The sequence below is a fragment of the Clupea harengus genome, unplaced genomic scaffold (genome assembly GCF_900700415.2).
Source record: "Clupea harengus unplaced genomic scaffold, Ch_v2.0.2, whole genome shotgun sequence".
Lineage (NCBI taxonomy): Eukaryota > Metazoa > Chordata > Actinopteri > Clupeiformes > Clupeidae > Clupea > Clupea harengus.
This window is the reverse complement of record NW_024879619.1, coordinates 17,436-141,362: the sequence shown is the minus strand read 5'-3', so window position 1 is coordinate 141,362 and position 123,927 is coordinate 17,436. Positions and strand designations below refer to the sequence as shown.

Sequence of the window (123,927 nt, the reverse complement as noted above, 5' to 3'; positions counted from 1 at the left end):
ATTCGGTTTGCCTGGTATAATGTTTGCTGAAAATGACACAAAGTAGTAACTGGCCGTTTCAGGTTGGTGGGTGGTTGGATGAGTAAGTTCAGATATTAAGACTCCACAGGCATCTAATAGCACATTTAGCTTGATGTGTTTCTTGCCTGGAGAAACGATCAATGTCTGCACACAGAGTGCCGACATTAATTATTTTCCTGTTTTCCTTTGCCTGTGTCCAACAGTCCTTTTATATCGGTTTCATATGTTTGTCGGGTTGCTTTTAAAGTATACTTCCCAACACTAGAATAACAGTTCAAATGGACGGTGAAGGTACAGCGGATGAATTTCATATAAATTCTTGGAAAGGAAAGCAAAAAATTACATCTCATTTGAGGAGCCACCAGCAACTATCGCAGGGGTCACACAGATTTCTCTCGGGATAACAAACATGTGAGGCTAAAATGTTCCACAAACGTTTGTATCCCCCATACTTCCAGTAACATGTAACCATGTCCGGGAAAAGAAGTATTATGTAAGCTTTGTAGCGTCTCCTGTTTTGTTAGGTAACTATCTTGTAACTGTACTTTGCACCGTAACACAGGGGCTTAATAATCTGAAGAGTTGTGACACAAAAAAGGGAAACTGACATTTTTACAGCAACCATGTGTGAAAATCAGTGGCTTTGTTCATCTGTATGTGTATCCGCCTGCGAATTCTGTTATCTTTGTACTGGAGGGATTTTCTCTCTGAACGGATATCTGTCAGACAATATAAGGATGTAGATACTTAATTGTATTGACCAACTGTTAATGACCTTAGTTTTCCCTTTTAGCCTTACACATACCCATTGTTTGTGAAATGTGAAGTAACCAATGTTCAAGAGCTAATAAAGATACATGCAGATAGTGCCAGCAAGTTGTGTTCAGGTCTCACTTATCCTTGCGGTATCCCTTGGTGCTTATTGCTTAAGCATCTAGAACAACAGTAGCAAAAGTCCTTTCAAACTAGCTAGTTAAGATATTACATCAACATAGTGCAAGGTTGGATGATTGGATGTTTTCAATCTTGCATTTTTGGCTGTTTGTTGGAATATAAATACCACATGTAATTTATTGATCTCAATGTGTATGTTACCATGTGTTATATTTCATAAAGTAGGATATATTAACTGTTACTAGTCAGCCATCAACTTTTTAAACATCAGTTTTGTTTTGTTTGTTCCTCAGGTGCTGGATTACTTGTTCATCCACAGCCGTCTGTGTGAGCGAGGCTTTGATGCCAGTGCAGTTGAAGAGTGTCTGGAGATGTACCAGTGTTCAGAGGAGAAGGTACACTCACACACTCACACACTCACACACTCACACACTCACACATGCAGTAGAAGAATAGGAGCACTGACACACCACTCTTTCTTTCCACAATGATCACACCATCATCTTTCATTGGCCTGGTTGTGACATCACAGACTTGTGACCCTATGCTGAAATCCCTCTTAACTTGGCAGAGAGTTGCTCTTCTGTGAATGTCTTCTAAACTGCTCTTTGATTGGCCCTGGCTCACAATGGAAAAACCCCCCTCTTAGCAGAGGGCCTGAGCAAACTGCTTTGACCATAAAACATGTGAGTGTGTGTGTGTTCGTTCAGGCACTTCAGTGTCAGACCTCACATCTGCCACTTTCAGTTAGGTTGTTCATTTAATTTGTCTGTTTGGCTAGTATAGATTTTCTTATAGACAAATACCGGACTTTGACACAGATAGTTTATACATTATTTTTATTTACTAGTTTAGAATGAAAGATTACTCCATTCATCCCCAAAGGGAAAATAACTTGAGACACTGAGGTAGATAAAAAAAACCCTCATTATTAACAAATGTATATATGTATACAAAGCGCTATACTACTAGATAAAATAAATAGAATAAAAAAAAATAGAATTTGAGATATAGCTTTAACGTTGCAAATATAAATGTGCATCATGCATTGCCACTCAGGATAAGTCTCCTGCCCTGGCACAGATATATATTGCTATTGTGGTGGGCAGGAATGACTTCCTGTTTAACGGTCCTTATTACAGCAGATTTGAAGGAGCCCCCAGTAGGACAGATTTGTCTACACATGTACAAATCTCAATACATTTGCAAATCCCATTACACATTTAGAGATTCTTTCACACATTTACAAATCTGGTTACGCACACAAGGATTGGGATACAGTTACACAACTCTCCACGCACATTTGCAAATAATTCTGCTACCCCCATACTACGACTGAAAACACTCTGCTGTTTAATACGAGCATACAGGGCAGTTTGTGTGGAAATTTGGTCTAACCATTTTCTTTTTGCTCTCCCTTCACTTTCTTTTCTATACTTCACCTCCTTTTTTTCTTGTATCTGTTTATTGCTCTGTCTTCCTCTTGTCTTTCTACTCTTTCCCTCTCTCTATTCATCCCCTTTTCTTCTCGCTGCCCAGGCGCTGGAGTTTCTCCAGCTCATGTCTCGGTTCGGGGAGATGGGCTTTGAGCGGGACGCCATTAAGGAGGTGCTGCTGGTGCACAACAATGACCAGGACAAAGCCCTGGAGGATCTGATGGCCCGTGCTGCTACAGCCAGCTGAGCCCCACCCCACCCTTTTCCCAGCATGCCCAGTTTCGCCATGTTCCAAGGCTGCCACCGAGAGAGAGAGAGAGAGAGAGGGAGAGGGAGAGGGAGAGGGAGAGGGAGAGGGAGAGAGAGAGAGAGAGAGAGAGAGAGAGAGAGAGAGAGAGAGAGAGAGAGAGAGAGAGAGAGAGAGAGAGAGGGAGAGGGAGAGGGAGAGGGAGAGGGAGAGGGAGAGGGAGAGGGAGAAAGAAAGGGGTGGCAGGGTGACCAGGCTAGTGGGTTGAGCCTTTTAATATTTAGTTGTGTTGTTGGAGAAGAGACAAAAATGTGTCCAAACAAATTACCCCGTGACCCTCCCTGGCGCTGAAACTACATGGAGCGCGGCTGTGAGGGTGACCCTGTCTTTGGACCTCTTGCTCGCCTGCCGGATCTCTGTGGAGTGGAAAGGCAGGAGGGAGGGAGGGAGGGAGAGCATCTGACTCGTCTGTCTCTTGTCTGTCTGTCGCGATCCAGTGGGAAAGGCAGGTGCCTCTAGACACTATGTGGCGCTGTTGTAGTATTTAGAAGGAGGGGGGAGGGGGGGGAGAGCGCCTTCGCTGGAGATAGAGACTCTATTGTGGATCCTCTCAGCTAACAATGCTGCCATCCTCTGCTACTGCTGCTGCTGCTGGTTTGACGGCATTCTGCTACCCAGACTGGAACACACACACACACTCACTCAAACACACATACCTATTTACACACTCTTGTGAGAACACAAAGAACTTAAAAAAAAGTGTCCTTTCTGTTTTCTGCAACTGGCGGCCGGTTCATCTTTCAGAGCTCCAAGTTTAGTTTTTTTCTTTTTTTTTTTCTTTGGTTGTTGCTTTGTTTTCACTTGTTCATGTTTTTTCACAAAACAGAAAATAACTTATTTTAGCGGTTCTTTGGAGGATTCATCTTCATTGCCCTTTGTTCGTAGGAAGACACAAGACTGATGTGAGACGGTAAATATACCGTTCTACCAGTGCCCTATGTTGGCTTTTGCACTGGATTCAATTGCAGAACCAGAGGAACTGCGGGTTTGGCGGAAGTTCCCTAGAACAGGACCTGAACCAGTTTCGGCACACCCAGTCATTTAGATGCCCTTTGTCAATTCAGCACAGACAAATAAACACACACATTGAGTCACTAAAGGAATACGTGTCTATTTAAAAGTATGTAAAAAAGAAATACACTGACACTTTAATAAAGAATAAGGCATGATCAGAAAGAAGTGATGGGGAATGGATTTTTTTGGTTTTATTTTATCAATATTATCTCATTGGTTCTAAAGCATTCTCATTGGTCCTCTGGCCAGTATCTTACAATGGTGATTGTCAGTGAAGCAGAATAACTGCCAAAATCTAAAATCAGTTGAATTTGCAGTGTGAAGTTCAGAGTTACGAACTTCCTGATGGGAAAGCCCAACAGTACTGGAGGGTGTGATCTAATGCTGTCATTTGCTTCTGTACTTTTACCATTAATCTGTGGTTGTCATGGTGTTTAGGAAACTTGATAGACCCAATCACAGATGCTTTTTGTTCTGTTCTCCGTGACCCAACCACCTCCTAAACACATCCCCTGGTTTGAGAAAAATTGCTTGAGATGTCGAAGTGCATTTAATTTAACCGCCATTTGGAATGAAGTACCACACCTGAAAAAACCACACCTGTCTTCCTTGCTCCACCTCAATGACATACCAGACTGCTCTCCACCACACACACGGCCCTAGCTTGTGATTGGCTACAGATGTTACCCAGCCTTAAACTTCAGATGCTGATAGGGTGCACACTCAGTCCTGCTCCACACATAGATGGCGCAGCAGATTAGACAGCCACCCAGCTCTGTTCACGACTCTCTTTGACCCACAGTATGTACTGAAAACATGGGTTTATGTTTGATCTCTGTTTTACATACGCACTAAAAAGAATAATGTACCGAAACAGCAGAATTACCTAAATAAGATATAAACTGGTTTGTTTGCCCCTGTCAACTAAGTATTTTCTTCTTTTTGATGCTGTTTAAGAGACTGCACAGCTAGACAAACAGGGGTGTGTTTGCAAAAAAAAGCTGAAAGTAATTCCCTTTTCCATTGAATACATAGAAATTGGACCAAACCAGATCTTTAATATTTCTAGAATGTGTACATTTGGCTGTGTATAGCAGTTACAAATGATCATAGCATTGGTAAAAATCAAATACCTTTAATGTTTCATTCCTTTCTAATAGGTCCATGCCTTTTCATTTTCCTTCCATAAAATAATAAATAGCCATACAACTTTGGACATCTCTTGTGTGCTTTACAGTTGAGTAGCAGACAGAAAGGACCTGACACTCTAAAACTCCTTTGGCGGAGTGGACTGGAAGTTGAAGTTCTGCAGTGTAGAGGTGACAGAATGAGACAGAAAGTGCCATAGTGTGATGTGATCTTTGAGCTCTGTTGTTATATGCACACAAGCTTTGACAGCTTTCATGGTGGATTATTATTCAGTACCCTGAATCACCATTTCCTCTCTCAACCCCAGAAAAGAACAAAGACGACTTCTCAGCAGTGCAAATTTGTCCGTTTTAAAAAGATAGTAATATATTGCTAATCGAGATGTATTAGCTCACCTGTTTTTTGTGTGTTTGATGTCTTGCCATTTTCCACAACTCTGCATTTTCTGTTCCCTGCGGTCCCTGGCACACAATTCCCATCTCCCATAATGCCTCTGGACTGGTGTAACAAATTGAATCCCTCCAGCAGATCAGTACTTTGGACTATTTAAGTGTTTTTTTTCTGTCTTTTTTTTTTAAACCGCTGTACCCTGGTCTTTTTTTGTAATAAAATGCTGACTTGAGGCAGGGGGGGACATGGTGAACAGGGTGCTTACTCATCTAATGACGGTGTTACTGTCCTTAGCAGAAGCTACTGGGGAAACTAACCGTAGACATCACAGCTTCTCTGGTGGGGTTGCAAGGCTTTGTGGGAGAGCAATGCTGGCCTCTTTTGATATGTATAACCTACTCAATATCTTCAGCAAGGACTCTTGTGTCATATGTACACTAGTGAGTGAGTGTGTGTGTGTGTGTGTGTGTTTAACACAGCAGTGTATGGTTATTGGTCACTGGAATGAGTGGGTGTGTTGTATCAGATTTGTCTTAATAATGATTGGGTGGGTTTGGGGTGGGTGGGTGGAGTCCTGAAATGTGATTCAAATGTTCAGTTCAGTTCATTGGACAAATTCACCCTGATTAAAGCTATATTACTTTTCACATGGTGTGTCATGTTGTTATTGTCATGATCACATACTAATTGCATGTGTACTGCAGTACAACATTAATATAACATTGCATTGCAAGCGTCTTTGAGAACTGAAAAATCGCTTTAATAAATTTGATGTATTATTATTATTATTCAAGTAGCAACAAAAAACATCTGTGTTTGTTGTATGAAAAAGGGAATCATTGTCAAAAAATCAAATACCAGAGATGGGTCGGATGTCAGACCACCATATAATAGCAGGAAGAGAGGAGAGAGAAGGTGGAAACAAAAGCAGCTTTGTTCCATCAGCTAGTGAACCTTCGAGCAGAGTGAGAACAGCTCAGCAAAAAAGAAAAAGGGTTTTGCCCTGGTGGCAAAAGATTTTAGAGGAAAATACTCATTTACTGTTTAGCAACTTAAAGAGTAGGGTCAGGGTAAAGAAAATGCTGACTGTTCCTGACCATCACACCCAGCTCTTATCCATGGATGACATGGTTTGTTAAACAGTCTCAATCGGATGAATTTTGTTGTGCTGCCCACTTACACATTTTTGAATATTGTCCATATTTTCTGTATCACTTTCAAATAATATCTCACAGTTAGAATGGAGTTTTGATGAAACAATAGGACTTGAGGTTATGTCAGTGGTGTATAAGTTAGTTCCGCATCCACAGACCTTGGTCTAAAGCTGACCTATTTTTAAACAAGAAGACCTATCGATAGTAATTCTTGCTTAAAGTAGCCTTGACATAATTAGAACCACTGCGGAGGGTTTTAGACTTTGTTCTTTGCTCTTCTCAGAAGAAATGCCCGATTGACGTTTATGAGTTCAGACAGAATGTCAGACTGTTATCTGCTTTGCCCTGCTTTCAGCATCTGCAGTTGTGCCCTAATACACTCTGACTCAATTGTCATGGATGAACATAACATATGAGCCTACACCCATATCAAACAACAATCAGTTGTCAGATGCTACAACAAAGTGGATGCAGTACACATTGTTGACACATTAGCCAATAGACACATTTGTATGTGTTTTTTTAAACCAAACTGATGCATATGACGTCAGTCAGTGAGCTCTCATAATAGGGAACGCGCACGCATGTGCGTAACCATGCACATTTCGACCTTGTTTTTGTTGATTTTTAACTTCAGTGCGGCTGCGCGAGGCCTCTCCGTTGTTGCCGTTGGTGACGCGGGTTGTGAAGAAAGAAAAGATAGCCAGCTACAGAGGAAGCCGAGAAAGAGCGTCTGTGTCTGGGAGGGGGGACACCTCTCACAACAGCTTCACCACTGAAGCTAAATATATCAAATGCATTAGCTAGCCAGCTTTGTGCACGGTTCCGGACATAGAAGGCAGTGTACACAACCTTATGATCATCCGTTTCGGTCACCTGGCGCTTCCTCTAAACCAGACAGCCAAATAGCAAATCGCCATTATATGATACAGTATACAGCGTCACTTTTGCCCTCCATGTGGGTGAGGGACCTGTGTGTGTCGGATTATGGCGAGAAAAACAGTTAGCAGGAAAAGGAAGGCAGGAGATCCCAAGGAACAACAACAGGTAGGCGGAAACCGGTTTGTTTTAGCTCGCGTACAGGCTAACTTTTAACGTTACCTAGCCAACCTTAGCCCACATCAGCAGTAGCTAACATTACGTTAGCTATCATGGCCACCTATAGCTGGCTGGTGACACAGCTAACGTTAGCTGACCAGCCATTAACTTTAACACTTTGCAAACACAAGTTATTCCAACAGATAACTTAGGTAAGCAAGTGTTTGCCTATATACAAGAAGACAGAAGTAGGTTTATGATATATTAATAACGTTATTCTACCATTAGCTAGTTATCCAATCGAGAACAACTTTCTTCTTCGCTAGCAAGCATTAGCCTTGATGACCACAGCAAGCTAGCTCTCGCTAGCTATTCTAGCTAGTTAGACAACATCACGCAAAATGTTACGCCTAGCTTGGCAAAGACAGCTAACTTTAGTTAATACTAGGTATCTAATGGGTTTCAGGCGAACGATTAGTCATTTCCCGGTAAATAACTAACAACACCAGAGAACCTCTGCTAACGTTATAAGGTATCCAGCTGTAAGAGGCGTTGACGCTGTCTATATGTAGCGTTGATAGCTAACCTGGCTAGCTGACGTTATCTTACAACGCTAGCATTACAGAGATGAGCTAATGCCAGCTAACGTTATACCGGAGACGCTATAAGTCCTGTAAGGACTTTGGTTATACTTTGCTGTTGCTTATGGCAGTTATCTAAATTAGGTAAGAGTAACTTTACTTGTCAGACTAGCCACTATATCGTTGTGTATCTATTTAATTTTGACAAAGTGTTCAGAGCCAAAATACGTGATGATAAATTATTGCTGGTATCTAACAATATCTTAACTGTAATGTCAGCCACCTTGTTTGACAATTCATTAATTCAATCTATGTTAAATACTGGACCTTTACCTTTACAGTTAAGTGGATGAACTTGTGACCGACTGAGCTTGCTGGGCAGTAAGCTAATTTGCTAGTGCTCCTGTGTGTCATTTCAACTTCGACATCTTTAGGGTTAGTTTTCATGGATGGGTGTTAACTGTATTGTCAGCCACATTGTAGATTGCATACATGCATGCATGCATAGATTACATACATGCATGCATGCATGCATAGATTACATACATGCATGCATGCATGCATGCATAGATTACAATGTTACAGATGTGGTTTCCCTTGTAGAGATGATAATGTGTCCTTATGTAGCTGCCTGCTTGGCCAATAATCAATCATAGATAATAGTGGGTTGTCTAGGCTGGCTATCAATAATGCGTACAATTCTAGGTGCAGTTGGTCATATCGATTAAAAAAAATAAAAAATTATTCAAGGTAAATATATGTTTGTTGGCACTAGGACACCACATCTACCATTTAGTCTCTACGCCTTCTCTGACAGTTATAACCTAACGTGGCGATTTACCTATCAGTTTGGTGTGTGCTAAGGGACAGGCCAAAGTCAATTAAAATGTTCTGTGAAACAGTCTTTGGCTGTGTCCTCTGTTTAATAATAACCTTTACCAAAAGAGTAAATAGGCCCCAAATGAAGCACATTATTGTTTTTTATTCTAAAGCCATCTGTAGGGTCAGATGCAAGGAATAGGCATTGCCCTTTGATAGAGCATTTAACTTTACAAATGGTGTTTTGCCCTAGCAGGCGATGGCAGCAAATTTTTTCCCTATCCTGACCCTTGAGTAGCACCTCTTCATGTTTTGATTCTCACAATGCTGACACACCTGAAAGGAAATTTCTTAAGGCTTAAGGCTAATAACACAGTTTACTTAGCCAGACAATTCAAAACTGCATTTTAGCCGCCAAAATAAATGCAGGTTAATCAAGTTTATTAAATCTTCTTTAAATCAGTGCCTTTCATGCACTGACTTTGAAGACGTCTGATTATAAATAACACTTAAATTTCATGATGAGTCATTTTAAGATGCAGTGAGGTTAGTCTACATGTAGAATGTTTTGTTAGTGCTGGTTCATAATTGTGCAGCACATTTCTCAGAACAAATCTGTTTTTAAATTTCCATCTAGAAGACAATCATTTTTCATACAACTTTGCTTTACACTTGCCAGGTAGTACCATTAACCATAGCCAGGAACGACTTTTTTTTTTTACAAAAGGCACGAAATAGAGGTTGGTTGCAGGGGCAGATTTTTTTTGAAGGCGGGGCTGGGGGAGTGTTGCACCTGCAAGATATGTCCTTGAGCAATTTGGTCATTTGTCTTTATGGAATGCATTTTTAGGATGGGGTTCACACAGCTGTTCCACTTTTACATTCTGCTGACAAAGTATGAGGTCACCTACTGACTGTTTTAAACCAAGATTAGCTCAAAGGATGACATCACTGTGTAGCATCTTTTTTATCCTGCACCTGAGGACCTAAGCTGCAGTTTATTTCAGGCCTTGTTCTCTCCTGTGGATCATGGCTGATTTAGCTAATCAGGGGCTTCATTCTTATCTCATGACTGAGTTCAATTGTGTGACAATTGAGCAGACAGAAACCTCAAACATGCTGTGCAGTGATTCTCTGAAAGCAGTCTTGAGACGTGCTTCTGCACCAGTCTTTCTGCTTTGGCCGAAATGGACACATAGTTGCTACAGTCAAACAGCACGCTCATTATAGAAGGACGTTTTTTCGCATGCTTGTAGCTGTACTTGTTACCTGTTCTCAAAAGGAACTGTCTGTCTGGATAGCCGACAAACCACTGGTGTCATAGAACCTTTTTTTTGGTTCTGGATGCTCTGTTTGTCATGGTTTGGACATTATAGGTCTGTTTAAATGAGGATTCAATTTCCGGCCTGAACAATATGTTTTCTGATTGGATAAAAAAAAAAAATTTTTACTAAAAAACACAACACATCAGAAACGTCTGTTATACTTTTTGTAGATTGACTGGTCTGACTCTGCACTGACATCTGTCCCGTCCTGTGCACTAGAATGATGGTGGAAAGCAGATGCATGCTTTTAAATTTGTCATGTGACCGTGACCTCACAGTCAGTCTCTCCCCTGCTTCAGCTTCCCTCAGAGCTGTGGGCAGCTAATCAGGTTCTGGGCAGACCCCCGCACTGGGCATGTAAAGCCCAAATATTTCTACCACTTTATAAAGCTGACAGATGTCACACAGTTTAGGGCTTGGTTGGCGAGAGAAAAATATGACACAAGTACCGCCTGACTGCCACTTGAAAGGGAACGTGGCACCCAAATGCTGAAGTCAAACTGTGCCCCTATCGGAGAGCATTCTCAGAAGAGAGTTTCTTGTTTGTTCTCAACAGATTGCACTCGGTGATTGTCAGCAGCATTGTTTGTTAGGCTATGTTAAGATTGTAACTTCAATATAACTAGTTAGAAATTTGAGTATAATTGACAGGGGGTTGCATAATGTCAATCCCAGTTTATGGTTTTAGCCATATCAATGTGCTGTTTTCTGGTGTGCTTACATTGTACAGTGAAATGGAAATACATGCTTGGAGTATCTGAGAATTTGACTCTATTTTTCAGTCATGGAGGAAAAGGACAATTGACTCATCTTCATCCATCTATAAGCATGTAATTAGTATTTCATTTATCAGTTGCAACCAACTTGATATTTAGGACATAAAGGACATCTGTAAGCTCTATTTAACTAGGCCTAGGTTCTTGTTAGTTAATATTAGTTAGCATACCACACATTGCTGTATTTACAAAACACCATACAGCAATGCTCGTCTATATTAATCATTTGTGTTAGCAGATTCTTACAGACTTATGGTGTCAGATCTGGATTGTATTCACAAGAAAATATTGAGAATTCTGGGTTGTAGATCTGGGGGAAGGTCTAAGTTTATAGCATTTATATAATTGTAGTCAAATAGCCTACATTTATAGCCATTTTGATATACCTTTCAATTTGTTATAAACGAGCTGTGTGTGTACTATGTCTGGCTGATGCCATTGTATCTTAAGCCCTGTCTGAAGTCATAGTAAGCATGCTTGTGCGCGTGCACAAATGTGTGCATACTCACGCACGCACGCACACACACACACACACACACACACACACACACACACACACACACACACACACACACACTCTAAGATCCTACCCTGACCTACATGGCAAGGTGGATATGGGTCAGTAAGCACTGTCTATCGGCCCATGGGATGAACCTCACAGACTAGGCTCTGTAGTGTGTGTGTGTGTCGTGCAAGTGTTTATCGGTGTGTTTGTGTTCTTACACACACAAGATGCTCTGTCTCAGAGAGTGCTCAAGGTGTATCGGCATGACATGAGCAAAATGGCTGCCATTGTCATCTGTCACAGTGCTTCAACCATGACTGATCCAGCTATCGATGCTGTCACTCAACACCCTTGTCTGCCTCCTTTTTGTGTAACTTCAGGTTGGTTGTGAGTTAAACCAGGTTGCTAGACATGGTTTTAAAAATACAGTCTGCTGTGGAGTATCGAGCACTAATTTGCAATGATTTTACTTTCTCGTTAGTATCCATTTCTCCCTATGCAGTGCCCTAGAAAGACTGGCATAATGCCTATGTCAAACGCAGTGAGGATTGTTGGGGGTTTCACTCCCCATCAATATGGCAAGAACGAGCTGTCTGTTATCGTTGCTGGAAGGCTGTCTAATGACTCAGACGTGTCTCACTGCCGGAACTCCTCCCACCCCCTCATCAGAGTATGCTGGTTGGCTGAAGGTCGCTGGTCACTGTACTTCACCATGTCAGGGTGGAGGTCTGCGGACACAAAGCCAAGCTGACGACAGGATCTCTGGCTGACCCCTTTTCATAGTGTAAATAGATCAGGGACATGGTCGGGAACAGATAACCACTCTGTATTTGTTATAGCTGTACACTTAAATTCCCCAAGCTAGTGGGAAGTGAATTGGTATTTAGACCATAGCTAGCAAATAGCAAGATTGGGCCACAACTGATGTGTACGTGTTTATTGAAGGGTTGAGTTGGAATACTTGTATTCCACATACAACGTAGTCTTCAACAAATGTGTTCAAAACTCTCAATGCATTTAATTCTATTTTCTAGTTTTTTTTATTCTATTCACAGAAATTACTGTAATGTTCTGCCTGTTAAGTAGGTGTTCAAGTTATCCTCCACACTCACATTTGTTGTGAGTGTGTGTGTTCAATGAAGGACTGAGTTGGTATTTTGTACTATTCACAAAAAGTATAGTAGTCCGCACGGCACACACAATGTGTTTGAAAGCAGCAGAGTTGAAATATGTGGTAATTTTGTTCACAGCAGTAAATTCAACATTCAAGTGAGATGAATTGAGTTGTGTGTTATTTTCCTTATAAGGCACCTGGGAGAAATACATCGCAATGTATTGTAGAATCGAATTGCATTACTTAATGTTTCATAAAATGTAAAGAATCGTATTGTTACCCAGATATGTGATGGGATCATCATATCATTGCCTCTGTGACGTTCAGCAGCAGCGCAGGCGCCAGCCAATCAAATCACGTTATGTATTCCAGCGCAGACGTCATCCGGTCAAATCGTATATGCAAATATTGCAGATAGCTCCCTCAAGCAACTGGAGAAAATAAGCAAAGATGGTGGACCAAACTCCGTAGACACCCATGTTTCTTTATAAATGTGATAGGTTTGGCTTTTTCGGTGTTTAAAAAGTTACTGAGAAATGTACAACACTGTACAATCTGATAAACAAGTTGTTGTAACCAAAAAAATACGTCTGAGGTGATTTGTATGGTGTCTGCCAGCCAACTATCTAACATCAGCATCTTACAAGCTCAGTCCCCACAAAGAAGACGCCTTGCTAGCAAAGTTCAACAGAGGTATGCAATTCAGTGTTCATAGTGGTCTGATTGGTTGTTGACAATCTCACTTTAACGTCTGCATTAGCAAAGGCTTCATCAACACGCTCTCAAATGTTGGACACACCCTCAGTTAAGTGTTAACGCAACGCATATGTGTAGGTGCCCTGTACCTGAAATTGTAGCAAATTAAAATTAAAAATATGACATCAACAACATCACAAGTCATATATGGCTGGGCTGGCTAGGTTTTCTTCTGCCTTTGCTGACATTGTTGACAACGTATGCCCTGTCCCCCCATTTTATTTGGTTGGCAAGACAGAAGTGGTATTGACGAGCACGGTTTCATAAGTTCAACTGTTCAACTGTTTGTTACCACCTACCTAACCTACCTTCTTTCCTCTTTCTCTTCGTCTCTCTTCCAGGTGGGCTGGGGCAGTGCTGGTGCAGGGCAGAAGCGGGCGCGGTTGTCGGCATGCTCGCGCCACGCGCAGCAGTGGTGGCGCTGCCGCCGCTCAGTGGTATGGGCCTTACGTGGGCGCGAGTTCCGGCCACAGCAGCAGCATGAGTGGCACCTCCAGCGCAACTTGCGTAGCTTTGCTGCAGCCCGGTTGCCCGCCATCCTGAGCGAGCGCGAGTTTTCCCTCGGCCGCCTCAACAAGGTTTTCGCCTCACAGTGGCTCAACCACCGGCAGGTCGTGTGTGGGACCAAGTGCAATACGGTAAGTGGTTGTGTGTAAGACGAGATGTGGGTGGGTGAAGGGTGGGGCATGGTTAACAGACAGTAAATGCCAATTTAAAGTCCAGGCGACACTCAACAAAAATGAAGGGGGCGACACCTGTGGTCTTTTATAGTCTGTAGTTGTTGACAAACTGGCAACTCGGTTACTTGGCTACCTATTATCTAAATCGTTTAAGTTTAAGTCGTATTGGTCATGGAAGCTCGACAGAACCGTCCTGGATGGCTCATTTTCCTCTTTAAAGTTTCTAAACCGATCAGTAACATTGAAAATATATCTCCCTGACTACTCATTAAGTCAACGCACTTCTATATACCTAGGAGACAAAAAACATTAATTAGCCAGGTGGCAAAGGCAAAACTTCCATCAAATCGCTTCCCGTCCTATCAGATTAGTGACACAAACTTTCACGTTTGCGCTCTTTCAAAACTTTTGATGCACAACAAGCTCACCGACACCCTAGCAGACACAGATTTAGTTGCTTTTACGTAATTTTTTTTCAGGCAACACTTCATCTGGACTATATATTCTCTTTAAGAGTGGGTGTGTGTGATCGTTTTTAACAAGTAACACGGCTAGCAACACAAATGCAATGTGGTGAATACACCACAGAGGCATTCCGGAAAGTCAGGTTTAGTCACTTGTGCTGAGGGGTGCTGCCCACAGTGTGTGCACGGGCAGTGATTGGCACACTGTCAGACACTCCTCGCTCTGCCCACAGTGTCTGATTGGCACACCGTCAGACACTCCTGGCTCTGCCCACAGTGTCTGATTGGCACACCGTCAGACACTCCTAGCTCTGACTGGTTGTTTTGATTTGGTTGCAGTGGAGGACTTTTTTTTTTTACATTTTTTACATGAATTTTTCTTTTTATCTGATTTTTTTCACAGATTATCTGTCATGTACTACTGCCAGGGCATAGTTACAGTTTTAGCAAACATGACGACGTTATTTTCATGAGCTACTTACTGCAACTTTAAAACTGTATGGGGGTCACATCTTGAACTTTTAAAGTGATCAGTCAGTTTAGACAAAGATAAGTGGTGCCAGGATATACTTGACAAAGAGAGCAGACCGCTAGTACAGTCAAATAAGATTCCATGCTGTATACTAAAATGGTGATTTAATAATAGTAATAAAACATGTAAAATGTGTAATAAGGTCATGAGAATACAAGACAAGGTATTATTATCCCACAATTTATGTAGTCACTGTGGTCCTGGGAAGTTGATGGCTTTGATGACATCCTCCCCATGAATCTTGTCTATAATTGGGTGCCCATTATTGAGGCTAAGGGCCAGCTCTTCAACAGGGGCTTCATATCAGTTTAGGGTGACATTTAGGATTTTTGGTATTACAGAAATATCTTTACTAACTAATAACCTATCTTATCTCAGGATATTAATTTAGCTATTACACAACCGCCCTTAGGTAAGTTAGGAATCCGTATGTCAGGATGGCATAGACCCTTAACTCAAAATAACTGCCAGATATTAATATTTTTGGTAGAGTGCCCTTCTTTCTTCTTTTTGGTCTGGACAGAAAGAGAGACTGCCCTTCTGTTGTTTTCAGTGAGCTTGGCATTTGCCGCCCTCTCAAGTGACATAATAGGCTAACTTACTATAACAAGTGTTCCATTTAACTTCATCATAGTATCGTAGGTCCATTTTGGCTAAATGTCTACACGCTTGTATCATGCTAAAAAAAAATCAAATGCAAATTGTTTAATTACGTTATGGAAGAAGGATATTAGCCATTGGATAAATGGAATCATAAAGGGATAACAATACATTGGCACTGGCTGAGGAGCTTAACTTGTGTTGTAATCATAGGCAAAATGGTAACATTACCCAGGTTTAAAAAAAAAAAATCAGTAAGTTGTTCCCAGAGTCACAGAGTTTATTAATCAAATAAAAAAAAAACGATGTTCTGGAACTGATAACTCGGAGTAAGTCGTGACCGTGAACTTCCAAGTTTAGGGTTTCTGCCAGGCTGTGTTAACCACTCTTTCTCGAGTAGCCCTCAGGGACACATCAATTAACTGGTTTAAAATACTCTTAAGACATTTATCATTTTGTGCTCCCAGAGAACCAAACCCATGATCTTGATGTTTTTAGCACCTTGCTCTACCGGTTGAGCCACACAAACATTACAGATATAGGGTATCAGAGTGTAGTAGAATAAACTGGTTGTGATGTTACCTTCTGTCCTTCTCTCACACTCTCTGTGCCCCCCCCCCCCCCATCTTTGTCTCCCAGTTGTTTGTGGTGGATGTGCTGACAGGACAGATCACGCGCATCCCCATGCTGCGGGACCGGGAGAGGCGTGCGCCAGGGTCCTTGGGGGTGAGGGGCCTGCCTGGCTCCTTCTTGCCCGGCTCAGGCTCCCCGTTGGACAACCAGCAGGGCTGCGGCATCCATGCCATTGAGCTGAACCCCTCGGGCACGCTGCTGGCCACTGGCGGCGACAACCCCAACAGTCTGGCCATCTACAGGCTGCCCACACTAGACCCTGTCTGTGTTGGAGACGTGAGTATACATACATTCAAACACTCTCTCTCTCTCTCCCCCTTCCCCCCCTCTGTCTGTCTGTCTATCCATCCATCATGCTTTTGCATTTTTATTCCAGCCCTCATTTATCTAATGTAGTAGAAAGAGAATGAATGATGATGATGATTATCTCCACGACTGAATGTTTCTTTTTATCTTTCCGTATAGTCATGCCATTAGAACTGTTTTCTTTTTTCCCCCCTTCATTCTGTTGTCTTTTTCCTAAGTTTCTGTCAATTCCTTACTTTCATCGGCCTTGTCTAGTCTTTTACCATAATGTATCCCTCTTTTGTGTATGGATGCCAGACATCCACTTTAAATAGCTCTTTCTCCCTCCCTCTCTCTTTCCCAATCTTTCCTCTCGTAATGGCCACTGATTCATGATGTGAGGGTGACAGTTGCGTGAATGAAGTCGCTGTGCTTTAGGACAGTGTCACCCTCATGGTTTTGTCTATGAGTGTGATGACCGGAATGTCCATTATGCATGTCTATTCATGGTTCTCTCTCTCTCACTCTCTCACTCACTCTCTCAGGATGGCCATAATGACTGGATATTTTCCATTGCCTGGATCAGTGACAGCATGGCTGTATCTGGTAAGCAGTTTTCAGCTTTGCAGCGTCTTTGCCTTATAGACATTTGAAGTGACGAGCTGACAGTTTCTGGGAATGATATTAGTGGGTATTTCCATGAAGCGCTATCTGAGCACATCGAGTATGAAAGTCTTTCGAAATTCAATGGTAATATGAATACGATACTCTGTACACTGGTGAATCAGTGAACTGTGGACTGATGCTTGGTAATGGATGCTTCTAGAAAACCTCTGTCCGTACTTGATATTTGCAATGTGAATCCTGCCTTGCTCAAGCAAAGGTTGTAGACCAATTCCTCTTACACCGTAACTGTTTTGTTATTCCCTAGCCATGAATGATTAATAAATGCATGGTTTTCCTGATGTATTCCTGTCTGCGTGTGTGTGTGTCTTAGCATGTAAATCTGAGCATGCGTTTTAATGTCTACCTGTGGCTACCTGTGTCTTCCTTAAGGCTCGCGGGACGGGTCTATGGGCTTGTGGGAGGTGTCTGACGACGTGCTGAGCCAGGCAGAGCGGCGTGAAGACGAGGAGGGCGTGCCCGGCTACACGCACATCTCCCACCGTGCCCTCAAGGACATCCCCAAGGAGTACACCAACCCCTACAACTGCAAAGTGCGCGCACTGGCCTTCAACAACAGCCACAAGGTCAGTGCCCCCCCACTAATGGCTAATACCCTGCTAAGCCCCCTCCACCTAATGACTGACGTAAATATAAATATAAATGTTTAAAGTTATTCCCTTACCTTCCCTTAACCTGTCTCCTTAGGAACTTGGTGCTGTCTCGTTAGATGGATACTTCCACCTTTGGAAGGCACAAGACAACCTGTGCAAGGTTTGTGGCTGATTTTAATTTCAGCGTTGTGTGTTGATAGGGGCGTGTATTGCTTTGTACAGTGGGGAAAATAAGTATTTGAACCCCTGCCGATTTCGCAAGTTTGGCCACTTGCAAAGAAATGTGTGATCTATAATTGTAATGGTAGGTGTATTTTAACAGTGAGAAATAGAATATCAACAAACAAATCCAGAAAACTGCATTTTATAACATTTATGACTTTATTTGTATTTGATGCAGAAAATAAGTATTTGAACCCCCAAGCAAACAGCAAGAATTCTGGCTCCCAATGACCAGTTATGTGCCCAAGAAGCACACAGATGAGTCCTCATTAGGCCTAACAAGGTACACCTGATCTCAACTGGTGACATGTATAAAAGAAGCCTGTCCAAAGAATCATACTTCACACCTTCAACCTCACCACCATGGGCAAGACCAAAGAGTTGACCAAGGAAGTCAGAGATAAGATTGTAGACCTGCACAAGGCTGGAATGGGTTACAAAACCATCAGCAAGCAGCTTGGTGAGAAGCAGACAACTATTGGTGCGATTATTCGTAAATGGAAGCAACACCAAACAACTGTCCATCGCTCTAGGTCTGGGGCTCCATGCAAGATATCCCCTCGTGCGGTATCGGTGATCATCCGAAAGGTGCAGAATAACCCCGGAACTACACAGGGGGAGCTTGTGAATGATCTCAAGGCAGCTGGGACCACAGTCACCAAGAAAACCATTGGCAACACACTGCGCCGTAATGGTTTGAAGTACTGCAGAACTTGCAAGGTCCCCCTGCTCAAGGAAGCACATGTACAGGGCCGTCTGAAGTTTGTCAATGAACACTTGAATGATTCTAAGGAGGATTGGGAGACAGGATGTGGTCGGATGAGACCAAAATCAAGCTCTTTGGCATCAACTCGACTTGCCGCGTTTGGAGGGGGATGAATGCTGAATATGACACCATCCCCACCGTCAAGCATGGAGGTGGAAACATTATGCTTTGGGGCTGTTTCTCTGCCAAGGGTACAGGACGACTCCACTGCATCGAGGGGACTTTGGATGGGGCCATGTAATGTGGAATATTGGGCTTGAACCTCATTCCCTCATTCCCTCCCATTGAAAACGCAACCTTAAGGATTTGGAGAGGATCTGCAAAGAGGAGTGGACCAAAATCCCTCCTGAGATGTGTGTAAACCTGGTGACCAACTGCAAGAAAAGTCTGACGTCTGTGCTTGCCAACAAGGGTTATTCCACCAAGTACTAAGTCATGTTTTGCTAGGGGTTCAAATACTTATTTTCTGCATCAAATGCAAATTAAGTCATAAATGTTATAAAATGCAGTTTTCTGGATTTTTTTGTTGATATTCTGTTTCTCACTGTTAAAATATACCTACTATTACAATTATAGATCACACATTTCTTTGCAAGTGGCCAAACTTGCGAAATCGGCAGGGGTTCAAATACTTATTTTCCCCACTGTATGTATTTTCAGATTTTTTTTAATTTGTATTAAATTGCTATTGTATCGTATTGTGTTTAGTTTATTCAAGTATTGCTCTTTTTAAAATGCATTTCCTTTCCAGGAGCTCTCCACAAAGCTTACCCACTGTAAGGAGAATGTGTGTCTGGCCTATGGGGTTGACTGGTCGGTGTATGCAGTTGGCTCTCAGGCCCATGTCTCCTTCCTAGACCCACGCCAGTCCCCCACGAACATCAAATCCGTCAGTTCAAGGGAGCGTGGCAGTGGTAAGTTTCCATTAGCCACTTCTGTCGGTGATTGCTTCCCTCACTATTGAAGCTGAGCCAGACAGGTCTGGTGTGAGTTTGACACTGAAATAAGAGTAACCTTTTGCTGGTATATTCAAGCATCAGAAATCAATCCTATTTAACATTTACTTGAAAAGAATGTAATCTAATTCAGGCCCGTGACTGACTAGTCAAGGCTGAAGGCTAGTCGATTTCATTTCACACTCACTTTGTCATCAAGGGAATGTGTTTTTTTGGTTTAAATTGACAGATGTATTAATAGTTTAGCCAAGATGCAAGGAATGGCAGCAGTATGCACATGCATCAGCTGCCATGGCTTGCTTTTAATCCTGATGTGAGTGTGAATGGTGATCATCGGGAGGAGATGTACACAAGCGCATGATCCCTTCACGCCTGATCCCTTCACGCCTTTCCTGTGGCACCATTAGCCCCCTTTGCTAACATCATTAAACTAAAATACCCTAATTCATGGCTTAGCTAATGAAAGCATTACACAGCCTGCAGTCACAACAAATAACAATAGACCCAAATCAATCAAGACAAATAAACTGATGAGAATAATGAACAAAAGTGAGGTGAGAGAGGTCAAAGCCTTTTGTCAGAATAGTGCTTTTCTCTGTAGATGGCTTAAAGGATAAAAAAAAACCCACACACAAAAATGTAAAACAAAATTGGTTCGTTAAGACCTGACACAACATAACTATTGTGTCCTATAGGATGAAATTGTTCTAAAATGCTGAAAAAATGGAGTAAAATATCTGACTAAACTTTTTGGTGAGCACAAGACATAAACGTATAAAAGCTCAGGATCCTTTGTGATTTCCTGCAAAAATCTGAAAATCTGTCTGTGTGTCCGGCAGGCATACGCTCTGTAAGCTTCTATGAACACATTGTGACCGTGGGCACGGGCCAGGGATCACTGCTGTTCTACGATATCCGTGCCCACCGCTTCCTGGACGACCCAAGCTGCCCGGTGGGCTGCCCGGGCGGCTACCGCACACGGCCTGCAGAGAGCATCCTCAAGCTCAGCACGGGCAGGGGCTGGCTGGTATGTGGTACTCCCATCATCTTCCCATCATTTGTGTTTTGTACAGCTCATCCTACCATCTCATTCTGTCAATCCAAAGCCCATTAATGCAAGCACATGATGCCTTGAACACCAAATTGAGCTAGTTGATACACTTCACCAGTCACATTCCTTTAACAAAATAGTTATTTTTCATTGTAACCTATTGTGTAACCTGTTGTTTAATAATTAAGCTATGTCTTGTATGTACGTATATGTGCTTATGTTTGTGTGCTCTGAGGCTTATTACACATTTTGTCATAATACCTCTGCTTTCAGTTCAGTTATTCAGAATGCTTTAACTGACCAGTTGGAATATAGCCATGTCATAAAACCCCCTAACTACTTTAGCTCTGACCATCCAAGCTCCTCTACTCTCTAAGCTTTTGCACACAACCCATCATGACTAGAATACATGGATCTTGTAGAACTTCTTTTGTAAGTCCTTGGAATATTTTGAGAATTGACAACTCCATTCATCTCTTTCCCATCTTCTCTTAGAATCACGACGAGACGTGGAGAAGCTACTTCTCAGACATCAGCACCTTCCCTAATGCGGTGTACACGCACTGCTACGACGCCTCCGGCACCAAGCTCTTTGTAGCTGGCGGGCCCCTCTGCTCCGGCCTGCATGGGAACTACGCTGGCCTCTGGAGCTAGCTTCCTCCATCTGCCCCTCTGTCCCTGTACATGTCCCTATCTCTCTCTTTCTTTCTCTCTCTCTCTCTCTCTCTCTCTCTCTCTCTCACTCACACACACACACATTTCTTTAACCCACTCTCCCCTGTACACGCACAAAAAAAAAACACACGCACACCTAGCCACAGATGGTGCTTACGGTCCCTGCCTCGTTTGCCTCACACGTCTTCTTTTTTTTATTCTTCATACCGTCTCAAGCCGTTCACACATCCATGTCCCCGTCATCGGCCCTCAGGATCATGCTCGCCGCTCCTCCACCCTGGAGCGCCTCTCTGGCTACCGCAGTCATCCGCCCCCTCCTCCTCTCCCTCCACAGCTGTCAGAAATGGTGTGTGTTGTGTGAGTTCCTCAGAACAGAATGGGTTCCTCTCAGGAAGGCACACCCCGACCGACTTCCACCCCCAAGTGATTGTGAGTCAGCAGGATGCCGAAGACGCCACGCCGGTCATCAGCTGTACTCGCCAATGTTTTTGTCAGGTTTTTGTTTAGGTTTGTTTTTGTAATAAATGAAACACTACGAGATATTAATCATTTAAGTTATACCCAGGGATTTGAACTGTTTGGTTTCTGTTTTAGTCAGAGATATATATACACACATGTATACACACACAAATATATAAACTACATTTTTTCCCTAAGAACTTCTCTCCCTTAGTTGTCCAGCTATGTTTGAGAAGCAGTCTTTATTATGTCTACATGTCTGAACTATTGGAGAGGCACCTGTCCAACCCTCTGGCATTTCAGGCTCTCTGTCTGTGATGGACTGACACAGAGAAACGGAGAGGGAGGCGGGCGGAGAGAAGAGAGATACAGACACATGGATGTCCATGGAGATGATGAGCGAGGGGGGCTAAGATGGGACCTTGTAACAGAGACTGAGATGCACATGAAGAAAGCCCAGCAAAACTGCCCAGTTTGTAAATGGAGGTGACTATGGAACCAGCCAATCAAAGAGAGAGACATCACAAAGCCAGTCTGTGTGGGACTCGTTATTTTTTTTTCCTCTAATGATGGAATGAAACAATGACTGTTAAGCTCCTTCCATGTCCTATGTTGTCTCTGCAGATAGTCTTGCAGAATGCTTATTTTATTTTAAATTCTAACTTGGCGGTTTGTGTGACTTAAGATTCACTTATTAGTATTATTATTATTTTTTTTCAAATTATATTATTATTGTTCTTATTTATTTTCTGAATTCAATATTATAGCTCACAGCCCTACTGGAGGTGTATAACTTTTTAGAGTTGCATTTGGTGATCCTTCCCCCCTTTGAGGGGAAAAGTGTACATGTCTCTCCATCTCTCTGTTGCTCCATTTTCCTTTTACTCTTCCGCTCCCTCTGAGCTGGTAGAGCAGTAGTGAGTGACTGTTGCCTTTCTGCAGTCTTTCTGTGAAAGACCAAGGCAGGCTTATGTTTTCTGTCTTTCCCCAAACGTGGACTTTTCTATGGAGTTGCCATCACAATGTTAGAACAGCAACAAATGAATATGAACACGAGTACGATCATATATATATTAATTAACCATCACTTTAAAGATGTATTTTATATATAAATGTGTATGTATAAGTATTTGGGGGGGAAAAAATGGAGTTGAAAAATTGTCAAACTGTCTGAGGATGTGTGTGCGTGTGTGTGGACTAACTTGTTTAGGTGGTGCCCTCTTTTTTTTTATACACATTTCATGAATGTTTTTACAGATGACCGAGTCTAAGGTATTGTACATCAACAATTTCAGCATCAGGAAACAACGTATACAAATCTTAAGGGGGGGAAAGAAAATAATGAATAAAGTTCTATTGATGTATTTTTTTCCAGTTGAACCTGTTGCTATGTGTGTTTTGTTGCGTCTCAGACGGGAATGAAGGTTGTTTTACAGTCTAAAATATTTTTTTCCTTAAGCACTAGGGGGCACCCATGAGTCTTTTTTTGTAATGTGTTACCGGATTCTCTGGGTTGTGGAATGCAAAATTCCATCATATGAGATATGCTTATGAGCTCTCCCTGCGCATCACATCTTGAGCAACTCTTACCTCGAATTCGCATCCTTAGAAGAAAATATGTGAAAATATATGTATTATTCGAATTGGTGTTTAGACGTGGAATGGGTAGCCATAGCGTAGGATGAGTCAAAGTCTTGCCAAAAAATAATTGGTAGGGCTATTTTCCATCAGAGGTCTGTGTTATTATTTTCTGGGTAATGAACTCAAGCGCGTGCGTGGATTGGTGTACTCTTCTCGCGGATCCAGGGAAAGCAGTAACGGTGGCGCGGTGAGTCACGTGATCGTATCTGCTGCTGGCTGAGTGAAGCGTGTTGGCAGGTAATAAAAAACAAATCTTGTCTACAAACATAAACTTGGTCTGTATAATGTAAAGAAACCGATATATTTAGCTTCCGATGGTTTCATTCGTGAGCCATCATCATTTGTAGTTTGTAAAAACATGTTATTCTCCTCGGTTTTATTATGCAACTCTGTTGGCTTGTTCCCCGATAAGCTAGTTGAAGAGGGCAGCTAGCTAGCAAACGTCGGAGTGGGATTTTTGCTATGCTCTGTGGCCATTTTTTAAGCAAAATACGTTGTTTGTTCGGCCATTCGTGGCCACACATTGCCTATTACCCTGAACGTTCTGCGTGTTTATTGATTTTCTCTGTAAGGATAGACCACACAAAAGATTTAACACGCGTAGCTTATACAAGGACGCCGGGCGGTCGTGTATTTGTTAGCTTGGTATGTAGCTATCCAGCTAGCAATGCTACAACAATTGAACAGAGGAAATTAGTCAGGCCAGCTAGCCAGCTAACACGTTAGCTAGGACAAAGAGATCCGACCATATAGCTATTCCCAATGCAATTGAAGTGATGTAGGGCTGTCCGTTTGTTGTTATTGCGAAACATCGTCTTAACCCCTTTTTTCGAAGAGAAGAATAATCCACAAGATTGGTAACGTTAGCAGCCTTCGTTCATAAAGGAATCTTATGTTGTCATTTGCGCTCTGTTATATCAATATTTACTTTTTAAGTGTTCCACTTATCTTACGAGCTAAGAGTCTAATCTTTTCCTAGTAACACTAGATTGGTACTTACTGTTGCTATCGTTTCAGCCTAACTTACTCGTATATAACTGACGTGCTATTCATGAAGATTTCTCAAGACCTTGGAAATCAGAAATAACGATAAATCCTATTGTTTGTACATTCCTAGGTGGTCGAGCCTACTGAAGTGGCAAACTCGGCGTTTGCTAGCTAAGGATATAAGGTTTGCGACTCTTTCGTTTAATCCACAAACGAGGGAGAATAACACTATAATTTCACAATAGATAAATTCATTTGTAATCTGTTTTTGTAATTTGTTGGGTTATTTGTTGTCACATTGATCGTTGGCTATGTCGCCAGTAAGTGTTTTGCTTTGACCCGCATTTTGTTTTTAATAATCTAAAACGTTTGGTGGGTGAGTGTGGATTGGATTTGTTATTGACAGAATGTGGATGCATGACCGTTTAACCGCTTGTAGTTTCGAAATATTGTATCAATGTGTTCTCTATATATATATATATTATATAAATATTATATAAATATATCTCCACAATAGTCACCGGATTTTGTTGACGCTGTAGCGAGCACCATTTGGTGACAAATTAGCCAATGACATAGAAGGTCTTAAGGAAACGTCATTAGCGGTCGACGTCAGTAGTGAAGCGACTGCTTTGTGTTTTTTCTTCTCTTCTTTTTGTTTGAAAAGGCCACTTGTTTCCCTCGAACCCTCACCCATCTTATCTCTGTAGCTGGCAATACAATGTAAATATCTTTACAACGACCTCTTACTTTCGCTACAAAGAGGACTCTTTATTTTATGATTTTGCCATCACGGAAAAAATATCGAAATGTGTTATTTTAGAGTAGCCTATGTTTTTGCCTGATTTGACAACACTTGACCGATTACATATGCGATCATTCTGCAGACTGCCTCTCTTGACGCATATCACATTTTTCATCGGAATTATTGATGATTTTAAACATTGACGGGTAGGGCGACGCCAGTTTTAAGTCACGGACTGTAAGCTAAGACAATGCTAGTGAATATCCCCTCAAACCTCCCTCACCCATAAAGTATCGAATTAACCTAGATCTTGCTGGTGCGGACTGTAAACAGGCTGTACTATCTTTACCCCAGTCTTATAAGTAGGAATAAAAGCTCTATTTACGGCCTTAAGTCAATTGCACATCTTGCGCTGTCGGAGTTTGATTGCTATCTTTACATTAACATTGTTTATTCACGGATTCCTTTGTGATGAAAACAATAGCTGTAGTAACTAACTGGTGTTATGTGTGTGCATAGATGGCTTTTCTCCAATTACTCTGTGTGCCTAATAATATGTGTGGATTTAATACATATTTATACAAATCACATTTGGAATGATAGGGATTTGAGCAGTTGCCCTTCTGGTCAAAGTGATTTGGAGTCCTGCTGTGTTTTGCTTTACTCTGGCCAAGGTTTCAATAAACTCGTGTTGGAAACGTGGAAATGCTGTTACGGCTGGGAGTGACCATGATGTCTTTTGTTCTGCTGCGTGGGATTTGGATGTTTTATGCGTTTGGCAGGAGTTTGTGTTGAGTGTTACAAAAAGGGTGTGGGGCAGAATGGTAGTGGTATGTTTGGGGGGCTGTTATGAGGACAGAGGGGGCCACAGTTGGGACATGTAAGTGGACACCACTGCAGACTATCCCAGGCCTAAATTTATGCTGGACGTGTGTGTGTGTGTGTGTGTGTGTGTGTGTGTGTGTAAAAGAGAGAGGTAGGGAGAGAATTGGTGTGTGGAGGAGGCCTTTCTAACGGTCAGTGTTGCACAATCCAGTCCAACTGGGTTTATGGCTGTGGGAATCTGATAGCCCCAGCGTGTGTAGACTGTGTTTGTGTGTGTGGTTTCATTCAGTGCCTTGAAAACAGCCAGAGGAAATTGCCTTTAAGAAGACCAGTAGAGACTGATTCTGCTCTTTACATTAGGGAGGAAATTGACTACTTAATGCACTAGATGACCTCGGTTTCCCTCAGAGTGTGATTCTGACATTGACATTGTCTTTCTCTCTTTGTTCGTGTCTTTCAGATTTTTCTATTTTGTACATACATTGTTTTGTATATACTGTATATGATGACTTCATTAGGCAGCGACCGAGCCCGGGGCTCTCGGGACAAGGTGCTGCCCGCAACCACACAGAACTCTCAGCCACAGAAACAGCCACAGGTGAGTCCAGATACACTCAAACACCACACTGAGCACACACACACACTCAAACACCACACTGAGCACACACACACACTCAAACACCACACTGAGCACACACACACACTAAAACACCACACTGAGCACACACACACACTAAAACACCACACTGAGCACACACACACACTCAAACACCACACTGAGCACACACACACACTCAAACACCACACTGAGCACACAGCTGCAGGGATAATGAGAGAGATACACACAGATACTGTTGCAGCTAAAGGTAAGTCCATCAGAGACAAACACGCACACACACATGCATACATCGATCATACAATGAACAAAACTGTATCAGTGAGATCAAGACCGATACTCCAGAAATGTTCACACACACACACACACACACACAGAGGAAGTCATGGAAGCTGTCACAGGTGCTCACACCCAACCACAGAAATACCCACAGTTGAGTCAACCGACAAACACATCCCACCACACGCTCAAAGTACACAGCCACGCACATGGTTATGGGTGAGGCATCACATACACATTTGTCTCCTATACTAATACCAGTGAGTCTCTCAAACTGGTGGGAAACACACTAGACATAAATCTCTATGCGCAATGTCTGTGCTGATGTATTCTCTGGCGCTGTTTGTTGCAGGCAACCGCCGAACAGATCCGACTTGCCCAGATGATCTACGATAAGAACGATGCAGACTTCGAAGACAAAGTCAAACAGGTAAGGAAGAGCATACACCACACTGACACGAAGGGTTTTCCACCAAGTTCATGTTGTATGTATGCCGTATCCCTTATATTGGCTGTATGATTAGTACCTCTCTTATTAAGAAAATATTTAAATGTTTGTTTGTGTGTGTGTGTGTGTGTAGCTCATGGAGGTGACGGGGAAGAACCAGGATGAGTGCATGGTGGCGCTGCACGACAGCAACGAGGACGTGAACCGAGCCATCAACTTCCTGCTGGAAGGGACCTCGGATACGGTGAGGGGGGAAACTGACCGTGTGAGACAGTTTGGACGGATGGAAAAAGTCGGGGTTGGGTGGGGGAGAGGATCGAGCAAGAGCTGCCAGTGTTTCCAGTAAAGATCCGTTTTCACGGCCCCTCTGCTTGGACAATTGAGACCATGCAGACATGGCAGTGTTTCCCCTACCGTTATATTAGGGGGGCGCCCCGCCCCCCCAAAGGCACCCCCGCCCCCCCTGGAAGGTCAAGTTAATTTTGTTCAATTTTATTTTCTATAAAGCGCCAGATCACAACGGAAGTAATTTAAGGTTACCTTTCCTATAGAACAGGTCTATAGCTTGTTCTTTTATTAAACAAAATAAATAGCCTTATGTTGTTTATCTTATTTACACGACGGCATGTCATTTCTGTCTCTACATGGTCGCGCGTTTACAATTCTCTGCTCTCTGTATCGCGCATGGCGGAGTTCCGCTGCGATGCGCACAAACACACACACACAGACACGTGCGCGCACACACAGGTGAGCACGCTCCCACCAGCGGACAGAATTGGGCTTAGGAATCAGTGCACAGCCACGGACAATTTTAAGCTTCAAAAAACTAATTTCCAGGCGTTCAAGAATCCGGCAGAGATCTTTTCCTAGGTAGGGTCGACAATGAGGCCCAATGAGAATGGCTACAACAGACGTGGAAACAGAATGTCCGCACCGAAAATTCAGAAATAGATCTGGCTTCCATTTTTTATCATTTTCCGCGAGTTGTGCGTGGCCCTTTTTACATAGAGTCTGGTAATAAATCTATGAAATGTAACGAAAATTATTTATTTTGCTGTGAATAATGAAGGAAGCAATACATCCGATTATTTGCCAAACCCTCAAGAGCTGTTGCCATGGAGATTTAACGTTACTTTCTGTTTGAAGACAAGGTAGCAGCTAGTGTTGAAGAATGGATGACTTGAAATTGGACGACTTTAAATTAATATATGAAATTGAACATCAACACCTATACGGATAAAATAAATAAACAAGGATAGCAAAACAGATTGATAAGCAATGAGAACGGCAGAAACACAGGCAGAACGTCAGATGACGAGACAGATCATAGTGACACAGGCTGTTTTTTTTCCCGTCATATGAAGGCTGAGACATGTATAACATTTTATTCAGTCTTACTGGTCCTTTTGTAATGCCAACATGTGCACTTTGATGTGGATAAGTAAAGCCTATTTTGCTAAATGTTTGTAGTCCTGGTAATCTTTTGTTTGGCATATTGGTGAGGTTATTAAGAGGACCATTTCTCAATCGTTTGGTTCTTGATGAATTAATGTTTGTTTATTAATCAGTTATTTTTCAACAAATAACTCAATTATGATTACAAAGAGGACAATTCACAACTTTTTATCGCAACTTTCACTTGTTTCGGCAATTTAATTGCAACAAAAACCTAAAAATAAAAACTTTCATCGCAACTTTTTGGAAAAGCTCCTGCGAAATCAGGAATTTTAGGCCGCAAATATCTCAAAAAATGTTCTTCCAGAAGCCCAGAAAGATACACCACTGCAGCGACAAAAGCTGCACACTTTGTGCATAATTGTCATAAAAAGAAATGTTCCGATGTTTAGTTCAATGTACAGTTAAAATAATTGTTCAGTTGTTATATTGACTGCTGTCATTAAAAGAAACACATGAACACCATGATTCCCCCCCCCCCCCCCCCCCCCAAAGCTGTAAACCTAGGGGAAACACTGCATGGTCTCTCTGCAGGTGTTGTGAGACCATGTCCTCACAGACCCACTCTGCCCTCACTCTTTCTCCGTCTGTCTGCCTGTCTGCCTGCCTGTCTGTGTGTGTGTGCTTGCTTTCTTACTTACTTAGTGTGTCTGTGTAAGGTTTTTTCGCTGGAATATTTGCAGACCAAACACCCGAGCTTCTGCAGACATTAAGAATTAATGACTGGCAGTCTGAAGGAGTTGGACATTTCCAGGAAACTTCTAAAACTTTGTTGTTGTTGTTGTTTTTAAGCATATTGCTAAGTAATATTGTGCTTTTCCCCACCGGCTCCACTTGTCAAAACAGTTGAGACAGTCAGTGCTGATTTGTTTGTTGCTAGGGTGGCAGAGTTTTATCAGAATAATCTGTCTGCAGGCCTTTTGCTCTTAATCCCTCTCTGTGCCCCACCACACACACACACACACACACACACACACACACATACCCCTTCTCCAAAATACTGCACTAAGCTGAGCCTCCACAGAAGGCCCAAGAGTCTAATTCATCGTAATGAGGGTTTAATCAGAGTTACGGGTTTCTTACAGGCATTCATTAATATATGATGGCAGTCTCTGTCGGAGACCCACATATGCTCCTGGCAGTGGAGTGGTGGTGGTGGTGGGAGAGAAGTTTTTCACTTTTGGCACGCACCGAGATCGAGGGTGTGATCGAGGGGTGTGTTTTGAAGACCGTTTACGTAAGCGTCCAGCGACGTGGTTAGCGGTGTCCATTTCAGAGATGGCGTCTCTTACTGTAGCGTAATCTGAGGAGCCTGCACCGATCATTCCTGCTATGCGATTTATTTTGTTTATGTGTGTGTGTGAGGGGGGCGGTTGGATGTGTATGTTTTCTTGGAAAACTCTAAATAGAAAGTGGGTCGGTTCTGTCTCCTGGTTTAATCCTGTACTGTAACATACCACAGCAGCGCTTGTGGAGCCAAAACAGCATTGCCGTAACGTCCTGCAGCAGATCGTAAACACACACCACAGACTGGAAATCTCACCCTTTCCACATAGAGAGTTTTCAGTGTCCTTGTTAGCCAAATCATTTTGCTTCTTCATGTAACATCTCATAGAATTTTGCAATTTTTTGTGAACTGTTCAAGTTAGAGTGGAAGGGTATGAGTTGGAGGGAATATGTGTATGCGTGTGTTTGTCTGATGGCTGTGGTCTTTGAGCTTCCTTCATATGTCTGAGTCTCTGTGTGTGCTTAACTGTTTCACTGGTTATGGATGGATGGATGTCAGACCCTGTGCGTGTGAGTGGATTAATATGGTGTGTGTGAGGATTTGTGCATCTGAATGGCGTTTCTCTTGTCCCCTGAAGACCGCCTCTTGGGAGACCGTGGGGAAGAAGAAGGTGGGAAAGGACAGTGGCCCGTCAGAGAGCAAGGAGAACCGAGAGAACCGGGACAGGCGCGGAGAGCGGGAGGGCAGCCGCGGACGCGGAGGGCCCAGCAAGAGGGGCCGGGGAGGCAGTCGCAGCCGGCCCGGTGAGGGTGTGTGTGCGTCCTGGCACGTGTGTGTCTGTGTGAAACTATGCAGGGAAGCATACATTTTATGTAAACAGCTCATATTTAAAGACAACATTGGGGACGGCAGCTTCACCCTCAGGAGGACGGCTTGAGCTTCCCATAGCACTGGAACTCAGGAGGCAGGCCTTTAACCATGTAGCAGCTCCTTGATTGGTGTTTATTGTCTTCCCTCAAGCTAAAAGTCTCGCTTCCCTTTTGCCCTTTCTGTGCCCTCTCTCTTTCTTTTGCTCTCTTTCTCTCTCTCTCTCAGTGCGGGCAGAGGAGAATGGGGTGGAACCTGCTCCTGTGGAAAGAGGCGCTGACCATGGGCGCAGAGGCAGAGGACGGGGTAAACAGAGAGACAAACAAGATACAGCCTCCACAACACACACACACATACTTAAATGCACAAACATTCACACACACACATGCATACCTATATAAATGCCAGCGTATGTGTTACTACTACTGCACACATAACAGCCCTCCCCTGTATACACATTCATGACTTACGATCCCACACTCGCAGAGGATTACCGCAGCTGCCCTCATGCCTGTTGTGCCAAATGTTAACGTGTGTGTGTGTGTGCGTGTGTCTGCAGTTGCTGGAACCAGGGGAAGAGGCAGAGCCCCAGGGACCAGCCGGTTTACAGCACAGGGAATGGGGTGGGTACATCTCCAGCATTGGCACAGTGGTGGCGATACAGAGTAAAATACATTTTTTTCTTCTAATATTTACACTCACATATGTAACGTATGACTTACTGCCCAAATATTGAATTGCACTTTGAGCCAGAGTGTCCTGTAGATTCAGTTTCCTCTCAGTGGTGATGAATGGTAATGCCTAAGCAGCAGTAGCATACTTATGTCAGTTATCGGACAGTGTCAAACATCGGCCATTCTGTTAAACAATCAAAATACTAAGTTTAATAATGGATTAACAAGCTATAACTTCAGTTTAATAATGGAACGCGAACGTTTGCCGATAACACACGTCGTCCGATAATTAACAGCGTTAGGTGGTTTGTTTGACCTGGTCGCTCTCTGTCCCCCCCCCCCCCCCCCCCCCACCTCTAGGACCTTCAACCCTGCGGACTACACCACAGAGGCAGGCAGGGCTGCCGCACAGGCACAGGCGGAGAACTGGGAGGCAGGGGCCAATGACGCCACAGATGGACCAGGTATTCACCGATGGTTTGGAGTCACACTGTTTTTTTTTTTAAGCTGACTAGTCTCACTAGTATTGTGCAATTTCTGCCACAGATAATTTTACTTTGATTTATCAGGACAAATGTACTTTTTTGACAGTTTTTTTTCCCATTTGGTTTAGTTTGTTTATTTTTGTATTTTTGCACTATCATTTATCAGTTATTCGCTCTTTATCCTCCCATTATTCCCCTCTCTATCTTCTCTTCTCTTCTCTCTCTCAGTGGCTTGGAGGAGCCCTCTGGAGGACTGGGCCGCAGAAGACTGGAGTGAGGACGTGAGTGTGAACTCCTCCACACACAGATTACCACTGGAACTAGTCAACCAGTGCACGCTAGTCTGCATGATGAGGTGTGGCGATGGTGATTTTATTTGGGCCCCAAAGCTCACAGTCTCTCCCTCTGCTCCCCACAGCTCTCCGAGACCAAAGTGTTCACCGCCTCTTGTGCACCGACTACGGAGAACCACGTCACAGCTGGCCAAAGGTGAGACAGTCGCATGGTGCCAGACCACACTAGCACACCAACACTCAATGCCATGGCTCTAGAGACACAGCAGCATGGAATCATGTAGAAAAGCCACATCTGCCATCCTTTTGATGATAGTCCAGGGTGTTGTGTGTGTGTGTGTGTGTGTGTGTGTGTGTGTGTGCGCTTTGTCACAAGGTGATTATTGTGACGATAGTGGTCGATAGTTGTTTGTTTTGTCTCCGTGTTCTGAATGTCTGTCTGTGTTGGAGACTCATTAAGCTTTATTTTTCTGTGTGTGTGTGTCTGTATCTGTGTGTGTGTGTGTGTGTGTAGTCTGGACCTGGCCTCTCTGCTTCAGAAGCCGGCCGGCAGGGAGGAAGTGGGTGGGGGCCTGAAGGCTCCCTCGTCCGCTCCCCTGGGGCACAGCCTGGTGTTCACCAACTCCCACCACCACGCCACCCGCAACGGGGGCACCACACCGGGCACTGCCAGCTACGCACACGCCACCCTGGTGAGAGAGCCCACTTAAGCACCCCCCAATTTGCTTTGATAGTTGATAATTGAAATGCTTGATGAAATGCATTTTTAATACTGTCTCTCTCTCCTTGTCTGTGTCTGTGTGTGTGTGTGTGTGTGTGTGTGTGCGCGCAGTCGTCTGTGCTTGGTTCTGGTTTCGGCGAGCTAGGGGGCCCTAAGCTGGGCCAGTCTGCCGGTGCTCAGATCCTGGAGCAGCTGAAGGGACCAGGCCTGGGGCCGCTGCCCACGCAGCCGCCCAGCAGCTCAGGGGCCAACCACACCCCTGTGGTGGGGGGCCTGGGGGGAACGGCGGGGCCGGCCGCACCCCCTCCCTCATCCACCATGGTTTCGTCGTCATGGGACGTGAAGCCACCTGTGACGCAGGCCTCCATGGCTATGCCGTCACAGTTCAGCCGTGAGTCACAGACACACAAACACATTAATGTTTTGCTCACAATATGCTGTATATACTATTATTGTCACAGATTCTGCTCTTAGGTCTACACAACCAAATGAGCACATGTAGTGTAACCTCTGCCCACTAAGTATACACACACACACACACACACGCTGAGGGCTCTGCCCAGACGTTTAACTGTCTTGTGTGTTTGTCCAGGTGAGTTTAAGATGCAGCCGGAGCCGTCTCTGGTGCTGAGCCAGCTGGCACAGAGGCAGACCCCCAACGCCCTGAGCCACGCCAGCCCCCTCCCCCTGGCCCGGCAGCAGCCCAGCCCCCCGCCGGCCTCCTCCGCCCCCGCCGGCCTCCTGGAGCCCTTCCCCAAGCTGCCGGAGCCCTTGCTGCTGCAGCAGCAGCAACAGATGCATGACGCCCAGGCTGCGGCCAACGCACAACAGCAGAGGCAGATGAAGACGCAGAAACGCAGGATACCTCCCAGCTCCAAGGTCAGTGACGACCCCCCTTCTGCTTTTTTCTCCCCTCTTCATTCCTTTTCTTCCCATCTTACTTATGCGTGGCCTTCCTTGTTGACCCGTGTATAAAATCATAGAAAAGGCAAACAAACTGGACAGGGGGCATATTAAAAAGTAGGTAATGAAGGTGAAATTAATTAAATATGCGTTAAAGCCCTGCAGTATCTTTAGAACTGGTTCATAATTATGGGATCAAGACTGTTTATATGCCATCTTGCACATTAATAGGCATGATACCGCAGTCTGTTGTGAACCGCAAGAACTAAACAAACGAATCTAGGAAGAATGAGCTTATCCAGTTTGAAGATACTCAGCAGCTTTCCTAAACAAATGACCCCACTGCCTCAGTAGAGGCTTTGAAAGCACACTGCTGCACTATTGCCTACTGCTGCACTTGTAGTAGGAAAGATTGAGCAAAGCAGTTCCTCCTGGAGAAGTTGTTAACACAGACTTTCTCTCTGTGTGTGTGTGTGTGTGTGTGTGTGTGTGTGTGTGTGTGTGTGTGTGTGTGTGTGCGCACACAGATCCCCTCGTCTGCAGTGGAGATGCCGGGCTCAGCAGACGTGTTGGGGCTGAATGTGCAGTTCGGGGCGCTGGACTTTGGCTCGGAGTCGGCCATGCCGGACTTCAGCGCGCCTTCAGAGGTCGGCACCACCACCAACAGCAGCAGCACCATCAGCAGCGACGCAGCCAGAGACACTCCTGCTGTCAGTCAAACACAGAGCAGCCTCTACTCCAAACCTATCAGGTCAGTCGCACACGCACACACACTGTACACTCATACTAGTGTGTTTTAATCTCATCGGGGTAGGTAACCATGCACATATTCCCAAAAGTACACACAATCTATATACTGTCGAGAGTATGCCTCCGTCATAGAAACCCTCCTCGTGGCTGTTCGGTCTTGAGTGGGTTAGTCACTGCATGTCAGCGTCCGAGTGTGACCTTGGAGTGTGACCTTGGAGTGTGACCTTGAAGCGTGACCTTGAAGCGTGACCTTGGAGGGCAAAACCTCAGTGATGTGGGAGACTCAGCTGACTGTAATATTCTCTTCCCCCCCCCCCTGTACAGTGAGGCTCTGACCAACCCGGTTCCCCTGCTGATGCCTATGTCCTCCGCGGACATCATCTACTCCTCGGCCTCCGTGCCCATGCCCAGCCTGGCGCCCTCGCTCAGCATCGCCAGCGCGGCCCCCATGTCCTCCGTCACGTCCTCCTCCTCCGCCTCCTCGGCGGCCAGCAGCTTTGACTGTGGAGTGCCCCCTCACTCACGGCTCGCCTTCTCGCAGAGCAAAGAAGCCCCCGGCCCTGTGACGGTGAGTCTGATTGGACCAGCCTAGTCCCTGCCTTTGTATCAGCCACTGTGATTGGTCATCTAATAGTCAGATGTAGTAGTGGTCCTTGATGTTGCCTAAATGTAAATGTTTTTCTGTTTTTTTTTTTTTATAGAATGGATATAATGGTGTGAGGACATCAGCTGCTCTTGACTGTAAGTGTAATACATTTTACTGCCACATCATTCACATTAATGGGAATAAAAGTAGTCCCAAGTCCTTTTATATACAGTTTATTACCCAGGATAGTACTTGTGTATGATTTGACAGAACAGCATTAATGGGCAAAAGAAGTAATTAACCACTGTTTACTGGCTTGCTGCATCCATTAGAAAGCACTTGAGACAGCTCTGAGAATAGCACTCACAGATTTCTCTGAACTGATAATGATCTCTCTCTCCCTCTTTTTCCATCCCTCTCTCTCACTCACTCTCTCTCTCTCTCTCTCTCTCCCTCTCTCCCTCTCTCTCAGCCACATCCGCGTCCTCAACCCCCAAACCGGAGTCGCCCTCTCTGGGCAGCACTGGCAGTGGGCCCCCCTCCGCTCCCTCGGCCCACCTGCCCCCCTCCATGCCCCCCCACAGCACAACACTCTCCAGCCTGGCAGCTGAGCACCCCTCCGCCAGCCTCCCCCCTCTCAGCAGGTAACGCACCCACGCACTCACCCACTCCACACACAGACAGAATCCACACAAACAGAATTCTACAGAACCAGAATTCTACAGAACCAGAACACATGCTGTTTCATTATGGTATTGAGTTTTATTGACACATAATCCACATGAAATCTCTCAATCAAGATACAATATTGTAGATAATATTCTAGAATATGACAGGCACTCAATTAAATGTCTGGTCTGAGATACTGCTTTGATAAGACGGTAACAGCATGTCATCCTTTAATAGTGGAGAGGCGTCAGTTAGTATGCGTCACTCAGGAGCCCTGTCTAAATCCTTAACTACGAGTTACAGTGTGTGTACACGCTGAAAGCACACACAGCTGTCTGACTGGGGCAGTGCTCAGCCTTCAGCGAAACTTGATGTGCTTCTCCAGGCGAGATCTTGTGTCATTCAGCCTGAGTGCTTCCTCAGCTCATCCTGTACACTTGTCAAGCAGGGCCCTTAATGCATTGGTGTGTGTGTGATTGTGTGTGTGTCTTCTCCTCCGCAGTCATGTAAGCAGCGTCCACTCTGCACTTCCTACCAGCTCTTCTCACACAGTGAGTCATCTCATCTCAGCCCATGTCAGTCAATCACACAACACGCACACATACACACGCACACATACACACAAACATACACGCACATACACATACACACACACTTAACTGTGCATCACATAGAACAGAAGGACACATGATCTCAACTCCAACTAGTACCTAACTATTAATTACCTAATAGTGATAATAATTTGAGGTTTTCTGTTGCTGTTCTGTTTCTGTTGCTTGTACTGATGGCACTCCTCTCTCTGTCTCCTCTCCCTCTGCCCTAACAGCACTCCAGTGTGGACAGCGTGAACTCGCTGGCTCCCCCTGCCTCTGTGGCATACTCAGGGGCGCAGACAGCAGGCCTGCCCATCAGCAGCGGGGGGTCCATGGGCATGGTCAGCAACAGCGCCATGCTCCACGGCTCCGGGGTGCTGGGCCTCACGGCCAATGGGACCACAAACAACGCCAACACGGTGTCGGCCATGAGGGCCGCACCACTGCTGTCCTCCTCTACCAGTAAGCGCACGCACGCACGCACGCACGATCACGCAGTTGGATGTTGTGCTAAACCAACATGTCGTCATGATGGGTGCTTAATCAGATGTCGGTGTATTTTCTGTCATGTGTATTGATTTAAATGTTTCCTCTTCTTCCATCTTCATCTTTGTCAGGTAAAGCACCTCCTAACCTGTCTCAGGGGGTTCCTCCTCTTCTGCCCAACCAGTACATCATGGGTCCCGGAGGCCTCCTGCCAGCATACCCGGTAAAGGCTGTCAGCCAGTCCCTACACACGGTTTCATTAACGCATCACAAAACAAGTCCATGTAGTTTGCCATGGCAACTCCGCTGAACACTCTGCAGATTATTTACATTGATAATCTGCCGTCTCCGTCAGATTTGTAAATCGACTATTTAAAATCAGTTCAGCAAATTAGTTGTAGTTGCAATTCATCTGTGTTGAAATCGCTCCAAAATGTGGCCCCTTTGTCTATCAGTCTTTGTATGCTGACCTGAATGAGACCTGAACAGGCCACATACAAAACCCGTGTCAAGATGGGTAACACTATTTGTTCATTTATTGGACTGAGGTGTGAATGTTCAGTACAGCACACAAGCACATTAGTCTCTGTGTGAAAAGCATTGATTTAGGGAGAGCTGCGGTTTTTCTGACTATTGATTGGGAGCTAGTTTGATAAAGACGCATAGGCGCTGTCTGCATGTCTGTTATAAATGTAGTGTGTGTGTCTCTGGTGTAACCGTCTGGTTTCCTTCCCACAGCAGATTTATGGATATGAAGACTTGCACATGCTGCAGTCTAGATTACCCATGGTGAGTTCTCTGGCTACTCTCCCTCTCTCTCTATCCCTTGCTCTCCCTCGCTCCCTCGCTCTCTCTCTCTCTCTCTCTCTCTCTCTCTCTCTCTCTCTCTGCTGCTCAGTGTCTAACGCTAGATTCAGCTCATTTCACAATTTGGGGATGGAACAGTTTTTGCAATCCAGTGTGTTCTGGACAAGTTCAAGCTCAGTTGGACACTGCAGTGTAGGATTTCATTAGCCCTGGGAAACTCTCCTGGGAAGCTTTGTTCACGCTTGGTTTGCATGTTTTATGTCTGCCTTTCTGTAGCTGTGTGTGTGTGTGTGTGTGTGTGGGGGTCCACAGTACCTGTGTGTCCTGGCTCAGGTGGGGGGGGGGGGTCTGGAATGGTGGTGAAGTAATGGGTGTCAAATAGCGGTTAGTTTGGTGTCCTTGTCTAACTGTTTGCCCCATGACTGTGTTTGTCAGGACTACTACGGAATCACATTCCCAGGCCCTGCGGCAGCTCTCTCCAGCAGAGACGGCGGCCTTGCCAACAACCCTTACTCAGGTACCTTACCCACAATGCCCCTTCCCCTACCCCCCGTCTCCTCTTCCTCTTTCCTCCACCCCGTCTCCTCTTCCTCTTTCCTCCACCCCACCATCTAGAGCAAGACTAGCTCTTTTGGGCTTCTCTCCTAACGGGTTTTCCCACTTCTTCCTTGCGCAGGTGAAGTCACAAAATTTGGGCGTGGCGACTCCACCTCTCCGGCTCCCCCCAGCTCGCTGTCGGCGGGCCACGCGGGCCAGGCTCCCCAGGCTCAGCAGCAGGGCCAGAGCGGCAGTGGCAACGCCCCCCAGACGCAGGGGCACCACGCGGCACAGCAGGCCTTCCTCAACCCGGCGCTGCCCCCGGGCTACAGCTACACGGGCCTGCCCTACTACCCCGGGATGCCCGGTGTGCCCAACGCCTTCCAGTACGCCCCCACCATGTTTGTGCCGCCGGCCTCGGCCAAGCAGCACGGCATGGGCCTCAGCAACGCCCCTCAAGCCACGCCATTCCAGCAGCCTAGCAGCTACGGCCAGCACACCTTTAGCTCAGGTACAGCCTCTCACAGCTACGGCCAGCAGACCTTAAGCTCAGGTACAACCTCTCTCTCTCTCGCACAGCTACGGCAACCACCCCCCCCTTCCCTCTGTGTCTCTCTCTCGCCCTCACTCTCTCGCTCTCTCTCTCACTCTCTCCCCTCCCTCCATCCCTCCCTCTCTCGCTATCTCTGTCTCTGTCTCTCCTCCTCGCTCTCACTCTCACTTCCACCCCCCCCCCCCCTCTCTCCCATGCACACATTCTCACACACACACACACACACAAAGTGACCTAATGTCACATACCATTGCATTAAGTTGTAAGCTATATTGAGTCTGAAGTCCACATGCGTGTATAAGGTGGTCTCCTACTCAAGCTGGAGTTCTCACCTGGCTCAGCCTGTGTGTGTGTTGTGTTTACCTTTTGAACGGCTCAGTGGTGGTGTGTTGTGTACAGGAAGGAGGGTTGCGTCTCCTACAGTGTGATTTTTGCATGTTTGCAGGGTACGACGACCTGACGCAGGGTCCGGCAGGAGCAGACTACAGCAAAGGCTACAGCAGCTCCAACCAGACACAGGCCAAATCTGCTGCCTCCGGCCCGGGGAAAGGTATGTAAACACACACACACACACACACACACACACACACAGCAGCAGCTTGTCATATACAAGATATGTATGCACGTGTTTTGTGTGGAGGAGTGACATGGTTGGACATGTTTCTGCAGGTGTCTCTGTGACGTCTAGTAACTCCGGTGTGCCAGATATCAGTGGAACAGTTTACAATAAGACCCAGGTGAGAGGCTGTGTTCAGACACTAGTCTAGTATCTACTGCCAAACTCCTGAGCAGACAGACTGTGTCATTTACATCTCATTTGTACAGTACTGCTGCTGATTGTAATTATATATATTAAAGAATCTTGGTTCTGACACTATCCCTTTAAGGGTATGGCTTTGTCACTGTGATTGTACTAAACCATTTCCCTCTGCTTGGTTCCGTGTCTCCAGTCGTTTGATAAGCAGGGTTTCCATGCTGGTACCCCTCCCCCCTTCTCCCTGCCGTCAGCTCTGGGGGGCACTGGGCAGCTCAACCCTGGGGGGGCTCCGGGTTACGCACCCGCCCCCTTCCTGCACATCCTCCCCCCGCATCAGCAGCCTCACTCCCAGCTCCTGCATCACCACCTGAGCCAGGACACACAGGTACTGTGGACACACACACACACACACACAGACACACAGGTACTGTGGACGCACACACATACCATACACACACACACACACACACACACACACACACACAGGAACTGTGGACGCACACACATACCATACACATTCCACACACACACCATACACATACAAATGCCATACCACACACACACAGGTACTGTGGACGTGCACACACATACACGCACACACGTAATGTGGACGCATACACATACAAGTGCCATATACACACACACACGATAAGACATAGGCATACAACTGACATACTACCATTTCCTTTGACAGTCTCTGCTATATTACATTGTGATGGCCCCAAGCTGAGTGTTGTGTCTCTCTTTCTCTCTGTGTGTGTGTGTGTGTGTGTGTGTGTGTGTGTGTGTGTGTGTGCGCGTGTGCGCGCAGGGTGGTCTGAACCAGAGGAGCCAGTCCAGCAGCATGCAGCAGAAGACACAGGTCAACAAGTCCAGTTATGGCAGCTCCCCTTACTGGGGCAACTAAGCGTGTGCGCGAGCGCGTGTGTGTGAGTGAACGTGTGTGCGTGTGTGTGTGTGTATTTGGGCACACATGTGCTACCAGTTGTGCAAGCCCACACCACAGCACCCAACCCACCAACCTCCCTTTACCTGACAAATGAGAGGGATAAACCATTTCCATCATCATCATGACACACGCATGCGCGCACACACACATACACACACACGAATACGCTCCACACTCAAACCAGATACATATGTACACACTACCTTCTCCCTGTTGATCTCTCATCTCCCCCTTTTCAAAGTTTTGGCTGTTGTATGTAAAATATATTTATGTATGTATTTATACAGTATGCTATGTATTGGTAGGATATGAAATGTGGTCATCTGCATTTTGTTTTTGAAGGATCTTTTTATTAATTTCCAAAATGGTAAAGATATAAGCAAATGTCGATGCAGAGAATTTAAGACAAAAAAACAAACAAACAACTGGCTGAAACTTAAAAACCACAGGTGAATATACTTGAATCAGTGCATCATGAGAGACGGCAGTTCTTTTTATTTTATTTTTTTTGTATACATACACAGAAATTCTAAATGACGGTGTACATTATCGCAGAGCATCATCTTATTGGTGAAGCCTTTTTTAAAGAACTTTTTTGTATTTTTTTTTCTTTGTCCCAGCCCCTTCATTTTGTTGGACCTGTAAACTGTTTTCTATTGAAGAGGGTGGAGTTTTGGCTCTTGCTAGCCAAGCACCGCCCCTGAATTCATGTCCCCTCCCCTCCCCGATCCCTTCCCCTTGTCTAAATTGGCTGACCACGTAGCTGCAGTTTTAAATTGATTAATTCGTATCATTTTATCAGAAACTTTTTGATTTTACCCTTGTTGTCCAAATAATAAAAACAAAAAACTGACCCGGTACTCCAGTCTCTTTAGTTCTGGTCTGTCGGCGATTAATATTGTATACTGTAACATGCCCAGCTCACAGGCATGAAACATAAAGGGGAGGCCACGCAAAATTTAAGTTATTTATTAAGGGTTACACGTATATATTTATTAATTATAGGAAAACGTGTTGTGGAGAGAAACAAAAGATGTAATGTAAACTCAGTTAAATGGTAATATAAACAAACGACGACGACGACAATCCAAAATCCAATTCCTATTCAAACACCAACGACCAATCCAACGCTCTCCCGACTGCCATCTGATCAGGGCTTTTGTAGCCATCCAATCATGGGGTACACCTGTTGTACACCTGCTCCCCATTACCTGCTGAGGAGACAGAACAGGCATGCAAATATCATGGGGCAGGGCCTAGAGCTGCCAGGGTCGTACCAATACAGAGAAGAAACTTCATTTTTGCAAAAGTTTATTTCACAGGTTGATACACACATATATTCTTTAAAAGGGTATCAACATCTCCAGTCCAAACCAGATGAGTGCAACTCATCAACCACCTTACTGTTTCACACCTGCCAAATACACAGTTGGAACTAGAACATATCAAGTTTTGGGCAAACCCTTAGGACATGATGTACAATCAACCGGTTATGGTGAGCATTGTCTTGGGAATCAAGTCCCTGATCAGGTTGTGTGTGGTGGTAAGATGAACCGATTACTTCAGGTCAGGTGGCATGCCTTTAGATAGCCTCAAAGGGAATTGTTGGTGCACCCAATCCTTGTCTGTTAGAGGATTTAGTGTGGGTGTCTTTGTTTACGCAGATTAGTACTTGCAGTCATTTTGGATAACCTAGACCACTCAAGGACCGCCACAGCAGGTGGAGGTCCTTCACAGGTGCTAAGCATTATTCAGCAAGGTGTGCCATTTTTAGTTGTGTGAAATGCATACAGGAAAAGTTTACACACCCATTGTCCTTATATATAGCTAGATTACTAGGTGGAAATGGTAACTTTTTATGCACATAGCCTGTTCCTGTTGCTCTGAATAGCAAACTGTAAAGGACGGTATAGGGCATGGGGATGCCAGGCAAAGGAACTTGAAAAAGCAAATAACTGAGTTATGTACAAGCTTATTAAAAGATATCAGAATGCATGTTCTGCAAAATCCACATGGTTTAATTTGATTTCACATTTACAGTTTGCACACACACTTTGCCACCAAATATAATTCAAGCACTGGTGACTAAATGGCCTGATGGAACATCATTTAGACTCAAAGGCACACAGCTGAACTGGAAACAATCAGCAGAAGGTGCATGGAGACAAACTGACACATTATATACAAGGATTAAAAAAAAAGCTTTGCAGATATACCATGGCCTTTCAAGGCCAAATCAAGACGGAATCATTCCCTCCTTGCTCACCAGCAAGGACAATCTGGGAACGCAAGACCGGATAAAATACAAATTAAAGCTGTACAATACTACAAAAAATAAATTGTCCATTTCCTCCTGGAGGTTTGAAATCATTTACTCGTCTTCCGTTTCGTTCTTGACCTTTTTCCTTTTTCTTCTTTTCTGATACGGGTTCTGGAGTGTCTTGCGCTGGCTCCTCCTTCACCTTTTTCTTCTTCTTCTTCGACGGAGTGGCCTCAACTCCGTTCTCCTCCTTCACCTCCATCGCCTCCTCCTCCTTGACTTCAGGAGCAGCCGCCTCTTCCTCCTCCTGCTTCTTCTTTTTCTTCTTCTTCGACGGAGTGGTCGTTTCCACGCCGTTGCCCGCTTCCTCCGCCTCCTCCTTGACCTCCATCTCCTCAGCTGCAGGGGCCTCCTCCTCCTGCTTCTTCTTTTTCTTCTTCTTCGCAGAAGTCACCTCAACCTCGGCTTCTCCATTTTCCTGTTAAAGTAACGGGCATTCAACACTTTAACAAAACAGGCCTAAGCGTTTCCCCTGTATTGCATCACAAGTTTTGCTCCGACATCTCCCAAGAAATCTCAGAAAGTGGGTTTCAAACATGGCAGAATTCGTACTCAGACCTTCTGAGCTTGGGGCCAACTGGTGACTATAGTTGAGCACCATTTTAAGATCTGTCCTACTCACTTCAGAGAGCAAACCCACTGGATGGGGTGTGTCAATGGTTCGGAGAAGGTTTTCTCTGGCACGGCATTTAGGGGAGAAGAACCACCCGCAGAGGGTCCATTCCCATGTCTAAGCCATGCACCCTCATACGAGTTCACAACGCACAACCACACTCACCTGAGATGATGCATCTCCATTGGACTTGGCCTTCTTGGGCGTCACCCCTTCCTCCTCCGCCTCCTCTCATCTCCCCCGCCTGTGGAGAGCGCCTCGGACTTCCTCTTCTTTTTCAAGCGCTTCTTCTCTTTCTTGTCCAGCTTCTTCTTGACCTCTGCTGCAACATCTCCAGCCTTGACCAGGAAACAAAAGTGTCACGTGTTAAAACTCTCGGGCTCCCCTAGCTGTAGATCTTTCAACAGCTCCCCAGCACATGGATAGCAGCAATCAGACTCATTAAATCAGTTTGAACCTCACGGTTTTTTATCAGGATAGAATGGTCATCACTTTACTCACTGCACTTTGACCCAGCTGAAGCTGTACAAGAGCATTTGTTCTTGAACTGCGGGATGAGAACCTCCCCTTAGTTCTTTCATTCCCAAAATGCACATACCTCTTTCATGCCTCCTTCATCACTTCCACGTTCTTGCGGGGTGCTTCGCCAGTTTCGTAAAAACAAAAGCCTCTCCTCCACTGGTCCCTCAGCTTATCACCAAACACGCAGGTTGGCACCTCTGAGTGAGTCAAAACGAGAAGGGTAAGTTTAGCCTCAAGCATATTTGTGCAGCAGCCCTGAGGGCTCTACCCATTAACCAACTGTTTTGCTCAGTTTTAAAATTTTCAACATGAACTCCCGAGGGTGACATGCTGTTGACCGAAAAATATAGACATCATCGCAAAGTTGTTTTTACATTGGGTGCAATTCATCACTTCATTGTTTAAATGCAAATTGTGGCAGCCAGATTTAGTTACTCCCATTCAAACAGGCGTTTCAAATGCTCACCAGAGAAGCAGTCGATAACGAGAAGCGATTGTGCCACTTGTTGGCAAGGTAACGGGAGATGCGGCCCTTGTTCTTGGGCAGCCGGCCCGGCGATGAAAAGTAGAGTGGAAGATCAGACATATTTGGGTGTGTTTGCCTTTTGTCTTCAGGGCTCTATAGGTCATGTGCACAAGGTTAGAGGGGGGGGGGATATCGCGCGCAACAACACACACACACACAGTACTAATGCTACAGATAACAGCCTTAGCTACATAGCTGCACAGGAAGGTCCCACTATACACATGTGTATAAATACTTGCACGTTCAGTTAAAGCATTCTTGTAACATAGGACTAACTTTTGCTTCAAGTCAAGTCTTTAATCCAACATGGGCGGCTTGACATCCTACTGTTGCTATGAAACATGGAACTTTCTTTGGGCCGCTGAAGTTCAGTTGTGATGGAAGTTGTCAACATGGGTTTTCAGGGGGATTGACAGATATAAAAACATCATTACTACAGCGCCAAACAATATCCCTTCTAAGGTATATTATATTTTTGTAACATAGGACTACCTTTGGCTTCAAAGTTTTGCATGTCATCTATCCATACTATCTGGTGAAACGATGTTGAGTATCTACCTCAGTAAGCCCTTGGTAGTCACTCAGACTGGGGGAGGGTGTGCGGTGAAGTATGGGAGAGGGATCACTTAAGCTGCAGGAACAGAGTCCCCGTTGGCCAATCACCCGTCTCGCAACCGCCCCCCGCCCTGCCATCACCGTGACTCCTGTGTTACCCCGCAGGGAAGGGGTGCCCCAGTACCTGAACAGGGCCTTCTCTGCGCCCAGGATCTGCACCGTAGAAGCCGGGTACTTGGCCAGGTTAGTCAGACTGCCGGCATGAGAGATGAGACGCGCTCCAACCTGCGAGGACGAACAGAGTTAGACACACAAAAATACAACGGCTTTGATCTTAGAAAACAATGAAAGGACAGGGCAATTGTGAGCAACTACAGGCTCAGCAATCAATAGATTAATGTGAATACAGGGTGACTCAGCAGTTCAGTTTAATGGAAATGGTTCTCAGCACTGATTTTCAGTGGATTGACAGATATTTGAAACATCATGACTGGTTTGCCTGAGAGACCGTACCCAACATGTACTCGAACCTTTTTACTGGGACAAAAAGAAAACTCATCCACAAAGCTACTCACCACTTCGCCAATGAGAGCAGCCAAGTTGGGAGCAACCTGGGTCATTTTGGACCGCAGGTACTCCTGGAGCTCCAGTCGGTAAGCATTCAGGGACACGACCCGACAGGAGAAACTCTCAATGTTGATCAGGTCAATAGGAGAGATGTCCATACCTAGAGAAAAAAAAAAAAACAGAATAGTAGAGTTCATAAACTTTTCTTAATCCTACTGTTGCTATGATAATAGTAGCTTTCTTGGGGCCGCTGTAGTTCAGTAGTGATGGAAGTTGTCAACATGGGTTTTCAGGGGATTGACAGATATAGAAACATCATGACTACAGCCGCAAACTCCAAACTGCATCCGAGTGTGTGTATGCGTGTCCCCTTTACCCATGGAGCTTCGGGACGCATCCAGGATGGCTTGGGCCTTGGCGCTGTCCATCACGACCTCCTCTAGGGCTTCCAGGTTCTCCTCGCTCAGTTCCTTACGGTTCCCGATTAGCTTGGCCAAACGGCAGTACGTGGAGTTGTCAGGCACGATCTTCACCAGCTCTGGGAAGTGGTAGCCATACCACTCACTACCCGGCGGATGGAAAGCAAGAGAACATTTAAGTGAGGCACAAGCAGCTAAATCTTAGGTAGGTGCACCAAATTCATGGGGATATCCCAGGTTAACACTCCAAACAAAACACACAAACTGGATGGTCATTGGAGAACCAGTCTGTGCAGGCGTGTCTCCCCCTCAGGATGCAATTTGCCCACAGGGATTGGACTCAGAGCACCTGGGGCGGGACTTTGATGTCCCTCCTTTTTCTGTACAGTCAAGGCTAGGTATGGTCCTGGCTGTGGTAAGCACTGGGAGGTCTACAGGGGGCGCTGCTCCCCAGTATTCACTTGGCTCGAAAAACAGCACTCAACTCCAGGAGCCGCCTCATCAATCACCACAAGGGGAGCAGAGCTGACCTGGGATCAGGGTCACCAGCCATCAGAGGGGTGAACATACCTGATCATAAATCAGCTCTGAGAACCCTGAGGTTCCTTCTAGAATCGAATGTTTGTTCCTGTCCAGACACAACCGATTAGGCTTCTTTGAGCCTAATCAGGTGCACGTGCTGGGCAAGACAAACGATTTAGAGTTCAGAAATAGTTTCACACCACCTGAGTTGGATGCCGTTTTCATCCAAATGAGATCGAGCCAAATGAACAGTTAGCAGCACCACACACCGCACACAGCGCAACGCAAGCAGACACACCCAAGCTTTAAGTTTTGGAGTTAATGTTAATAAAAAAACAAAACTACTTTTGGGAGTAGAAGTGAAATTGAGCACACAGTTGTGTTAGAGATGCACCTAGGCCCATATGACCCACACGCATGCATGGGAGAGGGCCTGGACAGACTGGTTCCACAGCAACACTGCAACGGTTCAAAAGAAGGAAATACTCCCAGGGACTTTTTTTTTTTTTTAACTTTAAGCCACTGTAAGCGATGTTCACATTTTTTGCCAACTTCAGACTCCGCCAACAAATTATGTTGGCAACTTGGGGAACCCCATGGCTTTGTAATCTATTGCAATACCCTCAGACATCTAGCATGTGCAGTGATTATTTAATGGCCTTCAGGAATGCAAAGCCAGCTAGCTTAAATGCCACATCCATCTCTTATTGTGACTTCACTCTACAAGTCGTTGAAGCAATTTATTTTTTCAGGAGCATTTCCTTCATTTGTAAATCTGACAACACAAGACAGGACACACAAGGGAGCACACATGTCGAGCCAACCTACCGCACGCGCATGGAGAAGAGGTTGATGTCCTTGTCCAACTGGTCTAGCAGAGCAATGGACTGGATGATCATGTTGTCGACTCTGTTCACATTGAACTTGACCTTGGCTCGGGAGTAGCTGTGGCCCAGACCCAGCTGGGCTTTGGAGGCTGCCTCCCCGGTCAGACCACGCACCAGTGCGTGGAAGTGCAGACGCACACCTACGAACAGGAGTAGGGTCCTTTACAAACACCGCCAAGAATGAAACACTACATAACATGTTGATTGGCTCATATAAAATGTGGGAGGCTTCAAGGCAGATCTGGGCTGTATTCAGTAACAAAACACTGTTACTGTCATCCTGTATATTTACTGATTTCAAAAATGTAAATGTTCTATTTCAGTCATGTTAAAAAGTCAGTCCAGCCTTGTATTTTATAGCTGTGTTGAGCCTGTCTGTTCAGTTTTTCAGTATAAAGCATCAGTAGTCAGTGCATTTGATATTACATCACAACAGAACAGGCTTACCCTGACTAACACCACCAACACAAGATGGATCATGATTTTATGCTCTGCATATACCCATCCGGTCTTGGGTGAGAATTAGCCCTTACAAAATGGTGTGCTGAAGACTCACCTCTGACGATCTCAGCCACCACACCGCCAGTCTGAATGGAGAGCTTTAGCTCCTCCTGAAGGGCAGCACCTACTTTGGCATCTGAGACACCCAGCACTGTCTTGTTTTTACCACTAGAGGGCAGATTTGTCTCCAGAAAGAGCCTCAGGTCTGCGTGAACAACTCCTAAACACAGAAAAAAAAATGACTGGTTATTGCATTTGAAATATATTAAAATAAATATATAAAGCTGTACTGCTAAGACAGAGCACAAAGCCTGACCACCAAGGCCTTTTCAACTGTTAAGTCAAGTCTTTATACCAACATGGCAGCTTGACATCCTACTGTTGCTATGAACATGGTAACTTTCTTTGGGCCGCTGAGTTCAGTTGTGATGGAAGTTGTCAACATGGGTTTTCAGGGGATTGACAGATATAAAAACATCATTACTACAGCGCCAATCTATATCAAGCTTCCAGTTCAGTTTAAGTGGCGCCACTAAGTAGCCCCGTCCACTGTTACTGCACCAAGACAAGGACCAACCTTCAGAAACGGCATTTATGTTCTCCAGAGCAGCCTGCGCAGACTTGAAAGGGAAGAATGCAGCTAGCTTCACTACATTGTTGAACTTGCCAATGTTCAGGACGCTTTCCTCCACCTGAAACACAGGGGTTCGACTTATAAATATGTACCGAATGCAGAACATGTATAATAAAGCAAAAACAAGATAAACGAACAAACCGTCACTACTACACGCAAAACTTACCTGAGGTAGCAACATTCCAATCTCCTCGACCTCTTTGACGGCAAACAGCGCATAACCCGCTGCATGTTCGAATAGCACGTGCAACAGCACCTGTGGAAAAGATGGTTGGTTACTTGAGTACTCGGTGGCTGACTTGACTCCAAAAAATGTCGACATGACTATAGTCTCAAGAAAGCTATCTTGACCTCATTTAACTTACACACGTGTCAACCTTAGGCCAGCTGCCATTCGGCAGCCGAGGTTAGGTTACCGTCGCACCACGTGGTAAGTACTAGCGGTCTCGTGTCTACTATACAATCAAATACGTCAAAGTAATCATTATTTTCCGATAGCATTATACTTGTGACCAATATACGTAATCCAAACGATTAACCCGGTGCGCATGTGTTAATCGGTCGGCTAAATCTAAGGAACACAAGTTCTTGGCTAAGCTAGCTATTTACCCAAGTTAGCATAACCCCAGGATTGCATTGGAAATGCATGTGCATGTGCTTGTCGAAAAGACCACGTGTGTCCGACAATCAGGCACGTAAAACAATTGTTTGCACGTCGTTTACTCTAAACACTGAAAATACAGAACTAATCGGTAAGCATAAAAATATAAGTGTGTTCCTTTAAATGCGCCTAGGTGAAATCCTACCCGCAGACTAAATGCCATTAAATTGAGGCCTAAGTATGCTACTTGCTGGTTCGCTAGCTATCATGCACAGCTAACTGTGCGCCCTGACACCAAATTCCTATCTTTCGTGTAGTACAAACAATTGATTAATATGCTTCTAACCAATCACATTTACATAATTAAAGTTTGAAGTAAATATCTTACATTCAGAAATGTAAAGAGTAAAGGCTGCTAATAGTGTGATGTGATGTGCTGCGGATAGCTAGCTACGAAAAGTTCGCAATGTGGTCTAACGTTATAAGATTTGTTGCGATAAATCTATTCTGCTCACTGTGATTTTGGGATGACTTCCCACTTGCTCATAAAGGCATTTCAATTTGTTACCCACCGATCGTTCAACTAATGAGAGAATAGGTCATGTACGCACAAACGAATACTCTTACCATTATTGGAGAATCTTGTGCGACACACCACAGTGTGTTCGCCAGACGATGACTTGTACAGGAAAGACTACTGTGAGAGTGAGTATGCACAGACACACGGCTTAAATAACGGCCCCTGTCGTGTTCTCGCGAGATGTTTTTGACTGCCCTCTTCTGGTAGTGGTTGTGCATTATTTTCGCAGTAAAGACTATGGAGGGAAACCATGCACAACTCCTTCACCACAGAAAATACTATTAAGGTGTAAGCGCAACCCGGAATGTGTTTTTAAGAGCTATAAACTACATGATATGACCGAACAGTGAGAAACCCATCAATACTGGTTTTAATATTATTCTTAACTTTGAATTCCCATTTTCTCCTAAGCGATCTTCTAAAGCTCATACAGCACAAATTCTCTATATTTACTCATTTTAAAAACACAGATTGGTGAGCAACAAAGGCAGTAACAGGCTATTTCAGGCACATATTATGATAATCATTTCAGTCGGCTCTTTTAGCGCAAAGTTTTGTGCTCATACCTTTTTTAGCCTTTAAAGTGAATTGAATGAAATGTAATAGTATAGTATACAATGCCTAGCCACGTGTGTGTACATTCTACATCTCAGTCCTCAGACATTTAGCCTATTTTGCAGTACATTTCCAAGCAAAATGCAAGCGTTGGATTTAATAGAGTTGTTAAACAATTGAAGCCTTACGGAATACCTCAGAGTGGTTAACTGCACAGCAAACAAATGGTGTTTGATCATGTGTATGATGCTGCAACAACTTGTCCACTCCCAGCCACCATTTTGAACCGAACGGTATCCACACACTCCAGTACAGGATATATCTGAAGTGTTATGACAGGAGCAGATGCATGAGACCTGCCCGAGATAGCTTGTACCAAGAAATGCATTAGTGCTTTGGAGAGCATGATGTAACACATATCCTGTCTGATGTTGTAAACATCTTTGTTGTCAGGGTGTGACACGAGAGGAGGCAATTTATGGGGGCACATTTTAAGTTTACAAACACATACCTCTCAGCGCGCACACACACACATACAGAACACACACTCCGTTTCTGTGTTTGATTTGAGTATGGAAAAACAGTGTCAACGAGGTTGGTTCCCTAAACACTAACCTAACACTAACACTAACCCTAACACACACACACACACACACACACACACACACACACACACACACACCCCTCTCTCTCTCTCTCAACACCTGTGCTGGATCAAGAAATCAAATGCTTGCCATCCTTTTTGGTAATGGCATCAATACGTGTAAGCTGATGACTGAACAGTCTCACACTTTTCACATATGGATATCTGAAAACATTAGGCAGGGCCAGCACATCTATCTTGTTCTGTTTTTGTTTAGATTGTTAGCATGTCTCCAGGATGACCTCACTCTAACTGCAATGAGACAGCTTCTCTCTCCCTGTTTTGCAAAGCTTACAGACAGAGTGAGAAAGTGTTTTCTTGTCAGTGCATGGACTGTGCACTACTCACACACAACTGTTCAAGGTCAGTTCATGGACTGTGCACTACTCTCACACACATCTGTTCAAGTTCTGGTCGCCATTAAGACTGACTCCATTTATTCTCATTAGCATTGCCCAAGTGGGATGACATTGAATGTAGCAGCTGCACACATTTAATGCAAGAAGACAAAAATGAAATAAAAAACAAAACAAAACATCAAAACATTGTTATTATTCACAGTAGGCACCATATGTATTTCTGAGAAACTGTCATCCTGTTAACACTGTATTTCACATATTTAGTATTCCTCATGGAAATCTATCCGGTGAACTCAAAACAACTCTTACAGAATGTCCCGAAAAACCTACTTTAATCAGGGAACGTGTCAAATCACCTTCCGTGACTTAAATGTCTTATCTCAGTCTAGTAAATAACACAAGGGGCAATAACCCAAAAGACTAAATTCCTGGGATGTGTCTGTTTCTACGAGCAGAAAGAGGGCCGCGCGGAGGTCTGGAAGTGCCGACGTCAGAGACGGACTGCACCAGTCTGCCATGAGGACTCTGCCTCTGGCTCTATAAATCCAAGGAGACGCTGCCCAGAGCCATAGTCTCACTAACGTGCTTAGACATCACAGAGCTCGACGCCGAAGACTAATCAAGTTTACAGTGCACGCTTACAGCAGGTGAGAATAGATTTCTCCCCTCTTCACACTCCTTTCGGACACCATTTCTTCTTACAACCTCTCTCTATCACTCATTGTCTTCTTTACCATTTTATTCTTGTGTTTTTTTCCCCAATTTATCTGTGTCTTCTGGTTGTCAGTAGCTTGACCTCTCTTGCCAAGACGTGTGTTTTATCTCATGTCACCGTGTTCCTGTTCTCTGAGTCGTGAGAATCTCATGCACTGTCTCTATCTCTTGTCCCTGCCTCTCTAACTCGTATTCATTATCTTGTTTATGCTGTATCTCCTCTGAAACTTGTCATTTCAAAAATTAGGTTGAAAAAATGTGTTACCATTTGAGTAAGTACCCCGTGGGTTGAATATGTTTGTGTGTCTATATTTATTTTATTTATTTATTTGCATTTGTAGATGTGTAATAATGTGTAATCATGTGTTTGTGTGTTGGCGTGTGTGTGTGTGTGTGTGTGTGTGTGTGTGTGTGTGTGTGTGTGTGTGTGTGTGTGTGTGTGTGTGTGTGTGTGTGTGTGTGTGTGTGTGTGTGTGTGTGTGTGTAGCTACAGAAAGAGTGAAGATGCGCGGTGCTGTGCTGGGATGCCTGCTGCTGTGTGCCATGGCCCTGCTGGCCGAGCAGGCAGAGGGACACGTCACCTTCTTCAGCCCCAATCAGATGAGGACCCTGCAGGTAAGGCAGAGGACCCGCCGCATAGGAGGTGCAGGGCGCATGGAGAAGGGAAGGGTTTAGCTCTCAGGTATATTTCTCACTGGTGTAGGCATCGACCTGTTATTCCCCAGGGCTGATGGAGAAGGGAAGGGTTTAGCTCTCAGGTTTATTACTCACGGGTAAAGTCACTTATGCCATCGCAGTCACCGTATTCATGTGTACAAGACAAAAATGTAACTGTATTTATTTGCAACGTACCTCAGGGGGAGTACTTGTACTCTATACCACTGCACTTTGTTGTACTCTTAATGTTTTTTTTTAGCTTATTGTATTGCTGTTGTGTTATATGTTGTCCCTTGTGGCACCAACAGTAGCAGCGCTCCAAATTTCATTGTATGCAAATACAATGACAATAAGTGCTTTTCAATTTGTCTAGGCATTTTGACAATTGTATACAGTCAGATAGATAGATGTCTATGTTATTCGAATATGCATTGATCACGCAAAGCATGGATATTCACTTTCCCCTGAGGTAGAGTAGATAGGTCTTGATTACTGTGACGACAGCAACATAGATGTGCATAGATGTCCATACAGTATATCGCACCAATCACACCACATATATCATACTTCCCATAGAAATACATCTCTCCACTCTGTGATGGCCTTTGCCCGTTTGATTTGTGTTGTTCCTGTGAATGGGAGTATGAAGAATCAGGATTTTAATGATTCTAATGCTACCCAAGTAGAATATGTGGTGGCTCCACCCTGTGGTGGGATGAAGGATAGCTCTCCACAGCTGCTTTATCTAACTCCCATAGGCCCTATGAATGGCACTGTGGAAGGCTGAACACTAACTCACTCATTTAATCAGGAAACATATGTTGTTGTTATGTGGTTATGTGGTTATGTGGTGGTGATGGTGTCTTGCTGTTTGCTGATTGAACATGTTGCTGTGTTCTGTTTGGTCATGGTTGTGTTGGTCTCTGCTCACTGGTTATGTAAGAAGCAAGAAGCAAAGCTAGAAAAGCAAAAAGAACTGGGGCCTCGTTCAGAGGATGGCACACCTGAGGATACATCAGTTCAGCCAGTACCACAGGAGGAGCCCGAGGCCCAGGTAAGTGTGTGCGTGTGCGTGGGTGGAGAGATAGAGAGATGGATGGATAGATAGAGAGAGAGAGAGAGAGAGAGAGAGAGAGAGAGAGAGAGAGAGAGAGTCAAACTTAAGTAATTCACTGTTGTGTCTGCAGGGGACAAAGGTTGAGATCTCTATCAGACTGAGTGGCGAACAGCTGGATCATGTAACACAGGCAATCATAAAGGATGCGCTGGAAAATGGAGGTAAGACCCTTGACATGTCACAACTTGACGTTAAACTTAGTATGCTTACCTGCCTGCCATAAACTTACCTACTTACTTCTTACTTACCACACACACGCATGCAGAGAGAGAGAGAGCGTTCTTGTGACCTGTCTATGCTTCTCTGGGCAGCTGCTTGAGGAGAGAGCTGTTCCACACTTATCTGCAGACTGCTGCTGATAGACATCACCGTCCATCCATCATGAGCTCATTTTATGTCCTGTGAAAATGGATAAATAAAGCTAAGTTATCATTTCAGCACCGCCTCATGTCATTTCATTTTATGTCTTAACTCTACACCCATGGCTTAAGATGGCCACTGGATGGCGCTGTTACATAAAATTGTCTTCTTTCTTTGCTCACCATTAAATGTGTTCCTTCCTTTCTTTTCTGTTTCTGTTTCTGAAAAATTCCATATTCCTTTGCTGATGATTGAAATTTATTTCCAAACCTTTTGAATAACTGTCTTTATTTGACCCAACGATAAACCCATGATTTGAACAATTAACCCTTCAGTGTTTTAAATGTTGCTGTCATGATCTAAATTAATTTTACTTCAAAATTAATTATTTTAATTATCAAGTAATTATTTTAATACGATGTTCAACACAGAACAGCTGAAGGGTTACGATTGAGATTGTAAGAGTTTGCAGGCCATGGCATGGCAGAGGGACAGATGGAGGATGTTGCCATGTTATCTGTGTCTGTGTTATCTGTCTTTCACACACTGAATTTGACCAATGTGCCTTCTAGGATTCAGTGTGCTGTTACATGCCTTCTTGTACTGTTGACCAACAGAATGTTTCTGTTGATGGATTCATAAGTTGAACATGAGTTCATAAGTTAACCATATTAAAATACCTGGATAACCTCAGCAAACATGAAAAGACACATCAAAGACATGCATAGACATACAGAGGGTATTGTACACTTGCTACTACAGCTCAGGGTGCACATTTATCTTGAAGATAACATAAGGAGAGATTGTTCAGTCTAAGAAGTAAGGGGGAGACCAGCTTTCATCTTTCAAGTGGAAATGACTGAATAGAAATCTTGGCATTAAAGGGTCAAAATAAAGACTCTATTACAGAAACAGCAGCTTTATTGTAAAACAAACATGGTTCCTAATCATAAATGAGACATAACTTCTGTTGTTGTATATTTGATAGTAAGATGTACAAAAATACACATTTTTATATCAAATGTAGTAGCATTTCTGATAAATGGGGGCAAGTAACATTAGTTCAGAGACGCCCCCTATATGTGCTGTTTGTGTTGTATTATTTATACGGATTAATATGGCATAATGTTGGACTGGAAAGTAATAGAAAGGAATTTGACCTTGCTGGTGTTGCTATTGTTGGTCAGTAAGTGCTTTTAAGCGTCATGGTTGAACAGTGTACCGAGCTGATGCATTCTACCCAATCTTCATCACTGCTAACTTATCAGACAGGGGTCAAATCAGAAAATCAGTTATCAAGAACAAAAACAAGAACAAATGCTGCTCTGAAATGAGGGCAAATCCACCTCATGGTAGCTAGACTATGAAACATAACTGAAAAGGGGACCTCAGGTTTATAAAAACAGTATAGGTGCCTGGGCCTGACTGATAAGATGGTCAGGGTGTCTGTGGAGGTTAAAGTTTGGAGGTCAGTCTCTCGCAAAACTCAAAGCTCTTGAGGGCAATGGCGGGGTCGCGGGCGGTCGGCGAGGGCTTCACCAGGGAGCAGTCGCTGTCAAAGTACTTCCCAGAGATCCCCTCCGTCTCCTCAGCTACCGCACAATAGATGGTACTTACGGCCCCTTCTTCAGAAGTCTGACACACACAGACACACACACACACATACACACACACACAATGTTAGTATGCCCGTTTCTTTTACTACTTTTAAAGCATGTTTGAAGCATGTTTCAAGGTCATTTTATATATTTGTTATATAGACCTATATATATATAATAATATATATATATACAGTACCAGTCAAAAGTTTGGACTATATATATATATATATATGGATAAGGATATATCAGACATTCTGCAGAATAGACAAAAATAGTTCCGTCATTCATGCAAACCATCAGCTGAAATGAATCATGCCTATAAGTCAACTTGAAACATGAGCAGGGTGCTATGATTCACATTTCGGTCCTCTGAGGTTATTTAGTGTCAGCTTTGACAGACTTTTAACTTTACTCTTTCCCTTTTTGCTTTTTGAAAAAGGCAGTACTTTCCAAAAAATGCACCACACACACAGCTCAGAGTTTTTCAGGAATGGCAAACCTGGCTTCCAGTCAGAAAAGCAGAAGCCTTAAATAGCCTTCTGTAAGCAATAACAAATCAGTCATTCTTGGTTTAGTGGTGGTACTTTGGTGTGTCTGAGTTCAAGTTCAGTGAATTAACAGCTACTACAATTAGTCTTAGATTGATACTTTGCTGGCGTTTCAGTCTGTAACGCGCACTGCACGCACGGCACACACGCACACACACACACACACACACACACACACACACAACACCACCACACACACACACACACAAACTCAACCACACACACACACACACACACACACACAGTCAAGCTCAGATGGTTTATCATCTGAGGTTCTTGCCATGTCTTACACACATTCTAGAAAAGAAAAATAGATGGATAACATCCTCAATAGTCATCACAACAGTAAGGCAAGAACCTAGAGAATGATTGACAGTCGCAGGGTAAATGTCGTGGTTTACCTTGAAGAAAGAAAAATCCAACCAGTTTTGAAGATGAATTGCACCACCCCAGTTATAGTGTCGCATCACTTCGGTCATCACTACTCCCGGGTGCAGAGAGTTCGCGGTCACATCTGACACACACCAACAAACACAAACCGCAAACACACAGACACAGCACAACACACACACGCACTTAAATACACAAATGCACACATACAAACACACTAACATAGGGACAGTACAAAGAGGCTAAACTTTTAGCCAAGAGCAATTGCACAAAAGCATTAACACAGATTAGCTCTTTTCTACCTTGTGTAATGTTAGGTCATACCCCAAATGCAAGAGCTGGTCAGAAACCTCATGATGTTGACATTGTGCAATGACCCGTGGGTGGTTTAACAGTCATGACATTAGCTTGACTAAAGACATCTTCTGCCTCTGTGAGTCACATCTGAAACAAGTAAAGTTGTGTGGCCAGGACCTCAATTCCTATCTGCTCAGCACTGCAAAAATTCAGCTTTTAATAAAGAGAAAAAAAGTAATAAAATGGGGGATATATTACTTAAAATAAGCCAAATGTTATCTGCCAACAGAACAGGAAAATTTGACTTACCAAGATTTTTTATAAAAGAACCCAAATATATATTAAAACTAGTGTGGCCAGACTAAAAACAAGTACATTTGTCTTGATTCTGACTTTGACAAAAGCAGTTTTGTACCTACTCCAGTGGTGATCAAACTAGCTTCAAGCATTAACTTGCTCAGAACCCGTAATAAAATCTCAGTAAAAAAGTTATAATATCTTATTAAGACAATTAAGGACTGAAACACTTGAAGCAAGTGAAATACCTGGTAAGAAGAAATATATTGGCAGACAAAAAACAAGCATATATTTCCCTTGATTTTAAGATATTTCAGTCTTACTAAGGATTTCAAATTTTTGCAGTGAGTGGACTTCAAGATAGCTCATAAAACTCAAGGAGAGGTTGGGAGCATAACAGCGACTTCCATCCACGTCCAGGTTGAGGTTTATGAGAGGCTGGTGTGGTGAAATGCAGGTTGCGTGGGTACCTGTGCCTTAAGCCGTCTGGCAAGTTCGTTAGTCCAGAGGACATTGTGCAGCTTGGTGTGGTTGTACCACTTCGTCCATGCGGTAGACAAGGTTGTTGCCGTGGAAATGAGAAAAGTCCACTTTCCCCCGCCAGTGGTTGACAGAAGACACATTGATGATGCGGGCTGGAGCTGAGCTCTTCAGACGGTCTGAGACACACAAACACACCACAGACACACACCACACACAATTTCGGTTATGTTCTAACTGTGATAATTTACTTACACACGCAGCACATGTTATTTCTCTCATGTTTTCTCTTCATCTCCAAAGGTATGCAAATGTTCACAGCTAAACATTATCCACCATGAATTGACGCACAGTATGTTGTTTTAAGACTGTGAGTGTGTATGCTTGAGTTACGAGGAGTGCCTGAGTGGTGCTCTGCAGTGGCTTATGAACCTGAAGAAGTTACGTCATCCAGGAAATGGTTGCTATTTCACAGTAACAGAAAACAGTTGGATTCTGGGGAAACTGGGACAGAGGACTCACCCAGTAGAAGACTGGTTTAGGAGAAATGGTCCTACGTGATTTGTTGCAAAGGAAACCTCGAGCCCATCAGCTGTAATGCCTCTAGGCAAACCTGCATGAATAAACACAGGCGCACAACACACACACACACACACACTCACCATAAATAATGAACAAATAAAGAATCAATAAAACAAACCCATATGCTTGGGCAAAAAAAATACATTTCAGTTCAGATGTCAGTTCCTATTTATAACTACGCAAATATTCTTCAGTAACATCAAAAACATGTCCTCAGAAGAACAATTGCCACAACGGCAAATGTTCGTCAGCATTTTCCTTCTTTGTAATCCAACCCTTCCCGTTTCCGCCTCTCACCAGACCTCAACCGGTACCAGAAAATCATTTCAATTTGATTCGTCAACATCCAGTAATTTCAGCCTCTGCTCTTTGATGGTGAGCTGCTTGAGTTTGCTGTGGTGTATCACTAGAATGAACGGTCTAATGGTCTATGACTTTAACAGTAGTCTGTAATTATGGCATATGAATCTTCTAAGCCTGTTGATGCAACAATGTACAAATGTACAGTCTCTGCGGTCGTTTTGCCATCACCCAGCAAACACAAGCCAGTGTGTACAGGAAATTCTGTTGATTAACTTGTGGTCTGTGCCTACAAGATTCCAGTGGGAAGCAAAACTTTCCCCCCTTTGCCAAGTTCCCCTTTCAGCAGTTTCTACATTGCCAGAGGAGAGCTGCACACTACGACAAGCTGCCTCCAACACAGGTGGAGCAATCAACCAAATATTTCACCTGCATGAGGTGTGTGTTTGTAACATATACAGACAACCATGTGATGCTCTTTCAGTTGTACCTGTACCTAGCACCCTGTTCAAACAGAAGGGGTTGCCCTAGTACAAGAGGTACAACATCACCAGTCCATCTCAAGCTTCCCCTCTGCCACAACTTGAATTGTTGAACGTCTGGCCATGGACAAAGGCACAACTGTCAGGCCCCACATAATAAATCATCACAAATCACGAACAAAAAAGAAGCTGGAAAGCATACATTACTCTGCTTTGTGTTTTTCCTTGTTTCTTTAATAATTTGTTTCGGTCTTAGTTACGAAAAAGGAGGGCTTGTAGCTAAAAACTGTTATCCCAAGACAACGTAGCCTAACTCTAACAGTTCTCTGCCCCCCACCCCACCCAAATACCCAACTAGCACCTAAATAGTACTGAAAGGATTCATACTTCATACTTAATTCTGTCTTATTATGCATGATCAGATCCTGCCTGCAGAGACAGTACCTGAGGCTCCAGCGTTGTTCACCAGGATGTGGACCTCTTTCTCCTCCCGTAGAATGTTGGTGGCGAACTCCCGCACGGACTCCAGCGAGGACACGTCCACCAGGCGCAGGTGTACGTCCGCGTTCCCGCTCAGCTGCCGGACCTCACGCACGGCGGCGTTCCCTCGAGCTTCGCTCCGGCAAGCTAGGATCACACGTGCGCCCCGTCGTGCAAAGTCCAGGGCGATGAACTTCCCAATGCCTAGATTATGGAGCGGGGGTAAAAAATGATAAATGGTAAGGAGAGAAACAGACGGAGAATGAGGTTGAAAGAGAGACCAGAAATGATAAATGGTAAGGAGAGAAACAGACGGAGAGTGAGATTGAAAGAGAGACCAGAAAGAGTGAGTGGTCAACCCAGATTTCCCAAGGTCAAGGACAAGGTCTTTGCCAGCATTTGTGTACAATAACAGTAACAGAAACATGATATGAGAAAGCAGGTCATGGCCAGTGACACTGCACGTATCCACACACATGGCATACTGCCTACACTTGTTTTTTTAACCTGAGAAACATCTGTATTACAGATGACCATTTAAACATGCATGGTGCCTATAATCTTTCAAAAAAGGCGTAATGTCTTTAACAAGGGTTATAATCCACTCCCTGTGCTGATCTGCTAGGTTCGTCAAATTCGCGTTAGTCAATGCAAGCAACTGTTTATTAACTACTGCGAGGGCACAATCTCCAGCTGTCTCTGACTTGGGTCTACAAACAGACAAATAGTACCACAGTGAAATAATTAAATGTTATGCAACTCCTGGGGTGCACTAGGGTTATCTGGCTGAGTCACAGTAACGGTCTGAAGTGAATCTGGAACCATTTGTGCCTACTGAGCATGCATGGAGAAACATAAACCTCGCAGTCACTACAATCTGGAAGAGGGCACATCTGGAATACATCTGAGTCTCAGGACTGTGGAACCCTTTCCAATGAATCAGCCAGAGAAAAAAAGTGCACTGCAAATATCAGCAACACAAAGCCCCTGTAAACTCACCACACGCACATACACATGAAACAAGAAGCACAAAATCGATCTCATTCTCATAGATCAGGGCGATCTTGCACATCATGAAAGTTAAATACATATTATGTTTAAGCTAGTAGGGAACATCATCCAGTCAGTCACAAATTGATATAATCACGGAGCACAATGAAGAGTTTTTCAGTGCTGCATACAATTTATAATAACTGCACTGGGTAATATAAACGGCAGAAGTTCACCTGTATTGGCACCGGTGACAATGGCAGTTTTCCCCTTGAGCTCCACTTTACACGCGCGTGGGTCCCACGAGCCCCTTCGTTGTGATCGTACCACCAGCCCCAGGATGACTGTGGAGATCATCCACACAGGGTTATACACGATGTCCCTCAATTCCCAAGTCATTCTCACCAGTTGTGCGAAAGTGAAACGTCATACACGACCGTATAGGACCGAGGAGAGAAAACACAAAAGTTAAAGTGACAACGGCGTTCGATAAGGGGTAAAGTCCTGCTCCAGCACAATGACTGACGCTGTCCGTGGCATTTCCCTCAAACACTCCACCAAGTGGTAACGTAAGTAAACGAAGCTAATATCGGATACTTTCCCCCCCTAAAATGTGGGAGTCCCTGAGGATGCCTTTTAAATTCTTATTGTCTTCTGAAAGCCACAGTGCTGAAACTCAAACTGACAAGTTGCGTTACAGTTTACCGTAGTTGCTCCAAATCTGCCTTCCCGTGCATGTGCATTTACATGGCATATATGAATGGAATTGATTTTGTCTAAAGCTACTGAGTCTGCTAAATGAAAGGTATACATTAACGGTGTGGCAGGAGTGTACGTGGTTTCTATATGTGTCGCCTACCCAAGACGAGACGCGAACGATTTTAGAGATGGGCTATAACTTTGAAGTAGCGGTGTTACCCTTGATACTCTTCGAAGCAAATTATGAAGCACTTCAAGTCTGAGGAGCTCCGTATCTAGGCTTGTAATGTTTTGGCGAAATGACGTCATATAGGGTATAAACAGGCATTGCCCAAGTCCTTGCATTACTATGAAAAGAAACGAATTGCTATCATCCGTGAACAATTTCAATTTCATTATAAAATAACACTGACCATAAATACTCAAAATGGTCTATTTCTTTATTTGCGTGACATGTTCAAATAGCCTACTATTTATAATTTCACAACTGAGTACAAGGCAGGTCAACAGTGTGCAAGTAGTTTATGCAACTTTTAATGAGATAGAGACAGCTATGTGGTGAATGTCAGGCGAATGTCTAATGTCATGCCAACTTCACCGAGGTCTTACTTGAGTATTTTCCATTTTATGTTAGTTTATACTTCCACTTCACTACATATTGTACTTTCTACTCCACCACATTTATTTGACAGCTTCAGTTACTTTTAAGATGAAGATTTTACACAATGCATTATATAACAAGGTTTTAATATATATACAATACATTGTTAAACATTTAAACCAGTGGTTGCTAACCTTTTGGCTTCTGACATCTTTACAAAAAGAGTGTAGTTGGGGGTCACATTTCAGTTGTCTATGAGTCGTTACCTCCACGAAATAGTGATTTTCTTTTCAGTCTAAACTCCTCACATTGTTTCATTTCAATAAATGTTCAAATGATCCAATTTCTCACCAAAGATTAGAGATGTCCAAAAACTGAAAACAGATTTGTGTATCAGAACTTAGTTTTTTCTTCTTTCCTCTCCCGTTAATCATCTCACAACCCCTGTATCTCATGTCCATTGGCACCTACAGTGTGAGGGTCCCTGGGCACCTCTGTGCTTAATGCATGAACTGACCGTATGGGCCCCTGAGCCCCTGGGTGCTGACAGAGTTTACCACAAGGGCCCCCAGCCCACACCCCATCTAATGTAACACCTGTAACACTCAGTGAACCTCTGCCAATACATTGCCAATTGTTAGCAAACGCCAATTTAAGGCACACGGAAGCTCCATGAGTTGGATATTTTTAAGACTGGCCTAAAAACCTTTTTATTCAGAAAGGTCGTTTCTTACTTTTTAAAACTTATTATTATTATTTTATTATAGGTTGTTTTTAACTATGTTTTTTTACTATGTTTTAACTATGTTTTTAGCTATGTTTTTAACTATGTTTTTAAATTATGTTTGTAAACTATGTTTGTAAACTATGTTATTAAACTATGTTTTTAACTATGTTTTAACTATGTTTTTAACTATGTTTTTAACTATGTTCTTAACTATGTTTTTTTTTAAACTATGTTCTTAACTATGCTTTTAACTATTTTTTATTATAGGTGTTTTAACTATGTTTTTTTAACTATGTTTTTACTGTAGAACTCTGAGATTCAGATGAATATAGAGTGCGCTATAAATTAAATGAATTATTATTATTATTATTATGATATTAAGGCATAATGACAAATGAGCGGTGGAGGAGTAGCACGTGCCAAACATGTCTCAGCTCATCGCCACGGACTCATGTCAACAGTCAGCCCTTGTCGGACAGCTGGATGAGTGGATGATTTTGCGAGGAGGAAGGCAAGAAAGGGGGGGATTACTTTACCAAGGAGAGTTGGCTACATCATTTGGACTCAAATGTTCTTGCTTACAGTAGAATATGTTGCTGTTCCGACATGCATTATGAGGCAGTTCAATGATTTGAACCTGGCTTTAAACGGGGATTTCCTAAGACCTTATGGGCTGAATTGAGCATCTGTAAAGAATGCATACACCTGAGCCCTCCGGAATTATTGGCACTGTCATGGCAAAAAGTGACCGGGTGCCAAAAAGAGCCAGGGTGATGTAATATTGGCTTTCGAACGACTCTTGAGTAACAGTTGCTATACCAACGTTAGCATTACGTCACCCGGGCTCTTTTTGGAAGTCAGACAACCTCAATAACGCAATTTACCCCAGAGCATCTCGCATTATACTTCGCTACCTGAGACCAGCTTGCCTGTATTTTACCTGCAATAAACCAAGCAAAACAACCATGTGCTTGATGTTTGACTGTGTTAGGAAAGTTGTTGACTCACACCTTTGTTATAGTGTCAAAGTAAGTACATTTCAACCGGTTTCGCCGCTAGCATCTCGTTAGCGATTACTCCGTTAGCTGGGGCACATTATTTTGCTTAGTGTTTAGCTAGCAAACTAGTATGAACTCTCCCAAGTCTTTCTAAATAGGCCTATATCAACACATAATGGTAGATCTTAAATTATTTACGATGTTAGCAGTGAACTGGCTGGCTTGCTAAAAAGGTAGATGAACAAGCACCGTATATTATTTAAGATGTTAGCAAATTAACTTGCTGGCTTGCTTAAAAGGTAGATGAACAAGCACCATATGTTATTTAAGATGTTATTAAATTAACTGGCTAGCTTGCTTAAAAGGTATATGAACAAGCACCGTACCGTATATTATTTAAGATGTTAGCAAATTAACTGGCTGGCTTGCTAAAACGGTAGATAAACAAGCACCGTATATCAGTATATTTTCTCCTTGTTATAAAAACAAATTTCTACTCTAAACAATTTCAATTGAAATGCAAATGATGATGTAAACGGCTAAAATGGAACACTTTATTTACCGGGTAAAAATTTGTTTAGCCACAATATATAGCGATTAAAAAAGTAGTATTGACTGCAAATGTTGATGTACAGGATACCGGCAGGTGTAGCTAAAACGGAATACTTAATAGTTTTAGGCACAATATTAAGTGACTAACAAGTAGCTGATGGCTTTCGAACGACTCTTGAGACTGACCAAAAAGTGCCCGTGTTACGTAATGCAAGCGTTGGTAAAGCAACTGTCACTCAAAAGTCGTTCGAGCCAATATTACATCACCCGGGCTCTTTTTGGCACCCGGTCACTTTTTGCCATGACAGCACCCTTAGTGAATATGAGCAAAACAGGCTATAAAAAAATGTCTTTGCTGTTTATCCTCTTGGTCTTTCACTCAAAATATTCACAAAAATCTTACCTTTTCATTGAAGTAAAATTATTGAAAGAAAATAAAAATGTTAACACAAAAATAAATATTTTTCTCCAAAACATGTGTGCCACAATTATTGGAATTACGCACTGTAAGGAGGATGGTTCGACTGGCAAAAGAATCTCCAAGGATCACAGCTGGAGAATTGCAGAGGTGATTTGAGTCTTGCAGAAAGTCTCAAAAACTACCATCAGACGCCATCTACATCACCGCCAGTTGTTTGGGAGGGTTGCCAGAAAAAAGCCTCTGCTGTCAATCAACAACAAACTAAAGTGCCTAAAGTTTGCCAAATGTTACTGGGACTTTCAAAGGGACGGGTTATATGGTCAGATGAAGCCAAAATAGAGCTTTTTGGCAACAAACATTGAAGGTGGGTTTGGCATAGACAGAAAGATAGCCATACAGAAAAGCACCTCATACCCTCTGTGAAGTATGGTGGCGGATTTTTTATGTTGTGGGGCTGCTTTTCTTCCAAAGGCCCTGGAGATCTTGTTGGGATGCATGGTATCATGGACCATCAAATAACAGCAGATATTAAATAAAAACCTAAAAGCCTCTGCCAGGAAGCTTAAAATGGGCCGTGGTTGGACCTTCCAGCAGGACAACCGTGGTTACATGGATTCAAATAACTGGCTTAGTCGGACTGAAATCGCATTATCCGTTTCATGTAAGCACCTTAGTCGGATCGTAGTCGGACCGCACATAGTCGGACTAACACCCCTGGATAACTCGATCCGCTCCAGTTGATAGTTCGACTATTGCGGCATGTAACGGTGAATTGGATAAGGAACTGGACTTTGCGTCTTTGCGCATGCTCCCTCTCTCCCTGCCAGGTCGTGACCCGGAAGACGAAAGAGGGATAAGTTGTCTCAACTGTTCATACTAATGACACGGTTTTTTATGAATATCCTGCAGACTGTCTTACAAGCTTATTCTTGTTGATTATGAACAAACATAACAGAAGAGGTCCGAAGATATGAGCACCTTTACAACCCCTCCTTAAACACATATAAGGACCCTCCACATTTTATTTGCCTAAAACACACAGCAGTACTGTCAAATCAGCTGTCACTCGGCTATTACCTGACCAAGGTTCCATGGCAATGTTCCGAAAGCCCATTTTTCCGACAGCCCGCTGTTCCGAAATTGTGAGTACAGCAACGTGAACCACTATAGCCCACATGCACATCCCAATGAATCACACAATCATAAACATATAAATGCCTTTATTTCACAAGCATTAACTTGAATTCAGAATATTATTATACACACATGCATTTGCATCGCGATGATACAAAAATATTTTTATGATTGCCAACGCATGCATGCTTTGTCAGTGCTTGACAATATCTGCGTAATGTCCTGCGACAATCTGCCAGTGATTTCCTTCGCATGAGTGGTAGCCTACCCCATATTCAAAACCAGAGTAGGCTAAGTTAACAAATATTGCCTAGGAAAAGTTATATGCGTGATAGCCCGGTGAGCGTCTCCGCTCTGCTGTGCAAACGAAATGCTGTGTGTGTTTTGTGCCACTTAAAATATTTCTAAATTTTGCCAGGGGGACTATTTTTCGGAATATTGAGATTTCGCAATATCGGGCTTTCAGAACACTGGGCCGTCACCCCTGACCAATACCTATCAAACTCGGTGATACTATTCACAACTAATTTGTCCTTCATTCTATCAAATATGATGAAATTTGGTATTGTGCCCGCGAGGCACGCGTGAGTTTAGTTTTGTTCAGTTATCTGGCGCTGAAAAAAACAACGAATAAGTACTGTCAAATCAGAAAGCAAATCAGCTGTCACTCGGCTATTACCTGACCAATACCTGTCAAACTCGGTGATACTATTCACAACTAATTTGTCCTTCATTTTATCAAATATGATGAAATTTGGTTATGTGCCCGTGAGGCATACGTGAGTTGAGTTTTGTTCGGTTATTTGGCGCTGCCCTCTAAAGACAGAGGCGTGACAGGTGGATCGAGATATTTTCCCGTAAATACCTTTACCTAAATACCTTTATAGACAACATCGATCATACACTCCCATTGCACTCAAACAACCACACTCAAACGAGGAGATATTGTATCAATTAGCCTATTATGTATTGTATTAATTGCACAGAGTTCCAGTGGCGCATGCAGCCGTACGCACTGTGCGTACCCTCAAAATCTACACAAAAATGGTTCACCGACCGCAGAATAAAGGTTTTTGCCATGACCATCACAGTCCCCCGACCTAAACTCCATAGAAAATCTGTGGGATGAGCTGAAGAGGAGAGTACACAAGGGTCGACCTCGGAATCTGAAGGATCTGGAGAGATACTGTATGGAGGACTGGCCTATTTGATAAACTGACGATGGTAATGGTATTTAGCCCAAAAGCGACTTTTTGTCCAAAGCGACCCACATAAATGTTAGAAAAGAAACCTTACACACAATATATAAAGTATCAGTTTAAAGTATATAGGCCTGTCTTCATTCACTTTCCAGGGTTCGGGGGCATCGGGTCCTTCGTATGAGGCAGAATGGTATTTATTCAAAAAGCCTGGAATCCACTGACCTGAATAAACAATGGGAAGTGACGTAGTTGTTTTTGATATTTAATATCAGCCGTTTTGCAAGATTGAGCATTAATAAGAAAACTGTGAAGAAGCATTACGCAAAATGGTGGCTGTAAACCTTAATCTGCGCCGCCATTAACCCAGATAACATCACATGTCATAATTAGCTGAAGTAGGAAGAAAAGGGAACCCAACATAATAGTGGCAAGTTGCCAAGAGGACGTTGTCCCCTAATGGCCATGCTTAGGTTACATAAGAAAGGTGACAAAAGAAAATGGGAGGTAGACTATTGGGAGAGTTTGACAGACGTAACGGATCATACAATGACGTGTTTGCTTGTTTGTCTCAGTATTTGACTGATTTAATCAATCAATCAAACAATCAATCAATGGCTCTCCATTTTAAGATAACACGGGAGCTCTCATGGACGGAAAAAACCCAAGACAAGGCCTTGTAGTGCTTGGACTGAGACCAGAAGATTTGCCAGTCTCTTACCACAAAGCTTGCCAGTCTTGCCAGGCTGCTGCTGAGGTCTCCAGTGTTTGAAGGGGGCTCACAGTCTAGTTGTCCTAATACTCCCCTCTGTTAATAATACCTTACTATTAGGGCTACTGAATAAATTATAAAATATGAGAAACTTGTGGAATGTGGTCGCAGTTTTTTTTTTATATCTCACATAGTATGGATCAGGCAACCTGGTCTCATCTTACTGCCACCATGGGGAACTTTGTGGTACTGCAGACAAAATTAGGTTTAATTATTGTGGTGCAGAACAAAAGTCTTACAGAGTCTGAATAGTTTTTCATAAACTTAATAGACTGCATAGACTACATTTTGTGAAGCTACTTAGATGCTATACAGACATCGCATAAATGGCTGAGACAATAGCAGAGAGAAAGACAAAATCTGTGGAATCCCCTGTGGAATTTGTTTTCTCACGGAAAATCCCAAGCACAGCACAGTCTGATTGATCTCCTTAACATTGGCTGTGATATGTGTCATACCCAACTAAGGGGTCTTGCTGTATTTTTCCATAGCCTCAGTGAGGCCTATGGTGGGCTAGTTAATGGCAAACCGTCACAAGTAGGTGCTATCTTATCTTCAGAGAGAATGGAATCATAATCATTGTTCAACGTAAGATTATACAAGTATCCCAAACAACTCATTGAAGGGAGATGAAGACAGTTGTTTGTCAATGTAGATTAACTAACCTTTTTAACATTTGGGGTCACCTTTTTCTAATTTTCATTACAAAATTATTTCTGCAGTAAACACAATGGTTTGATTTGAGGTGCAGTCATAAAGTCACTTCAGTGACTGACAGCTGGAGTTGGGGGACCTTGTGTGACCTCAGCTTGAGGTCACTGCCTCCATTGCAGGAAGTATATTGATATTACTACTACTATAAAATACATACATTTCCCCCCATTTGTTTAGTTTTCGTGAACAGACTTGATTATCAGCATAATGCTGAGCATTAAAAACATTACAGATAATAAGAATATAAAAGAAAACAGGACAAGAACTGATGTCATTTTAAGAACTAATTGAGAAGGATACAGTGTGAGGTGCTCTGTTCTGAATATGTTTGTTTTTCTTTGTCTTTCTGGAAAAGATATCAGCATAATAAATGATGACCATACATTGAAATAGCACGTGGGTCACACAAACGCTATCTTACTGCACCAGCCGCAGTTGCAGCAAACGGCACGGGCAACTCCCTCATAAAGAGAAGTAAGCCTGGCATGATGTTCCAACCCAAAGACCTGAGCGTAGAGTCCTAACCTCATATGAACAGCTCTGCACCCAAATGATTCGCTGTAATAATTCTTCAGTTAACATCACATTATTCATTCCCAGACTTACAGGTAATTGACTCTGGACAGTGATACTGCTCCTACAGGTGTCACATAATATATACTCATGTGTCTGTGTTTTGTGCCCTCTTGCAACAGAAGGTTAATATGACCATTAATCGATTCGTCCTCTCACGTCAGTGACAAACTCTTCAGAGGTTTCCCAGGTCATCTGTGTTAACAGGTCAATAATGGAGAGATTTGAATGACTGCAGAGACATCATGGTATGATATGTGCAATCATTCACAACTTGAATCTATACCATGCCTTACTCTGTGTACTGACCTCCTACAGAAAATGCCCTTTCATGTGGATTGGGAATGCTTATGTAGATAGGACAATATGAACAAATTAAAACCTGAGTTTTAGCATGATGAAGGAGGGTAGGCGAAGAGGAAAGAGGATATCAGGCTTGTTCAAGTCTCAACAGCGGAACACATGGCACACATTGTGTGTGTTTGTTGGATCCTGTAATCATCTATCCCCGTTTGCAAATTCTTTGGAACGGTTCATCAAACAAGGGAGGTGTGTGACAACGGTCATTTTGCTATGGAACGGAAAGCGAGGGTAACGTCTGGGACTTAAAGCTCGCTGTTACGTGGCGGGGTTTGGATGGGACTGGTCCAAGGTCATGGTCAAAGACTGCCAACGCAAAGGTCGTTTTACTGTTGAGGTTGACAGAATTGTACCTACAATTGGTGTCGTAATCACTCATGTATTCATGTTATAGGTCGCCTGTAGCCTATGTTATGCTAGCAGCACCACTGGTGAGAAACTGACCAGACCTTTTGTGCCCCCAGTCCCCTAGTCCATGTGTGGCTGTGTACATATGGGACTGACTGCCGTCTGAGGGGGTGGGGCAGAAGCTATATAAGGGGGAGACTGCCCTCAGAGCACTCAGTACTTAAAGACAGCGGTTGAAGGGAGAAAGATCAAGAGAAAGAGAGAGAGAGAGAGAGTGAGTGAGAGCACGAGAAAGGCGAACAATACACAAATCCCACCGGGGAGTTTTGGAAACCATTGAAGGATTTTGGGAAGACAGATCTCACAAGAAGCAACGTCAATTGAAAGGACTTGGACTTGCTGAACAGAGAGAGTGACAGGAGAACTACAGCACGCGAAAAATGAAGGATTCCCAGAGCATGCTGGAAGAGGGACGCGCAGGGGAACAAAAGGGAAGCAGAAGAGAGGCCCCCATGGCCTGGTTCAGGAATGAGGTTGTCCGGGTGGGGCTGGCCGAGACACTCGGCACATTCGTTATGATGGTGAGAGCTTGCCCTGCAACCAGCAACTTTATACAACTCTTGTTTAATTTTATTGAAGTGCATAACATGATTTGGAAATGCTAGACATGTATAAAAAAAAATACATTGAAATATTATTCAGGCATGATCAAAAGGGTTTTACATTTTATCAGAGTGATATGAAGAATTTCGACATATACATTTTTCATAGCAGCAGCAATGGAATCATAGCCTTGAAGACCAGATAAAAGCTATGAATTAGTCAAAAATAAGTGTACATTTATGAGGTCCCCATTTTTATCTTTATTTGGTTTGCGAGCTACCATAAAGATAATGTGTGAATGTCTGTGTGACATTATAACGAGAGGTGGGATGTCAAGGACAGTGTCATGCCACATTATTATTATGTTGGCAAATGTCTTGCTCTCGAGCCTCCCACTGTTGGCCAGAACACCAGGTGGAAACTGGTGACTTAAATGGCATGCCACCCTGGCTGTCGCACCCACACACCCACATACTACTGACCAATCACAAGACACCCTTTGTGGGTGTTTGCAAGTCTGTCTTTGTGTGTGTCTATTCTTAGAGTAATTACAGTGTCACCGAGAATGAAGCTGACGCACAAATACTACATTTCTAGGCCAGAACATCATCTGACACACATTCTCCTTGCTGGAATTTTCCATGTGTACTCACATGTTAACTTGCGTTTGGGTTAAGACTAAGGTCGTAAATGTAACCTCAGGGTCTTTCCTTCTTGTGACCGTTCTGGATTTCATATTTATTTTAAGTGAAAGTAAAAGTAAAAGAATCATCCATACCCTTCATTAAATGTGTACTGTGTGAGGTCTCTGAAATAAAGGTGATAGTTCTTTCTCAATTAATACTAACTGTGTGGTTGTGGTTGGGCTTGTTGATTGTTTCAGGTTTTCGGGCTCGGTTCAGTGGCTCAGGTGGTCACAGGGAAGGGAGCGTTTGGGGAGTACCTGAGCATCAACCTGGGTTTCGGGATAGGTGTGGCGATGGGGGTACACGTAGCTGGCAGCGTTTCTGGTAAGTAATGCAGAATTATGTATATCCATTGTTTTACTGGTAGTACAATCTTCCTCTGAATTTGTATTCATCCTTCAGGTTCAATGAGTAAAACCAATACACCGGTAGTTACCACAAATAAACAAAGTAACAAAGTAAAAAAAAATCTCTCTCTCGTTCTCAGGTGCCCATATGAATGCAGCGGTCTCCTTTACGATGTGTGTCTTTGGCCGTCTGAAGTGGGCGATGCTTCCTTTGTACATCACAGCACAGTTTCTGGGATCTTTTCTAGCAGCTGGAACAGTCTTTGTCCTCTACTATGGTATGTGTGAGCCTCCTAGTCATTATGTGTTTATAACCTAACATCTATTAGGTATTTCCCAGGTGATTGTGAAGTTGCAATGTTGCATTCTGTCATGTAAATGTTTTTGGGATCACAGTTTAGTTATCCTGCTGAAACAAAGAACACTGGTTTTTAAATTATACAAAGATTTCTGTCCTGTCTTAGATCTTGAAATATGCAATTATTTCAAAGATTTCCTGGGATGTTTTTAGTGGCTTTAGGACAAATAAGAAAGCCACATTATCTTAACAAATGACATAGACCACCATGTCTCCACAGAAAGCTAATATGCCCTATTGAGATCTACAATGTATCATGTTCAATAGTAACCTCTTTGAGCTCAAGTCGCCATATTTCAGACATAAGTATTCTGTATTAATCGGTCAGTGTAAGAGGGCATATTTCATTGATCACATCTTTTGTCTGCATCTACAGATGCCATTCATCATTACAGTGAGGGAAACTTCACAGTATCTGGCCCAAAAGCAACAGCTGGGATTTTTGCCACCTATCCAGCCCCATACCTCTCTCTCCACGCTGGCTTCCTAGACCAGGTGAGTGTTGAAACAGGTGTCCACCTCATGAACAGCTGCAACACCAGATCAAAGCACTAGTGACAGGTGAATAGAACCTGCCTTTAAGGAGGTGTATATGGGCAGTTCATAACAGGGACATATTTGTGCTTACCCACATGTCTGTGTACCTCAAAATATACTGTATGATTATGTTTGACAACTGTATTTGTATTAGCAGCACTGGATAACTTAAACTTTAAAATACACCACTTCAACAAAGCATACAGTATAAACAAGCAACATACAACAACATATTCAATATGTATTAAACAACTAATTACAGATGTTCAACAATATCAACAACTTTCAAATGAGATTAAATGAATCTCTCTTGTAGGTGCTGGGCACTGCCATGTTGCTTCTCTGCCTGATGGCCCTGTCAGATCAGCGAAACCAGCCGGCACCCAAGGGCACCGAACCTCTGGCTTCCGGCCTCCTGGTACTGCTGATTGGCATCTCTCTGGGTAGCAACAGTGGCTACGCCATCAATCCCACTCGAGACTTGGCACCCCGAGTCTTCAGTGCCCTCGCTGGATGGGGACCTGAGGTGTTCAAGTAAGGATACTATACATTTGCTTTATGGGAAAGAATGCTAGAGTAATGGGTTTATGGGAAATGTATGCATCTAATACAAAATGTACTGGATATGGATGCTGGGCCCACTTTATAGGGACAGATACTCTTAAGACAGGGTTTGTGGGCTACTGGAGAAACAGGACTCATGGGTGATGGAATTGGGGCAGCAGAGAGCTCAGTAGAGATTTATGTTATAGAAATGGAGATTATGGGGGATGGCTTATGTATACAGAAAGGGTTTAGGAGAAATGTATGGTTTCAGAGATGGTTTATAGAAAATGAAGAATGTGTAAACTTACAGGCCTTGGGGGAAGATGTTGAGATGGGGTAGAGGTAATTCGGTAAAACAAATAGCCTTTGTATTGTTAGATTTCGGTGGATTTCATATATCAGACACAATATAACTACATCTCAACAACCCCCACAAGTTAGTTTGCATAGCACCAGGCCACAGCCATCAGGCTTGGCGCCTGACCTTTTGTCTATGTTGAGAGCCATCGCACATGGTTCCTGGCTTTTGTGTGTCTTGGAGCCAGAGCTATTAGACTCTGATTGTTGGCTTTTGTCTGCAGTCACGACAAGATGGCTGAAGCAAAGACATTAGCATCTATACCTGGTATGACCATATATGGCCCTTGGTCAAACTAGACTTCCCCTTTGACCTCCAGACACACCCATCCCCTCCCCTACACACATATGTTAGTTCTACAGTATAAATGTATGTACATCTCTGTAATGTATGAAAAGAAGGAGAAAGAAGACCGACTCGTTACGAGCAGACGTGTCTCGTGCATGCTCGTGTTGTGTCGTGGTGATCGTGGCTAGTGTCTGAATAAACACATTCTTTCGCTAAGCCGTCTTCCACAAGTCTGTTATTCTGAACAAGCTAACTTGAACCAAGCCTGGGCCTCCGACGAATTCGCCGGAGCACAGCAGAAGCTTTCAGTATAAAGGGATTTCAGACCAAGAGATACATTATTTGGTGAATAACAATAGATAATTCAAAAGGGAACAAAAGGATCTAACTGACCTCTCTTGACAGAGGAACAGCTGAAAGCACACCTTTAACCTCTGTGTCTCTGTTCTTTAGGGCAGGCTCTGGATGGTGGTGGGTTCCTGTGGTGGCCCCTTTGGTTGGGGGGGTCCTGGGCGCCCTGATCTACAGGGTGTTTGTGGAGATGCATCACCCCCGCATACGGGCCCAGGGGCCGGAAAACGAGCCAGAACGCGAACCGCTGTACCAGCTGGAAAAAGCCGCTCCCGCTGAAATGTGTGTGTAGACAGCTGTCGGACCCACACACTCGTGCAGTAAGGCTCGGACCAAACTGGTTCTGAGGGCCATGGAGAGGCTGGACTTAGACGGGCCATGCTGAGGAAGAGTTGCCCTTGTATGGACACTCATCTCCTTCAGCTCCTTCTCTTCCAATCTAATGTGATTGTTGTCAAGATATGGGAAGGCCAAACTGTCTGAGTACAAAACCACTCCAGCTAATCGACAGCATACAGCAATGAGGAAAGGCCGGAAGGACATTCGGTTTCTTCGAAAAAGACTGTACGCATCGCTTCACACAAAGGCTGATGGAGGAACAAAGCAGAGGAAAAGTGGGAAAACGGGTGAAGTGCTGGACTGGTCATTAAGAAAGTGAGAAGGAGCCACCGTGCCGGAAAACACTGCGCACCACCCTCTCTTCACCTATACTGCCTCAGTTTAGAGCAGGCCACCATTTGAGCAAGATTTACCACCAATAAGAGGAAGAGAATCAGATGCACAGGCTTAACTGAAGTCAGTTGTTATCCAGTCCACCTACTAGTATTCATCTTTGAATATCAAGTATAAGGAAATGGCTCTTTATAACTAAAGTACATCCATTAGCTTGAACAAATGATGTACTAATCACCGTTATGTGCCTCCACTCTGTCTGTAAACCTTGCGATATATGATACTAGGTGAAGAAAGGAAAGCAAAACATGAGCTGTACAGATTCTAGAATCTATAGCAGGTTGAGAGCCATATTAGAAAACAAACTAAGACTTACCCATGATATGTTTCAGGAATAGTCTTTAATAAATAAATAAGTACAGTTGGGATCCAACATAAGTTAGAGGTAGTGAACAAACATTCCTGTGTTCAGAGTTTATCAGACGGACTGGGAAACCAGTGACTAGGAGTGTGAAGCGATAACTAATGATAACAAAATGCATATTCTTCCAGTTAGGTGTACATACATAGATACATCCTCACTCAAGGACAGCAAAATATATACGTGATTCTCATCCATTGGAAGTGACGCACGAAATTACTTTTAAAATACTTTAAGCCCTTCCAGTCAGTCATTTTAAAACACATTCCGCTCCTTGCATACCCAAATAGCTTAAATAGCTTAATAACACATTCAGTGCTTTATTGCCTTTATCTGGTCATCGTTTTAGCACACTGAGTCTCCCTGACACCCCATGTCCTCTGGATGTGCCTCCAGAGCCCGTGGAGGATGCCTGGGCAGGAGGTTTCTTTTTGGGGGGTGGCTGCTTGGCTCTCCCCCTGAAGGCTTTGGCCGGGTCCAGCTTGTTGAGCAGTGGCTCACCTGCACTGTCCAGGTGAGGTTCTGAGTGGAAGGTCAGGGGTTGGTAGAGGGCAGCCCATTGCTAGGGTGAGAGGGAGATGGAGTAAGCTATAGTGAGAGAGCTATAAAAGCAGTTCCCTAGCACTGGTAACTCAGTTATTACAGTGTACTATGGACTGGTAAATGTGTGCAATCTCTTATATGACTTGAAACTTCTGTATAAAAGATTAAATTAACTTCAGTTAGCGCTGTGTTTGCATTATACATCGAATGTATTTGAAGTATATATTTTGTTTCTACTAAGTCAATAAATGTATATTGAAATGTTCCTCTGGTTGTTGGTTGCTGTTAAACATTTAAATACATTTTAAACATCCTTGGCACTGCAAAAGATCTCTCTTTTAACAAAAAAAAAAAAAAAAACACATTACTAAACCATAGCAACTATCTTTTGATCGAAGAAAGCTTGACCTGCCACCTGCGCACCCTTTGGCCTCTCACCTTGGCCTGTGGGCTGGGCCCATATGGGGTGAAGTTATACTGCCACTCAGGCAGGCCCAGGTGTGTGATCATGAGGCGGTAGTAGGCGGTGAAGGAAGGGGTCAGGTAGTGCCAGTAGAGCGAGCGATCCAGGAACCACACATCGCACTGCTGGGTTACCTCATCTACACCAGACACAGGAGACACAGGACCAAACAAGAAAACTGATAAATATGTGTCAGACAACTCGGCCATTGAACCTGTTTCTAAGAGGTGAATGAGTATTAACACTACATTTTATAGAGCAAAAAGTGAGATTCTGAGTGCAACATGTCCTACTCATTTCATACAAATAACACCAGTAAATGGGAACTTTAAACGTACTGCTGCCTAAGGATGCTTTGTAATAAATATGGTTGTGCGGAGACTACCTTCTGTGCAATTCTTGTAGACCAGACACACCTTCCCATTTCCCGCACATGGGTCCAGCTCAAAGATCCGACTGCGGGAGTCAAAGTGAGGCTGCTCTCGTCCAGTCTCAGCATCTGTGAAGCACAATATCCCTCTAATGATACGACTGCAAAGGACTATTTCCCTATGGGCCAGTTTGTGGTGACGGACAAAAGCAGGAAAGAAACAAACAATGAATGGGGAATGTTTACACAGACTACTCAAATCTAATTGATTTGTACATCAAATTAAAATACATCGTTATACCTTTCATTTTTGGGTCAATATTTGACATTTTCAACTTATTGACTTACTCCGTTCAAGTATTGGGATTTTAAAAAGAAATTGGAATAGTCTGCAGTGTGTGTGAAAATAGCTTCGGTACACTGTATTTCTTAAGTGAAAATGGCCGTAAATGACACGGCCAGTTAGATTAAAGTTAAGAGCTCTGACTGTGAAGGTTAGATGATCGCAGGGCTAACAGGACATGGAACTTTTTAATGTCAGAATCTTCTGTTCACATTGCCCTCCATGTTGTGGAAGTGTTCCGTCATCTCACCTTCCGTCTCCCCATCAGAGTCCAGATCAGCGATGGTGGGCGTGCTGGGGAGGGAGAAAACTGAGGATTGGCCGAGCCGCCGGAGTTTGACCACACTGTTAATCACCATACAGCCCACAGACACACACTCATCTGTAACATCATAGAGGTGTCAACATTAGTGGTCAGAGTTTTATCATAATAATAACAAAGATAATTTACATAATCACATTTGAATTTAGCTTGGAAAACTGAGCTTGGTGGTCATCCATTGTACATGCAAACTAAATCACAATGACAGTTGATCAGATAGCAGGTATTTTAAACGTGTAGATGTACTGGAGGCTGGAAGTTGGCAGAAATAGGAAAATGACCAGGAGACTCACTCTCAAGCTTTGAACTCCAGGTCAGAGTGAAACCATCTGTTGTTAGATAAAAGTCTCTGAGATCCTCAGGCAGGGCACAGGCGTTTTTCTGGTGGACAAGGGGCATTGTCAGAGAGAAGGCTACTTTTTGAGTATGGATTATCGAGAAAGAATCCTCGTGATATAACTGATGACGTTCACAGACAAACACGTTCATTAGATAATCTGTGGCTCAATGTACCTGCTCCCATGACAGCAAACACCGTTTCTCTGCAGGTTCTCTCTCTGCGAAACGCACGTCTATGACTCCAGGAAGACTCTCTGTGGTTGACATCAGAACATACATCACATTGTAATACAGCTGTATGCTCAGAGGAGGTAGATCTGCGTAAATCTTAAATGGCTTAGTATGCTCAGTTATTTTTAATGCTTGGACAAGAAACATACATGGATCGGTCAAATTAGGATTGCATCGGCTAGCAAATAATAGCTTAATTTCAAACTTTTCTTGACATTAGCTTGATAACTAACTTGCTAGCTTGCTGCCTCAATAGCTAGCTGCCAAAGACAACATTTTCAATGAGCAAAATAATCTTACCAAGTACTCTAGTAACACCAAGTGTCAGTCTTTCAATAAAGACTTTATGCGCTTTCTCATCTTTTGACTCCTCCATCCCTCTTACAAAACGTACATTAGCAAATGATTACCTAGCTCAATGACTAAATTAAAATACAGAAATTTCATTCATTCTCTGTGAGCACGGCAGCACGCCAGGGAAGTGACCAGGAAAGAAAACATTGCCTGTATTTGTGAGGTCATAGGGAGTTGTAGTTTCTACCTTTTCCAGTAACTGCAGGTTTGGGTCATTGGTAGAAATGTTGAATGACATAACCTTTAACCAATGATAGGATGTCATTTTTAGAGCCAACGAATTACACAACGTAAGGGCGGGACCAAGGTTAAATCGACCACAGGAGCGCCCCGAATCCGCTTAGAAGTGGCGGTTGTTTCAACATGGCGATTGCCGCAGAGGAAGGAAACAAATCTGGGATATTTTGGATCAATGACAGTAATCCTTTATTTTATTTTGCACAGAGTAAAGATTTGAATTTTGCTTTGATGACTTTGCCTGTAAAGTAGTGTACTACATTAAATAGATGTCTACCGAAGACGTGTCGAAAAACGATGGTAAACCTAGCAAGGATTCTATCCAAAACTTAGCTTAGTTTGCTAACGTTAAAGAGACTAGCAGCCTGACAGACCAAATAACGGTCTTGCCAGCTAACTTTATATTTTCGACAAGCTACAGTAGCAGTTTTACCTGACAGTTAGGAGGTGCTCTGTTGGCTAAACTGACATATTTGGCTGGTAATTTGTTTGGTAGCTTTTATCTTGTAACACTGTGCTGCCTATACCATTGGTGTGTCACGAGAAGAGGAAAATGCAGTTTAGGTCAGGTTTACTGGTAGAACTTGGCAGTCAGTTATCGTGCTTGTTGGCTAAATGCACGTGTAAGTCAGCTTCCTCGGTGTTAAAGTATTTAGCTACTTTGTTTGACTATTGCAGGCATTCTTGTTCCTGAAAGTAGGTTGTTGATGTCCTTAACGTCCACAGCATCAGACGAAGATCAACCAATGGTATTTGTCCCAGGTGAGACGTCAAACGTGGCACAAGTTGGTCCCGTCGTTTTTCACTGCTTTGCTTGTATCATTCCCTTGATGGAAAGCTCGCCTGTGGTCTTTGTGGAAAGACAGTCTTTAGTGTCAATAGTATCACGTAATTTAGTTTCCCCCTCCATTTATTACAGTGACATTATTTGTAGTTTATACGTGAGGTGTTTTTACACATGTGTATTGTCATGAATGGCATTCCATTGCATTTGTGTGACTTTAAACTCACCCTGTGAATGCCAATAATATGTATATATTATAATAATGGATGGCTTCATTAGAGTGCTTTATCAGTTATAGCACATCATATTTATTCTACTCCCCTCCTTTGCTCTCACAGGTGTGAGCAGGAAACCTGGCCTAAGACTAGGCTCAGGGTGCACTGAAGAGGGGAAGAGCAGAGTACAGATGGGGTTAGGCCATGAGAGAGGAACCAGGAGGGGGCAAAGCCAGCAGTCGTCCCGTTCTGCCCTCTCCTCTGTGGGGAAGTCATCAACAAAAACAACCCCCTCTACAAGACCTGATTCAGCTAAAGCCAGGTCTCCAGCTCCAACCCACAGACCTCCTGAGGATCCACTTGGCTCACCACAAACGGCCCCTGTTAAGACCAAGCCCTCGCTGAAGGACCTCTGTCCAGAAGACAAGCGGCGTATCGCCAGTCTCATCCAGGAGTTGGCCAGGTAAGCTGTCTGTCCATGATAGTCTGTGATTGTCCCTATTGGGAAACTTTGGCACAGTGATGAGGAAAGTTATGTTTTGCCAGTTCTGTGGAAGGCTATTTCCCTACCAACAGGACAATTTGTAATACAAACTAATTTGTACCAGTTCAAAGTCATGATTTTCCTCCGTTATTCTTAAGCAGCCATATTTGAAGGCAAGCAGATAAGATGACTGCCAATGCATATGTACCGTAAATCCTCAAATTGTGGCCGGGGTCTTTTATTTACTTAGGCTGCACAGCGCACAGGCCTTTATTTGGGGCAGGCCTTTATTTCTTACTTATTATACGGCTCTTCAGAATGTTCCAAAAAGTTCCGTTGATTTAAATGGGCCACCCCAACATTCGCAGGTCTGTAATTTCTTGATATTCAGTGCGAAAAGTTAATGACCGCTGTCATTGGCAACGGGTTTTGTGCTTCTAATTCACATCTTTCATATCATTCCGCAAGTAGTCCGGTAATTTAACGTAACGGAAAGTCATTGTAACTTGAAGTCAGCAAGTAATGGGTTGCTACGCAACACCTGAAACTTTAAAGTTCTATTAGCCTGAAGAACAATTTATTTTTTTGTGGAAATCACGAAACGGCAATGAAATCATTAAAAAGAGGTATTTTGGAGGAATGTCTTCTATCGATTTGGCAAGTAACTGTATACCGGTAATAACAAATTCGCCTAGTAAGCTTACGTGGGAAAATGTCTTCTTTTTTTTTATTATTGCAAACAGCCCATGAAATTAGCCAACAACATTGAACATGAGGAGAACATGTATTTATGAAATGCATTAAATTAAATTGTGATGTCTGCTTTGTGCTGATGGACTGATGCTGGTAGGCTACTGTAAAATAGGCTACCTTATTTTACCCCCGGCCTGTATTTGGGGCCCGGCCTTTATTTGTCCGTATCGACCATGCCCCCGGCTACTATGAAGCCCGGCCTCTAAATGAATCCCGGTCTTTATTTGAGGATTTACGGTATGCAGCTTAAAGTTTTTTGACGAAACCGATGTTGTAAATGAGCAATGGCAATGTGTCTTAAGATTTGTGTGTATATTCTTTCCTCAGAGTGAGTGAGGAGAAGGAGGAGTCTGTACAGAAGTTGAAAGATGAGCACGAGACGTTTGAGAGGAAGATCCTGGAACTGGAGCAGCAGAACCAGCACATCGTGCACGAAAGGGAAGGTATCCTTTTGCAGAAAACATTTAGAAAGGATTAAGTAGTACATTTAGCAATTTGTTGGTCTTTTAGTTTAATCTACTTAGAGAAAACAATGGAGTTTTGACTTCTGTAAATTCATGTAATTCCTATAGTAGGGGGGAGCTGGGTAAGTCGTCCCACTGCTGATTTCTCCAGAAGTAGGGGCACAGTCTTAAATAACATTGTGTGACACAACCGCCTTAGTGAACATTTTGTTTACTTTTAGTCAAGGTCACCCGAAACTGACCTTAGCACAATTTTCTACACTTTTCCCCCTTTCAGAGTAAAACTATGGCATACCAAAGCATTAGGTGAGGCACATTTCATGTGATAAAACATGTTGGACTTTGGGTATTTACATTTGAACTTTTCTATGGTTAAAGGTCTAAGTAGTGTGTGATGTGATACTTTAACTATGGCCTTAGGTGGAACTAGCCTTGATATTTGCCCTAATTAGTTGATAAGTAAGTTTGGGGGAAGTTGTCATAGTGACCAGGGGCAAGTTGTCATAGTGACCAGGGGCAAGTCACATGTGTTGTGTTGACTGTTCAAAGCCCTGGCAGGTTTTTTGCCCTGATATGGAGATGCAGCAGGTAGGGTGCATCACTAGGTCAGCACACATTTACTTTGTTTTTTTGTAAAGTTATGCAACATTTAAAAATCAACTCCAATGTGGGCAGAGAAAGAAATGCCCGGTGCAGAAAGGAAAGAAAGTGTCCAAGTCAAGTTTGATTAAGGAAAAGAGGGCAACAGCGTATTCCATTAAACTTTGGATTACATTAAACATACAAACAACTCCTCAGAGGAGAAGAAGTATTTATGCATTGTCTGTGTAGAAATCGGTCAAAGGAGACTTTGGCTCAATGTGTGAGACACAGCAAATGGCCCACACTGCATATAGGCTAACTCAGGATAGGCAATTTATGTTTTGCCAGAATTATGACTGTATAATGCTGGCAGACCATAGGTCTTTGTCTTAGATTTAGTCTGCCATCATTGTTTTTACAGAAAGTGATTTTATTAGCTCAGAATGATCCTTTCGAGAACATTCGAATGTTCTCATACAGGGTAGCAAATGTTTACTCGCACAACTGTTGCTAGGCAATCTTTACACATTGTTCTAGCTCAAAGGGGCATACTTTTTTTTCTCTTCGCAAATGCCAATAGCAATGTCAGAAGTTGTAATTGATTTTGGCCCTAAAGCTTTTGTCTGTTCCCTAAATCGGAGGAAAAGGTCTTCCATTAGTTCCTCTGGTTTGTAGAGCATGCTACATTGCCAGCAGTAAGTATACGTCATTGGCTAGTTTAGCCGTCTGTTGCAGCCCACTGTTGTCTAATAATCTTTAGTCAGCACAGAAGGGTTTGTACAGTGTTAGATAGGACCAGAGAGTGCATTTAGAAGTGGCTCCATACTGTTACAATTATATTCTTCAAGGGTTTTACTCTATGTGAACAGCAGGTGGCAGTGTTTACCAAGCAAATAGTCTTTGGCTGTGGGGATGAGAGATACTATGGCAGATGGGGGTTGTGGTGTTTCAATCCAGATGCTTTAAACAGTCTAGAAATGTCATGGTTTTAGAGGGTGGTCTGGTTTAGAAGGTCCTGGCAGAAGTATGAGTCATTTTTGGTTTTGAACATGCGCTGTTTCACCTTGAGATAAACAGAACTCTGAAGGTCTTCAAGAGGGGATTGAATGCTTGGTTGTTTGTGGATGGTATTGGCTGTGAGCTGCTGAATGTATGTGTACTGGTGTGTGATATATATATTTTTTTAAATCTGGTCTGTAGGAAATCTCTCCTTTTTTTGAGGGCTGTTACTAGGGCTGAACGATTTGGGAAAATAATCTAATTGCGATTTTTTACCAAAATATTGCGATTGCGATTTAATATGCGATTTTTTTTTTTTATCCTCTTTTTTTTCCCCAACAAAACGTAATGAATGATTTAAATATGACCAACACAATATAAGATACATTTAGTGTAAAATATTCTATCCCACATTTTACATTTTTATTTAACTGCTCATTACAGAAACAAGAACAACAAATCGGTGGCTTTGCCACTGTGCATTTAAGTAATTAAAAAAAAGTCATTTTAAGTATAAACACTAGGCATGCACTTTTTAAACACTGTGTGCAAAATGTACCATCTTAAAAAAAAAAAAAAAATTTTTTTTTAGACCACGTTTTTTAATCGCGAACGTTGCGGTTAGAAAATCGCGTTCTATCATATCGCGATTAAATCGCAAATGCAATTAATCGTTCAGCCCTAGCTGTTACTGAGCTGTGGTTTGAATGCTTGCCTCTCTAACCTTGCGCTGTTTGGTTTTGTAACTCTGCCTGACCATGCTGCTGGCCACACTCCATTATACAGAGATCTGAAGTAATACGGTCTGTGTGCCCTTCTTGTGCCAGCCAATTACACCTGCAGAGATCAGGCACGCTACTCGCAATCCTCCACCTCTGGCAACTCCTCCGCCTGTCGGTGATTTTATTTATTTATTTATTTATTAATTTATTTATTTTTTGCTCAGGGTCAAGAGAACGAGGCGGCGTGGCCTCTTCCGGCGAACAAGCCTCCGTGGCGAGTGCGAGGAAGAGTGATGGCTGGCCGGCCAAATTGCACAATTGGCAGCGGAGCTGCGAAATTAAGAAACACACAACTCAATTAAACGCACTTAAGCTGGCGGCCTTGGCATTTGAGCCGCAGTCCTAAACTCCATTAAAAAGAGATTTGGAAGGCGGGCGGAAGGCGGGCAGGCAAGCAGAGCGAACCATGTGCACAGAAGCGCCCCACGGAGATGGCCGTGCTCTTAAAGACCCTGTCGAGACACGCCGCCTCTTTAAACGCCTGCCGAAGGTGGAGGGGAAAGGCAAAGGCAAACAGATCCCGTGAAGACTAATCTGTGGAACAATCAGGTTTCCTCATATCCACCACGATCAGAGTTATCACGGGGATATTGGAGAGAGGGGCAGAGAGAGAGTGAAAGAGGGAGGAAGAGAGCTAAGGAGAGGGAGGGAGGGAGAGAGAAAGAGAGAGAGAGAGAGAGAATTGAGAAAAATCGTTGTTTAAATTCTGTGCGCAGGAAGAAGTTAAGGAGCTCATGTTGAGAATGAAATTAGGATTTGATCAAGGCTCTCCTTGGCATTCTTGCCCACGTCTCCTAACTGTAGATTCCATTACAGGCGGAGGGCGCAGAAAATTGGTCTTAACCGGGAATTTTTATTAAAAAGTGAAAATGAGTCTCAGAAGCAAAACGTAGTCATCAAGCACACACACACACACACACACACACACACACACACTCTCTCTCACACACACATACCAGACACCTCAGGCTAAAGCGCTTTCTCAGGGTTAGAATGAGCTCTCTTTCCTTTAGTCCTTGTGCAGTCTGATCTGTTAACACTTTGATGAGACCACAGTACATTCAGAATGTGCCATTTTGTTTTCATCTGTCCAGAATCTGTGATTGGGTTGGACTTTTTTACTCCACAGCTTTGCCTGTGATGATGCACCCAAAGGGTTGTAGCTGTTTGTGTTTCCTTTGGTGGCTTCACTTGCCATACAGGGGAAGGCTCACGTTTAACTAATTAAAGTATTAATAATTTCAAGTAAAATCCTTATTTTGGGTTTAGGATTGAGGGAATCACTCGCTCTCATCACACTGATTTTCTGCAGGCAGTTAAGCTTTCAGACATGCTAATATTGGAAGTAACAAACCGCGCGGCCTGGATAAATGAAATCTAATCAGATTCGTAATGGAAGAAATCAACGACAAATCTTTCGCAAGTCATTTAGGGACAGCCGCCGCCTGTGTAAACGCTCGTCCTCGCATCAAATTACTTTGCCACACACACACACACACTCTCTCTCTCCCTCACGCACAAACACACTTGCAAACACGGGCCGGGCAAAAATATGCCATGTCTCCTATGCCATTTTTTGTTCTACCTTGTGCCGAGATTTCATTATTTAATTTCTGCCCACACTGACAGGGGGAGTGAATCACGTTGACAGAGGCTGTCTAAAATATCCAATAGACAGACAGACCGACACACACGCACACACACACACACACACACACACACACACACACATTCACTGTGTGTATTTTTGGATGGCGGAGCAAGCCGAGAGGCGGCAGAACCCGAGGAGGTGGAGGAGGAGGAGATGTCGCCTGCCATCTTCCTTGCTGATACGGAGGCTGTGGGTGCAGAGCTGCCGTTGGCCAGGGGCCAGCTGTGGCTCCGCGCTGTGGCAGCCACGTGGGATGCCCTAGTGCATCTTGGGAAAGAGACTGATATCGGCTGCGATCAGGCCGAGTCAGACTTCTGCTCACGTGTACACACACACACACACACACTGGGGATATGAAAGCATTTATGTGTGTGGCTGTGTGTGTGTGTGTTTCCATGCACTGTTGTGTGTGTTTGTAACCTGTCAGGTGATGTTACCCACTACTCTATTTCCAGAGGTAGTTTACTGAACAATAATGTTTGAGTGTTTAGGATTTAGCCATATTAAATGGTTAATAAAGGTCCATATTTGCTTAGGATTAGAAGTGTTTGACTTGTCTAAGTAATTGTGAGTCAATGAATGTGATTCAGTGAATCAGCATAATAATTCAGGCTTTGTGAGCTGAATAGGCCTAGATAAAAACTATAGTCAAATTTGTCCACTGGCTCCATCATTAATGATGACAATAGGCAATAAATATTTAAACTTAATTATTAATTAATTAGCGGAAGCGCTGAAGTCAGCACATGCGTACGCTGTATGGTGCAACGCGTTTGCCTCGCCGAAGTGAGTCAGCCTGACAGCGAGAGCATTGCATCACTTCCACCACTGCTACATCAAAACCCTGCACTTTGGCCATGCAGTCGAGATCAAAGCCTCACTTAATATTGAAACAGTCTTTGGGCTTTGCGCAAAAGTTCAACTCTGGTGTGGTTGGCGTAGTTGGCGAGAGCGGTCATCTGCGTGCGTGCGTGCGTGTGTGTGTGTGTGAGTCATCTTCTCTGAGCCAAGGGTAGTGGGTGGGATGGTGGGTGTGATGGAGTCTGATTAGGGCGAGGAAGGCTTTTGAAGCCACGCTTGTGTAATTAACTGTAGCACTTGCGCTTTGTGCAGTTTTATTTTACTGCTCAAATGCTTGCCATTGGTTTGGGCTCCTATGACTCCTTGCAGCACTTGAAATCCACTTCAGATCCCCTCGAATCCCAGGTCATGGGTGCCTCACACTTTTCACACAAGTTTGAGCAGTTGATACTGAGCAGTTTGTGTACTTCAAATTGTATATAGTGAGGACGAAGCAACAGTACGGTTGTCTGTCATCCTGCTTTGACATTATGGTTGACATAAAATGACTATAAGTTTCAAATGCTGATCAGAAATTATTCATCTGCTGCTCATTTTCATACCACAGTCGTGATGTTCCCACATCAGTCATCATTATGATCTGCATCGGCAGTCATTTTGATCCCAGGCCAGTCAGCATTGTGATCTTGCATCAGCAGTGTTCGGGCGCGCTGATCTAGAAACAGTCTCGGCCCGTCCCGTCCGTAACCCTCGCTGCTGTCATTCTGATGCTATATCAGCACTGCTGCACTGAGGCGTCTGAGAGGTGATGCTTCAGGACTTTAGTTGGCCAAGTTTTTCAGTTTGCTACAAGCTATGAAAAGTTTTTGGGCAGTGTGTGTGTGTGTGTGTGTGTGTGTGTGTGTCTTCAAAGATACAGAGGGAAAGGGAAAAATAGAGACGGGTTCTGTCATTAGTGGACCCATCAGGCTTGCTATCAGTTCCAGATCGGTTTTGTCTGGTTCTGCTCTGCTGACTGTGTGTGTGTGTGTGTGTGTGTGTGTGTGTGTGTGAATAAAAGCGTGCCAACATCCTGTCACCCTGCCTGGCTGCCTGCCTGCTCTGGCCCAGCCAGATCCAGATGGAAACGTTGATGTGCAAGACTCTCAAGCATGTGTATTTGTGTGTGTGTGTCTGTGTGTGTGTTTGCCAGAGACTTAAAAACAAACTTGGTTGTTTTCTGCATTTTTGTAGTTCTTCTTGACTGCTACAACAAGCTTGAAACCTAGGAGGTTACTAAGGACAGCTGTGTGTGTGTGTATCCATATGCTAACAGTGTGTGTTAGTTCTTTGTACATTTATTTACATTTAGTTCAGTGGAAAAAGACAGCTTTTTTTTTTTATTGTAAGTAAGTGAACAATACACATAGATCGGTGTGCAGAACTGTATGAATGTTGAAATGTGTAAGTGTGTGTGTTTTGTTTGAAAGTGCAATCTCTGTGAGAGAGAGGGTGTATTTTTCCTGAGGTCTGCTTGTTTCTTTCCTGCAATGGGGCTGTAAGTACACATGTTGGTCTGAAGGCCGACTGAAGCCAGAGAGACCACTGGACTCAGTCAGAGAAGTGTGTGTGTGTGTGTGTGTGTGTGTGTGTGTGTGTGTGTGTGTGTGTGTGTGTGTGTGTGTGTGTGTGTGTGTGTGTGTGTGTGTGTGAGAGAGAGAATCAGGGAGAAAGCGTGTGAGTTCTTCACTTTTGTATTTTTGTATTTTTTTTTGTTCCCTGCCTCTGTCTAGCCCTGGTGTGAACTCTGGGTGTGTGGATGTGGGCTGCTGTAATTATTACCTGAAGGCACTTGGCTGTTCTGTGCTTTGCCTGGTAGAGGCAGATGCCTTACAGGAAAGTGAGTTAGAGGGGCTCAGTCAGATGTGTGTGTGTGTGTGTGTGCGTGCGCGCTCCCTCCCTCCCATATGTGTATGTGTCTGTAGGGGGGTTGCTTATTCTTGTTTGTGTGTGTATTTTTGTATGACCGTGAGGGACACTGTGTGGGAGTGTGTGTGTGTCTATGCCCCAGTTGTTGGTTATATGTGGGGGGAATTGTATGAGCCTCTTGGTGCGCCTGTATTTTTGTATAACCATGAGACAGTGTGTGTGTGTGTGTGTGTGTGTGTGTGTGTGTGTGTGAATGACCATGAGGCACTCTGCCTGTGTGTGTCCAGCACTCTAGTGTGTGTGTGTATATATATATATATATGTGTGTGTGTGTGTGTGTGTGTGTATTGACCCCTTGACCCTGGCGTTGTTGCTGAGGCCTGCGGCAGCAGTACAGAGAATGTCAGGAGCTGCTGTCTCTCTACCAGCAGTACCTCACCCAACAGCAGGACAAACTCAACCAGTCCATCGCCGAGCTCAACCAGGCCCGCTCCCACACCAAGGTAAAGTGTGTGTGTGTGTGTGTGTGTGTGTGTGTGTGTGTGTGTGTGTCTGTCTCTGTGTGTCTGTCTCTGTGTGTGGCTGTGTCTGTCTCTGTGTGTGGCTGTGTCTGTTTCTGTGTATGATGCTGTGTGTGCTTCGATGTATTTGTGCCCTTCTTTGGCTATTCAGTGAAACGAACGAGATGCCAGTCCAATGCAGCGCTCCTTTCAGAGTAGGACAGTCTCCCCCTGTGTATGTTAAGGGATGTATGTAGGGGTGGGGGAAGGTTTCGGAGTGTTTTCATTTTGGTTAGGTTAGGTCAGGTCTGAAAAGACCACCTGGCACTGTCTGTCTGTCTGTCTCCACAGGCATAGCTTACCATTCATATTTTCATAATTTCATTAAAAATCCACAATCAACCTGCTCCACTTGTAGCAGGAGTAGCGGAGTGACATTCCACACCCGTAGCCTGACCATGTGGTCGGAATGGCCAATCCACACGGTACATAAATGACCTCCACCTCTGTATAACTGATTATTACTACTAGAACCTAAATGTATCCCTTGACTGATCCCAACATCTTGTCACCCTTGGGAATATTATTCTGCAATGAAAGATGTAAGAGTTGCCCAGAGAACTGTTTTGAGAACATCCATCAAATTCTAGAACCTGGAAATGTGTTTTAAGGGAGAGGTTCTGTTCTGCTCTTCTTCTGGTTCCTCTGCTCTGTGCAGTTAACTGGACAACTCAGTACTCCTGCTTTTTTGGAACATCCCCCCTGAGTCATCAAACCACCCACCCCACCCCCCTCTTCGCCTTCCTTAGCCGGCCTATTAATGGCGACCAGCCTTACTACAGAATGGTGCCTTTGGGTGGGTTGGGTGACTAGCCTTACTACAGAATGGTGCCTTTGGGTGGGTTGGGTGCGCCCCCCAGCCAGCTCTGGGGGCTCTGTCTCATTATCTGGCAGTTTTGCTACGGCAAAGCTTTGCAGCCTCGTTGCCTGGACCGAGAGAGAGAGAGAGGGAGGGAGAGAGAAAGAGACGGAGAGAGAAAGAGAGAGAGAGGGAGAGGGAGATGGAGAAAGAGAAAGAGAAAGAGAAAGAGGCCTGTCCTTACGGGATCCTTGAGTTTGACTAATGCACACTTGCCCGACCCTTGACTTCCTCCTGAATTAGTCATTGCCTCTGTTGTCATGATGAAGGTGGAGGCTCCCTTGTGTGTGTATTACTCACTGTGTTGCCCTCGCACGCCCGCTCTGGGACCCTGCTTACTGTCTGTTTAGTGTGTGTGTGTGTGTGTGTGAGAGAATTTCCACGATGTTTGAAGGGTGAAGATCAGTTGTGTAGTTAAGAATCTTTTCTCCTTTTCTGTCCTCTGTTTATCGGTCTCTTTCTTTCCTTCCCCATTCTCTTCCCCTCCTGCCTTTCTGCTCTCGTCTTTTCTGTCCTCTCCTTTTCTCCTTGCCCTCGGGTGTGATATTAATCTCTCTTTCTTTCCTAGTACCCTTTCCTCTCTCCTCACTCATATCCCACATGTGTTTTTCTCCTCTTTGTCTTTCTCTCTCATTTTCCCTTTTCAATGTATTTCCTTCTCTTGGTTTCCTTTCCTCTCCCCCTATCTCTCTCTTTCTCTCTCTGCCTCTGTCCCTTTGCTTTCTCCCTCCCTCCTGCCCCCCCTCTCTCTCTTTCTTTCTTTCTCTCTCTCTCTCTCTTTTTCTCTCTCTCTCTCTCTAATAGGTCGTCTAGTTTTACAGTCCCTGAAAACCATGTGTTTATTGCTATTCCACCATGATGGTGTCTTGTGGGACTGGGAGCAAAGCGCTAAAGTCTGTCCGTTAATCTATCCCCTGGCGAGGTGGTATCGCCACCGATAATCAAAAGCCACTGCTCCAGTGTGCATGGGAAACACAACATGACCATGTTCAAGAAGGGGAAGGGGAAGGGGAAGGGGGGGGGGGGGGGTTCCCTCCTTCATGGACCACATTGATATCAGAGTAAGCTCCTGCCCCACTGATGTCCCATCATTTCTCTCAGGATTGTTTAATGTCTATGTGAAGCCATTTAACATCATCCGCAGGTGATCCTGATCACTTTTAACCCCAAAGACTGTTGCTAAATAGTGAGCTGATTTTGAGAAATTAGACATTGCTTCAGGCTGTGAAGCAAACATTTTTTCCTGGTTGCTTTGGTTGCTATGCTAGTTAACTAGCAAGCTAGCTAAGGAAACTTTAATAACCTTAAACGGTTTAAATGGTTAGAGTTCCATTTGCATGAAATGATAGCTATTTATCTAGCTGACATCACAGTCTCAGGTTCATTTATGAAATAATAATAGCAAAGGGTAGAAACCCTCAGGGTGCCTGTGCAGCTTTACTGCTTGGTCCCCAAATAACTGCTACAATAACAGGTTTAAGTTAGCAGCTAATTGGCTCATATTACACACCCTATCAACTGCCAACTGTTAAGATGGTTCGCTAAGCTAGAGATGGCTAGGATAGTTAAAAGCTGGTTAAACTGTGGTAATCCCGTTAAATACAGTCTGGTGGGAATATACACAACACCGTTACTTCACCGTTATAGACTGAGTGGGAATGAAAATGTGTTATTTTTGTTATTTGTGTTTCTCTCTAGGCCTCCAGAAGCGAGAGGTCGACCCATCGGTCTCGCTCGACGAAGGCCGGGACGCTGGAAGGTTCCTATCTGGACCTCCCCTCCCCTAGGGACACACCCAGTACCGGCGCTCCTGCTGCTGCTGTCCCCATGGCCCACGCCCGCTCCCTGCTGGCCAATCACGGCCGCTGCCCCCCAGCCACCCCCACGGCCCCCCTCTCCTCCACGGGGTCCTCCGTGAGCGACCGCAAGCCCAGATCGGCCGCTCGTCCCAGGAGAGAGCACTGTTCCTGCTCCCATGCCCAACCAGGGCCAGTAGCCAGCGCGCCCCAGGGGCCAGACAGGGGAGCAGAGGAGGGAGAGCAGCGGGGAGGTGAGGTGGCGGGTGGTTCGGCGGCGCCTCCTCCTGGCTGGGAGGACTGGGAGGAGCGTCGCAGGCGTCTGGTGGAGCAGAAGAGGCAGCTGGAGGAGGAGAGGGAGCGGCTGCAGCAGAGGCTGGCCCAGCAGGAGGACAGGCTGAGCCAGCAGCTCCAGGAGACACGCCTGCTGAATGACGGGTACGCACACACACATGCACACACATACGCGCACACACACACACACACACACACACACACACACACACACACACACACACACACACACACACACACACACACACACAAAAACACAGATGTGAACCATGGACCAGCAGCTTGGCTAGTTATGCCAGCTGAAAGACAGATGATATAGCTCACTCACAGAAACACATAAAGATATACTCTGTCTTTGAATTACAATTAACACACACACACACACACACACACACACACACACATTGTAAAATACACTTATTTGACCAGAACCAACAGCTCAGGCAGATATGCTTAATTAACAGCAAGAAGTGTGACATACTGACACACTACCTGCTGTTGCGCACGCACGCACGCACACACACACACACACACACACACACACACACACACACACACACACACACACACACACACACACACAGAGCATGTCATGTCACATCTACAGCACATCAGTGAGTAGACCCACATACAAACACACTCGGACACATACACATGCACATGCGTCCGCAGTACAATGTGTAACACACAGAAACGCGCCTCCACACGTCATGCTGCACAGCTGCCGTACAGCAGAAAGCACTCTCATTTACACTACCAACTGGAACAAGAAGCAGCATGGGGTGTTCTCGATTCTCGACAGATTTAACTAGACGCTCCTCCTGTCTCTCTCTCTTCTCCTCTCTCCGCCTCTCCCTCATGCTCCCTCTCTCTTACTCTCCCTCTCTCTTTCTCTTCCTCTCTCTCTTCCTCTCTCTCTTCCTCTCTCTCTCGCTTCATCTCTCTCTCTCTCTCTCTCTCTCTCTCTTCCTCTCTCTCTCTCTTCATCTCTCTCTCTTTTTCTCTTTCTCTCTCTCTCTCTTCCTCTCTCTCTCTCTCTGCCTGTCTCCATCTCTCCCCCCCTCTCCTTTTAGGCTCCAGCAGACAGACACAGCCGGGTTGGAGAAGCATCTTCCAAATGGCGGCTTGCTGAACCAGCCGCCTCTGGTCAATGGCTATGGACACACACACAGGTGAGCACAGCGCAAGGTGGCGTCACGGAGCTCCACCTTGACAAGAGCCCCAAGAGAGAGCTTATAGCTTAAGTGGTTCTTTAAATGTAGTCATGCATGTTTTCAATTCAGTCGTTAAGACCGGTGTTATTGGGGCCACCCCCTTGTTTTTGATCCGTTTCTCTGACATTTCTAAATAGATTGCTTAAGTACTTTTTCTATACACCATCTACAATATAATTGTAAACGTTTCCCGCTTATACATATCTGATGATATCTTGTTTTGACAGTTGGTCGTTTGTTAATGTATATTTTTCCATTTCCTTGACTGCTCATGAACTGTAGATTCATTCACATTAATCTGCCCCTGTAGTCTTGCACACTGCCTTGATGCTTTTTGAAGAACCTAAAATTAGAGTAAAAGATTCTTTATTTGTCCTTATACTGTTCATGGAAACCAATTTTCACAGTTTCACTGGGGGTGCAAATCAATTTTCACTTGAAAACCTGAGCTCATGCACCCTTTGACAATGTTAATATATAAGGAATAAATCCAGTACTTTTGTTTTGATGCATACCAAAACATATCCCGAAGTTGAAAAGGGACACCAATGACATTTTGACTCCAACTGGAACTGGCTATCTGGTTCAGTTCAAGGACTTAGGAAAGATAAACTTCAAGGTGCCAGACCAAAAGTTTTTAACAAAAATGCCTTTTTTTCAAACATGATTTGCTTCACATCAAAAATGTATTTTTTCCATGACTAAATAATGCCAGAGGAACAGTTTCTGCAACAAACATGTGAATTGTCAAATACCCTAATACTTAGATTGACAAGACTAGACTAGACATCCCCATGAAGAATAGATGCAGTTGTGTGTAAGACACCCAAAATGTCACACCATCACAGGGTAGGGATGTGCACAGATATCCAATATAAAGTGAGGATGATCATATACTGTATATTTCACCAATGAAGTACAGTATAGAATAAACATTTCCATTTTGATTTATTTTGAAGTCATAAAAAGATGCCATTTTGACTGCTTTTCTGAAGCATATTCAGGAGTGTGCCAAATTATATAGGTCTTTTACACATTAAAATTCAGAAAATAAAGACCCTATCGGCATATATTAAGATATTAAGATACATATTAAGATACACTTTCTGTGTGTTTGTGTGTGTACCAGTGATGAGAGGGGGAATGCATCCCATCTTGCAGTCGCTGCTGAAGTTCTTCTGGCTGGGGACACAAACACAGTACCTCCCAAACACATGTTCTCACAAGGTAAGGTCCCCATAAAGACACACACATAAACACACATACACACACATACACACGCACACACACACACACACACACAGTCTTGTGCGATGTTTGAGCAACGATGTGCATTTTCACATAGATTTAGTGGTCAACTGCACTAGTTGTGGTTTATTTTCAAGTTTGTCAGTAAGTCAAACAATCATCCCGCCCTTCCAACGGTCCCAGGGACTCTTTACATCGGTTTTCTTTGTCCTGTTGCCCTCCCTCCATCAGAGCCCCCACTCCTGACCAAAACGGACATGGCCACCTCTCCTGCTGTCCCTCAGAGCACCCTCCTCATGCCCTCTTCTGCCCCCACCATGCCCTCCTGCCTCCCCTGCACCCCACGCCAGCCCCGCCGTGCCAGGTGAGTCACTCTTACACCTCCCTCCCTCCCTCCCTCCCTCCCTCCTTTCCTCGCCCTCCCTCCCTCCCTCCTTTCCTCGCCCTCCTTCCCTCCCTCCAGCTCTCCCCTTTCTTTCTCAGGCCCTCTTTTCACGCACCAGAACCAGAACTGAACCGTTTGTGATGGTGGAACAAAAAAGCAAAAAAAACAGCTTCCTCTACCCCATCCACAAAGTCACATCCTCAAGTTTTGTGAAGTGAGACTTGCCGTTTGTTTTGCCCCAAAGCTCGCATTGAGCCAGCTGGCTTCCCTCATTATCTCTACCTTTAGTTCCGTTGCACTAATTAGCAAACTCAGACAGCTGATTTATAATGCCGGGGAAGGCTTTGACTTGCTAAACCTGGACCTGAGGTGCAGTGCCTGTCCAATTGAATCCATCTCTCCCAGGTCTCTCGCACAGGCCTCTGAACTCTCCTCTGAAAGCGGTGAGGTGACCCCTGATTGTGATGGGGCTGGTCCTTTTTTGGAAAGTACAAAGTACAGTGAAACAGGCTTGTCTCTTGCCTACTGATTTTTTTTTTTTTAGCCAGACTGTTGGCGCTCCAGTGCTACTCTCGTTTGCCATTTTTATTTTATTTATTTCAAAACAAAAGCTCCACACCCCAATCCCACTCTCAGTGAGTCTGGACCCAGCACAGAGCGCTCAAAACAGTACTCTCTCACCAACAGTGTTTCGTGAGCCAGCCATGTGATGGGGTCTGTGTGTATGTGTGTGTGTGTGTGTCTGTGTCTGTGTCTGTGTGTGACACCCCAGCTTCCCATCGCTCTCTCTCCGTTTTTCTCCCTTTTCCCCCTCTGTTTCTGTGTCTTCTCGCAGTGTGCTAGGCACAGGCGCTAATTGTATTTAGAGTGCCACAGCTTCCGTCACAGATGCAGAGCCCTCACAAAGAGAGGGGGAAAGAGAGAGAAAGAGAGTGCTGGAACTGTTAGAGAATAAATGATGTGTTTTTGTCTTTTCAAAGAGAGAGAGGGGGAGGAGAGAGAGAGAATGTGTGGGGGGTGTGTGTGGATGCATGGGGGTGGGTTTGGGAGATGGAGGGATGAAGGAGGGGTGCGACGAGCTAAATTAAGTTTTTTTTTTTATTATCATCCTCTTCTTCTGCGGGACTCTGAAGCTGACAGGAGCCAAGCTGGGCTGCATTAGCCTGCCTGGCAGGAACCTGCCCACCTCACCCTCTCTCCCAGTAATGAGAAGACAGAGGAATGGGGAGGGAGGGAGAGGGGGAGGGAGGGAGGGAAAGAGGAGAGGAGAGAATGAATCCCTGACCACTAGCATGAGGGAAGGGGGGGAATTCATTCGTTTTCTGCCCAGAAAGGCGATTAATGAGACATCTTGTCTTATTTTTATTCATGTAAAGGTATTGCTTTCTTTTATTTTAAGTGTGTGTGTGTGTGTGCGCATGCACACGTGTGCGTGAGCAGCACTCTAAAAGGCATGCTCATTATTTGTGTCACATTTGTGAAAAAGCCCATCTCATTTGTACATTTTGTAAAAACTATGTTTTTGAATTCCTCCCTGCTTTGTTCAGGAATATTAATCGACTTAATACAAAGCAACCTTTTACTTCAGTAACATGCTATTTTAGTCATTCTCCTTGCAGGGTTTGTGACACTGCTCTGTTGTAAATGAGACGTGTTTTATTGTGGATCAGTGAATCCGATGGCTCATTGATGCTCCTGTTGTTCCTTGAGTGCTTGGCAACAGTAGCTACATGTAGAAAGTGAGTGGATCGCTCAGATGTCCTACACAGTCGTCTTGCATAGGCATTTGTTTATATTATTAATTTGATTTATTCATCCAATTATTCACTCTGTGTGGTCTAAATTGTCTATTAATCTGTATCTTAATCTGTCTTTTGATACAAATATGTCTTAATCTAAAAATGAGATGAGGATCAGTAACCCTGTCAAAAGATGAGAACTTCATGCATAAATAATGTTAGGTTCTCCTACTTTTTGGCTTTTTAGCCGTTATCTGCTCAGTCATCCTTCTCCCTCTGCTGCCCTCTCTCCCGAGACAGAGAGAGACTGGGGAGACTGGGCCTGACCCTTTGGGAGACTGGGCCTGACCCTTTGGGAGACTGGGCCTGACCCTTTGCATTCTCTTGCTTTCTCTCTGTCCCTCTCTCTCTCCCTCCCTCTCTCTCTTGCTTTCTCTCTGTCCCTCTCTCTCTCCCTCCCGCTCTCTCTTGCTTTCTCTCTGTCCCTCTTTCTCTCTCTTTCTCTCACTCTCTCTCTCTCTCTCTCTCCCTCCCTCTCTCTCTCTGTCTCTCCCTCCCTCTCTTTCTCTCTCTCTCCCTCTCTCCCTCCCTCTCTCTCTCCCTCTCTCTCTCAGGTGGTTAGCCAGTGTGTGGCTCTTGCTAGGCTGATGTGAGGAGCAGGCGCAGGCCTCCTGTATGGGGCATACATATTTGATTGTAGTCCAGCATCCAGGCATCCCCCTCCCTATTCTCATTTGTGCAAATCAATGAAGTGTGTCATTTTAAGGGCTTTATTTATTTCTGAGACAACCTCGTGTGTGTGTGTGTGAGTGTGTGTGTGTATGTGTCTGGGCGTGTATGTTTGTGTGCACGCGTGCGCATGTGTGTGTGTGTCTGTCTGGGCGTGTGTGTGTCTAATAGAGTGAGAGAAGAAGTGTAATCTTTGATTTCCTTTGTTGTCTGTATGGATGAGAAGGACTAATACACACCAAGGAAAGACTCTGTAGCAACACTGTTTTAGTCATTCACCCTTTTTCTAAGTATCTCTCTCTCTCTCTCTCTCTCTCTCTCTCTCTCTCTCTTACTCTCACTCTCACTCTCTCTTTCTCTCTCTCTCTCTCTCCTCCTGGTCTCTTTTAATCACTTTCTCTCTCAGACTTTCTCTCACTAACCAGTGTAATCAATGTACTTTGTGCATCAAGTCATATTTATTTATTTGGCAAATTTTTTTATCCAAAAGTGTTTAAAACATTGGTAGATGCATTGCCGTGGAGTGTTTATCAAAGCACTAACCAGAATAAAAACAATTAAGATGGATGGATATGGAATATATGAGACCAACCCCTCTCCCAAAACACATTCACATTCTTCTTTACTCGCTCACTCCTCTCTTTCGCTCGCTCACTCGTTCTCTCTTTCTCTCGCTCACTCGTTCTCAGAGCTGTAGTGGTCGGCTGCCTTTTCATTCAGCTCAACACCTGTCTTCAAAACCTCCCCCCCACACTTCCCCCAGCCCAACTGATGCATCTATTGACACAGAGCATCTTTTATTTAAGTGCCGTTGTTACGCCGTCCTCATTTGAACAGGAGCGGGCAGCGTGTGTGTGCTCGCGTGATTACAGCCGCGTTTGATTGACAGCACCAACGGTGCTGCCAGAAGTCTGAACGTTCCCTTTGATTTCATTTATTTATATATTTATGAATTTATTTGGCGCCGCGGGCGCTGAATGTAAGGAAAAACCCACAGACAAAAACACACACACACACTCTCACTCACATTTGATTTGCTGTTTGTGTGTCGGATGAACCTGCTGGTGCACGTGCTCAGAGAAACGTCAAACGGAGGGAGATGCACTGCTTGCGATGCCAGCCCTGTGAAGGTTTTTGATTGGCTGAAAGCCACAGGTGACTGGTGCGGGGTTGGCGCTGGAGGTCAATCACACTCCCAGTGCTCTGGGCAAGTAAATGTGTGTGTTCGTTAAAATGCCAGTAAATGTGTGCGTTCTTTAACATGCTGTGTTCTGTAATACAGCAGCTATTCAGAGGGTTAGAGGTGATGCACATGCCAACAGTCAATCATGCCATCCCTCCATCATTCAGAGAGAAATGTTCTGTTACAGTGCATATGGGTATAACTTGTCTTGATTTTGCTGTATAACGGACCAGTATTTGACCCTTATAGGGCTGGATGATGGCCTATATTGGGCATGTTTTACATACTGTGTATACTACATATACTTGTTTTGTGATGCTACATGATTATTTGTTTAGAGAGTGTGAGGAGTGCGTCTCTGAGTTTGGAGAGTGTGTGTGTGTTTTGTAGTATTTATAGTTTTGTCACGTGAGGAGTACAATGTAGGTCCTGTGTGTTCCTCTCCTGTAGTGTTGCTGCTTGCCCTGTTTCCCACACCCCAGGTCCCCTGTGTGTGTGTGTGTGTGTGTGTGTGTGTGTGTGTGTGTGTGTGTGTGTGTGTGTGTGTGTGTGTGTGTGTGTGTGTGTGTGTGTGCACGTGCGTTTGTTATCTAGTGCCGTGGTGTATGGAGTGGGATCCTGCATTATTCATGCCTCTGTGTCCTGCCGTGATGGATGGCTGTAGGAGAAGCCTGTCCGTTAAATAAATAAACAAATAAATATGCAAATGCTCACATTTCAGAAGGGAGCCGGGCCAAAGTCCCTCCCCGTCAACTAGTATCTCACACACACACACACACACACACACACACACACACACACACACACACCCTCTCTCAATGCTAAACGCTGTTGACAGGCAGAAGGAAACCAAATGAAGAAGACAGATTTAGTTACTAGGAGTCCAATTTCTTCTCCGTGCGGCATTATCCCCTTTTGGTGCAGCATTACCTTAAAGTGTGTGTGTGTGTGTGTGTGTGTGTGTGTGTGTGTGTGTGTCTAAATGTGTGTGTGTGAGATTGGCGAGATTGGTGTGTGTGTGTATTTTGTGGAGACGTATTAAAAAACAGATCGAGTGGTCTTTTATGGAACAGGGTGTGTGTGTGTGTAAGCTGATGGGTATAGGTGTTAGAGGCGAATGGCTTAACAAATCCTATGTCTAGTAAGCAGGTACGCTAGTTTTCAGTACATACCCTGTTAGTTCTGTACAACCATCACGTAATGCGGATTGCAATGCTAATAACACGCAATCAAATAAGCCATGTTAAACACATCTGCCATTTATAATGAGCAAGTGCAAATGGGCATGTACTTCATGGGAAAAAGAGTGCCTCTGTTATACTGATATACAAGATATTTGTGTGTGTGTGTGTGTGTGTGTGTGTGTGTGTGTGTGTGTGTGTGTGTGTGTGTGTGTGTGTGTGTGTGTGTGTGTGTGTGTGTGTGTGTGTGTGTGTGTGTGTGTGTGTGTGTGTGTGTGTGTGTGTGTTCTGGAAACACAACATTTGTCAGTAAATCTGTCCCTTATTGTGTGGAATGAGTTATGCGGTTCACCATGGATCAGAATAGGAGCATTTCACCCAGGTAATATGGATGGTGTAGAGCCACTCAGATGCATTGTGTTCTGTTTGACAGCTTGAATTTAAATGTAATGCTCTGTTTATTGGAAGATTTATACCTGGGTGTTTGGTTGGGCTTTCAGTGGTGAGATTAGTTTGTGCATGTCTATGTGTCTGTGGTGAGATTGATGTGTGTGTTTATATGTTTGTGGCGAGATTGGTGTGTGTGTGTGTGTGTGTGTGTGTGTGTGTGTGTGTGTGTGTGTGTGTGTGTGTGTGTGTGTGTGTGAAGACAGATGTCAGATGTATATCTGAAGGTGTGCACACAGCTGAAGAAACACTGGCGAGTGGAAAGGCGAACAGCGTGTTCTGACTGCAGTGAACCGCTCCTGCGGCTCCACAGTGGAGGTGCCCCAGTGTCTGTGTGCATGGACGTCCTGTCAGGCCGTGTGTGTGTGTGTTTGTGTGTGTGTGTCTGTGAGCATGGACGTGGTGTCAGGCCGAGTGTGAGCTGAAGGGAGGGGGGGGGGGGGTCAAAGATCAAAAGCGATCGAAGTGACAGTGAAAGAGGAGCGAGCGAGAGAGGGAAGTAACGGAGATGCAGTGACTCATATGTTCAGCACTTAAGTTTACAGCTGATCTGTGGATCTTTGCCAAGCACCTCTGTTAAAGATTGAGTCAACAGGAGACCATGAGCGGAAGACGGGGAGACTATGAAAGGCAGCTGGGGGAGGAATGATCCTTTGGGAGAAAATGGCAGGGAGTGATTAGAAAATGAAGAAGGTGAACTGTGTAGAGACTGAGGGAGTTGTTAAAAGAAGGGCAGGAAAGTGCATGAGAAATACAGACCAGGAGAAGCCCATTATAGATACTGCATTGAGTTCTGAGGACAAGAGAGAGTGTCTTCTGGCACTGGCCTTGGCCTCCTCATCCTCGTCTCTCTCCCATGTTGTAGTGCAGCAGGAGAGGCGGTGTTACTCTCTCCTTGCTTCTCGTCCCTCAGACGGAGACGGAGCGACTGAAGCCATCGTCTCATCAGCCCATAAAAGCCAGTGTAGTAATCCCTTGTGTCGTCTTTTTTTTTTCACCCTCAACTGCTGTTTCAGTGCTTAAACGTAGACTCGTTACTATGAACTCATTCATTCATTCCAACACACACACATACACGCACACACACACACACACACACGCGCACACACACCATAAACCGTCCTGTCTGCCCACCGTCCAATGCAAATACACGCTGCTTAAAATGAGAAGGGGATGATGTTTGTTGCACCAGTGGAGCGTGTGTGAAGAATTCATGTTTTCCGTCTGAAACCCACTCGTCTGTCCGTGTACCCTCTGAATAATTTACCCTCTCTCTATTACCTTCATCTGCTTGGGCACTCATTTCCTTATTTATTTCTCTCTTCCCCCTCTCTCTCTCTCTCTCTCTTTTTTTTTTTCTCTGTTTATCTGGCTTCGCTCTTTTTCTCTCCCCTCCTGCAGAGGGCTTAAGGGTCAGTGTCTGGTGTAATGAGAGGTTCCCGAAAGAGTTCTATAGTTGTGAGGGGCCAAAGAGTGCACGTCACTCACAACAGTTGAGAAAAATAAATAACGCGTGTGCGTGCGTGTGTGTGTGTTGCCTCTCTATTGCTATTATGCCATAATAACATCACCTTAGTACCATGAAAATGTCTAAGATGAACAGAGCCCTGTACTGTACTGGGAAAACGTACGAAAAACCACGACACTGGAACATTCTAGTTAAACGACAAGGGGAAAAGGACTCGCACCTTTTTGAATCCTGTCACGAGTTGCCTTCATTCTGTAACGCTGTGAAAATCCTTAAATTCTTAACACTGCCTGTGTTAGCTGCTGCGCTTTGAGTGGAGTAAGACATGAGTGTACTTTGTGACTCAACCCTGAGGTTTTAGTTTGGTGGAGAAGCGTTTCTCATGCCACTGTGTAGCGTAGCGTGTCCATAATGTGGTGTGATCGTGATGACGGCTGTATAACGTAGTGTGTCTGTGATGTGGTGTGACGGTGATGGCGGCTGTATAAAGTAGTGTGTCTGTGGTGTGACGGTGATGACGGCTGTATAACGTAGTGTCTGCGTCTGTGCTGTGACGTTGCAGTCCCAACTCCTCCCTGATCGAACTGCTGGAGATCTTCAGCCCCGTCTCCCTGATGGAGGTTCCCGGCCCGCGGGGCCTCGCCAGCGCCCTCCGGCCCCACCGCCACGGCCTCCGCCTCCTCACCCCGGCCGCACGCTCCTGTCTGCCCCCCCAGGACCCGGAGGAGAGCCAGATTCTGGAGGACATCTTCTTCATCTGCTGAGCATCGTACTGCACACACACACACACACACACACACACACATGCAAATACATGCTAACAGACATGCACGCATAAACAGAAAGCCCCAGCGGAAGGACCGTGTCTTCAACTGTAATAGTTGTAATAGCAGCCGCTGTCAGTAGCTTTGACTTGATTTGGTCATGAAGGGGCCATCTGTGCCAATGCCGGGGTGGTGAACCATATGGAGATTAGAGGAAGGATGGAGGGGAGGGAGGGGGGGAGAGAGGGAGAGAGAGAGAGAGAGAGAGAGAGAGAGAACATGGATAGAGGGAGAAGGAGAACAAAAGGGAAAGAGAAGAAGAGATAAGGCACAGACTGACAGGCAGGGGAATTCTAGGAAGTTGATCTGAGATGGTTGTGTTGCCTTGTCTGGTGCTGACTTGGGGCTGGCTGATGATTTGGCTGTCCAAAGTGTGTGTGTGTGTGTGTGTATGCTGCCTTTCAGGGTAACTCCTCAGTTACTCGGTTTAATATGAATGAAGAGGAATTAACAAAGTGACCATTAGTAGCAGGAAAATCTCTCTCAAGCACAGTCACACATACACACACACACACATGTCACGTGTTGTTCTTACTACTACATTTCCAAATGCCTTTTTGCAGTGTCTTTTCTTGATGACTCATACCCAAATCATGGTGTGGCTGATGTTTTATTTTTAATACCTTTTTTACTTGTGTGTTTTTTTTTAATGTTAACATAATAAAAATGTATTTATATAAGCCCTCTTGAGCATGGTGACATTATTCAGCCCGTGTCATTTTTTCAAATTTCTAAGCAAATACTGCTCTTTAACGTATGACTTACCAAATGAGTGCTAACCGCTGTTTTAAAAAGATCAGTGCAACCATAGATCTCACACAAACAAAAACACACACACACACACTCCCCTACTGAAATACATACGAATGTACACACATACAGACAAGCCAGCTATTGGCTCTGAATATTAGGCAGTGGATTAGTGAGCGGCTGCTCCTCGTGTACATGGTAACAGTGGGGGGGGGGGGGGGGGGGGCATATGCCACAGTCACTTCACCTGAGTGACAAACCCTTGCCCAGAGCACAGACGCACCAGACAGGGTCACCAGCATTTACAAACGAACCCTTGGGGCTAATGAACTAATTACAGTGAGCTGAACATTAACTATTGATCGACACTCATTTTAACTAATCAAGGCACCTCTTTGCAAATACTACATGTAGTTTATCTGTGATCTTTAAGCTGGGATACCGACATTAAGCAAGCAATATTAAGTGAAGGACATCTGTTATATTATAGTTCAACGCTCAATTATATGCTGTGAATCTAGTGATACGTGTGTGAGAAAGAAAGAAGAGTAATTCTCTTATTCTCTTAGTCCTCTTTGGGAGGGCACTTACACAAGCACAGAAGGCAAATATTCTGTGTTATACCAGTGAGCGAAATAAAATGTGATTTCTTTTTGGCCATTATGCCTTGTCAGAACATCCTGGGTAGCAGCCAGATCATAAATATGGAGATCCTTACTGCTGACAAGTTCTCCATCCCACACAATTCTATTCATGGAACTTGTGAAATGGAATGTTTTACCACATCAATCCCACGGGATATTTAATGGCACACACACTGCACGTAGCAGGCATTGTTAAGATGTTACATAACTATTCACCAACAGTTAGGGTGTTGACAAAAGTTTTTAGGAATTTGACTCCTAACAGGAACAATGGACAGTACCATAGAGTCATGGAGAGGTGTACACACACACACACACACACACATGCGATATTGGACTGAAAATAACCATTCTTACTCAGGGGAAGTAATAATATCTGTTTTAAGTGTTGTGTGACGTAGTTGTCCTAATACTTTTTACAGCCTACACAGCATTGTGAGGCTCTTACTATGTTTGTGTCTTATGAGGTACACTCTGAATATAGTGAGCTTGGATCGCACCCTACAACCAGTGCATACTTCATGCCTCCTCTCCTGCTTGGCTGCTAATGAACAAGAAACTGACTCATCTAGGGTGTCTAATTTCAGGCTAGTACTTACTGAACTACTCTTCTACTAGTAAACTAGAGAGCATTGTCAGAAATACTCCAGTTTGCTGAAATCTTTTTTTCCCCTTGAGGTACCCACAGTGTAACATAAACACATGGAATACTGATGCTCATTATTCAGTGAAAAACCTTCAACTAGTTAAATACACACACAGATAAGCACAACAATACATATTACAACAAAGAATCCTGCCAGGAAGAATAAACCGTAATCGCATAGGTGTGCTCAGCTAGTTAGCTAGCATACTAGTAGCAGCCATAAAAACAAGGTTTCACAGGTTGTCTTGGAAACCTGTCTGAGTAAGTGATGCATCAGCGTCAGCATCAGCTAATGTTCACTGGGTCAGTAACCCTGGCCAGTGCCCAAAGTCTTCATCACAAAATGCTGACTCTGTAACGGAGACTAATACCAAAGTCCTTATTGGCAAGTCTCGCCGCTCGGCAGACATCTTGGCAACGCTTCCGGGGAGCTATTTTGGGCAAAAAAAAGATCAGGGTCTCTAAATGAATGGGGAGAGATCAGGGTCTCTAAATGAATGGGGAGAGATCCGTAGCTCCACATAGGATGTTCAAACAGACATTTAAAGTATATTATGTGAATCCGCATTTACAGTGGGGAAAATAAGTATTTGAACCCCTGCCGATTTCGCAAGTTTGGCCACTTGCAAAGAAATGTGTGATCTATAATTGTAATGGTAGGTGTATTTTAACAGTGAGAAATAGAATATCAACAAAAAAATCCAGAAAACTGCATTTTATAACATTTATGACTTAATTTGCATTTGATTCAGAAAATAAGTATTTGAACCCCTAGCAAAACATGACTTAGTACTTGGTGGAATAACCCCTCGATGCAGTGGAGTCGTCCTGTCCCCTTGGCAGAGAAACAGCCCCAAAGCATAATGTTTCCACCTCCTTGCTTGACGGTGGGGATGGTGTCATATTCATATTCCCCCTCCAAACGCGGCAAGTCGAGTTGATGCCAAAGAGCTTGATTTTGGTCTCATCTGACCACATCCTGTCTCCCAATCCTCCTTAGAATCATTCAAGTGTTCATTGGCAAACTTCAGACGGCCCTGTACATGTGCTTCCTTGAGCAGGGGGACCTTGCGAGTTCTGCAGTACTTCAAACCATTACGGTATAGTGTGTTGCCAATGGTTTTCTTGGTGACTGTGGTCCCAGCTGCCTTGAGATCATTCACAAGCTCCCCCTGTGTAGTTCCGGGGTTATTCTGCACCTTTCGGATGATCACCGATACCGCACGAGGGGATATCTTGCATGGAGCCCCAGACCTAGAGCGATGGACAGTTGTTTGGTGTTGTTTCCATTTACGAATAATCGCACCAATAGTTGCCGATGGTTTTGTAACCCATTCCAGCCTTGTGCAGGTCTACAATCTTATCTCTGACGTCCTTGGTCAACTCTTTGGTCTTGCCCATGGTGGTGAGGTTGAAGGTGTGAAGTATGATTCTTTGGACAGGTTTCTTTTATACACGTCACCAGTTGAGATCAGGTGTACCTTGTTAGGCCTAATGAGGACTAATCTGTGTGCTTCTTGGGCACATAACTGGTCATTGGGAGCCAGAATTCTTGCTGTTTGCTTGGGGGTTCAAATACTTATTTTCTGCATCAAATACAAATAAAGTCATAAATGTTATAAAATGCAGTTTTCTGGATTTGTTTGTTGATATTCTATTTCTCACTGTTAAAATACACCTACCATTACAATTATAGATCACACATTTCTTTGCAAGTGGCCAAACTTGCGAAATCGGCAGGGGTTCAAATACTTATTTTCCCCACTGTATATATACCATAAACAGTGTGAAAATGTTTTCCCCAACCGGTCAAATAAGGCTAAAAAAAAAGAATATTCTTGCTAGATTATTGTTGACTTGTTCACTGTGCATGCACCACATTTTGTGGCACAGCTATTGCTATGGTAACCGTGGAAATAAACTGAACGTTCATGAGGCGAAAGGTCAGTTTTGCCTTTTCCAACAATGTGATTGGCTGTTTATAATACAGGGCAGGGCTTCCAGTTACAAATCCACCATGTTTAGCGTTACAGATTCCCCCGTCAGTGATTTGTCTCCTCCCTTATAATGTCTCTGCTAAAACTCAAAATGAGACAAAGCCCTGTGGTGGTAGCGGTCATCTTGCCGTGCATCTGTATGAAAGGATTTTTGCTTACATTGGTGAGATTACATTGGAAGCTCAGTGGATGAATAGACCCCAGGTAGAATAACTCATTGCTTATGGCGACTCTTATAATGTATCATGTATACCAGGGCTCTTCAATAGGCGGCCCTGGGGCCGGATCCGGCCCTCGAGCTGCTTTGGACTGGCCCCCGGAGTGTGCTCCGGTAGCATCATTCAGTTCGTGATTATGGCTAATTGTACACTCTCACGTGCAGTATGTGGCGGTATGCACCGTATATGTGGCGGTATATTTTTCCCTACTCTGATATATATGGCAAGAAAACATTTGCCTGTAAGTATTTTCTTAAACAGTTGATCAGTTATTACTGAGAAACATTACTTCTTGTGGAAACTACTTGTAATGAACCGAAGTTTGTTCGAATTGTTTACTTTGATGAATATGCTAATCGCTAGCGCGGTCTCTATGGAATTTCCCCTATAAGTTAGCATTAAGCTAACATAGTTTAAACATGCAATGCTAAGTGATTGTTTTTAGAAATGTTACGAGATGAGATGACTAAGATGTATTCTGTAAGTCTGCTCAGTTTTACAGTGCTTCCTTGTTACGACCCTGTGGGTCTTAGTATGTATTCTTGCCTGTGTTTCTGTTGTGATTTATGTGTTTTACAGGCGGGTTGGCGCGCAGCTGATTGGGGGGCTGATTCAATTGGACGGTTAGAAGTCCCGGCCCTTTAAAAGCAGTCGGATTACATCACCCTTGGCCGTGCTTTGGGGATTGCTGCTTTTTGGTTGGCTGTCTCGCCACTTGGACCTCGCTGCCGCGAAACCTAGCCTCGGGCCTCGCCCGCGCCACTACCGTCGGGTGCGCTACTCACCGGAGTGAGAGGTCGGGAGAGAGCGTCAGGCTGCGGAGGCCTGTTCTCAGGGCCTGGTGTTTGCCCGATGCGTTATTTTTTGAGCGTTCGTTATATCTTTATTCACTTGTAAATAAATGCACGGTGATTCGGATTCCATTGTCTGTCCGTTTCTTATGCCGAAACTTTGTCACGTTCTAAAGCCCTAGACAGGGACGTGACAAATTGGGGGCTCGTCCGTTTTTTTGAACTCATTTCAGGGCCTAGTTTTTTTTTCGTTTTGTTCCCTGTTGGTCCTCGATCTCGTTTTGGTGTCGTCCGTTGGTTATTGATTTTTCCGTAATGTTTTTTGTTCGGAAGCACGCCTGTGGCCAAGAGACTCTGGTAAGTTAGTGTTTTGATTGTTTCTTTGATTTGGTGGTGGGTTATTGGAAGCAACTCCGGGGGGAGGTTTCGGCCTCTAACTGGTAAGCTTTTGAAGATATTTGAGGTAATTTAGTTTAGTTGGGTAGGTAATTAGGGACCAGAGTCTCGCCCAGTCTGGGTTGGTTACTTGCGTTGTGCCTTCCGAGTGTTTTTGTGAGTACTTGTAAAGTGGCAGACAAGGTGTTGAAGATCTTTGTTTTTTTTTTTTTTTTTTTCCCTCTCTTGTGCGCATCTTTTTGGCTGCGTTGTTCGGTGCCGTGGCCAGCTATTCAAGGGACTCGATTATTTTTGTGGCATTAAGTGGTGGATAATTGAGGGTCGTGGCTTATAGAATATTCCCTCTGTTAGTTACTATTTTTGCGGAGCATCCAGTTGTTGTTTTGTGGCGGGGGGGGGGAAGGAATTCAATGAAGCCAATTTGATCGATTGTTCAAGTTAAACGGTATGTTGTGAGTGGAAAAAATTGACTACTACAGGTTACTTTGAGCTCCTTCGGTCAACTTGTAACTGTTCGGTGTATTTGATAGTGTTAGTAACAGAGGTTAAGATGTCTGTGGTAGACGAATTTCTTGCGAGTCCTTCCTATGCTCTGTTAGAGCAGTGTAGCAAAGAGCAATTAATAAAGATTGCAGAGCATTACTCTATTAGTCTTACATCCGACGATAAGAGGCTGAAAGAGTCGTTGTTTAAAGCTGTTGGGTTGGGCCTGGTAGTTAAAGAGGTGCTTATTGGACCAACTTCGCCAGTCTTATCATCGGCGAGTAATATTTCGGAGCAGGAGCTTAAAATCAGAGAATACGCATTGGAGGAGTGCAAATTGCAGGTAGAAGCAGCGCGGATAAGCGCGGAGAGAGAGAAGCGAGTGGTCCAAGAGAAACAGTTGCACAATGAACTGGAGATAAAAAAATTGGAGTTTCAGCATCAGATTGATATGAAAAGATTAGAAAATGAAACGAGTGAGAATGAGCGTCAAAGGGAATTCCAACACCAGCGGGACCGCGAGGAGCGTGAATTCGCTCTAAAAAAACTTGAGATGGAATTGGCTGCCCAAGGACTCACCATCTCTCCTAACGTCGCTTCGGCTGTTCCTTCTCAGGGCTCACACCCTCCTTCCCCTGTTCACTCTCCTGCTCGTTCCTTGTCTCCTGTTGCTGAGGTAGATGCTCCGGTGGGCGAGTTAAATGGAGCGCCTTCGAGCTCAGTTCTGGTGGGATCAGCAGAGTCGTCTCTCCATGTTCCTCGGCCTGCTCCTCCTCCGAGTGATAATGTTAACTTTGCTCCAGTAGATCCAACACTGCTTGTTCCATCTGTGCTATTGCCACCAAACCGACCGTTTGATGTGAGTCGCAACACTCGGATGATTCCGCATTTTAATGAACATGAAGTAGATAGATATTTTATTCAGTTCGAGAGGGTTGCTGTTGCATTGGCATGGCCTGTTGAAATGTGGACTTTGCTCTTGCAGACTGCTCTGACTGGCAGAGCACAGTCGGTGTACTCGGCTCTCTCTTCGCAACAGAGCGCTGATTACCACACAGTTAAAACGGCAATTTTAAATGCGTATGAGTTAGTTCCGGAGGCATATAGACAGAGATTCCGTGACCTGCGTAAGTCTGATAGGCTCACGTTTGTGGAGTTCGCAGGAGAAAAGGAGAGGGCCTTTGACAGGTGGTGCACTTCTCAAAGCACACAAACTAAGGAACAGCTTCGAGAGTTGGTTTTACTGGAAGAGTTCAAACGTTGCGTTCCAGATGATGTCGCAATGTATGTGAATGATCGGAAGGTAACAACATTAGCTCAGGCTGCCGTTTGTGCCGATGAATTCGTGCTCACGCACAAGAGTACTTTCTCATCACCTCGTCGTGCCTCTGCTCAGCCGCCTCCTTCACAGCAGAGTTGGAGGAATTCCAGGTCTTATAATTCTCCACCGAGGCGTGATTCACGGGACTGTTTTTATTGTCATGAGTCGGGTCATCTTATTTCAGCATGTCCTTCCTTAAGTGAGAAAACGCGGAAAGACGCTCCAAAGCAAAGAAATCCGAAAGGTTCCGGGTTTGTCCGTCCTGTAGGTCAGTTACACGGGAAAACTGATCCCGTTTTCGATCCGTTTATTATGAAAGGAATGGTCTCGCTCACCGGGCGTGAGGAAGACAATGTGGCCGTTCAAATGTTAAGAGATACAGGATCTGCCCAGAGCTTTATTCTCGCCTCTGCGCTACCGTTCTCAGAAGACAGCTACTGTGATTCTGATGTTCTCGTGCAAGGAATCGAGATGGGGACTTTAAAAGTTCCACTGCACACTGTTTATGTTCAGAGTAAGTTAATTTCGGGATTCGTGAAAGTGGCCGTTTGTTCGCAGCTGCCGATGGACAACATCCACCTTCTCATCGGGAATGAACTGGCCCATGAGAAAGTCATTCCTCTTCCTGAGGTGGTTTCGAAAGCGTTAGAGCACACTGAGGTAGACCCCAGTCTAACTGACGTCTTCCCAGTGTGTGTGGTAACTCGAGCCCAAGCCCGAAAGTCTAAACCTACTGACTTGTCTGATACTTTTATGTCGCTTAACAATCCAGTAGTCGTGTCTTCCGAGTCCTCGGTGAAAGCGGCGCGCCGGTCGCTGTCCACGGCCGGTGGTGCTGAAAGTTCAAAATCTTTCCTGTCTCTGCCTTTTGACAGAGAGTTGCTCAAGAGTGAGCAAATAAAAGATCCTTCCTTGGCTAAATGCCGTGCTACAGCTGATGGAAAGGGAGAGATAGTGCACAAATCAGTGGCATATTATTGGGAAAGTGGTTTGTTAATGAGGAAGTGGACGCCATCACAGAGTCAAGATCTGGGTTGGAATACAGCGTATCAGGTGGTTGTCCCTGCTAAATTGAGGCTGCATGTCTTGACACTGGGGCATGATCATGACTTTGCAGGTCATTTAGGCGTCAAGAAAAGTTATCATCGCATCCTACGTTATTTCTTTTGGCCCGGCCTGAAGTCTGACGTAGTGAAACACTGCCGTTCATGTCATCGCTGCCAGATAGTAGGGAAACCAAACCAAGTGATTCCACCTGCTCCACTTCATCCAATCCCAGTAATCTATGAGCCATTTGAGCGTATCATTTTGGACTGTGTAGGGCCTTTGCCCAAGTCAAAAGCTGGACATCAGTTCCTACTAACAATCATGTGTGTTGCCACTAGGTATCCAGAGGCTATTCCGTTGCGCTCACTGAAAGCGAAGCCCATCGTGAAAGTGCTCATTCGTTTTTTTTCGACATTCGGATTACCAAAAGTTGTCCAAACTGATCAGGGATCCAACTTTCTGTCTTGCTTGTTCAAGCAGGTGCTACAGCAGTTGTCCATCGAGCATGTGATCTCCAGTGCATACCATCCAGAGTCTCAAGGGGCTCTGGAGCGGTTCCATCAAACACTGAAGTCGATGTTTCGCACATACTGTCACAGCTCTGCCAGAGAGTGGGATGAGGGTCTCCCACTGCTGCTATTCGCGGTGCGTGAAACGACTCAGGAGTCACTGGGTTTCAGTCCTGCTGACCTGATCTTTGGCCACACTGTTAGAGGTCCGTTGAAACTGCTGCGTGAGAAGTTGGGGTGTGAGACCACTACTCACCCGCAGAAGAACATTCTTGACTATGTCAGTTCGTTCCGGGAGCGCCTGCACCATGCTTGTGCATGTGCTCAAAAAGCTTTGTCTTCGGCCCAGTCAAAGATGAAGACTCGGTTTGATCGCAAATCTGTTCCTCGGTCCTTCCAGGCTGGCGACAAAGTCTTGGTGTTGTTGCCTGTGATGGGTTCCGCGTTACAGGCAAAGTTTTCAGGGCCCTATGACGTAGAGTCCAAACTCAGTGAGACAAATTACATCATTCGTACGCCTGAAAGGAGGCGTAAGACTCGTTTGTGCCACATCAACATGTTGAAGCGTTATGTCTCTAGACAGTCTGAGACGGAGGCGGGAGAGCGTCCTGTACCTGTTGCTTTTGTTACTCCTGCTGTCTTGCGCTATTCTCCGGAGGAGGATGGCCTGACTTTTCGTGATGTTCCGGTGTCTTCCCCACGTCTTCAGAACTCAGAAAATTTGAAGATCTTGGGTACTTTTCTCTCTCATTTGTCAGATTCTCGTGCTGGGGACGTCCAGAAGCTGATAGAGTCTTTTCCGGTGTTATTTTCTGATGTTCCCTCTCGTACTCATGTCCTCAGTCACGACATTGATGTGGGTGATCATCTCCCCATCAAGCAACACGCTTATCGGGTAAATCCGACCAAGAGAGAGGTTATGAGGTCTGAAGTTCAGTATCTCGTCGATCACGGGTTAGCGGGTCCCAGCTCTAGCTCATGGAGCTCTCCGTGTATCTTAGTTCCGAAACCCGACTCGACTTTTCGTTTCTGTACGGATTACAGAAAAGTGAATGCAGTGACTAAGCCTGACTCGTTTCCACTCCCACGCATGGAGGATTGCGTGGATAGAGTAGGTTCAGCACATGTTGTCACTAAGCTTGACTTGCTAAAGGGGTATTGGCAAGTCCCCTTGACACCTCGTGCTGCCGAAATCTCTGCATTCGTGACCCCCGAATGTTTCATGCAATATTCCGTTATGGCGTTTGGACTTCGCAATGCTCCGGCCAGTTTCCAACGCCTGATGAATAAAGTTTTAGCTGGCATACAGAATTGTGAGGTGTACCTAGATGACATCGTTTTACACTCGTCCTCTTGGTCCAGTCACCTCGAGCTTATCCACACTGTGTTCCATCGGCTCGGTGATGCCTCGCTGACCTTGAACTTGGCCAAGTGTGAGTTTGGAAAAGGCACCGTAACTTACTTAGGCAAACAAGTTGGCCAAGGGCAGGTCCGCCCTGTTGAGGCTAAGATTCAGGCCATTGTAGAGTTCCCGACTCCCAAGACCAAGCGCGAGGTGCGGCGGTTTCTGGGGATGGCCGGCTACTATCGTAGTTTTTGTCGAAATTTCTCTGACGTTGTGTTGCCCCTTACGAATCTACTTCGTAACACCACCAATTTTGTATGGTCTGTTGAATGTGAGGCTGCCTTTCGAAACGCTAAGGCGTTGCTCTGCAGTTCTCCGGTGCTTGCGGCTCCGAACTTCGATCAGACTTTTACACTTGAGGTTGATGCTAGTGCAATGGGAGCTGGTGCCGTTCTCCTTCAAGAGGGATCCGATGGACTTGATCACCCCATCTGCTACTTTTCTAAAAAGTTCTTAAAACACCAGCTGAACTATAGTACCATTGAGAAGGAGACACTAGCCATGTTGTTTGCTCTGCAACATTTTGAAGTTTATATTGGATCTACGGCCATGCCTGTTGTTGTGCATACAGACCATAACCCTTTAATCTTCCTTTCCAGGATGAAAAACACCAACCAGCGCATCATGCGCTGGTCACTCTACCTACAGGGCTTTAACCTGGATATAAGGTATAAGAAGGGTTGTGAGAACATTCTTGCGGACACCTTGTCTCGCTGCTATCAAAGTGATGTCGTTTAGTCAATATGTGACGTTGATTCTTGGTGGTGGGGGTGTTACGACCCTGTGGGTCTTAGTATGTATTCTTGCCTGTGTTTCTGTTGTGATTTATGTGTTTTACAGGCGGGTTGGCGCGCAGCTGATTGGGGGGCTGATTCAATTGGACGGTTAGAAGTCCCGGCCCTTTAAAAGCAGGCGGATTACATCACCCTGAGCCGTGCTTTGGGGATTGCTGCTTTTTGGTTGGCTGTCTCGCCACTTGGACCTCGCTGCCGCGAAACCTAGCCTCGGGCCTCGCCCGCGCCACAACCGTCGGGTGCGCTACTCACCGGAGTGAGAGGTCGGGAGAGAGCGTCAGGCTGCGGAGGCAAATAACTTCAAGCTTCAGACTTTCTCTTGGGGAAACTGTTCTCTATCTGCCGAGCCAATGTAGCAGGCTAGAGTGACCATGCCACACACACAGAAGCGGGGGCAGAATAGTAAAACAAACAATTGGTGCACTTGGAAGTTGTTTGCCAGTTAAATGAATGAAATTCTAAACAACTGATACACCTGAACTGAGTGATGAAATTTGAAACCCATTTCCTTGATAGAATACCAAGGACTTTTAAGTTGTTACAATTCTATTCAGTTCCATGCAATGCACTTTGTTGGTGGAGATACATTTGATTCTGCCTGTTACTCAAATCAGTTTAATATTACATTTTGAGGATAATGACCAGTAAAGTTGTGTTGGTACAGCTATGTATAATGAAGTGCATGTTTTTGTTAGTTAATTGCATTTCTCCAATTGTCTGTTAATATGGCTTAGTTATTGCTCACCTGGTTTGATTTTTGAATCCTTGGGCCTATGCGCCCTCTTGGGCATATGTTGTTAAGCACTTACCAAATATAACATATTCACTCCTTCAGTAGGTTGTTGTAATTTCTTTATTTGTTACCGTGATTACTCATATCCTCCGGCCCCTGACTTTGCTTCAGTTTAAAGAACCGGCCTCAGCTCCAAACTAATTGAAGAGCCCTGATGTATACCGTACCACCACATAAACCAAAAGAACCCTGTAGACAGAAATGAGAGGCCAGATATGGGATTATTGTAGACTGTGCTTTATTATTGGGCTAAGCGGAGACGCATCATTCAGTAAAATTACAAAAAGAGTCCAAGGACCACAGAAATGCACTGATTGGAGAAACGGCAGGAGCAGCAAAGCGCTCTGACCAATCAAAGTCCTGTACCAATTATGATTAACCAATCTCACGCCAAGCCTCACCATGATTGACAGGCTGGCACTCCACACACAACACTCTGCCCTCCTCCACTGTGCTGAGAGAAAAAAGATTGTTTCTGTGTAAATTTGTTTTAGTTGCTCATCAACCTACATGTATTTATGTTTCAATCCTGTATGTCAGACCAGTGGCTTGTTTGAAATCAGAAGTAAGATTAGCAGAAAAATATGATAGAGCAAATTCTGCAATTTTTGAAAGGTGAATTGCAGGCTTTCTATTTTTTTTTCTTTTTTTTCATGATAGGAGCGGAGCGATGTGTGTGGAAAAGAAAATGGACGGCACATTTCTGATCGACACAGAGACAGTAGAACAGCAGAGTAGAGCAGAACGTTACTGTAGAACGTTATGAAGAACAACATTATGTGGGCGTGTGGAACGTCCCCCAGTAAAATGATGACCCTGCCTCTGACCAATGCCTGTTTCATAATATAAAACATCTTCAAAAATATATTTTCCCAAAAAAATGGCTTCCTCTTCAAAGCACAAACTCATAACCTCGTTAAAAATGCAATCTGTAATAAATAATGAAATAAATAAAACATACATACACATACATTCACACATACGTACGCATTCGCCCCAGGCAGAAATAAATAAATTAACATGTGAAAAAAAAATACAACCGTAGAAATTAAACAGAAATCAACAGAGCATGTAGGCATAACTGGTTTCTCAACGCATACGAACGCATGTTAAGTATTTCCATCTGATTGAACTGGGTGCTCTCCCCATCTGCACACTCTATTTGCCCCTCCCACCCCCACCCCCACGTCACAATCCTGTGGCCTCAATGTTCCCCTGCTTTCATTAAGAGATTTCAATTTTTTTTTATGGTATTACCTTTTTTTTTTATTAGTCTTATTTCAGTATTTAAAGTGATTCATTTTCATCCAGTCCTCATAGATAGAAGAAAAAAGTCCTATAAAATATGCAAACCTATGTACAGAGGAAAAGAGAGCCCCAAAAAAGAAACATTTACAGTATATTCATCAGTTTATGTATATATTTATATATTTATATTTATAATAAATCCTCATCTGGCTTCTTGGTTGCCTGTTAACCATTATATTTCTCTGGACTGTTTATGCAAACAGTTGCAGCATTACTGATGGAGGTGGTTTGATAGCAGAAAGGGAAAGCAAAAGAGAAGAGAAGAGAAGATGTGAGGCGTGTTTGAGTAGAGGACTTAAGGAGCATGTCTCATGATTTAGGCCACAGCCATGCATGTCTCATGATGTAGGCTACAGCCATGCATGTCTCATGATGTAGGCCACAGCCATGCGAGGGCTGCATTCCGCTGTTGCTATGCCATCAAAGGCTGTTCTATTTGGAATCCTTTCAAAAACAGCAGCGGAATGCAGCCTTCATTGTAAGGAAAGTCAAGAATGCAACTGGTATGTCCTTCCATTCCTTCAGTTGCCTAAAATTGGCTAGAATTGACATCATGTACAGTATATGCCCTGTTTACCACAAATATTCATCTTCCAAAATGTACGTTTTTTTTTAGTTAGTTGTTGTTTTTGTCTTTAAATAATCATTAATTCAACCCATTAGCCAGCAAGTGTGGCCTAATGTAAGTTGTACTGAAGTTGTTTTCTGTTATTTATAAGTTGAAAGTTAAGGTTTTGGAGGGAAATGGGAAATCCCACATGATGTAATATGACCAAACCAACTCATGTGGGGTCTTAAATTTAGCATAAACTATATCTATAACAATGATACTACACATTTGCACATGACAATACTGTGGCTGCAACCCACCACATGAGACATGCTTGCTATAAGAACTTGAGTATGATTTCAGCAGTGATACTGAGAGGCAGAATTAAAACAGAGAATACTGTCAGAGACAGGCCTGAAAGTCAAAACAAAGGAAATAAAAGATATTGATCCTGTCATAGTTGTGAGGTATGAATGATTTGTGAGACATTCTTGGAGGTGATCTCTGCAATGTCACTCTGGCAGGAAAGTGTGAAACAGGAAGTGCAAGATAAAGCCAATGAGAGGGGTTGATAATATGCAGGTGCTTAAAAACCTCTCACCATCCTGTTCTTCCACTATCTAGAGTATCGTTTGCAGGACTTTCAAACACCTCCCTTTTTCTTGGTAACTGCGGAAGCAATCAGCCATGCAACACCTGCAAACCTCCTGGGTCCACCTAAGCCATTCGTCAGGCAATGCTCAGCGATCAGTGAAAGTCAAAATTCGAATCCACATGACCCCCCCCCCCCCCCCCCCCTATCAATACACCCTTCCTCTGATTTCATGCTGTGGAACTTCCCATAGACCCAAGCACATAGCTTCAACTACTTCCTCATTCTGAGCTATGTGCTAATTTAGCGTCAAGCTAATCCGGTGATGAGCAGTTGGCTCCCTCTCTGGGTGGCTCCTGTAAACATACTGCTTGGGTGGAGTCTGTTGTTGTAAATACTTTTTGTGAGCAGAAAACGGAACTTAATGCCCTGTTCGTGTTCAGTGTCACCATAGACCTATGTGACAGCTAAAAAAAGGCTCAAGGCTTTGAGTGCCAGGCGAGAGAATATCCTACATTAGATGCTAGCTAACTATTAGGCTTAATCGTTTTTTTTTTTTGTGTGTTTTTTTTTTGTCTTTATTTTTAATTTTTTTGCAGCTCTGTTTGGACTAGATTGTTGCCGTAGCGGGCTTGACATCAAGTTAACGGAAGCTGCGTGTGACGCTAACGAACACAGTGTTTGCATGTCACGTTATCAGGCCTACAGTCTTAGCGCACCCAGGAGAGACCCAAATGATAACCATCACGTCTGACTTCCCGCTTTTACAAGAGCACTGGTCGTGAGTTTGTGTGTTTGTATGTATACTGTATGCATGTGTGTTTGACACCCTGTGTGTATGTTTTTTTTTGGTGTGTGTATGTGTGTGCATGTGTTCACTGTGTGTACGTCAAGTCTACTTGGCAAAAGAGGCAGATATGCTTAGGATATTGTGTAAAGTCTTTTCTCTCGAAAGGAAAGAAGTCGAAAAAGGAGAAATATCCTGATTCTCGAGCCTGACTCTCTTCAAGTCTTCTTAATAAGAAGAGGCCTTTTTGCGATTTTTTTTCTTTGAAGTAGCATATACAGTTATATACATATACAGTAATAATATACACACTTGTCCCGTGTGCGTTGGCATATATGTTGTCATCAGAGAGAGGAATGCCTGCTGAGTGGGAGCTGCCAGGTGTGTGACTCTTCCCAGGGTTAAGACCAAGCAGAGCAGTGCTTCAGACTCCAGCTAAAATCTACAAAAAAGTACAGCTCTACCTAATCGAATAGCCGTTTTTCTAGATATATACACACATATATAAAATATATGCATATAAATACATATATGGGTTTCAGGATTAATATCCATGTATCCATATATATATGTGTGTTATCGTACACGTCAGTATATATATGAATACATTTTTTAGCTTGAATGTTTTCGCTATACATATATATCTATATGTACTGTAAATATAAAGGAGTTTGTATATTTCAAACCGTTTAGCGGTGGTTTCTTAACTACAAGGTTAGGATGTGCAGATATAAAAGGTAAGGCTGCGACAGCAACAACCCTCCCCATGCACCCCCGCCTCCTGGACAGGAGGAGGAACAAACAAACCAAAAAAAATCAAGAGAAAAAAATAAATACTTTTTCATTTTTGTAGCAGTAAGTTGTAAACTAGCGAAGTGAGTGACCCACCACAGGGTCATCTGAAATAGTTTTGCCAGTATTCAAAAGCATATCAGCAATATATATATATGTATGTTTTATACATATATTTATAGAGAGTCTACTTATACATTTTTTTTTCTTTAAATACAACTCTTTGAACTGATTGGCACAGCGAAAGAGATGCAGTGGTCCGACATATGTTACAGCTATGAGTCTTTTAGCAGTAAAAAGGCTTGGTCTTTTGGTCCCTAAACAACTAAGGAATGACAGGTAAGTCTCCCAGGGGGACTGTTGCTGTTGCTCTGGCAACCGTGGCCCCTGGAAACAGACAGGCACTCCAAGATAAAGATGGCCATCCCAGAAAAACGAAACAAAGTTTGTGTCCTGAATCGTCACCTCCTTCAAAATGTTCCCTCTTTCTCCAAAAAGTTTCTCATTTTTTCTCATTGTCTTCAACTTCTTCTAAAATTGTTAAAAAGAGTTTTTTTTTTCTCCTCACAAAGACAAACCCCAAGAGTAAAAGTCTATATCAGTTTTCTTAAAAGTTCATTTGTTTCTTTTTGCTTTCTTTTTTCATTTCTTCATTAATTTATCTAGTTATTTTTTAAGTAATAATTCCATATGGTCCTATGAGATGGGTCTTCTCCAGGCAGATGGTGACAGATAGGGAAGGTCCTGGCGAGACCCAAAGCATCCTGGTTCTTGGGGGGTGGGGGGTGGGGAGGGGAGGGGAGGGGTTGGGGGTGTTAGTGGAGTGTGTCCCAGCTGTGGAGTCCTCTCTGGGGGCTGGCTCTCCATCATCCACGGTCAGCCCATCTCCATCTGAAGCTCAACTCCCCAGCACAATCTGGTCCTTTTTTTTTTGTTTGTTTGTTTTCTTTTGATGTCAACGACGTTTTTGTCATGTTGTCAACGTGTGGTCCAGCTCTACAAAAACCTGAAAGACAGTCAATCTGTCAGTCACTCAGTCTGTCATTACATCAATCAAACACAGGCATGTATGGCTTTCTGAATCCCCAGGAGTCTGGGGCTAGATTTCGGCATTTTGGTGACACATGTAGGTTCCACAAAAATGAAAAGTCACTTGTCTAAACGTCTTTTAAAAACTGTAGTTCTACTCAGTACGTTTTTGGCGGTTTTTCTCTTCTCTTCAGGCCCTACCTGCACCCCCTGCTCAGTTTTGTGAGCGCTGTTGTTGACATTTATCGAGTGCTGTCGTCGTCAGGTGCCAAAACAGAAAGGCGTCCCCTGGACGCCTCAGTGAGGGTGTAACAGCGCGATAACTCGGCCAAGTTAAGGGCATTAGCGGGGCGAAATAAATGGCTCCGCATCGATCCTCTATCACTGAGATGGAGGGCGCAGAGCAGCTAGAGAGATATGAGACATACGCATGCCAGCGAGCAGATTCATGCTTCTCCACCTGCCTCTGTCTGCCTCAGAGGACAACACCATGATGTCTGACTCCCCTTCCTTTACCCAGTGCTATCACTACAACAATTTGGATCACTTTACGTGTTCAGTTAGTAAAAAAAAAAATACATAACGAACACCTGTGTTCACAATGCTGCTGATTAAAGCTAATAAAAAAAATCAAAAATGTAAGCGTAAGCATCTGTAAGATTGGAAAGTTTGACTTCACGTTTTGTCCTCTTTTATTGGGTTGCTAAATGCTATTGAGACCTAAGTGGACTTGGCAGCAGACTGATCTGACTAAGTCAATTAAATCGGTGAATTAAAAGGTAAATGATGTGATAAAGTGCCGAAAAAATGATTAAAATAATCACGGCCGTTGAAATGATCTTGAGTGCTGAGTTGCAACAACACATCCTCAGTAAAACTCGCCTGTAAACTAATCTGTGTCACGATATTCACGAAATCCATAATGGTCTAAACCCACAACAGTGTTCCCTAATAGGACGCATGAAGATGAGTTTAGTGGGGTCCCTCCAAGACACTAAAAATATCCTGGGCTAGTGGTCCCGGGAGCTGGACTCAGAAACCCTTTGCCACATCATGCTGAGAGGTCCACTCTGGGATCCAGAACACAGAGGTGAATTTGAGCTTTACCTGTTGTTCCCTGTGCACAGCGGTGGAGCCCCGCCCCCAGGGTGGAGGGGCGGTGAGGGGGGCGGGGTTAATATGGGCGATTGGCGTCCTTCGGCCTCTTGAGCTGCACCTTCAGCCTCTTCATGCCGATCTGGAAGCCGTTCATGGACTGGATGGCAGCCTGGGCACTGCCTGGATTATCGAAGCTCACAAAGCCTATGTGAGGAATGAAAGGAATGGAGAGAGAGAGAGAGAGAGAGAGAGAGGGAGAGAAAGAAAGGGGGAGAGAGAAGGAGAGAGAGAGAGAAAGTGAAAGAGAGAGAAATGGAGACAGAAAAGGCACGAGAGGTTAGCACCAGATAGAAGAAATGGGGGACCAAGAAAGATGGAGACAGAATAAAGAGTTAGCAAATGGACAAAGGAGACAAAGAGAAGGAGAGAATGAGAGAATAAATGTTGGATGGACACAAAAGCGATGATCAGAAAGAGAGTAAGAAGATGGAGAGAGGGAGAGAGAGAGAGAGAGGGGCAGCAAACACAAGTTACTTTGGATTTCACACTAATCACTAGTACACACATCCATTGAACAAGCAGCATTAGGCAGTACACAGTCAACAACAGGTTAGATATGCAACAACAATGGCAATACAATATACAACATCAGATCATTAAAGCACAGCACAAATACTTAACATGCAAAACTACACCACCATTAACACAGCACACAGGGTCAACTAACATCACTTCAAAATGCTACTGAACTGGACCCATTTATCAGATTACACACAGGTCTTTTTTTTTCTGACAAGGCCCACAGATATTTTGGTGAGATTGTATTGTGGGTCTATGTAGAAGAATAGCATATAGAGATATCTTTGGGCTAAATCTGTCAGATCTACAAATATGTTAGTAAAAGCAGCGCTATCCCTGCAAATGAAGTGAGAATTATGCACACAAAAAGAGACTAAATACATCTTAAAATGTGACATTTATGGCATGTTATATCAGGTTAAAGTTTCACACAATCTGGAAAAAAGCACACTTGGTAATCATCAGTAAAAAACAGCAAAGGCTTTTGTCAAGGTGTCAAGGATGTTGTGATGCTGTGGTCTGATGCAAGGGGCATACAACCCAAGTTCATGTGCTGTCCTACTTTAGCTTAGCATCAAACAGCACACGTCTGCAGCGTTGCTTTGTTCAATACAGTGAAGCCAAAGCCATAACCACTAATAAACGCTTGTGACATTTATTAATATAGTATTTTACATTATGGGTTGTGTATATCATAAAACAGTGACTATCCACATGATGTTATATACAGTTGAGCTTATGAGCAGACAAAATATATGAAAGGCACTCAATACACGCTGAAGAGAAGAGACTCATGGGAGGCCGTCCCTACGCTTCTATGCTCTACTCTCAGACGCTATTTCCTGATTTGCTGCGTGCGGTTGTCTCCCCGGGTTAGGACCCGACACGCGCAGCCCCGTATGAAACGGGGAGGTTGGACACAATTCCCTCGCTCGCTGTGAAATTGCCTGGAATGAGACTTTTCTTTGGTGGCATCATATCTCATTTCATGCCCAATTAGTGTCCGTTAACGAAATCTGCGAGATGATTTCCTGCACCTGATCTCTGGTTAATGGCTTTGTGCCGCTGCGGATGGAACGTCTAGAGGAGAAAAATACATGTTTGTTTTAAAGGGAGAGGGCTGGAAAGGAAGTCGGTAAGCGATGAAGAGGTGGAATGGTTTGCAATACCAGGATGCTGTAAACTTGCTGAGAGGAAAGACAAAAAAAAAAAAGCGCTAAAAATGATCCTGAAACAACTCCGTTCCTCCCGCCACTACTAATTCAAGCCTATTGTAATTTGAACGTAATAGCTGTTAATATTTATATGTAATTTGTTCGTCCCCTGGGTCGATAATACTTCATTGAGGCTGCGTGCTGGGTACGTTTAAGAGGATGGCTGCCTCAAGTATCAAACAGGCATGACATTAGTGTCAAAGCTGGGCAATTGCTTAGCGTTAAGGACATACTGCAAATTGTCTTTTTATCACATCTAAAGATTTGTAGTCTGCCATTCCCATACATAAATGTATTTATAAGCTCCTATATTTTTTTTCAAAATATGCACATTCAGGTTAATCGAACAGTGAATCCTGACATCTTTATCAGAGCAAACCTAAATGGCCAGGGGTATATAAATGACACAACAAATTCCCTCCTGTCCACCTGCAAACTGCACATTACAAGGTTGCTGATGGGGCCTGATGCTGTGGAGACTATTATCACAAATCTGACACTACCTGTCTGTCACTCATGTCTGTGCCCAACCCTGTCATCACACTCTTTCGCTTGGCCCCATAGAAATGCCTTTTTAGGACACTTTCCATAAGACAAGGAATCTTTTTATCTGTGGAAAAGGATTCAGGTAGAACCTTTATTTCAAAGGTTGTGTATTTTAAACGTTTTGATTTGGGAACCGCCCCCGTCCAAAAGAGTTCTATAAGAGTTTCTTGCTATGAGGGCCGAAGGCTTTTTAAAAAAAAAAAGTATTCTCAAAGACGGCCCTCATTACAGGGTTCTCAGCAGAACTATAAAAGTTTCTTCTATGGGGGCCAAGCAAAGAGTCTTCTTTGCAATAGTGCCCTGTCGGCTCCTGAGTACAAATGTCCGCGCTCGTCCAAACCGGCTGAGACGAGACGAGTTGAGGCCTGGCTGTGGTGAGGAAATGAGGTCAGTGGAGTCATTAGTGAGAGAGTAGTGATGGATCAAGAGTCAGAAGGAAGCTGTTACAGTTCTTTTTGTTTTGTTTAAGTGGCTTAGCATTTTTACCCACCAAAGCATTTACTTTGGTTTGTCGCGCGATCCACAAACACTTTGGAGGAGATGACATTACCGAAAGGCAGGAACATCTGCATGAGTTCGCCATCCCCAAACTCCTGAGGAAGGTGATAGATGAACAGGTTACAGCCCTCCGGCCCTGCAGAGGGGGTGAGAGGGAGGGGGAGAGAGGGAGAGGGAGAGAAGAAGAAAAAAACAAGAACAGAGAGAGAGACAGAGAGAGAAAGATGAAAAGAGGAAGGAAGATTTGTCAGTATTGAAAATGCTAAATCTAAACCTCAAAAATAATAATAATATTAAAATAAAGTCAAGAAAATAACAAAAACTGAATTTATAGGCAATACCTGCAAAAAGGACCCAAGCACAGCAACATTTCTGGATATAACCAAAAGCGGTTGGGCCTCTCACCCCCCCAACACACAACATTAATACATAGCCTCTATTGATTGAAAAATGAAATGGTATGTTCCCCCCATTGCATTAGTAGTAAGGGAGGGTGGGTACAGATCCCTCATGAAGTCGAGTGTCTGTGTGACTATCCCACTGGCTAAAGACATTAGCCCATCTCCTCAGAGGAAGTCAATGGGGGAGGCTACGCTAAGCGCTGATGGCTACTTAAGAAGGCCCTAAGAGGAAGCTTGTGCTAAAGAGCCGCCTGACACGAGGTATTAAGACGACTGGGCAACACTTTCAATTATAAACGCTCTCTTCATAATGCATTTAATATAAGCCTCTTAATAATACATTTCATGTTCCAACCCGTCTCACAATATATTTAATGTAGTAGGCGATGCCAGTGTATTGAGAGCAAACTCAGACCGACTCTAATAACTGGCCTGAGAAGGGGAAAAAAAACTCACAAAGTTTTGAAAGCTTGCAGTTCCTACACAGAGCAAGCCAAACAGTGATACATTATTCTTTGAATTATGTTATCATCTCCAGCTAGGACAAAGGCAAATTAGATTGCGAGTAAAGGTAAACACAGTAATGCATATAACTAAGGGTAAATATAATAATGTTCATTAAGAAATACCATAGCCATTGTTCACTCCTGTTATATAAGAACAGTTTGACAGAAATTTGCATGATAGAAAAATAATCTAAAGCATAAATCATATCAGTGAGGAGAGTGAATAAATTACCTTCTGGAGGGTAAGAGGGTATATGCTACGTGTAATAGGAATTTAAATCAAAGTGTTGCTCTGTGTTTGAAACAAAGAGAGGTGGCTCAAGAAGAAAGACGAGTAGAAGGAAAACATGCAAAGCGTGACAGAATGGGTCATATTTGAAGTGCAGTTCTTGAGCATTAACATGCTGATATCAGCCGTGTTCTTTTAAAGTTCTTGGAGAACAAAGGTCTAGTGGACCAAACGTACACAGAGTACACTCCCTCAAAAGAACCCAGAAATAAATTCAAGCAAACTAAATTCTGTTAGAAATCGAGCAGTTTCTCTTCAACTAGCAAGACCAGCTGTGTCGTCACATAAACTCCAG

General features: G+C 44.0%; 6 protein-coding genes and 2 pseudogenes across 29 annotated transcripts in view; 4 read left to right on the top strand and 4 right to left on the bottom strand.

The window, feature by feature from the left end:
* The first annotated feature begins 6,970 nt into the window (after nt 1–6,970).
* On the top strand, nt 6,971–21,470 carry LOC122129283 (DDB1- and CUL4-associated factor 12-like). The gene is made up of 9 exons (XM_042704296.1): nt 6,971–7,412; nt 13,621–13,917; nt 16,195–16,464; nt 17,019–17,079; nt 17,530–17,723; nt 17,845–17,910; nt 19,490–19,652; nt 20,534–20,721; nt 21,241–21,470. The coding sequence occupies exons 1-9, from the start codon at nt 7,353–7,355 to the stop codon at nt 21,397–21,399; spliced, it is 1,458 nt and encodes a 485-aa protein (XP_042560230.1). The 5' UTR covers nt 6,971–7,352; the 3' UTR covers nt 21,400–21,470.
* Nucleotides 21,471–22,810: 1,340 nt separating this feature from the next.
* Nucleotides 22,811–41,586, top strand: LOC122128497 (ubiquitin-associated protein 2-like). Of its 13 annotated transcripts, none has more exons than XM_042704285.1 (28): nt 22,811–23,757; nt 24,638–24,691; nt 26,538–26,675; nt 27,325–27,402; nt 27,554–27,664; nt 30,741–30,912; nt 31,199–31,276; nt 31,530–31,635; nt 32,005–32,108; nt 32,358–32,410; nt 32,548–32,618; nt 32,937–33,114; nt 33,255–33,534; nt 33,736–34,022; nt 34,574–34,797; nt 35,121–35,364; nt 35,498–35,537; nt 35,855–36,026; nt 36,554–36,626; nt 36,878–37,106; nt 37,262–37,353; nt 37,869–37,919; nt 38,373–38,454; nt 38,614–39,027; nt 39,473–39,577; nt 39,697–39,764; nt 39,978–40,169; nt 40,596–41,586. In XM_042704285.1, the coding sequence occupies exons 3-28, from the start codon at nt 26,580–26,582 to the stop codon at nt 40,689–40,691; spliced, it is 3,696 nt and encodes a 1,231-aa protein (XP_042560219.1). In that variant the 5' UTR covers nt 22,811–23,757; nt 24,638–24,691; nt 26,538–26,579; the 3' UTR covers nt 40,692–41,586. The 13 variants fall into 13 exon arrangements, with proteins under 13 accessions (XP_042560219.1, XP_042560217.1, XP_042560218.1 ...); XM_042704283.1 differs by having other exon boundaries at nt 22,811–24,377; XM_042704284.1 differs by lacking the exon at nt 24,638–24,691.
* Nucleotides 41,587–42,730: 1,144 nt separating this feature from the next.
* LOC122129282 lies at nt 42,731–50,138 on the bottom strand (annotated as a pseudogene).
* A 7,863-nt stretch (nt 50,139–58,001) lies between these two features.
* LOC122129281 lies at nt 58,002–61,313 on the bottom strand (annotated as a pseudogene).
* An 8,750-nt stretch (nt 61,314–70,063) lies between these two features.
* On the top strand, nt 70,064–75,905 carry LOC122129280 (aquaporin-7-like). Its single transcript, XM_042704282.1, has 6 exons — nt 70,064–70,511; nt 71,417–71,543; nt 71,707–71,844; nt 72,301–72,419; nt 72,778–72,995; nt 74,107–75,905. Exons 1-6 carry the CDS (start codon nt 70,371–70,373, stop codon nt 74,294–74,296), a joined length of 933 nt encoding a protein of 310 aa, XP_042560216.1. The 5' UTR covers nt 70,064–70,370; the 3' UTR covers nt 74,297–75,905.
* On the bottom strand, nt 75,059–78,221 carry LOC105902508 (tubulin polyglutamylase complex subunit 2). The gene is made up of 7 exons (XM_012830097.3): nt 78,009–78,221; nt 77,652–77,731; nt 77,432–77,519; nt 77,067–77,198; nt 76,489–76,602; nt 76,079–76,242; nt 75,059–75,659 (listed from the first exon to the last, which is right to left on the bottom strand). Exons 1-7 carry the CDS (start codon nt 78,082–78,084, stop codon nt 75,435–75,437), a joined length of 879 nt encoding a protein of 292 aa, XP_012685551.2. The 5' UTR covers nt 78,085–78,221; the 3' UTR covers nt 75,059–75,434.
* Nucleotides 78,222–78,384: 163 nt separating this feature from the next.
* On the top strand, nt 78,385–101,803 carry LOC122129279 (protein hinderin-like). Of its 2 annotated transcripts, none has more exons than XM_042704281.1 (10): nt 78,385–78,480; nt 79,026–79,061; nt 79,422–79,761; nt 80,863–80,978; nt 88,101–88,225; nt 90,840–91,375; nt 92,305–92,403; nt 93,575–93,672; nt 93,949–94,057; nt 101,388–101,803. In XM_042704281.1, the coding sequence occupies exons 1-10, from the start codon at nt 78,426–78,428 to the stop codon at nt 101,587–101,589; spliced, it is 1,716 nt and encodes a 571-aa protein (XP_042560215.1). In that variant the 5' UTR covers nt 78,385–78,425; the 3' UTR covers nt 101,590–101,803. The 2 variants fall into 2 exon arrangements, with proteins under 2 accessions (XP_042560215.1, XP_042560214.1); XM_042704280.1 differs by having other exon boundaries at nt 93,925–94,057.
* Nucleotides 101,804–116,440: 14,637 nt separating this feature from the next.
* The window catches only part of LOC122129278 (CUGBP Elav-like family member 4), a 20,250-nt gene continuing 12,763 nt past the window's right edge, over nt 116,441–123,927 (bottom strand). For 8 of the 11 annotated variants that reach the window (XM_042704269.1, XM_042704270.1, XM_042704272.1 and 5 more), the window contains exons 11-13: nt 122,429–122,572; nt 119,609–119,803; nt 116,441–118,478 (exon numbers count right to left, since the gene is read on the bottom strand). In XM_042704269.1, coding sequence (XP_042560203.1) covers nt 119,676–119,803; nt 122,429–122,572 — 272 coding nt within the window. In that variant the 3' untranslated portion in view covers nt 116,441–118,478; nt 119,609–119,675. The remainder of the gene's footprint in view (nt 118,479–119,608; nt 119,804–122,428; nt 122,573–123,927) is intronic. The other 3 variants (XM_042704276.1, XM_042704278.1, XM_042704279.1) reach the window with 1 other exon arrangement.

What these genes read in the sequence shown, in the direction of transcription:
- LOC122129283 (XM_042704296.1), top strand. Translation starts at nt 7,353, where the DNA reads ATGGCGAGAAAAACAGTTAGCAGGAAAAGGAAGGCAGGAGATCCCAAG. An exon ending in GTGGGACCAAGTGCAATACG is followed by an intron (nt 13,918 to 16,194) that starts GTAAGTGGTTGT and finishes TTTGTCTCCCAG; the next exon opens with TTGTTTGTGGTGGATGTGCT. An exon ending in CACAAGACAACCTGTGCAAG is followed by an intron (nt 17,911 to 19,489) that starts GTTTGTGGCTGA and finishes TTTCCTTTCCAG; the next exon opens with GAGCTCTCCACAAAGCTTAC.
- LOC122128497 (XM_042704284.1), top strand. Translation starts at nt 26,580, where the DNA reads ATGATGACTTCATTAGGCAGCGACCGAGCCCGGGGCTCTCGGGACAAG. An exon ending in AGCCTCCCCCCTCTCAGCAG is followed by an intron (nt 36,027 to 36,553) that starts GTAACGCACCCA and finishes TCTCCTCCGCAG; the next exon opens with TCATGTAAGCAGCGTCCACT. An exon ending in ACCTGAGCCAGGACACACAG is followed by an intron (nt 40,170 to 40,595) that starts GTACTGTGGACA and finishes GTGTGCGCGCAG; the next exon opens with GGTGGTCTGAACCAGAGGAG.
- LOC122129280 (XM_042704282.1), top strand. Translation starts at nt 70,371, where the DNA reads ATGAAGGATTCCCAGAGCATGCTGGAAGAGGGACGCGCAGGGGAACAA. An exon ending in CGTAGCTGGCAGCGTTTCTG is followed by an intron (nt 71,544 to 71,706) that starts GTAAGTAATGCA and finishes TCTCGTTCTCAG; the next exon opens with GTGCCCATATGAATGCAGCG. An exon ending in TGGGGACCTGAGGTGTTCAA is followed by an intron (nt 72,996 to 74,106) that starts GTAAGGATACTA and finishes TCTGTTCTTTAG; the next exon opens with GGCAGGCTCTGGATGGTGGT.
- LOC105902508 (XM_012830097.3), bottom strand. Translation starts at nt 78,084, where the DNA reads ATGGAGGAGTCAAAAGATGAGAAAGCGCATAAAGTCTTTATTGAAAGA. An exon ending in CTCTGATGGGGAGACGGAAG is followed by an intron (nt 76,603 to 77,066) that starts GTGAGATGACGG and finishes TGTGCTTCACAG; the next exon opens with ATGCTGAGACTGGACGAGAG. An exon ending in GGCCCAGCCCACAGGCCAAG is followed by an intron (nt 75,660 to 76,078) that starts GTGAGAGGCCAA and finishes CTCTCACCCTAG; the next exon opens with CAATGGGCTGCCCTCTACCA.
- LOC122129279 (XM_042704280.1), top strand. Translation starts at nt 78,426, where the DNA reads ATGGCGATTGCCGCAGAGGAAGGAAACAAATCTGGGATATTTTGGATC. An exon ending in GATATTTTGGATCAATGACA is followed by an intron (nt 78,481 to 79,025) that starts GTAATCCTTTAT and finishes TAACGTCCACAG; the next exon opens with CATCAGACGAAGATCAACCA. An exon ending in CAAACACATGTTCTCACAAG is followed by an intron (nt 93,673 to 93,924) that starts GTAAGGTCCCCA and finishes TCCCTCCATCAG; the next exon opens with AGCCCCCACTCCTGACCAAA.